General features: G+C 33.3%; 1 protein-coding gene and 1 pseudogene across 2 annotated transcripts; one reads left to right on the top strand and one right to left on the bottom strand.

Annotated features, from left to right (window-relative positions):
* Positions 1 to 21039: 21039 nt before the first annotated feature.
* LOC148938471 (small subunit ribosomal RNA) lies at positions 21040 to 22616 on the bottom strand (annotated as a pseudogene).
* A 35414-nt stretch (positions 22617 to 58030) lies between these two features.
* On the top strand, positions 58031 to 137950 carry LOC148938470 (uncharacterized). 2 transcript variants are annotated; one of them, XM_089107770.1, is made up of 3 exons: positions 58035 to 58126; positions 67757 to 67925; positions 136834 to 137950. In XM_089107770.1, exons 2-3 carry the CDS (start codon positions 67794 to 67796, stop codon positions 137116 to 137118), a joined length of 417 nt encoding a protein of 138 aa, XP_088963896.1. In that variant the 5' UTR covers positions 58035 to 58126; positions 67757 to 67793; the 3' UTR covers positions 137119 to 137950. The 2 variants fall into 2 exon arrangements, 1 of the variants encoding a protein (XP_088963896.1); XR_016143684.1 differs by lacking the exons at positions 67757 to 67925; positions 136834 to 137950 and adding an exon at positions 60722 to 60890 and having other exon boundaries at positions 58031 to 58126.
* Positions 137951 to 144179: the final 6229 nt, after the last annotated feature.

Here is a 144179-nt window from a genome sequence, read left to right as displayed (position 1 = left end):
TTCTGAAAACTGAAATAAGCTTCTTAAAACATTCTAATGAAATTGATAAAGTCTAAAAATTTTTAAGCAATGTTACGGTGACATTATGAGAGAAATGATACAAGTTCCAATTATTTTTAGTCGTTCAGAAGTGTATAACTGATTCAAAAGTGCTTAACTGGTTTATTTTGAACTATGAGAAGTTACTGTAAATATAGATTTTAACTCTAGGATTCTGTTTGAAACATGGAGATACAGTTTTCTGAAAACTGAAATAAGACTCTTAAAACATTCAAATGGACTTAATAAAGTCGAATAAATTTTAAGCAATGTTATGGGGGTACTATGAAGGAAATGATACAAGTCCCAAACGTTTTTAACTGGTTCAGAAGTGTATAACTGATTCAAAAATGCTTAACTGGATTATTGTTGAACTCTAAGAAGTTAAAGGAGATATTTAGCTCTAGAACATCGTTTAAAAATGAAGGCACAATTTCAGAAAACTGATTCTATCTTCTATGGAAAATTTCAGAACAGAACCTGAAATTTGCTTTCTCTTCTTTGAGAAAATTCAGAAAAATGGAACTTTTTCCTCTTCTTTGGAAGAATTTAGAATTGACCTTTAACTTTGTTCTCTTCATTCAGAAAATTTAGAATAGAACAATTTTTTCTTCACTTCTTTGAGAAAACTTAGAATTAAAGTGGAACTGTTTCACATCCTTGGGAAAATTTGGAAGAGAACTAGAACTTTTCTACACTTCTTTGAGAAAACTCAGAATTGAAGTGGAACTTTTTTCTCTTGTTGGGGGAAAACTCAGAACTGAAGTATAGCTTTTTTCTATCTTCTGCGGAGAAACTCAGAACAGGACTTCCGTACTGAAGTGGAAGGTTTTTTCTTGAGACAACACAAGAACTGAAGTGGAACTTTTTCTCTTCTTGAGGAAAAATTCAGAATCGAATTATAGCTTTTTCTATCTTCTACGGACAAAATTCAGAACAGAACGTGAAATTTTGCTTTCTCTTCTTTGAGAAAATTCAGAACTAAAGTGGAACTTTTTTCTGTTCATTGGAAAAATTTAGAATCGAACTGTAACTTTTTTCTCTCCTCTGAGAAAATTCAGAAGAGAGCTTGAACTTTTCTTCACTTCTTTGAAAAAACTCAAAATTAAAGTGGAAATTTTTCTCTTCTGTGGGTAAAATTCAAAACGGAACTTGAACTTTTCTCCAGTTCTTTGAGAAAAATCAAAATTAAAGTTGAACTTTTCTCTTGTTAGGAGGAAAAATTCCGAATCGAAGTATAACTTTTTCTATCGTCTATGGAGAAATTTAAAATTTTAAACATTTGTTCTCTTCTTTAAGAAAATTCAGAATTAAAGTGGAACTTTTTTCTTTTTGGAAAAATTCAGAATTGAACTTTAACTTTTTTCTCTTCATTGAGAAACTTACGAAGAGAAGGTAAACTTTACTTCACTTCTTTGGGAAAATTCAGAATTAAAGTGGAAAGTTTTCTCTTCTTTGGGAAAAATTCAGAAGAGAACTAGAATTTTGTTCACTTCGTTGAGAAAACTCAGAATTAAAGTGAAACTGTTTCTCTTCTTGGGGAAAGTTCAGAATAGAATTATAACCTTTTCTATCTTCTACGGAAAAATTCAAAACAGAACTAGAAATTTCTATCTCTTTAATGAGAAAATTCAGAATTAAAGTGGAACTTTTTCTCTTCTTAGAGAAAAATTCAGAATCGAAGTATAACTTTTTCGATCTTCTACAAAAAAATTCAAAACACAACTAGAAATTTTGTTCTCTTCTTGTAGAAAATTCAGAACTGAAGCGGAACTTTTTTCTATTTCTTGGAAGAATTTAGAATTGAACTGTAGCTTTTTTTCTCTTCAATGAGAAAATTCAGAAGAGAACTGGAACTTTCTTCACTTCTTTCAGAAAATTCAAAATTAAAGTGGAACTATTTCTTTTCTTGGGGAAAAATTCAGAATTGAATTATAACTTTTCTATATTGTACAAAAAATTTTGAACAGAACTTAAAATTTTTTCTTTTTTTTTGAGAAAATTCAGAACTGAAGTGGAACTTTTTTCTCTTCTTCGAGAAAAATTTAAAAGAGAACTTGAACTTGTCCAGTGTGAGAGTCATTTTAAAATGAATAGTGGGGAAAAAATCCCCCCGTTATCTAGGTTACATTATGTTAACTGTTGTTTTTTCACCTTCTAGTTATAGATGGCAGCACATCCATTCAGACACACAGTCATAGTGGGAGACACATCAAAAAATCTAGGTTCATTCAGGTTCACTTAGACTGGCGCACCACTCTAACTAAACCTAAATGAACCTAAATTTTTTCATGTCTCTCTCACTGTGACTGTGTGTATGAGTGGGTATGCTGCCATCTATAACAAGATGTGACAAAAAGACAACAGTTAACATAATGTAACCTAGATAATGGGGTGATTTTTTCCACACTCTTCATTTTACAATGAGTCCCAAACTGGTGATTACAAGTTCAAGTTCTCTTCAAAATTTTCTTGAAGAAGAGAAAAAAGTTCCACTTCAGTTCTGCATTTTGTCAAAGAAGGGAAACAAATTTCGTATTCTGTTCTGAATTTTTCCGTAGAATACAGAAAAAAAGTTATATTTCAATTCTGAATTTTTCCCAAACAAGAGAAAAAAGTTCTACTTTAATCTCAGTTTTCTCAAAGAAGTCAAGAAAAGTTCTAGTTCTCTTCTGAATTTTCCCAAAGAAGTGATGGAGTTCCACTTTAATTATGAGTTTTCTCAGAGAAGTGAAGAAAAAATCGTTCTGTTCTAGATTTCCTCAAAGAAGAGAAAAAAAAATTTCAAGTTCTGTTCTGAATTTTTCCGTAGGAGATAGAATCATTTTTCTGAAAAATGTGCCTTCATGTTTAAACGGTGTCCTAGAGCTAAATATCTCCTTTAACTTCTCAGGGTTCAAATTAAACCAGTTAAGCACTTTGGAATCAGTTATACACTTCTGAACCAGTTAAAAACGTTTGGGACTTGTATCATTTCCCTCATAGTAGCACCATAACATTGCTTAAAATCTATTCGACTTCATTAATTTTATTAGAATGTTTTAAGAAGCTTATTTCAGTTTTCAGAAAATGTTTCTTCTTGTTTCAAACGGTATCCTAGATTTAAAACCTATATTTACAGTAACTACAGTAACTAAAGAGTTCAGAATAAACCAGTTAAGCACTTTTGAACTTTGAACTTTTGAATTTGAACTTTGACATTATTCAATATAAACACACAAATAAAACACAACTCCAGGGACTGATTAATGATCCCTAGGGCCTAAATGTAGTCCCTGGAGAACTCTAATATTCATACAAATACTATCACAATAAGCCAAGAGTTCAGAATTAACCAGTTATGCACTTTTGAATCAGTTATACACTTATGAACCAGTAAAAATGTTTGGGACTTGATTCATTTCTATCATAGTATCACCGTAAAATTGCTTAAAATTTTTTCGACTTTATTAATTTTATTAGAATGTTTTAAGAAGCTTGTTTCAGTTTTCAGAATAATGTATCTTCATGTTTCAAACGGTAAGTTTGAGCTAAATATCTCCTGTAACTTCTCAGAGTTCAAAATACACCAGTTAAGCACTTTCGAATCAGTTATATACTTCTGAACCAGTAAAAATATTAGAGAATTTTATCATTTCTCTCATAGTTCCCCCATAACACTGCTTAAAATTTATTCGACCTTATTAATTTCATTAGAATGTTTTAAGAAGCTTATTTCAGTTTTCAGAAAAATTTATCTTCATGTTTCAAAAGGTATCCTTGAGCTAAATATCTCCTGTGACTTCTCAGAGTTCAAGTTAAACCAGTTAAGCACTTTTGAATCAGTTATACATTTCTGAACCAGTTTAAAATGTTTGGGACTTGTGTCATTTCCCTTATAGTACCACTGTAACATTGCTTAAAATTTATTTGGCTTTATTAATTTCATTAGAATGTTTTAAGAAGCTTATTCAAGTTATCAGAAAAATGTTCCCTCATGTTTCAAACGTTATCTTTGAGCAAAATATTCCCTGTAACTTCTCAGAGTTCAAAATTAACCAGTTAAGCACTTTTGAATCAGTTGAACACTTCTGAACCAATTAAAAAATTTTGGCCTTGTATCATTTCTTTCTTAGTACCCCCATAACATTGCTTAAAATTTATTCGACTTTATTAAGTTCATTAGAATGTTTTAAGAAGCTTATTTCAGTTTTCAGAAAAATGTATCTTCATGTTTCAAACGGTAACTTTGAGCTCAATATCTCCTGTAAATTCTCAGAGTTCAAAATAAACCAGTTAAGCAATTTTGAATCAGTTATACACTTCTGAACCAGTTAAAAAGGTTTGGGACTTGTATGATTTCCCTTATAGTACCACCGTAACATTGCTAAATAATTATTCGGCTTTATTAATTTCATTAGAATTTTTTAAGAGGCTTATTCCAGTTTTCAGAAAAATGTGCCTTCATGTTTCAAATGGTATCCTTGAGCTAAATATCTCCTGTAATTTTTCAGAGGTCAAAATAAACCAAGTTAAGCACTTTTGATTCAGTTATACACTTCTGAAATAGTTAAAAACGTTTGGGACTTGTATCATTTCCCTCATAGTACCCCCATAATATTGCTTAAAATTTATTCGACTTTATTAAGTTCATTAGAATGTTTTAAGAAGCTTATTTCAGTTATTCGAAAAATGTGTCTTCATGTTTCAAACGGTATCCCTGAGCTAAATATCTCCAGTAACTTCTCAGAGTTCAATATAAGCCAGTTAAGCTCTTTTGAATTAGTTATATATTTTTTGAACCAATTAAAAAATGTTTGGGACTTGTAACACTTCCCTCATAGTACCTCCATAACATTGCTTAAAATTTATTCGACTTTATTAATTTCACAGGGTTCAACATAAACCAGTTAAGCAGTTTTGAATGACTTATACACTTCTGAACCAGGTAAAAAATTTTGGGACTTGCATCATTTCCCTCATAGTAACCCTGTAACATTGCTTAAAATTTATTCGGCTTTATTAATTTCATTAGAGTGTTTTAAGAAGCTTATTCCAGTTTTCAGAAAAATGTGCCTTCATGTTTCAAACGGTATCCTTGAGGTAAATATCTCTTGTAACTTCTCAGAGTTCAAAATAAACCAGTTAAGCAGTTTTGAATCAGTTATACACTTGTGAACCAGTTAGAAACGTTTGGGATTTATATCATTTCCTTCATAGTACCCCCATAATATTGCTTAAAATTTATTCGACTTTATTAAGTTCATTAGAATGTTTTAAGAAGCTTATTTCAGTTATTCGAAAAATGTGTCTTCATGTTTCAAACGGTATCCCTGAGCTAAATATCTCCAGTAACTTCTCAGAGTTCAATATAAGCCAGTTAAGCTCTTTTGAATTAGTTATATATTTTCTGAACCAATTAAAAAATGTTTGGGACTTGTAACACTTCCCTCATCGTACCTCCATAACATTGCTTAAAATTTATTCGACTTTATTAATTTCACAGGGTTCAACATAAACCAGTTAAGCAGTTTTGAATGACTTATAAACTTCTGAACCAGTTAAAAATGTTTGGGACTTGTATCATTTCCCTTATAGTACCACCGTAACATTGCTTAAAATTTATTCGGCTTTATTAATTTCATTAGAGTGTTTTAAGAAGCTTATTCCAGTTTTCAGAAAAATGTGCCTTCATGTTTCAAACGGTATCCTTGAGGTAAATATCTCCTGTAACTTCTCAGAGTTCAAAATAAACCAGTTAAGCACTTTTGAATCAGTTATACATTTGTGAACCAGTTAGAAACGTTTGGGATTTGTATCGTTTCCTTTATGGTACCCCCATAACATTGCTTAAAATTTATTCTACTTTATTAAGAATGTTTAAGAATGTTTTAAGAAGCTTATTTCAGTTTTCAGAAAAAAGTGCCTTCATGTTTCAAATGGTATCCTCGAGCTATATATCTCAAGTAACTTCTCAGAGTTCAAAACAAGCCAGTTAAGGACTTTTGAATCAGTTATACATTTCTGAACCAGTTAAAAATCCTTGGGACTTGTGTCATTTCCCTCATAGTACCCTCATAACATTGCTTAAAACTTATTCGGCTTTATTAATTTAATTAGAATGTTTTAAGAAGCTTATTCCAGTTATAAGAAAAATGTATCTTCATGTTTCAAACGGTATCCTTGAGCTAAATATCTCCAGTAACTTCTCAGAGTTCAATATAAGCCAGTTAAGCACTTTTGAATTAGTTATTCACTTCTGAACCAGTTAAAAAATGTTTGGGACTTTTATCATTTCCCTCATAGTACCCTCATAACATTGATAAAAATTTATACGACTTTCTTAATTTCATTAGAATGTTTTAAGAAGCTTATTTCAGTTTTCAGAAAAATGGACCTTCATGTTTCAAATGGTATCCTCTAGGTAAATATCTCCAGTAACTTCGCAGAGTTCAAAATAAGCCAGTTAAGGACTTTTGAATCATTTATACACTTCTGAACCAGTTAAAAATCTTCGGGACTTGTATCATTTCCCTCATAGTACCCTCATAACATTACTTAAAATTTATTTGACTTTATTAATTACATAAGAAGGTTTTAAGAAGCTTATTTCAGTTTTCAGAAAATGTATCTTCTTGTTTCAAACGGTATCCTAGATTTGAAACCTATATTTGCAGTAACTTCTTAAAGTTCAGAATAGACCAGTTAAGCACTTTTGAACTTTGAACTTTTGACTTTGAACTTTGACATTATTCAATATAAACACACAAATAAAACACAACTCCAGGGACTGATCAATGATCCCTAGGGCCTTGATGTAGTCTCTGGAGAACTCTAATATTCATACAAATACTATCACTAATTATTGACAAACAACAAATTGACAAACAATCAAACTTTGAAAAAAAAGAAGAAAAAATAAAGTAAAAAATATAAATAAAATAAAATAAAATACTGAAAAAAGGCACTGTGCATACATAAAAAAAAAGAGAATCATCATAAAAAATATTCAATTGTACTAGTAGAAAGAAGATATTTATTATAATTATATCGAAATGACGGAACTGAAACAGTCTTTTATTTCCAGCGGAATACTGTTCCATAATTTCACTCCAACGTATCTGATAGAAAAAGCTGCTCTTTGCGTGTGACAAATATCAGAGATAAGAGAAAAATGTTTAGATGATGACGTTGGATAGGCATGATAATATGACGATAAATTAAAAAAGACAAGTTGCGTTAGTCCTGGTGGTGCTAGACTATTCAAGTATTTATACATGAAAACAGCAGTTTGGAGCTGGCAAATTTGTCTTACTGTTAGCAACTGAGATTTGAGAAAAACTTATTTAGTATTAAGTTTATTAAAATAAATAGACTTTACAGCTCTATTTTGTAAAGTTTGAATTAACATTAAATTATAACAAAAAGAATTAGCCCAAACGTAACAACTATAATGCATATAAGGATAAACAAGGGTAAAATAAAGGGTTCGTAAAACTTTTTGCGGAAGGAAATTTTTAAGTCTATACAAAATCCCAGCTTCCATTGCAATTTTTATAGATATTGAATTTACATGTTCTTTCCATGACAATACTTCATCAATGATTACACCTAAATTTTTAAATTTTGAAACCCTATATATTAAACATCCGTCAACTGTTAAAGATAGTTCAGTGTTTACCTTATTAATAGTAGAAAAAATCATGTAATTTGTTTTTTTAATATTCTTCAATAAACGGTTACTTCTCGTATATTTTATTAGATCATTCAACGCGTTCTCCATGGTCTTAAAAAGGGTTTCAGCTCTTAAACCTAGGAATAATAAAACTGTATCATCTGCAAATGATGTTGTCAAACAATCTTTTATCAAATTTCCTATATCCGTGGTATAAATGAGGTAAAAGAGTGGCCCTAAAATCAACCCCTGTGGAATTCCGCAAGTTCTTAGGCGCTCTTGTGATCTTTTTGGTCCAACTATAACGACCTGTGACCTCTCTGATAGATATGACTCAATCCAACTAACAATCCACGGTGGAAATTTATAATTGTTTAACTTTCTAACTAAAAGATTATAATTTACTGTATCAAATGCTTTCGACAGGTCAATAAGTAAAGCTGAGGTATAAAAACCCGTATCTAGAAAATCTTTCACTTTACAAATAAAATGGGTAATTGCATGATCCGTCGAATGCCCTTTCCGAAATCCATATTTGCTAGGTGGTATTTTTTCATTTTCTTCACCAAATTTACTCATTTTATCATGCATTATTTTTTCAAAAATCTTCGAAATAGCTGGTAAAATTGAAAAAAGGGCGGTAATTATTTATCTCTTCCTCATTTCCATAGTTAAATAAAGGTATAACGCGGCTTTTCTTTAGACCTTTTGGAACAATTCCCTTTTGAAAAGACAAATTGATTTAAAAAAAAAAAATCAAAATATGAGATATCGTTTTATCAAGAAAATATCTGAAAATTTTTAAGGTATAGTACAAATGACTCCCAAAAAACATGAAAATTGAACTAACACTAAAAACTAATTGTAACATAATGACACCTAAGGTCAATACAGATACATTTTGTGATGAAAACATCTAAAAATATTTAAGATATATTACAAATGGATTGAAAAAAAACATGAAAATAGAATTACTACTAATATCGAAAACGTTTTATCAGGAAAATATCTGAAAATGTTTAATGTATAGTACAAATGGCTTGCAAAAAAACTTGAAAATAGAACTCCTACTAACAACTCACTGTACATAAAGCCACCTGAAGTCAATACAGATACATTTTATCAGGAAAATATCTGAAAATGTTTAAGGAATAATATGAATGGCTTGCGAAAAACATGAAAATAGAACTACTACTAAAAACTCACAATGACGTAAAGCCACCTGAGGTAAATACAGATTATTTCTATCAAGAAAATATCTTAAAATGTTTAAGGTATAGTATGAATAGCTTGCAAAAAACAGGAAAATAGAACGACTTCTAACAATTCACTGTAACATATATCCACCTGAGGTCAATACAGATATGTTTTATCAATAAAATATCTGAAAATGTTTAGGGTTTAGTATGAAAGGCTTACAAAAACACGATAATACTACTAGTACTAAAACACGATAATACTACTAGTACTAACAACTTACTGCACTACTAAGCCACTTGAGCTCAACAAAAGTACGATTTGTCTAGAAAATATTTGAAAATTTATAGATTATACTATAAAGAACATATAAAAACAGGAAAATTCTACTATTACTACTAACAGATCGCTGCATTATATGGGCACCTGAGGCAAATACAGCTACGTTTTATCAACAAAATATCTGAAAATGTTTAAGGTATAGCACAAATGGCATGCAAAAAACATGAAAATAGGACCACTACTAACAACTCACTGTAACATAAGGCCACCTGAGGTCAAAACAGATACGTTTAATCAAGAAAATATCTGAAAATTTTTAAGGTATAGTACAAATGGATTGCAAAAAGTATGAAAATAGAACTGCTACTAACAACTCACTCGTTTTATCAAGAAAATATCTGAAAATGTCTAAGGTATAGTACAAATGGTTTGCAAAAAACATGAAAATAGGACTATTACTAACAACTCACTGTAATATAAAGCCACCTGAGGTCAATACGGATACGTTTTATCAAGAAAATATCTGAAAATGTGTAAGGTATAGTACAAATGGATTGCATAAAAACATGAAAATAGGACTACTACTAACAACTCACTCGTTTTATCAAGAAAATATCTGAAAATGTTTAAGGTTTAGAATGAATGAATCCCAAAAAACATGAAAATAGAACTACTATTAACAAATCACTATAACGTAAAGCCACCTGAGGTCAATACAGATACATTTTATCAAGAAAATATCTGAAAATGTTTAAGGTATAGTATGAAAAAAATGCAAAAAACAGGAAAATAGAACTACTACTAACAATTCACTGTAACATATAGCCACCTGAGGTCAATACAGATACGTTTTATCAAGAAAATATCTGAAAATGTTTAGGGTTTAGTATGAAAGGATTGCAAAAACACGATTATACTACTAGTACTAACAACTTACTGCACTACTAAGCCACCTGAGGTCAACAAATGTACGTTCAATCAAGAGAATATTAGAAAATTTATAGATTATAGTATGAATGGCATGCATAAACATGAAAATAATACTACTACTAACAACTCGCTGAAATATAAGGACACCTGTCAGGACGGATCCAGGATTTTTTTAGGGGTGGGGCAAAATTGGTTGATTGGAAAAAAATAGGGGGGGGGGCGCAAAATAGGTTGATCAAATAAACTCGCGTTATGAGCAGGTTTAATTACCGCAAACTTGGGTTAATTAAGTAAATTACACTACTTTACTACGCTAGGGGGGGGCGTGCTCCCTCTCCCCCTGGATCCACCACTGGACACCTGAGGCAAATACAGCTACGTTTTATCAAGAAAATGTCTGAAAATGTTTAAGGTATAGTACAAATGGCATGCAAAAAACATGAAAATAGGACTACTACTAACAACTCACTGTAACATAAATCCGCCTGAAGTCAATACAGATACGTTTTATCAAGAAAATATGTAGATATGTTTAAATAATACTATGAAAGACTTGCAAAAAAATGATAATACTACTAGTATTAGTAACGTACTGCACTACTAAGCCACCTGAGGTCAATAAAAGTATGTTTTTATCAAGATAATATTGGAAAATTTATAGATTATAGTATGAATGTCATGCAAAAACATGAAAATACTACTACTGCTACTACTAGCAACTCACTGCAATATAAGGACACCTGAGGCCAATACAGCTACGTTTTATTAGGAAAATATCTGAAAATGTTTAAGGTATACTATGAATGGCTTGCAAAAAACATTAAAATAGAACTACTACTAACAACTTACTGTAACATAAAGCCAAGTTGTGACTTTAACTATTAGAAACACAATGTTTGTAGTAGCACCCTTTTATTGGACTGAATTTTTATGGACTTGGAAAATTATTCAGCTTTTTTTTACGTATCTTAAAATTAAATGAAATATGCTTGCGGCTATACCAACGGTACTCTATGACTGCTCATCGACCCTATGTGACCGTACCAGTGGCACTCTATGGTTACTTATCGAGACTATATAGTTTATTATGTGTATAAAATCAGTAATTTTCTTACATTGGAAGGATAACCACCGGTATCATATTTAAACAAAGTAAAGATGAATTATGTGACGAAAGTGTGTGCACACGATAAAATCATCGTCTCGTTGAATGCTGACAAGGAAAAATACCTGAACTATAAAACAAGCATTAATGGGGATCTTATAAGAAATGTATGTGTACGTTGCCATGACAGCGAGGAGTTAAATTCCTTTGGAGTACCCAAGAATTTCAATCCTGTAAATGGTGGATATGCGAGAGTAAAATTACAAGAGAAGTTAGTGCTCAAAGAGAATGAAAGAAAAAAAAATCGTCAATGATCGGGGACAACTCCTTGCTACTGTTGCTGGTAACACATTACTTGTTGATACATCCTATTGTCATCTTTCTGGTATTAGCATTTTAAAGAAGACAAGAAGAAGACAGGCATACTCCTGCACTAATGTCATTAATCTTATCTTGTCTATGTGCCCAAACTGTTATCTGTGTAAAAATAATGTGACAATAGACAGTGAAATCGCAGGCAAAATAAAAAGTACATTGGCAGACAATATCATCAATGATTATAAGGATGAATTGATGGCAAGTGAAGCGCAAGTGAACGTTATTACTACTATTCGCCATATAGTCAATGAAGCCATGAATACCAAAGACGAAGTGCATATTGAACCAGTAGGTGACACCTCAGTAAAAATTTTGTATGACTGAAAATGGATTAATGATTATTCTACTGGTTATGAGAGAACATGATAAATTATGTTATGGAACAGGTTCAAAATGTCAAAAGCTGTTCAATGATACTAATAATTTATAATATTGTATTTAAAATATTTTTCGTATTAATATTCTACATGTCGCTATTTCATTAAAAATATCTTTCATTAAATAAATTACTTTGATAATCATGATAGCACATCAAACGCTTAGAATATTCACTTAGCGCACTCAGTGAGCTTAAATAAAGCTAACTTTATGCATGTCTCTCTCACTATACCCGTATGTCTGAGCGAGTGTGCTACCATCTATAACTATACGTGTAAAGTGCCATCTATAACTATAGGTGTAAAGATGGCAGCAGTTGAGGTAGTGAAAAGGTGTCACCACTCACTATGCCCCTTGTGTGTTTGAGAAGTTTTCAAGGCCAGACCCCTTCATGGGTACGCGACAGACTTGTCTATAAGGATTTTCATTTTCACTTATGTTGTAAGCGCAGACAATATAAGCCTATTTTTGATGTTATGGCGTCATCATATGTTCGATACAACCACCACTGAAAAAAACACAAATTTTTCCTTAAAGTTGTGTCCTTTTTACATTGCTTTAGTGGCCAGAAACTTCAATATGCCAGTTAAGAAAAAAACTATATAGCCGATTTCGAAGCCGGACCCCGGCACTCGACATGTGGTAGCCTTGTATTTTATTGTTCTTGTTTTAAGTAGCAACCTCCAAATGAGTTAGTTTTGTTTACTACTCTTTCCTAGGGAAAATGGAGGGCTCCATATATATATATATATATATATATATATATATATATATATATATATATATATATATATATATATATATATATATATATATATATATATATATATATATATATATATATATATATATATATATATATATATAGATTACGCTAGGAGGGGGGCGCACCTTCCTCATCCCCGCCCCTGGATCCGCCACTGAGTCAGGGAAAATTCGTTAAAAACCTTAATTTTGACAAACAAACTGTAATAATCAAATAGTTTTGAATAGACAGCAGTATGAAAAGACATTAAGTTGCCTAAAGAACAAAAAACTGGCAATTGCAAAAATATTTGTATATATTTTAATAAGGGACATATCTAAAAGCCTCAATACGTGTCAAAATGGAAAATGAAGAGCAAAGACAAGTCTGATTAGGATAAATGTAGAAGCGAGAATTAGAGAGTATGAAAATGAAAAAGAGAGACATAATACGTCAGAAGAGCAACTCCATCACAATCTTCGACGCCAACTAAATGTGGCGCCATAAATTAAGCCATAATTACGCCTACTAAAAGATACCATAAATTACGCAGCTGTTTATTACAAGTAATTGGCCTTCAACATTCAATGAGTTCCCTGGGGAGCCCTCCATTTTCCCTAGGAAAGAGTAGTAAACAAAACTAACTCATTTGGAGGTTGCTACTTAAAACAAGAACAATAAAATACAAGCCTACCACATGTCGAGTGCCGGGGTCCGGCTTCGAAATCGGCTATATAGTTTTTTTCTTAACTGGCATATTGAAGTTTCTGGCCACTAAAGCAATGTAAAAAGGACACAACTTTAAGGAAAAATTTGTGTTTTTTTCAGTGGTGGTTGTATCGAACCTATGATGACGCCATAACATCAAAAATAGGCTTATATTGTCTGCGCTTACAACATAAGTGAAAATGAAAATCCTTATAGACAAGTCTGTCGCGTACCTTTGAAGGGGTCTGGCCTCGAAATCAGCTACATAATTCTCTTTTCTTCTTAGAACCTGCAAATTAACTTTTATTGTCATAAAAACAATCTTAATAGGTTCTACTGTAGAAGTTTAAAGTTCCAAACGGCAAGTTTTGTTTTTTTTGCCAGAGGAAAGATTATGGAAGCAGGTTTTTTTTTCGTGGTTGGCTACTAACCCCTTACCGCGCCCTTTTCCCCAAAAATCGTCCGATCAAAATTTTGAGAAATATATTTTGTTCACCATAATTAAAATATCAAATAACTATGCCTAAAGAGAAAACCTGACCCCTCCCCCCACCGCTCTTCGTGAGAGGTATTTAAATTACAGAATTTGCCAATTGTTTTCGTATAGTATTTATTGTTTGGAACTATGCATACATTTTTAGGGCAGAGAGGGGGGTGAAGTATTTTCTTGGGACATTTTTAATAGGGAGGGAAGTTTTCGGGGGCTAAATATTTCTGGGGGAATTGGCCAAAATTCATGTAAAGTTTTTTTTGTGTCTTATTTTCTCTTTTCCCACTTAATTTTACTTGTGAAGATCTTAAGGGTAATTGCCTGGAGTAAATTTTTATCAAAATAAAATTAAAAAGAGGATTTTTCCAAAGGGCGATTGTTTTGTGGAGGTGGATCCGGGCATTATATAAAAAACGACCAGATATTAGGAAAAAAACAACAAGTTTTTCAAACAAGGTTAGCTTCAACCTTAAGAAAAATATAGATTAATTCTAATAAAAATAATTTCCGAGCAAACCCTGAAAGATCACATCAAGAATAAATAGCCTACTGTTTTTTTTTTTTTTCTGTCTCTTAGTTTAGTTTCTTCGTTTTTTAGCTTTTATTTAAAGATCTGTTATCTTGTTTAAGAATAAAGGTTTGCTATTTGGCTAAAAAACAAAACAAAAATGATGCTTGGTTTAAACTTTAGTTTTAAAAAAAATATGAAAAAATCGAATATTTGTGTTAAAAATTACATTTTCGTTGTGATAATTCTGTGGCTAAAGAAGGACATTAATGAAAATCATGTCTAGTTTGCATAATTAACGAAATAATGGTCGTACTTTGTTTTTAAATAGCAAAATACAAGTAGATCAAAGTACAATTCTTAAATACTTGACATTTTTGTATGCTTTTCTCAGTATGTGGTGTTGACAACATTTGTAATTTCTTCAAAAAAATTATTTCTTCCATGCTTAAGATATTGTAACCAATAAAGCATTTTGGGGTATCTTTGATTCATTGTACTATTGTTATCATTGTTTTAAAATTACATTAAATTTTGATGAGTATCTATGGACTTAAGGAGGTAATTATAATGGTTTAATATTGATTAATTCAACCAGTTATTTTGTTTACTTTCCATTAAACGTCTGGTCTCTTAACGTGTTTTTTTTAGGTATTCACGGGGCAATTTGTCCCTGAAATTGGAAGGCACATCGGTATTGATATGTGAAGAAACTTATGATATTTTTGGTCTGGAAATGCTATGGCTGAAGGAGCGTCAATAGAAGAAAATTCGAGTTTAAATAATTAGCGAAATAATATTGCAATTGATTTATTAATAACAAAAATTTAAGTACATCGAAATGCAATTATTAAATACTTCACACAAATTTTTGTGTTTTTTTCTCAAAATTTGTTGAATCTGTAATATTTATCATTTCTTTCAATGAATTGTCTGTTCCAGTTTTAAGATATTGTAACTGTTAAACCATTTAGGGTATCTTTTATTCAAATATCTGGAACTATTGATTTTTTATAAACTATATTTTGTAGTGATCAGTATTTGATGGCTTTCGGAAGGTGATTAAAATAGTCTAAATATTTTGTTAGCTGAGCAGTTTTTTCTTATATTAAACGTCTGACTTATTAAGATGTCTTTATTTAGGGTATTAATTAAAGAAAAAGCGTTCCGAAAAAGAAGTTTTCAAAGAAAAGTAATAATGTACTTCTCCATACCTAAAAATCTTCAATTTTTCCTCATAAGTGTGACGACGTCATTGCAAAACTGATGTACGATTATATAAAAGTGATTTGTCTCACATAAATAGTTTTTTTTCCGAAATTAAGGATCTTAACGATTTTTCTCAAACTTCATTCCAAATGAGCCAATAAACAGCTCTCTACGATGTTCCAGTGCCAAGCTATCTGAGGAGAAATAGAGAGAAACAAAATGTTGTTTACGCAGAATATCGTGGTTTCAGCCACTTTTTTTTATTTTGAAGCCAGTATATTTTTCTCTTTGTTCAAGCCGAGAAACGCTAAGTTTCCTATATAGGGGTGAGTTTCCTATGTTGCTAGCTACCACTGCAACCCAGATATGAATGACATCATATGATATGAAGTATGTTTTATTACATGCCGTCATTTGCAGTTCATGGCGTCATAATATTGTGTCATAAAGTGTATTAGGTGCATAACGTCATTGTAATTTTTATTACATGATTTCACTTTCAAAAATCAAAATTAAGGCTCTTAACGAATTTTTTCGAGAAATCTGACCTATCTAGATCGTTTTTTATGCGAGAATATCCCAAGATACCAATTTTGCGGAAGAAATATGGAGCCATTTCCCAGAACTGAGACACACAGTTATTACTCACAGTGCCAAGCTATCTGAGGAGAAAGAGAGAGAGAAAAAGATGTCTTATACGGAGAATAGCGTGATTGCAACCACAGGTTTTTTATTTTCAAGCCAATACATTTTTCTCTTTGTTCAAGCCAAGGGACGGTAAGTTTCCCATATAGGGGTAAGTTTTCTAGGTTGCTAGCTACCGCTGCAACCCAGATCTGAATGGCATCATATGGTGTCACGAAGTATTTTTAATTACATGACGTCATTTGCGATTCATGGCGTCATAATATGATGCTATGAAGTACATAACGTCATTGTAATTTTCACTGCTTGATGTCATTTTCAAAAACCAAAATTAACGCTCTCAGCGAATTTTCCCAGACTTCTGACCTATCTAGATCGTTTTTTTTATGCGAAAATATCCGAAGAAACCAATATTCTCGAAAAAATATGGAGCCGTTTAGTATATATATATATATATATATATCACTATCGATATATCACTCCATCACAATCTTCGACGCCAACTAAATGTGGCGTGAAACCCAGTACAAACCTGCAAAGATGTCATAAATTACGCGACTGTTTTTTGCAGGTCATTGGCTTTCAACATTCCATTGGTTCCCTGGGGAGCCTTCCATTTTCCCAAGGAAAGAGTAGCAAAAAAAATAACTAACTCATTTGGAGGTTGCCACTTAGAACAACAAAATACAAGCCAACCACATGTTGAGTGCCAGGGCCCGGCTTCGAAATTGGCTATATAGTTTTTTTTCTTAACTGGCATATTGACGGTTCTGGCTACTAACACAATGTCAAAAGGTCACAGCCCTAACGAAGGATTTGTGTTTCTCTAATGGTGGTTGTATCGAACCTATGATGACGCCATGACATCAAAAAGAGGCTCACATTGTCTGCGGTTACAACATAAGTGAAAATAAAAATATTTATAGACAAGCCTGTCACGTAGCCGTGACGGGGCCTGACAGTGATTCGGCTACATAGTTCTTTTTTCTTCTTAAAACTAGCAATTTGATATTTCTTGCCATAGAAAACGGTCTTGATAGGTCTTACTTCAGAGGTTACAAGCTCCAAAATGCAAAGCTGTTGAATTTTGTATTTTCTTTGCCAGAGTAAAGATTATGGAGCCATGTTTTTTTTGTCATGGTTGATCATATCTAACCGGTTTAAGAAACAAAAACATTGAAGAGGAACTAGACCCCTTACCACGCTTTTTTCCTCAAAAATCGTCCGATCAAAATTTTGAGATGGATATTTTGTTCAGCATACTTAAAAGATCAAATAACTATGCCTAGGGAGACCCCCCACAGGTCTTCGGGAGAGGTATTTAAATTACAAAATTTGCCCATTGTGTTCGTATAGTATTTGTTATTTGGGAGTGTGCATACATTTTTAGGGTGGAGAGGGGAAGGTGAATTATTTTTTGATGACATGTTCCATAGGGAGAAAGTGTTTGAGGGTTAAATATTTGTGAGGAAATTTTATAACAGGGAAATTTGCCCAAAATCTTGCAAAAGATTTTTTCTGTGTTATTTCTCTTTTCTGACTCAATTTTACGTGTTGAGATGTTAAGGGTAATTGTCAGGGGTAAATTCTATCAGAATTGAATTGCCTAAGGATATTTGCACAGGGCGATTGTTTCGTGGAGGTAGATCCGGTTATCCCAGCATTATATAAAAAAGGACCAGAAATTAGGCAAAAAAAAAAAAAAAATACAACAAAACAAACAAATTTTTCAAACAAGGTTAGCTTCAACATTAAGAAAAAAGAAAACAAAATGTTGAATTCTGATAAAAGTAATTTCTGAGCAAACCCCGAAAGATTAAATACAGAATAAGCAACCTGCTGTTATTTTTTTCTTAAGTGGTTTAGTTTAGTTTTTTTCCTTTTTAGCTTTTCTTTTAAAATCCTCTATCTTGTTTAAGCATATAAAAATGCAATTTGGTTAAAAAACGAAACAAAAATGATCCTTGGTTTGAAATTAAGCTTTAAACAAAAAATATGAAAACATCGAATTTTGTATTAAAAATGATATTTTTGCTCTGATAGTTTTGTGGCTAAAGAAGGACATTAATGGATAATGGTCTTACTTTATTTTGTACATGAAAATTTAAGTACATCAAAGTGCAATTCTTAAAATACTTCAAATTTTCGTATGGAGGTTGGAAGGCATATCGGTTTTGATATGTGAAAAAACTTATGATATTTTTGCTCTGGAAATGCTTTGAATAAAGGAGGGCGGTAACGGAAGAGAATTCCAGTTTAAATAATTAGCGAAATCATATTGTAATTTATTTATTATTAACAAAAATTTATGTACATCGGAGTGCGATTTTTAAGTACTTCACAATAATTTTTGTTTGACTCTTTCAAAATTGGTTGACTCTGTAATGATTGTCATTTCTTTCAATGAATTGCCTGTTCCAGTTTCAAAATATTGTAACTATTAAACTATTTTAGCTTATCTTTTATTCAAGTATCTTGAACTAATAATTTTTAAAAAACTATATTTTGTAGTGATCAGAGTCTATTGGCTTTCAGAAGGTGATTAAAATAGTTTAAATGATTTGTTATTTAATCAGTTTTTTTTTACATTAAACATCCGACTCATTAAGACGCCTTTATTTAGGGTATTAATTAAAAAGAAACTTCCCGAAAAAGAAATTTTCAAAAAAGTAAAGGCCATATTAAACTAAAGATCAGAAAAAAGAGAAGTAGTGACGGCCCTATACCTTTCACGAGACATAGGAGGTGTACTATTGGAGCTACTACCCCCCATAAGACATGATTATAAAACCTGGGTCTCTCGCAATACTAGTTCAGGGGCCCCTGGGGAACCCCTGGTCATAACTAAGGACGGGGTACACGTGGATGTTGCGTAATGACAGCGCACACGTAAGTATTATATAATACTTTGAGACATAATTTCATGTTCCTCTTAGAATATTTGTCTTCTTAGATTGTTCTTAGAATATTGTTTCTTTTTAGTAATTGAGCCTTTACTCTATTGGAACTTGGATGCACTATCAAAGCTGAAATAAAAGCAAGATATCCTTGTGGCTAGAATATGGTATACCTTCATATACGGTCAAAAGTGTATCTTTTCGTCTTCGGCATATAGAATTTTACACTTATATTAGAGGCGATGTTGCACGAGCATACCTATGTACATAGGCTACAAGATGCATAAATTACATTAGTGAAATTTACTGAAGATTCATCTGGGAACAAGAAATGAAAGTTATCTTGTACAAACAAGTTTTATAAATAAGGAAATTTATAAACATTTTAAAGCATTATCACACTTGAAGCATTTTCAGACATTTTCATAAAGAATAACCATATACACTAGAATCGATCGTTTAGACTGAAAAGAAAATTTCCAATAGTGTTTCTTCTGACGAATCGAGGCAATTGACACAAGCATAGCACAATGTGCCTGCCTAGTGTCACCCTCTGGTACCCTTCATCACTTGGGATTTTTTCTGACGTTTAAATATCTCGATGAAGATTATTATTTGAACTGCAGGAATATACAATTTCACTGTTAAGACGTGATAGTCCACGGCAATTCACGCAACCCTGGCATTAAATGGCTGGCCTGTAGCACCTTTTTGTGCACATTATCACACCTAAAGTATTTTCAGAAATTTTCCTACAAAAATTAGAGTATATGTTAGAATTTATCGTAAAACTTAAAGGAAAACTCCCATTTTTCCACAGACCCCAGTCCCAGTTCCCATTCTGGTGGCTTCCACCTCGGTTCAACCAGTTTTAGTTCCCACTATGCCCACTGTGATTCCAAATAAGGCTCAGGATCCGTCAGTTCTGGATCCCCTACTTCTGCCCCCTAATTCCACAGTTCTGATTCCGTTATTTCCGATCCAAATTCTGCCAATTCCAGGATTTTATATGTGGCTGCCTCCGTGGTAATCTATTGCTGGCCATTGACAAGGATAGAGGAATTTGGCTTATTGCTCGCGAAATCGATGCCACATTAGTGCAATCGCAGTGCCAGACATTGGCTCACCTGAGGATTCACGCGCCTCTTGGGCCCTTAGGAAGGGTAAAGAGTGCTTCCCGGGCCTCACCAAAAAGTTACTTGAGCAGCAACTATCACAGTGTTAGTAATCTGATGTTTACTATTTCAGATGACATGAATTTGGTCCTTAAACCACTCACGGTTCATCAAAAGCTTTGCTTACTCATTTACTCAGAGAGCCCCCACTACAGAGTAGGATCCAATCTCTTGTTGCTGCAAAAAAACCACTCCATCCTTTAATAGATACAAACACCCAGACCTCGAGACAATACCAAATCATCATTTCGTGGCCCCCCGCAAAACTGTGCTGCTACTGCAGCAACAATCACCTCAGTGTTGGTTTGAATCAACATGGACGTCATAGTGATGCAATTGGCTTACTACCTTAACAAGCTCTGCATGATTTACTCCTCTGAGAACCCACCACTAAAGAGCCAGTTTAAGTCCTATGAGTCAATGGTCTCACCGTCTCACCAATAATAACGAGCCAAACTTTGCGGCATTCAACCACAATAACTGCATCAAAGCCCCTATTCCTCAAGACTTTCTTAAGCACTCCTTTGTTCAACGAATATCCTACAAGAATGATGCAGCAAAAGGGTAATCCTTACTCGCGGCAACCTACTTGTGCACCTCAAACACAAATCGAGGGCACGTGTATCAATAACAACGATCGGAAAAACTACTAACAACAGGGGGCAAGAGTCTTCTTCTTGCTTATCAAATGCTAATGATCCTTCCGCAGCTTCACCTACGGAAACCTTGTTACGACTTTTACTTGCTCTAAAGGATCAAGTTCGAACAATTTTCAACCAAACCACGACCGGCCCAGAGGCTGCCCTGGTGTGCCGTCCAAAATTCTCATTAAATCGCTCAATTGGTAGTAGCGACGGGTGGTGCAAAGGTTAGGGACGTAGTCAACGCAAGCTAGTGACTTGCGCCTACTAGGGATTCCTTGTTCATAGGGATCCTTGCAGTCCCTAATATGAACCATAGAAGAGGTTTAGCGGTTACTTTGTACTCTCAGACAGAGAGGACGTGCTGATTCTTCAGTGTAGCGCACCTGCGGCCCATGGCATCTAAGGGTATCACAGACTTGTTATTGCTGACTGCCATATGGCTAGAAGCCATTTGTCCTCCCAATAAAAACGATCCACCACTAGGATCCATCGTCTATCTAGCAGATTAGAGTGTCGTTCGTTATCAGAATTAACCAGAAAAATCCCTTCTCCAACTAAGAGCGGCATGCACCACCACCCACTGAATCAAGAAAGAGCTCTCAATCTTTCAGTCCTTCCAGTGTCCAGGCCTGGCGAGGTTTCTGGTTTTGAGTCAAATTCAGTCACAGGCTCCACTCAAGGTGGTACCCTTCTGTCAGTTTGTTTATGTTTCAGCTTAGCAGCCGTACTTCTCCTGGAACCCAAATACATTGGTTTCCCGGAAGCTGCCCGCGTAGTCATTCAAGTAACGTTCGTCGGATCGCTGGTTGGCATCGCTTATGGTTAGAACTAGGGCGGTAACTGAACTTTCTGAACTAAAACTGAAAAGAACAGGCGTTAACTGAAATAACTTTCGTTCCTGATTAATGAAAATATTTTTGCCAAATGCTTTCACAGTTGTTTGTCTTGTGACGGTCCAAGAATCTCGCCTCTAGCGTCGCAATCCGAGTGCTCCCGTCTGTCTCTGTTAACCATTACCCCAAGTTCAGAAAACCAACATAATAATACCGAGGTCCTATTCCGTAGTTCTATGCTGTGATATTCGGGCGTGGCTGACCTATTTTAAGCACTCTAACCTGCTCAAAGTAAACGTATCGGCCACCCATAACAATCGGTTAAGAGCACCCCGAACTATCCAATGAATTTTCCGATCGAGACAGTGACCCCCGTGAGGCGGCACCACCCAAACGAGATCTATATCCAACCACGAGCTTTTTAACCGCAGCAACTATTGGAGCTGGAGTTACCGCGGCTGCTGGCACCAGACTTGCCTTCCAATCGATCCTCGTTAAAGGATTTGAAGTGTACGCATTCCCTTCACAGGGCTTTGGATGAGTCCTGCATCGTTATTTTTCGTCACTACCTTCCCTTGCTGGGACTGGGTAATTTGCAAACCTGCTGCCTTCCTTGGATGTGGTAGTAGTTTCTCAGGCTAACTCTACGGGATCAAACCCTGATCTAACTCACAAATCTACAAATCTACAACTGACTCAGATCGCTGTCTGAATCTCCCCTCTAAAACATCAGTCTTATCACATATCTCAAAAACATCGTAACGCTAACAGATATAACTGTTACGAGATCAAACAGGAACACGAAGAAAATATTTACAAAATTTGAAAAAGACAGACCGAATCTGTTGACGTTCAGACGTGGTGAAAAATTTCCATAATGGCACCAGCAAAAATACATAGGGAGCAAAAAACGAGTTATAAAGCTGACCAAGCGTTTTTTTTGTCAAATTGACCTTTAACTCTGGAAAAAAATCTATAGGACTTTCTCAACTTCTTTCTCCACATATTTATTGTTAATGACCTTGTTGTTCGAATTGAGGTCCCGAATTCAAGTCCATGGTACTTGAGTGAAGCAGTGGCAGAAATTGAATCAGGGCCAACCTGAATTTTTGAAATGGGAGGGTGATGACAAATAAAAACAAGAAATCAAGTTTTAGCAGAAGCGACTGACAGCCGAATGTCAGACAATCCGGCACAAAGGCTGTTCACAGCAGCCTGCAGTGATTGCAAATTATCAGACAGCAGAAGGATGTCCTCTGCGTATGAAAGGTGACTTGCCTAAATGGATGGCTTGATAAGAAAATGCGGTATTCTTCAGGTTGCGTATTGGATGGCATTGTTAAATATTGCAAGACTTAACACTGAGCCCTGTTTTGCTCCACGACGCACAGAAATTTGGTTGCTATAAAGATTTTGCACGTGGACACGTATGGAAGAGTTTTGAATGAATGTGTTTACCCCTCTACTCAAAAGTGCGAAAACAGCTTGGGAGTGTAGGATCAAATCAAATGCTTTAGAAATATATGTTGCAAAAACAAATAAAGGTTTCTTCATTCTCTCATACCTCTCCAAAATAGACACAAAAACTGCTTGTGCATTCCCAACACCAAGACCCGCACGAAAACCAAACGTGAACGAAAACAAAGCTTGGAAAAGTAGCGCCATATGTTCAACTAGTTTCGCAGTACCACAAATCAAATGTTCTGATTGGTGTCCGTCAGAACCAGGAGCTTTACCTTTTTTAAGGAGACGAATTAGCGTAAGAACTGCCGATGGCGCGAGTAGGGAGGTCATAACGATTACAGGGGGGACACCACATATGGGCATAGAATACTAACGAGGCACCTCTGCTGCCATCTATAATTGAGTCTAACGCTGACAGGATATAATTTATTCATGGATTATTGATCCACTAACGGGTCAATGACACCTAGGGGAACTAGGTTTCTGAGAACATGATTTGCATAATAGAGGGGAATTATTGATCTACGAAAGGGGAATTAAGAAACAATATGACTTTTTGATCTTTAGGTCTGAAAGATAAATGGTCTTTAGTGACAGAGATAAATTAATATTCTATTTTTAAATATAGCTTCTCAAGTCTTTAGGCCTAGTGATAAATTCGGGAAAAAAAATTCCAAAATGAATTTTAAAAAATCAACAGAATGTAACTGTGACATGGTAAAACATGACTCAGCACTCCAAAATATTCCAAGTCCAACATTTCAATGAATAAATTCCAAATTAACTTTGAAGCATTAACAGGATGTAACAGTGACAAGTTAAACCAAGACAAAACACTAGAAAAATTTCAAGTCTTACATTTCAACGAAGAAATTTCAAAATGAACTTTGAAACATCAACAGAATGTAAAAGGGATAGCGTAAACCATGATACGAGACAAGAGAAATGTTTCAAGTCTTAAATTTCAACGACAAAATTCTAAAATGAACATCGAAACATCAACAGAATTTAACGATGACGTGGTAAATCACAACACAACACTACAAAAATATTTTAAGTCTTGGATTTCAACGAACAATTCCAAAACGAACTTTGAAACATCAACATAATTTAATACTGACAAAGTAAACCACGACACAACACTTAACAAATATTCCAAGTCTTACATTTCAACGACAAAAATACAAAATGGACGTTGAAACATCAAATAAATGTAATTGTGACTAGGTAAACCCTGACACAACACCATAAAAATATTCCAAGTCTTACATTTCAAAAAAATTCTAAAATGAACTTTGAAACATCAAGAGAATATAACCGTGATAAGGTAAACCACATCACAACACTACAAAAATATAAGTCTTAAATTTCAACGAAAAAAAAAAAATCCAAAATGATTTTTGAAACATCAACGGAATGTAACACTGACAAGGTAAAATATGACACAACACTACAAAAAATATTCCAAGTCTTCATTTTGGAATTTTTCCATTGAAATGTAACAGTTGGAATATTTTTGTTGCGTTGTGTCAAGGTTTACCTTATCACTGTTATATTCTGTTGATTTTTCAAAGTTCATTTTGAATTTTTTTCGTTGAAATATAAGACTTTGGAATATTTTGTAGCGTTGTGTCGTGGTTTACCTTGTAACTGTTACATTATGTAAATGTTTCAAACCTTATGTTGGAATTCATTCGTTGAAATGTAAGACTTGGAATATTTTGAAGTGATGAGTCGTGGTTTACCAGGCTACATTTATTTTCTGTTGATGTTTTAAAGCTCATTTTTTAATTTGAATTTACCAAGTAGTTGAACTAATCCCTTCAAAAAATATATAATGGACATTTGGGGCAATCAATATTTATTGCAAATATAATAGCAATACACTCTTATAAGTATCATCAGTAATGAGATTAGATATAAATTAATCAATGGGAGTTTTCCAGAATGTCAAATTTCTATTATAAGAATTTTCTCTGCTATTTCTTAAGAAATATGAGGATTTCTTGTATTGGGACCATGAAGTTCTTCACTTTATATTTTTTTCGTCGTGATCTCTTTCTTGTTTGCCTTACCTCCTTTTCCATGTTCGTCGTTGTGATTTTGAGCTTTCATAGGGTGGTAACGCTACCTTTACTTCCAATAATTTCTTACTGGATCAATCTATAAACGAGTTTCTCTCCATTCTATTTGTGTTGAGCTGTTACAGATTCATCAGATTTATTCAAACATGTTTATTGCTTAAAAATATATTCAACAAAGAAAATATTTGGAAAAATAAGCATAATTACATATTAAAAAAATGCCTAATCTTTTGATAGACGAAGCTGAAGTTTAGGTCTTTTGATACCTGATTCATTTTACCGTGTCAGGTTTCTTTTCAGGTACCCATTGAGTAAAATATCTAACTTCATCTTCTTGGGATTTGGTTTTCAGAAACCAGAACATGCATGTTTAAAATGCATCTGATTTTATTATTAATATTTCTAATAAAGTTGCGTTTTAGTTTTCGGAAGTAGACACTTTCACGTTTAAAATACATATGATTTCATTAATAACATTCGATTTTTCAAAAAATCAAATGTTATTTGCAGATATTCCCCATGAGTGTTTTATGGGGAAGAAACTAAGGTTATTTCTTTTATTTCCCAAGGGGTTCCCCATAGATTTAAGTCCAAAATGCAAGGAAATAACTAAATTTCACACACACACGTTCGCAATATTAGTGATTGCAGATTTTCCCCGTGTATGTTTTAGGGGCAAAAAATTATGGTTATATTTATTGTTTCCCAAGGGGTTGCCCTAGCTTTAGTCCAAATAGAAGGAAATAACTGAATCGCACACACACATTCGCAATGTTAGTGATTGCAGTTATTCCTCATGTATGTTTTATGGGCAACAAATTACGGTTATTTCTATTGTTTCCCAGGATGCTGCCCTTTCTTTAGTCAATCGGCAAGGAAATAACTGAATTGCAGACACACATTCGCAATATTAGGGATACAGATATTCTCCATGTGTGCTTTGTTGGCAATAAATTAAGATTATTTCTGTTGTTTCCCAAGGGTTTGCCCTAGCTATAGTCCAAAATTCAAGGAAATAACTAAATTACAGCCACACATTCACAATATTTGTGATTGCAGATATTCCCCATGAATGTCTTCTGGACAAGAAATTAAGACCATTTCTAATGTTGCCACAGGGGTTACCCTAGATTTAGTCCAAAACGCAGATTTCATTGATAATATTTGATTTTTTTTAATGTTGGGATTTAATTTTCAATAAAATCAGATGTATTTTAAATGTGAATGTTCCTATTTCTGAAAACTAAAACCCAAGTTTATTAAAAAAAATTATATATTATTAATAAAATTAGATGTATCTTAAACGTGTATGTTCTTGTTTCTAAAAACTAGAACCCTACTTCATTAAAAAAATCCAATATTATTAATAAAATCAGATATATTTTAAACATGTTGTTATATCGGAAACTAAAACGAAACTAAAAACCAAACCAAACCAAACCAAAACTAAAACCCTATTTTATTAAAAAATCATACATTATTAATAAATGCAGATGTATTTTAAACGTGGATTTTGTAATTTCTGAAAACTAAGACCCAAATTTAGTAAAAAATTAAATTTTATTAATAAAATCCGATCAATTTTAAACGTGGATGTTCTTGTTTCTGAAAATAAAAACCCAAGAATATGAAGTTAGATATTTCGCTCAATGGGTACCTTAAAAGATATCTGGAACGGAAAAATGCATGAGATATCCAAAGATCTAAACTTTTGTTTCTTCTATTAAAAGGAGTAAGCTTTTGTTTAAATATGTAAATATGTATATTTTTACAAATAAATTTTGTTTGTTTAATACATTTTTAAGCAATAAACATGCTTTAGCTTACTTTCCTTTTTCATTTACGACTTATACGTCATGTTTAGCTCTAGGATACAGTTTGAAACATGAAGAAACATTTATTTTTCTGAAACATGAAATAAGCTTTTTTAAAACTTTCTAATGAAATTAATAGTCGAATAAATCTACCCAAGGATATTGGACAAAAACAATCCAAGAGAGAATGTTTATGGATATCCTAAGTCATGTGTAATAGTGAGCCTTAAGCAATAAACAACTTTAAGCTTAACAATTCATCTATTTATAGTCGTGTTACCAGAAGCATCACACAGCTAGTTTCAAATTAAGCTTTGATGGATAACAATATTGAAACAGAAGTATTTTTTTACTGTGATTATATCACCTGTAAAGGCCACTATCATTATTTTACCAAGTCGTACGAGTTTAATGCAATCAATTTAGAGCATGGGGCTTTAGAATAAATGAAATGATTCTGGACGAGATGAATTCAAATAGAATGGAGAGAAACTCAGTTATAGATTGGTCAAGTAAGAAACTATCAGAAGAAAAAGTAGCATTACCACCCTATGAAAGCTCAAAATCACAACGATGGTAATGGAAAAGGACGTTTGGCAAACAAAAAAGAAATCACAAAGAAAACAAAAAATAAGATAAAGAAAATCATTTCCCTACCACAGGAAATCTTCACATTTCTTAAGAAATAACAGAGATTTTCATAAAAGAAATTTGTCATTCTGGAAGAACTCTTATTGATCCATTTTTGTCTATTCTCATTACTGATGATACTTATAAGAGTGTATTCCTACTATATTTGCAATAAATATTGATTGCCCCAATTGTCCACTATATATTTCTTGAAGGGATCAACTCAACTACTTGGTAAATTCTAATTCCAAAATGAGCTTTGAAACATCAACAGAATCTAACTCTGACATGGTAAACCACAACTCATCACTACAAAAATATTCCAAGTCTTACATTTCAACGAATAAATTCCAAAATGAATTTTGAACATTAACAGAATGAAACAGTCACAACGTAAACCACAATACAACGCTACAAAAATATTCCAAGTCTAATATTTCAACGATGAAATTCAAAAACATCACGAGAATGTAACCGTGATAAGATACCGTGACATTACGACCCTACAAAAAAATTCCAAGTCTTAAATTTCAACGATAAATAAAGATCCAAATTGTACATGGAAACATCAACAGAATGTAACACTGATAAGGTAAAACATGAAACAACACTACCAAAAATATACCAAGTCTTGTTTCTAGGTATGATTGAACATAAAATACATGGATCCTAGAGATGAAAACACTTTTTTTTATAGATGGCGACACCTTTTCACTACCTCAACTGCTGCCAACTTTACCCTTATAACTATAGATAGCAGCACACTTGCTCACAACCACGAGTATAGTGAGAAAGACATACAAAAAAAGTTAGGATTATTTAAGCTCACTTAGCACGGTGTGACCTTATATAAACCTAACTTCTTTTGTATGTCTCAATCACTATACTCGTGGCTGTGAGTGAGTGTGCTGCCATCTATAACTAGAGCTGTAAATATGGCAGCAATTGAGGTAGTGTAAAGATGATGCCATCGATAATTTTTTTTCATCTCTTGGATGTATGTGTCATATGTTCAGTCATACCTAGAAACAAGACTTGGAATATTTTTTGTACTGTTGTGTCATGTTTTGCCTTGTCAGTGTTATATTCCGATGATTTTTCAAAAATCATTTAGGATTTTTTTTTCGTTGAAATTTAAGATTGGAATACTTTTATAGTGTTATGATGTGGTTTACCGAGTCACTTTTACATTTTGTCGACGGTTCAAAGTTCATTTTGGAATTTTTCCATTGAAATGTAAAAGTTAGAATATTTTTGTAGTGCTGAGTCGGGGTTTACAATTTCACAGTTACATTCTGTTGATGTTTCAATGTTCATTTTGGAATTTTTTCGTTGAAATGACTTGGAATATTTTTTTAGCGTTGTGTCACGGTTTAAGTTGGCACTGTTACATTCTATTAATGTTTCAAAGTTCTTTTCGGAATTTATTCTTCGGAATTAATTTCGGAATTTATTTTTGTACTGTATTTTTGTAGTCATGGTTTACCTTGTCACTTTTAAATTTTGTTGATGTTTCATAAATCATTTAGGATTTTTTTTCGTTGAAAATTGAGACTTGGAATATTTTTGTAGTGTTGTGATGTGGTTTACCTTATCATGACTACATTCTTGTGATGTCTCAAAGTTCGTTTTGGAATTTTTTCGTTGAAATGTAAGACTTTGAATATTTTTCTAGTGTTGTGTCATGGTTTAACCTGGCACTCTTACATTCTATTAATGTTTAGAAATTCATTTTGGTTTTTATTCATTGAAATGTCAGACTTGGAATATTTTTGAAGTACTGAGATGTGGTTTACAATGTCAGAGTTAAATTCTTTTTTAACAGTGATAAGGTAAACCATATCACAACACTACAAAAATATAAGTCTTAAATATCAACGAAAAAAAAATCCAAAATGATTTTTGAAACATCAACGGAATGTAACACTGACAAGCTAAAATATGACACAACACTACGAAATTAGAAATTACGGCAATTTCTAATGTTGCCCAAGGGGTTGCCCTAGACCTACTCCAAAATGCAGATTGTATTGATAATAGTTGATATTTTTAATAAAGTCAGGATTTAGTTTTCAATTAAATCAGATGTATTTAAACGTGGATATTCCTATTTCTGAAAACTAAAACCCAAATTTATTAAAAAATATTAAATATTATTAATGAAATCAGATGTCTCTTAAACGTGGATGTTCTTATTTCTGAAAACTAGAACCCTATTTTATTAAAAAAATCCAATATTATTAATAAAATCAGATGTATTTTAAACGTGTTCCTATTTCGGAAAACTAAAACCCAACTTTATTAAAAAATTAGATATTATTAATAAAATCAGATATATTTTAAACGTGCATGTTCCTATTTCTGAAAACTAAAACCCAACTTTATTAAAAAACTTTAAATATTATTAACAAAATCAGATGTATTTTCAACGTGAATGTTCTTGTTTCTATCCTACTTTATTACAAAAATCCAATATTATTAATAAAATCAAATGTATTTTAAACGTGTTCCTATTTCCGAAAACTAAATCTCAACTTTTTAAAAAAATCAAACATTATTAATAAAATAAGATGTTTTTGAAACGTGGATGTTCTTGTTTCTGAAAACTAAGCCCCAACTTTATTAAAAACTCAAATACTATTAATAAAGTCAGATGTATGTTCTTGTCAGATGTATGATGTATGTGTCACGTCGATGTTCTTGTCTCTGGAAACAAAAATCCTACTTTATTAAAAAATCCAATATTATTAATAAAACCAGATGTATTTTAAACGTGGATGATCTTGATTCTGAAAACTAGAACCCAACTTTATTAAAAAATCAAATATTATTAATAAAATCAGACATATTTTAAACATTGAAGATATTGTTTCCGAAAATTAAATCCCAACTTTATTAAGAAACAAAATACAATTAATAAAATATGATGTATTTTAAACGTAGATGTTCCCATTTCCTAAAACTAAAACCTAACTTTATGAAAAAATCAAATATTATTAATAGAGTTAGATGTATGTTAAACGTTGATATTCTTGTTTCTGAAAACTAAAAACCTATTTTAATAGAAAATCAAACATTATTAATAAAATGAGATGTATTTAAACGTGGATGTCCTTATTTCTGAAAACTAATCCCCAACTTTACTAAAAAATCGAATGTTATTAATAAAATCAGATGTATTTTAAACTTGGATGTTCCTGTTTTCGGAAAAAAGCCCATTTTTATTAGAAAATCAAAAATTATTAATAAATGCAGATGTATTTTAAACGTTGATGTTCTTATCTGTGAAAACTAAACCCAACTTTTTCAAAAAACAAATATTATTAGTAAAATCAGATGTATTTTAAACGTAGATGCTTATATTCCCGAAAACTAAAACCAAACTTAATTAAGAAAAATTAAATATTATTGATAAAATCAGATGTGTTTTAAACGTGGATGTTCTTATTTCTGAAAACTAAAACCCAAGAAGATGAAGTTAGATATTTTACTCAATGGGTACCTGAAAAGACACCTGACACGGAAAAATGCACCAAATATCGTAAGACCTAAACTTCTGCTCCTTCTATCAAAAGGATTAAGCATTTTTTTAAATATGGAAATATGTGTATTTTTTCAAATATTTTTTGTTTGTTGAATATATTTTGAAGCAATAAACGTGTTTTTGTTTACTTTCCATTTTCATCTACGACTTATGCGTCATGTTTTGCTCTAGGATATCGTTTGAAACATGAAAAATTTTTTTTTTTTGGAAAACTGAAATAAACGTTTTTAAAATATTCTAATGAGATTAATAAAGTCGAATAAATCTATCCAAGGATATTGGACAAAAACGATCCAAGAGAGCCTTTTTAAAAATATCGTTAGTCTTGTTTAATATTGAACTTTAAGCAATAAACATCTTTATGATTAACAGTTCATCTATTTATAGACCTGTTACCTTAAGCAATCACACATGTAGTTTCAAATTAAGCTATGATGGATGACAATATTGAAATAGAAGTATCTTTTTACTGTGATTAGTTTCATCTGTAAAGGCCACTATCATGAGTTTACCAACTCGTATGAGTCTAATGCAATCGGTTTAGAGCATTTAGAATTTAGAATAAACGGGATGAATCTGGAGGAGATGAATTCAAATAGAATGGAGAGAAACACAGTTATATATTGGTCAAGTAAGAAATTATTGGACGAAAAGGTAGTATTACCACCCTATGAAAGCTCAAAATCACAACGAAGGTCATGGAAAAGAAGGTATGACAAACAAGAAAGAGATCAGAACGAAAAAATATAAGATCAAGAAAATCATGGTCCCACTACAGGAAACTTTCACATTTCTTAAGAAATAACAGAGAAGATTTTTATAATAGAAATTTGAAATACTGGAAGAACTCCCATTGATAAATTTTTGTCTAATCTCATTAATGATGATACTTATAAGAGTATATTGCTAATATATTTGCAATAAATATTGATTGCCCCAATTGTCCATTATATATTTTTAAGGGATCAACTCAACTACTTGGTAATTTCCAATAACAAAATGAGCTTTGAAACATCAACAGAATGTAACTGTGACATGGTAAACCACAACTCATTGTTACAAAAATATTCCTAGTCTTAAATTTTAACGAATAAATACCAAAATGAATTTTGAAAAATCAACAGAATGTAACAGTGATAAAGTAAACCATGAAACGACGCTACAAAAATATTCCAAATTTTATATTTCAACGAAAAAATACCAAAGTGAACTTTGAAAAATCAACAGACTGTATTAGTGACAAAGTCAAAGACAACATAACACAACACAAATATTTCAGGTTTTTCATTTCAAAAAAAAATCCAAAATAAACTTTGAAACATCAACAAAATTTAACAGTGACGAGGTAGGCCATGACACAACACTACAAATATATTCCAACTCTTACATTTCAATGGAAAAATTCCAAAATGAGCTATGAAACATCAACAAAATATAACAGTGACTAGGTAAACTACTTTACATCACTACAAAAATATTCCAAGTCTTGCATTTTAACACAATAATTCTAAAATGAGCTTTGAAGCATCAAGATAATTTAATAATGACAAGGTAAACCACGACACAACATTGCAAAAATATTCCAAGTCTTACAATCCAACGAAAAATTCTAAAATGAACTTCGAAACATCAACAAAATGTACCAGTGTGCAGGTCAACCATATCACGACCCTATAACAATGCTCCAAGTCTCACATTTCAATGAAAAAAAAGATCAAAAATGAACTTTGAAACATCAAGAAGATGTAACAATAACAGGGTAAACCACAACACAATATTAAGAAAATATTCCAAATCTTACATTTCAAGAATAAAAATTATAAAATGAAATTTCAACCATAAACATAATATAACAGTGACAAGATAAACGACGCTAAAACACTATAAAAATATTCCAAATCTTACATTTCAACCAAAAAAATTCCAAAATGAACTTTGAAACATCAACAGAATGTAACTGTGACATGGTAAACCACGATTCAGCACTACAAAAATATTCCAAGTCTTACACTTCAGTGAATTTATTCTGAAACGAACTTTGAAACATTAACCGACTGTAGCAGTGCCAAGTTAAACCATGGCACAATGCTAGATAAATATTCCAAGTCTTAACTTTCAACGAAAAAATTCCAAAATGAATTTTGAAACATCAAAAGAATTTAACTCTGACATTGTAAACCACATCTCAGTACTTCAAAAATATTCCAAGTCTGACATTTCAATGAATAAATACCAAAATGAATTTCTAAACATTAATAGAATGTAAGAGTGCCAGGTTAAACCATGACACAACACTAGAAAAATATTCAAAGTCTTACATTTCAACGAAAAAATTCCAAAACGAACTTTGAGACATCACAAGAATGTAGTCATGATAAGGTAAACCACATCACAACACTACAAAAATATTCCAAGTCTCAATTTTCAACGAAAAAAAATCCTAAATGATTTATGAAACATCAACAAAATTTAAAAGTGACAAGGTAAACCATGACTACAAAAATACAGTACAAAAATAAATTCCGAAATTAATTCCGAAGAATAAATTCCGAAAAGAACTTTGAAACATTAATAGAATGTAACAGTGCCAACTTAAACCGTGACACAACGCTAAAAAAATATTCCAAGTCATTTCAACGAAAAAATTCCAAAATGAACATTGAAACATCAACAGAATGTAACTGTGAAATTATCTTTAGAGGACAAATTATATTATGGGAAGATGTTTTTGAAATCCCCTTCCCCCAAAACTCAAAATTTTACTTTATAAGCTTTTTTAAATATTTCTAAAGCTTTAAGACATAGAGCGCTACAAACATCAGAATTAACTTTAGAGGACAAATTATGTTATGGGAAGATGTTTTGAAATCCCCCTTCCCCCCAAACTCAAAATTTTTAAAATTCTACTTTAGAAGCTTTTAAAATATTTCTAAAGCACTAATAGATGGAGAGCTAAAAACATCAGAATCGACTTCAGAGGACACGTTATATCACGGGAAGAGGTTTTTAAAATCCCCCTTCCCCCGAAACTCAAAATTTTACTTTAGAAGCTTTTTTAAATATTTCTAAATCTCTAAGACATAGAGCGCTACAAACATCAGAATCATCTTTAGAGGACAAATTATATCATGGGAAGATGTTTTTGAAATCCCCCTTCCCCCCAAACTCAAAGTTTTCCAAAATTTTACTTTAGAAGCTTTTTTAAATATTTCTAAAGCGCTAAGACATAGAGTGCTACAAACATCGGAATCAATTTTAGAGGACAAATTATATTATGGGAAGATATTTTTGAAATCCCCCTTCCTCCCAAACTGAAAATTTTCTAAAATTCTACTTTAGAAGCTTTTAAAATATTTCTAAAGCACTAATATTGGATGTGTTTGGGGAAATGGTGGGTATGGAAGAGGTGTTAGTTGCCTTCTAATCAGTTTCGGCTATTAAAAAGGAAAGAAGCCCTTCCAATTTTTAATCGAACGAGCCGTTTTCGAAGTTTCTACGACAACTCCTTCGATACGAAGGGCCCTGGTCTAAAAGAAACAAGCAAAAAAAATTATAATAATAATATATTGTGCCAACATCGTTTTTTACTTAGGCAGCGCTATTGCGCTGCCTATGAAACAATGATAATTAATATTGTAATAATTAATAGACAATGATACAATGATAATTAATAGTATTCAAATACAGACAACATAATAAAATTTACTATTTTCTTTTTACTTTTTCCACTCGGTATTGGGAGTTTGTAAATAAGATAAGCGAACACTGATTGATTTCTTGTACTTTGAGTAGACATGAAAAAAACAAAGTTAGACGGAATCCTTTTGTTGACTGGCAAACTAAATTTTTTTTTTACATCAATTCACAGAAAAATTAATTATTTAATGAACCATTATAATGCTGTTTTTAGAAAAAAACTGCTAATTTGTCGTTGGAGCTCAGCCATAATACAAATTTCAATAGTTAAATCTAGTCTTCACATTTTGTGGACTTTCGGGAACATGATAGAAACTTAACTGCATGAAGTCAACCGGAACCAGCAAAATTTTGGGAGTGGTTTACGATAAAAACAAGTTCGGGAACCTTTGATGTAGGGGGGGGGGGGTATTTTTTTCACGAATGTACAAAAAATCCACTTTTAAAATAAAATAAAAATAAGTTTTCTTTTCAAAGCCGAGTGAGGAAAAAATGTTGGGGGGCAACACCTCCTTCCAATTAATACCACTTTCCAGTGGCGTCATTTGGGGGTGGCAGTCTCCCTCCAAAAAAAATTGGAAAAAAGCTTTTATATAGCCCATGCCCCTTGACTCTCTGGATGTGGAACTTTTTTGCCCCCTCAATAAAAATGCTGGAGCTACGCCTCTGCCACTTTCCTTAATTTCGTGCAAAATTCTTAGTAGGCTACCATGGGGACTGAAATCAATCGGTATTGGGGTAGTTGAAAACATGAAAAGCAAAATAAAATTCTAGAAAATTTGGTTTCCTAGACATCTATTTATTAGTAATATAGATGTCTTTTCTTCAATAACCGGAAAACTGACCTTTCGAAAAAGAACATTCCAGAATGTTCTAGAAAGAATTGCCGATTTCTGTTATATTTGGCAGCAGTTTACAGCAGCAATTTCAAAAGACTTAAGCATTGAATTAAAAGCGTGGTGATATTTGGAAACTTTTTCTCTTTTGAGGATTTTTAGAGGAAAGACTTGATGATAAAGGTTCTCCCCTTGGATAACATAAGAACTAGGATCATACATATTTTAAAGTAAGAATTGTTTTCTTAACATGTCTCCTTATGAGGTGGGCCAAGGCTAAATAAATACCCTCTACTGTTGGGAGAATCCTAAAAGAGATTGTAAATGATGCTGTTCTCAAACATTTGGCCACAAATAACCTTCTATCAAAACACCAACACAGATTCAAACCTGGCAAATCAGTTGAAAAAATCTGATTGCTTCATATAATTATATAACTGATTTCTTTGACCAAAGTCTCCCAGTTGATAAAGTTCTGCTAGAGTTTGCTAAAGCTTTAGATAGTCTGTCATCGAAGCCCCCAGTTGAAACTGAAGGCAATAGGTACAGAAGAGGGTGTGTTGGACTGGATTATGTCTTTCTTGAAGGGAAGAAAGCAGCAGGTCAGAGGCTTTGGTGATGGTGGTGCTACTTTCTATTCTGAAATAGCAGAGGTCTTAAGTGTGGTGCCTCAAGGTACTGTTTTGGGACCTATACTTTTCAATATCTGCTTTAATGATGCTCCAGAAACATGACTAATAAATGAAGCCTGTATGCTGATGACTTGAAACTTATTGGTCCCATTGACACCCAACAGGATGGAGCCTCAGTAATTTCTGACCTAGACTGCTTTTGTAAATGGGCCAATATATAGAGACTCAAGTTTAATGTTGAAAAGTGCAAGGTTCTCCATTTTGGAAGAAATAGTCCTAATTTCCAGATCATTCAACTACAATAAACAAAATGGCTATCTTAAAATTTGATTGGATGTGTTTGGGGAAATGGTGGGCATGAAAGGGGGGTTAGTTGCCCTCCAATCACGTTTGACTAATAATGATAATAAGTTTATTAACCATAGGCCATACACAGATCAACAAGGAAAGAGACACAATAAATACACATACAACATGAACACTATTTACATTCTTTCTGTAGCTGGAGAGCTTTTCCAAGAAAACGTGTTGTATCCAAAATACTTTCTTTCCGTTTGTTCTGCAATATATCTGGGAAACATGCCTCAGGCAGAAACTGTGGTCCTAAATTGTCAGTTATTGGACACCTGTTGGAGAAAATGGACCAAATCTTCATTAACATTTTTACGTAAGGGACAACTGTACCTGCAATCCAGGCCAGGACCACGCCATTACAATTTCTTCAAATTAACCCAAAGGTAAATTGCTTGTTTGTAGTTGGATCCAGTGTTTTAGTTCTCTCTTACCCATACCTAACTTTAGATGAAATTCCTCCCCTAGGCTTTCCTTTACTTGACTATAACCTCTTAGGATATCTGCCTGCTCTACTTTAGCCTGCTCTACTAAAGTAGAGCAGGCAGATATCCTAAGAGGTTATAGTCAAGTAAAGGAAAGCCTAGGGGAGGAATTTCATCTAAAGTTAGGTATGGGTAAGAGAGAACTAAAACACTGGATCCAACTACAAACAAGCAATTTACCTTTGGGTTAATTTGAAGAAATTGTAATGGTGTGGTCCTGGCCCGGATTGCAGGTACAGTTGTCCCTTACGTAAAAATGAAAATGAAGATTTGGTCCATTTTCTCCAACAGGTGTCCAATAACTGACAATTTAGGACCACAGTTTCTGCCTGAGGCATGTTTCCCAGATATATTGCAGAACAAATGGAAAGAAAGTATTTTGGATACAACACGTTTTCTTGGAAAAGCTCTCCAGCTACGGAAAGAATGTAAATAGTGTTCATCTTGTATGTGTATTTATTGTGTCTCTTTCCTTGTTGATCTGTGTATGGCCTATGGTTAATAAACTTATTATCATTATTAGTCAAACGTGATTGGAGGGCAACTAACCCCCCTTTCATGCCCACCATTTCCCCAAACACATCCAATCAAATTTTAAGATAGCCATTTTGTTTATTGTAGTTGAATGATCTGGAAATTAGGACTATTTCTTCCAAAATGGAGAACCTTTCAAAAAAAATTTTACACAGGGGGAAGTTTGCCTGAATTCATAAGCAAAATTTACTCATTTACCTCATGAGAAATAATCCATGAATAACTATCATCAGTAATTATTCTCTGCTGTAAAATTTTCTGCTAATTTTGAAGTTTGCCTAATTTTGCTGTAAAATTAGTAGAGCAGGCTAAAGTAGAGCAGGCAGATATCCTAAGAGGTTATAGTCAAGTAAAGGAAAGCCTAGGGGAGGAATTTCATCTAAAGTTAGGTATGGGTAAGAGAGAACTAAAACACTGGATCCAACTACAAACAAGCAATTTACCTTTGGGTTAATTTGAAGAAATTGTAATGGCGTGGTCCTGGCCCGGATTGCAGGTACAGTTGTCCCTTACGTAAAAATGAAAATGAAGATTTGGTCCATTTTCTCCAACAGGTGTCCAATAACTGACAATTTAGGACCATAGTTTCTGCCTGAGGCATGTTTCCCAGATATATAGCAGAACAAACGGAAAGAAAGTATTTTGGATACAACACATTTTCTTGGAAAAGCTCTCCAGCTACGGAAAGAATGTAAATAGTGTTCATGTTGTATGTGTATTTATTGTGTCTCTTTCCTTGTTGATCTGTGTATGGCCTATGGTTAATAAACTTATCATCATTATTAGTCAAACGTGATTGGAGGGCAACTAACCCCCCTTTCATGCCCACCATTTCCCCAAACACATCCAATCAAATTTTAAGATAGCCATTTTGTTTATTGTAGTTGAATGATCTGGAAATTAGGACTATTTCTTCCAAAATGGAGAACCTTGCACTTTTCAACATTAAACTTGAGTCTCTATATATTGGCCCATTTACAAAAGCAGTCTAGGTCAGAAATTACTGAGGCTCCATCCTGTTGGGTGTCAATGGGACCAATAAGTTTCAAGTCATCAGTATACAGGCTTCATTTATTAGTCATGTTTCTGGAGCATCATTAAAGCAGATATTGAAAAGTATAGGTCCCAAAATAGTTCCTTGAGGCACCCCACTTAAGACCTCTGCTATTTCAGAATGGAAAGTAGCACCACCTTCACCAAAGCCTCTGACCTGCTGCTTTCTTCCCTTCAAGAAAGACATTATCCAGTCCACCACACCCTCTTCTGTACCTATTGCCTTCAGTTTCAACTGGGGGCTTCGATGACAGACTATCTAAAGCTTTAGCAAACTCTAGCAGAACTTTATCAACTGGGAGACTTTGGTCAAAGAAATCAGTTATATAATTATATGAAGCAATCAGATTTTTTCAACTGATTTGCCAGGTTTGAATCTGTGTTGGTGTTTTGATAGAAGGTTATTTGTGGCCAAATGTTTGAGAACAGCATCATTTACAATCTCTTTTAGGATTCTCCCAACAGTAGAGGGTATTTATTTAGCCTTGGCCCACCTCATAAGGAGACATGTTAAGAAAACAATTCTTACTTTAAAATATGTATGATCCTAGTTCTTATGTTATCCAAGGGGAGAACCTTTATCATCAAGTCTTTCCTCTAAAAATCCTCAAAAGAGAAAAAGTTTCCAAATATCACCACGCTTTTAATTCAATGCTTAAGTCTTTTGAAATTGCTGCTGTAAACTGCTGCCAAATATAAAAGAAATCGGCAATTCTTTCTAGAACATTCTGGAACGTTCTTTTTCGAAATGGCAGTTTTCCGGTTATTGAACAAAAGACATCTATAGTACTAATAAATAGATGTCTAGCACACCGAATTTTCCAGAATTCTATTTTGCTTTTCAGGTTTTCAACTACCCCAATACCGATTGATTTCAGTCCCCATGGTAGCCTACTAAGAATTTTCCACGTAATTAAGGACAGTGGCAGAGGCGTAGCTCCAGCATTTTTATTGAGGGGGCAAAAAAGTTCCACATCCATAGAGTCAAGGGGCATGGGCTATATAAAAGCTTTTTTCCAATTTTTTTTGGAGGGAGACTGCCACCCCCAAATGACGTCACTGGAAAGTGGTATTAATTGAAAGGAGGGGTTGCCCCCTAACATTTTTTCCTCACTAGGCTTTTAAAATAAAAATTTTTTGTTTTTTCATTGAAAAATGGATTTTTTTTAATTTAATGAAAAAAATACCCCCCCCCCCCCAACATCTAATTGTCCCAAACTTGTTTTTATCTTAAACCACTCCCAAAATTATGCTGGTTCCGGTTGACTTCATGCAGTTAAGTTTCTATCATGTTCCAGAAACTCCACAAAATGTGAAGACTAGATCTAACTATGGAAATTTTTATTGTGGCTGAGCTCCAACGACAAATTAGCAGTTTTTTTCTAAAAACAGCATTATAATGGTTCATTAAATAATTAATTTTTCTGTGAATTGATGTAAAAAAAAAATTTAGTTTGCCAGTCAACAAAAGGATTCCGTCTAACTTTGTTTTTTTCATGTCTACTCAAAGTACAAGAAATCAATCAGTGTTCGCTTATCTTATTTACAAACTCCCAATACCGAGTGGAAAAAGTAAAAAGAAAATAGTAAATTTTATTATGTTGTCTGTATTTGAATACTATTAATTATCATTGTATCATTGTCTATTAATTATTACAATATTAATTATCATTGTTTCATAGGCAGCGCCATAGCGCTGCCTAAGCAAGAAACGATGTTGGCACAATATATTATTATTATTTTATTTTTTTTTAGACCAGGGCCCTTCGTATCAAAGGAGTTGTCGTAGAAACTTCGAAAACGGCTCGTTCGATTAAAAATTGGAAGGGCTTCTTTCCTTTTTAATAGCCGAAAGTGATTAGAAGGCAACTAACACCTCTTCCATACCCACCATTTCCCCAAACACATCCAATATTAGTGCTTTAGAAATATTTTAAAAGCTTCTAAAGTAGAATTTTAGAAAATTTTCAGTTTGGGAGGAAGGGGGATTTCAAAAACATCTTCCCATAATATAATTTGTCCTCTAAAATTGATTCTGATGTTTGTAGCACTCTATGTCTTAGCGCTTTAGAAATATTTAAAAAAGCTTCTAAAGTAAAATTTTGAAAAACTTTGAGTTTGGGGGGAAGGGGGATTTCAAAAACACCTTCCCATAATATAATTTGTCCTCTAAAGATGATTCTGATGTTTGTAGCACTCTATGTCTTAACGCTTTAGAAATATTTAAAAAAGCTTCTAAAGTAAAATTTTGAGTTTCGGGGGAAGGGGGATTTTAAAAACCTCTTCCCGTGATATAACGTGTCCTCTGAAGTCGATTCTGATGTTTTTAGCTCTCCATCTATTAGTGCTTTAGAAATATTTTAAAAGCTTCTAAAGTAGAATTTTAAAAATTTTGAGTTTGGGGGGAAGGGGGATTTCAAAACATCTTCCCATAACATAATTTGTCCTCTAAAGTTAATTCTGATGTTTGTAGCGCTCTATGTCTTAAAGCTTTAGAAATATTTAAAAAAGCTTATAAAGTAAAATTTTGAGTTTTGGGGGAAGGGGATTTCAAAAACATCTTCCCATAACATAATTTGTCCTCTAAAGTTGATTCTGATGTTTGTAGCGCTCTATGTCTTAGCGCTTTAGAAATATTTAAAAAAAAGCTTCTAAAGTAAAATTTTGGAAATTTTTGAGTTTGGGGGGAAGGGGGATCTTCAAATCATCTTCCCGTGATATAACGTGTCCTCTGAAATTGATTCTGATGTTTTTAGCACTCTATCTATTAGTGATTTAGAAATATTTAAAAATCTTATAAAGTAGAATTTTAGAAAATTTTGAGTTTGGGGGGAAGGGGGATTTCAAAAGCATCTTCCCATAATATAATTTGTCCTCTAAAGATGATTCTGATCTTTGTAGCGCTCTATGTCTTAGCACTTTAGAAACATTTAAAAAAACTTCTAAAGTAAAATTTTGGAAATTTTTGAGTTTGGGGAAGAGGGATTTCAAAAACATCTTCCCATAACATAATTTGTCCTCTGAAGTCGATTCTGATATTTGTAGCGCTCTATGTCTTAGCGCTTTAGAAATATTTAAAAAAGCTTATAAAGTAAAATTTTGGAAAATTTTGAGTTTGGGGGAAGGGGATTTCAAAAAAATCTTCCCATAATATAATTTGTCCTCTAAAGATGATTCTGATCTTTGTAGCGCTCTATGTCTTAGCGCTTTAGAAATATTTAGAAAAACCTTCTAAAGTAAAATTTTGGAAAATTTTGAGTTTGGGGGGAAGGGGGATTTTAAAAACCTCTTCCCGTGATATAACGTGTCCTCTGATGTTTTTAGCACTCTCTATTAGTGCTTTAGAAATATTTTAAAAGCTTCTAAAGTAGAATTTTAGAAAATTTTGAGTTTGGGGGGAAGGGGGATTTCAAAAGCATCTTCCCATAATATAATTTGCCCTCTAAAGATGATTCTGATCTTTGTAGCGCTCTATGTCTTAGCACTTTAGAAATATTTAAAAAAACTTCTAAAGTAAAATTTTGGAAATTTTTGAGTTTGGGGAAGAGGGATTTTAAAAACATCTTCCCATAACATAATTTGTCCTCTGAAGTCGATTCTGATATTTGTAGCGCTCTATCTATTAGTGCTTTAGAAATATTTAAAAAGCTCCTAAAGTAGAATTTTAGAACATTTTGAGTTTGGGGGGAAGGGGGATTTTAAAAACCTCTTCCCATGTTATAACGTGTCCTCTGAAGTCGATTCTGATGTTTTTAGCTCTCTATCTATTAGTGCTTTAGAAATACTTAAAAAGCTTCTAAAGTAGAATTTTGGAAAGTTTTGAGTTTGGGGGGAAGGGGGATTTCAAAAACATCTTCCCATAACATAATTTGTCCTCTGAAGTCGGTTCTGATATTTGTAGCGCTCTATCTATTAGTACTTTAGAAATATTTAAAAAGCTTCTAAAGTAAAATTTTGGAAAATCTTGAGTTTGGAGTGAAGGGGGATTTTAAAAACCTCTTCCCGCGATATAACATGTCCTCTGAAATCGATTCTGATGTTTTTCGCACTCTATCTATTAGTGCTTTAGAAATATTTAAAAAGCTTCTAAAGTAGAATTTTGGAAAGTTTTGAGTTTGGGGGAAGGGGGATTTCAAAATCATCTTCCCATAACAAAATTTGTCCTCTAAAGTTGATTCTGATGTTTGTAGCGCTCTATGTCTTAAAGCTTTAGAAATATTTAAAAAAGCTTATAAAGTAAAATTTTGGAAAATTTTGAGTTTTGGGGGAAGGGGATTTCAAAAACATCTTCCCATACTATAATTTGTCCTCTAAAGATGATTCTGATGTTTGTAGCGCTCTATGTCTTAGCGCTTTAGAAATATTTAAAAAAAGCTTCTAAAGTAGAATTTTGGAAAATTTTGAGTTTGGGGGGAAGGGGGATTTAAAAAACCTCTTCCCGTGATATAACGTGTCCTCTTAAGTCGATTCTGATGTTTTTAGCACTCTATCTATTAATGCTTTAGAAATATTTTAAAAGCTTATAAATTAGAATTTTAGAAAATTTTGAGTTTGGGGGGAAGGGGGATTTCAAAAGCATCTTCCCATAATATAATTTGTCCTCTAAAGATGATTCTGATCTTTGTAGCGCTCTATGTCTTAGCACTTTAGAAACATTTAAAAAAACTTCTAAAGTAAAATTTTGGAAATTTTTGAGTTTGGGGAAGGGGGATTACAAAAACATCTTTCCATAATATAATTTGTCCTCCGAAGTCGATTCTGATATTTGTAGCGCTCTATGTCTTAGCGCTTTACAAATATTTAAAAAGCTTCTAAAGTAGAATTTTGGAAAATTTTGAGGTTGGGGGGAAGGGGGATTTCAAAAACATCTTCCCATAATATAATTTGTCCTCTAAAGATGATTCTGATGTTTGTAGCGCTATATGTCTTAGCTATTTAGAAATAGTTAAAAACGATTCTAAAGTAGAATTTTGGAAAATTTTGAGTTTGGGGGGAAGGGGGATTTTAAAAACCTCTTCCCGTGATATAAGGTGTCCTCTAATGATTTTAGCACTCTATCTATTAGTGCTTTAGAAATATTTTAAAAGCTACTAAAGTAGAATTTTAGAAAATTTTGAGTTTGGGGGGACGGAGGATTTCAAAAACCTCTTCCCATAATATAATTTGCCCTCTAAAGATGATTCTGATCTTTGTAGCGCTCTATGTCTTAGCACTTTAGAAATATTTAAAAAAACTTCTAAAGTAAAATTTTGGAAATTTTTGAGTTTGGGGAAGAGGGATTTTAAAAACATCTTCCCATAACATAATTTGTCCTCTGAAGTCGATTCTGATATTTGTAGTGCTCGATCTATTAGTGCTTTAGAAATATTTAAAAAGCTTCTAAAGTAGAATTTTAGAACATTTTGAGTTTGGGGGTAAGGGGGATTTTAAAAGCCTCTTCCCGTGATATAACGTGTCCTCTGAAGTCAATTCTGATGTTTTTAGCGCTCTATCTATTAGTGCTTTCGAAATATTTAAAAAGCTTCTAAAGTAGAATTTTGGAAAATTTTGAGTTTGGGGGGAAGGGGGATTTCAAAAACATCTTCCCATAACATAATTTGTCCTCTGAAGTAGATTATGATATTTTTAGTGCTCTATGTATTAGTGCTTTAGAAATATTTAAAAAGCTTCTAAAGTAAAATTTTGGAAAATTTTGAGTTTGGGGTGAAGGGGGATTTTAAAAACATCTTCCCGTGATATAACATGTCCTCTGAAATCGATTCTGATGTTTTTCGCACTCTATCTATTAGTGCTTTAGAAATATTTAAAAAGCTTCTAAAGTAGAATTTTGGAAAGTTTCGAGTTTGGGGGAAGGGGGATTTCAAAATCATCTTCCCATAACAAAATTTGTCCTCTAAAGTTGATTCTGATGTTTGTAGCGCTCTATGTCTTAGCGCTAAGGAAATACTTAAAAAGCTCCTAAAGTAGAATTTTTGAAAATTTTGGGTTTGGGGGGAAGGGGGATTTTAAAAACCTCTTCCCGTGATATAACATGTCCTCTGAAGTCGATTCTGATGTTTTTAGCACTCTATCTATTAGGGCTTTAGAAATATTTTAAAAGCTACTAAAGTAGAATTTTAGAAAATTTTGAGTTTGGGGGGAAGGGGGATTTAAAAAACATCTTTCCATAATATAAATTGTCCTTTGAATTCTATTCTGATTTTTTTAGTGCTCAATCTATTAGTGCTTTTGAAATATTTTAAAATCTTATAAACTAGAATTTTGGAAAATTTTGAGTTTGGGGGGAAGGGGGATTTCAAGAACATCTTCCCATAACATAATTTGTCCTCTAAAGTTGATTGTGATGTTTGTAGCGCCCTATGTCTTAGCGCTTTAGAAATATTTAAAAAAGCTTTTAAAGTAAATTTTGGAAAATTTTGAGTTTTGGGTAAGGGGCATTTCAAAAATATCTTCCCATAACATAATATGTCCTCTAAAGTTGATTCTGATGTTTGTAACGCTCTATGTCTTAGCGCTTTATAAATATTTAAAAAAGCTTCTAAAGTAAAATTTTGGAAAATTTTGAGTTTGGGGCAAAGGGGGATTTCAAAAACATCTTCCCATGACATAACTTGGCCTCTTAAGTCGATTCTGATGTTTGTAGCACTCTGTGTCTTACCTAAGCCCCAGTACCATGCTGGCGCATCAACCAAACGCCGCCAACGAGAGGCTCGGTTGACCGCCACTGAAGTGTCACAACGTCGCTGGCACGCCAACGGAAGAGGCGGCGGTGTTTGGTTGACTTTGAATTAATTTTGCGGCAATTCTTTATTGCGTCAAAAGCAAAGTCGAAGCTTTTCTTTTCTCGTGTGGTTTAATCATTTCGATTTTCCTGATTAGAAATCAAGCAGGGCTTGCACTATTCCCAAATTCTTGGGGATTTCCCCAAAAATCTATGCGCCACCTCAAAACAAATTTGGTTACCCAAATCCCCAGAAATCATCCAATCATGTTGCCACCCCTAGTGATTTATCACTAGTGACTATCCCTGCCAAATATTACTTTGTATACCATAATTCTTCGCTACTCTCTTGTACGTTAATTTTCGTCTCTTGTGTTACTTTGCATATAAACCAGACAGATATATGTATATATATATATATATATATATATATATATATATATATATATATATATATATATATATATATATATATATATATATATATATATATATATATATATATATTTGTTCTATTTAATACATTTATAAGATTTAATGGGAATTTATATAAACAAACTGTAGGTATTCCAATGGGTGGGAATGCGAGTCCATTCATAGCAGACCTGTTTTTAAGTCAATTAGAATACGAATATATGATAAATAAAAATAGCCCAAGCAATGTAAAATATAACCTTTCAAATAATAAAAGATATCTGGACGATCTCTTAGTAATAAATTGTGCAGAGTTTATTGAGATTTCAAAAAATATTTATCCACAAGAGCTAATTCTTGAGCCTAACTATGGGATGGGACACTCCGACCATTTCTTAGATTGAAATATTAATATTTCAAATAATAATAAATTAGTTTTTAAATTATATAATAAAACGGATGATTTTAATTTTGAAGTAATTTATTTTCCATTCCTTGAAAGTAATATACATTCAAATATTACTTATTCGGCTTATTATTCCCAATTATTTAGGCAAGCAAAAATATGCAGTAATTACACAGATTTTAAAAATAGATATAAAAAGCTGAGCGAAAAACTGATCTTAAGAAGTTTTTCTGCCAGAAAAATTAGTTGGCAATTCAAAAAATTTAGTTTTATGTATCATAAACTTTTAAGTAAATATACAAAAAATTATAAAGAAATACTGAATGATATTTTAATATAATTTCTCTTGCGCTTTTCTTTTTTGGAAGTTTGAGTTTGTAGTGGTTTTCAAACAAGCTTGAGGATCTTTAAATTGGTAATTGGTTCCAGATACCAATAAAAGATACATCTGGATGTCTTCATTTGTTCCCAACTGAAAATGCCCAAGAAAATCCCCCCGCCCCTGCAGAAAACTTTCTTCGAAAAATATCCGTGTGTTTTCCAATAAAAAATCCTATCTGTAGGCAGTGGACAAATTACAAACTTAAAAAGGCCCTTAAACTTCTACAATAGAATCCTGTGAGTATTCTTAAGTTAGGGATGGAGGGGGATATCTCAAATGGTGTATTTTAATGCCAAAACATCATAGTTCTCATTGAACCATCAGATAAATACAGAATTAGTTCTAAGTGAGAGACAATGGGATTGCCGAAGTAAAAAACGATGTATAATCACCAGGGCCATAACCAGAATTTTTATTTTTTTGGGGGGGGAGGAGGATATTTTTTGTTTGAGGAGGGGACAAAAGAAACTTTAAAAAACGTATCTGGATTGATTTTGGTCTGCTTTCTGGGAATATTTCTGGTCTAAGCTGTTATCATGAAATTAGAGTATCATTAAATCCCAAAATGAGCAGGATATATTACATATGGAAGGGGGACTGCCCTTCGTCATCTGCAAATCCATCTTGTGGTCACTGATACTCTGGAGGATGCTGATTAGATCAGAAATTGAGAGCTCTAGTCCAGGGGCGGATCTAGAGCGAAATCTTGGTGGGAGGAGTGGGGCAATGTGACAAAAGCGCCAATGAGCAAAATCTTTGGGGAGAGGGGCAATGTGACAAAGGGGCCAGTAATTGACCAAATATACAAGTTTATTCTAAAGGAAGAGTGAAAAAAAACAGGGAAAGAGGACGCCAGAAAATCGTGGTGGGGGGGTGGTTGAATTTTTGAACAAAAATTTTACACAGGGGGAAGTTTGCCTGAATTCATAAGCAAAATTTACTCATTTACCTCATGAGAAATAATCCATGAAGAACTATCATCAGTAATTATTCTCTGCTGTAAAATTTTCCATACAAGAAACTTCCTGTTGGAGGGGAAGGACCTTTGAAAAATTTTCAACATAGAGGTGATTTTTGGTATGAATTAAAAAACGATCATAAATAAAGTTAATAACAAGTATTTTTTCGAGTTTATTATGTTCAGAAGAATTTTTCGTCCAATATAGTGAACAAGATTTTTTTTTTGGTGGGGGGGGGGGCAGTTGCAGTGAGCATGAATATTTCCGAGTGAAAATTCATGGGGGTACGATCGTGCGCGTGAGAACTTTCCGTGGGGGAGTTTTCCTTGGGGAAATTGCCATAAATGTGGAGGTATGTGTCCCGTTATTATTCGAAAAACGATCAGAAATTAAATTTTAAGAAAAACTATTTTTTAACTGAAAGCAAGGAGCAGCACTAAAACTTAAAAAAAAACAGAAATTAATATATTTGTGCGGTGCCTCCTCCTCAATACCCTGCTCTTTACGCTAAAGTTAAACCTTTTTTCAAAAGTCTTAAAAAGGGCCTCCTGAACCACAACGACCGTTTAATTAGAATAATTAACTTTTTTTTTAAAGTGGTTAAAACTTGAGCGTAAAGAGAGGTGTATTGAGGAGGAGGCAGCCTAAATACGGAATAATATCTGTTCGTTTAAAGTTTTGATCTTGCTCATATTTTCAGTTAAAGAAAATTACAACTTTTTAAATTTAATTATCATAAAGATTGATAACTTACAACTTCTTGAAAATACATTTTTAAACTCCTTCTGAAATACCAAGGGTATAATCAAATTTCCCAGTTAATAGTGTAAGACATATGAAAGTTTGCTAAACATTCCTAATTTTCAGGGCAATTTTATTCAAATTTTTAATTAAGAACTACTTTTTAACCTACCCTCTAGATTAATAAAAATACCATTTGCAAGAATTCTTATTGAAACAACCTGTTTTGGTATTTTATTGGAACAACACAAACAGTGGAAAATATCCCCCACCCAAATTTTCATAAATTAGTGCTACCGGTCACTGATTTTCACTGCGAAGGACACATTAAAACCTGTATATGGAACAATCTGCAGTACCTGCAAATATTTATCTAGACCTGTGAAGGTTCTACACATCCAAAATTAGACTTCAAAATACCACTTCAAAATTAGAGATTTGTGTCTCATATGCCATCATCTATTCAAAGTACAAACTCCATAACTCGTAATTAGCAGTCCCATATATACGATGGATATTTCTTTGTATCCTTGCCAAAAGCCAAAACAAGAGACATTCAGGTTTCGTGACAGAAACCAGTTTTTGACGTAGTGCCAAAACGTGCTGCATTTCCATAGAGTCGTTTTTGGTTTAGAATTGGCATGTCATTACCTTCGTATTAGTTTAAGAAACAAAACAAGTCTTGTGACGTCAGCTCTTAAACATGCCCCTTTTCGACAAGAATTCATTTTTGTTTCGAAGCGGCCAGGTTGCAGGAAACCTGTTTCAAACACGCCACAAAGCGCCCAGAACGCCCTAGATTTTGAAAAATAACTTTTTGGTATTTTCATTGAAAGAAAATAAAAAAAAAAGAAAACAGCAAAATGTAGCGATAAAAAGTTTTTTGTTTTGTAGGGATGAGATATTTGGGACTAGAAATTCTGACGTCTCGGAGCTTTGTTTCCACGACGCAATTAGATCTGACTTCAGAGACACGAATACTTATAGGCTAACAGGGGTTAGAAACTTTTTCTAAGTTGTGGCGATGACAACTTTTGGTGTTTGTAGGGATGAAAAAATGTGGCCTCTTTTTCTCGGGCTATCTGGAGATCTGATTCCCTTGGGAGCGATTACCTTGGAGACATACGAACTAATTACCTATTATCGGACTAAATAGAGACATATAAAATGAAATAAAAACACAGATAAAAAGACAATAGATTTATTGACTTACATATTTAGGTGCACAGCAGTGAGTCACTTCAAACGACAACAATGGTGACTGAGATACAACATGAAAGAATTGCCAAGCTTGAATGGCCAAACAAATTCTATCTGAATTCTCCTGATACTCATTTACGAATCCCCTCAAAAAGCACATCTACCTCACTATCAAACATAGCTTTTCAGTCCTGCGCCATGAGGACTGGCCCACCATTGGCCGAAGAGGACCAAGGATGTAAATCTTTCGTCCAATAATTTCTTTTAAATATTTTTGATGATTCAAGCGTTCACACGGTTTTTGCCCTTTAAACTTCCTTAGAAATATTGTACGTAGCATATTTTTTCTTAGCGAAAACTTAAGCCTGGATAGCGCCATTTTTTGTCTGGGTGATTGCACTTTTTCTCTTTGCTGATTACGGACTTTTGAAACTAGGTGTAACTTAATTATAGGAAATCGGAATTATCTTTAGAAAGAAGGAACTTTATTTTGGTATTTTGAATACATCGCTTCTTACTCATGGTACACATCACCATTCCCATCAATTAATGACGCCCCGTCATTAGTAACTGCTCGCCTTTGGGCTTTTAAAATGTTCGCCATTTATTAACTAGTTCTTCTACATAATTATTTTATATTCATGTTATGGCTTAATCAGGAGTGCTAAAAATTTTCTCTATTATTTTTCTTGTTTTATTCTACATCCCTATCTAAAATTCATCTACCGGACTAAGATTATTCATGGTTCTAGGTTAGCTACTATACTAAGGATTTTTTTTTCTACGTCTAAGACTGATTACTTTTACATTTCCAACAAGGTTGGGGCTATTCTACCTTTACATTAGTTTTTTTTTAATTCACTTTTTTTGCTCTCTATATGGCACACTAGTTTATATCTACGCTACATTAAATGAATTGATTCACAACGCTACACACAACTATCTGGACATCTAACACTACATACAAAAACGATTTAAAACACACACTATTGTGTTTACCATGTTCACTGGTAACATTAAAATACTTTCACTATTGGGATTTGTGAATTGTAAAAGTTATTAGGAAGTAACACATGTAGATTCAAATCTATTCATCACCTTCGAGTCCTTAGTGTACCAAACCCTTCTTTTGTAAATTATTGTTCTTCACTATTTTTGTCTTGGCAAAAATTTTGAAGCATTTACGTTATGGTTTCTTCACGGAACAGTTCGAGCCTGATTGTCTTCACACGACATGTTTTCTCTAATAGTCAACTGGGAAATGATGCTTCCCGCTACAGGTGTGGGTATTTTTCTTCTCAGCATATCATTTTTAGGATTTTTTGAGGCACATAGAGGATGTATTCTCGCGTAAAATTGTTCATTTGTGCCCTTTATAAAATTGTTAGCTCATGGCTTCCGTCGATTAGCCTTTGCGGTGATTGCTAGGTTAATCACGGGGTAATTGAAGTTTGGATTTAGGATGGGTTGTCATCAAACTATAGTGATTATTTTAACGTATTGTCTTTAACTTGAACTTCAAACATCTTCAAATATCGTTTAACTTCCAATATCGTTAAATATCGTTTATCTTGTATTGATCAATGGGGTTCTCAGAATTATACTTCAAATTGTCTTTAACTTCAGCTTCAAATATCTTCAAATGTCTTTAAATATCATTGAACTTCAAATATCGTTAAATATCGTTTATCTTGTATTGATCGATGGGGTTCTCAGAATTAAACTTCAAATTGTCTCTAACTTCAGCTTCAAATATCTTCAAATGTCTTTAAATGTCATTTAACTTCCAATATCGTTAAATATTGTTTATCTTGTATTGATCGATGGGGTTCTCAGAATTAAACTTCAAATTGTCTCTAACTTCAGCTTCAAATATCGTTTAGCTTCAAATATCATCACTATACTGTCAAATTATTTTGGGGTCCATAGTGAGTATCAAAGGCGATATCTACGTATTTATATCTTGTACTGACCGATGGGTTTCTCAGCATTTATGTGATTATATAGTTCGTTAAAGCACTTGATACTGAGGTTCAAATATAGTGTTACCTGATACGTAATATGGCTCATGGTCGAAGAAATGACGATTGAGGGCAACCGCTGTTTTCGCTCACGCAGTTGGGATGAAAATTCCCTGGGGTCTAAGATGAGTATTCTTCGTTGGTGGGGATATGGTGAAAGTAGATGATACTGGGTTAGAGTTGTGTTTGACAGCTCCTTGTAATGCTTGATAACCAATTTGTTCGTTTACTTCCTGTAATAAAAATAACGTGGCAGAATCACACGTTCTTTGAAGTATACACTCATAGTACAAATGAGTCACGTATTGATTGGGTACATTAATTTCTACGTTATGAGACAGAATTAAAACATCTAAAAAAGAATCTAAAACAGAGATGTCTTCAAATTTGTTTTGAGAACGGAAAAATCGATAAAGGGCTTATATAATTTTTCAGTACTTATTAAATAAACATAAAGGGCTTATATAATTCTTCAATTCTTATTAAATAAACATAAAGGGCTTATATAATTCTTCAATACTTATTAAATAAACATAATTTGCCCTACATTATTAAGTTTGAGGTCTGATTTTACAACATATTTCATGCCTGCATTGTTCACGCACGTCCGTGCTGTATAAGAAACGCATGTGCAGCGTCATAACCTTACGGTTTTACGTAAACGATACTACAATGAGGGAAAAAGACATAGCGAGGACGAGTGGAGACCTCTCTAACCTCTCTAACCTCAGCTGAAATGCAGAAGTGTTCTTCTTTGTTTCCCCGTGTTCTTCTCTTGGATTTTCCGTAATTACAAGTCAACATTGGTGCCTCATATTCGCCTTTCGAATAAGGTCATTAGATGCAGGATTCCAATCTTTCCCGCATAGATTCCAGTTGATGCTTTGCAAAGGATATAAGCGTAATGAACAACTGACATCAATATCTTTTTAGAAGGCTATTGTTTGAGCAAACCCTTCAGCACTAAATAAATAAATATGATATTAAAGTTTTGTTAAAATCTGTTAAGCGAAAAACGCCTTCTCATTAATGGAGATTTCCTTGTGTGTTTTACTTAGTCGCCATTGGAAATAAACAGGGTTTCAATCCATGTATCTTAACTATTAACACGGTTTTAAAATTTTCTATATTATTATTGCGATATAATTCCACATCCGCCGTGAAATTCTACATATAAACGTACCAATAGCCAACTGTTGATACATATATTTCTCGAGTACGAGACACTATATTTTTCGAGTAAGAAACACGAATAAGTAAGCGTGCAGCACATAATTACACTGGTATCCTATTTTATGTGTAGGCCTAGAACAATTATAATCCGCACTAAGATAAAATTTAATATAATTAGACGCTTCTGTACTGATAATTTCTTGTTTTGGATAATATCCATCTTAGTTAGGACATGGGTCGATTTTTCATAGAAAATTCGAGGGAACCTGAGTCAGTATAGGTAAGATAACGTGACTGACTTGCGAAAATATGTCACAAAAATTAGAGTACAATATATGTCATAGATAAACCAATGAAATCAAAGGACATTTTTGTCACAGAACTATAGAACAGTGATCTCTCTGTTATTGTATACGTCATAGATATAAACTAATGAAATTAAATTTTTCGCCAAGGAGCTAAAGACGTTAATGCCTCTGTTTCTCTTTGGAAGTAATGTTTAACACAGAGCTGTAGGACAGCATACGTCATAGATATAATATAATGAAATTTAAAAGCTTTTCTTTTTTTTGCCTCGGAGCTATAAGAAAGTAAACTCTCTGTTTCTCTTTCAAAGCATTCTGATCCAAAAAACGAAAACTTAACTAGCTCACAAAAGTTTCTATTCAACCTTTAAGTATTGTATTGATTGGCCCAGATTGGCAGAAAAATACTTATTTTTTACATTTGAAGGATTGAGAAATATCCCTTCCAACGGTCGTTGTAAAAAAAAAATAAAGAAAAAAATCAATGGCCTTTAGTTCCTACCCCCGGTTACCCCAAGAACTGGTCCAACCCCACGTGTCGGTATCAGTCGACCCCGAGCTTCCTACCTTTGGTTATTTTCTGTTTCAACCTTTCTATTATCCTTTGGAAGGGCATAGAAATAACACTAACAAAAATAAGACATCTAAAACTTAATCAAATCCTTAGTAACATAGACTAATTTAGTCTAAGGTGCGCAAGTCTAAGGTTTCTGTGATGAGGTTTCTGTTCTAGCGTGATAAGCTTTCTAGGCACAATCTATTTGTCGACTAATTGGATATAAAGGACTATTGGCTTCACTCTATTTAATTTCTACTATCAGATCATATTCATCTGATATAAAATCTATCTGATATTCGACTAAACTATTCTGATTTATAATCAGACTAAACTTGAGGATGATTCGTCATTGAGTAACCATAAGAGCGGACCAGAATTATCAATATCTCTCTGTTTGTCTTAATGTGGGCTTATATTCTTTGTAAACAAGCATGAACACTGGCTTGTTTTACATCTACATGGCTGTAAAGCAGCCATGGTTTAAAATTCAAATTTTCTTGTTCACTCATTTTGCAGAACTACTTCAGAATTTTAATTTTTTTATCACCATTATTCACTTGAAGGTCATCTGTGAAGGTCATCTGTGGGCTTACATTCTTTGTAAACAAGCATGAACAGTGGCTTGTTTTACATCTACATGGCTCTAAAGCAGCCATGATTTAAAATTCAAATTTTCTTGTTCACTCATTTTGCGGAGCTAATTCAGAATTTGAATTTTTCCTATCACCATTATTCAGATGAAGGTCATCTGTGTAGGTAAAGGAGACCCTTTTAAGACCTATCCCCTTGCCTCCATTTTTTGTGATCAACGGTCTCCTTCGCCGAATTTCTCACCTTATGCAGAGTTCCAGTCACAGCTGGGTAACAACCCCTTTTTTTTTGCTTCCTTCGGCGACTTTTGCTAAGCTTCCTAGGAAAGGCAAAAAATGACGCAAAAAGATTGCTATGCCACTTACTCGAATGACGCAACAAGATTGCTAAGCCACTTACTCGAATGACGCAAAAAGATTGCTATGCCACTAACTCGAATGACGCAAAAAGATTGCTATGCCACTTACTCGAATGACGCAAAAAGATTACTATGCCACTTACTCGAAGGACGCAAAAAGATTGCTATGCCAATTAATCGAATGACGCAAAAACATTGCTATGCCACTTACTCGAATGACGCAAAAAGATTGCTATGCCACTTACTCGAATGACGCAAAAAGATTGCTATGCCACTTACTCGAATGACGCAAAAAGATTGCTATGCCACTTACTCGAATGACGCAAAAAGATTGCTATGCCACTTACTCGAATGACGCAAAAAGATTGCTATGCCACTTACTCGAATGGGAGAACCCCTTGTCAGCCCAAATGTTAGTGAGATTCCCGCTCTTATCCCAACGGTTCTGAAAATATCGGGTTTGGTGCTACCCTATTTACAGTATACCCTGTCCCAGGGTATGGTAACGCGATCGAGCGGTCAAATGGCCACTTTCTAAAGCCAAATGTACCCGCCTTGGGTTACGGCTAGAAAATCTCTACTCTCTCCTTGGAGGTAACAATCCTCCCTGTCAATATAATAATGACGGTGCCTTGTAGCTCTATTCCTACCCTGCCTGGATTGCAGAAAATACTACACAGTTTGTAGAAAATACCTTACTTGTATTCTTCCAAAAGGGTCACAAATGTAATTAAAGAAACGAAAATAGGTCATTTATCTGAAAGGAAAAGAAACAGGGGTGGAACCCCAACACTTCCTTTGCTAAATTGTAGCAGTGTTATCCTTGAACAATTAGTTTACAGCCTGTACCTGTAGTAAGGCTGAGTTAGGATCCCATTTGCTACTATTGTGCCTAAAATTCTTCTGTTTCTACCAACGTTTCATCGGTCCAGCTAGATTTTGTTTTTCTTTACGTATTATCTTTTATTTTATTCTTTCAATTCACGGTACAAATACTTTATTATTCACCAATGTACGGCACTACTACATTGCATTTATTACTAACACTAAAAAAAATTACTAATTATACACTTGCTTCTACTTGTTAAAAACTGAATACTATTTTTTTTTTCATTTTACAATTCTTCATTGAGCCTTTTCTCCATTTTTTCTATTGTACCCAACTCTTTGAGGGGATACAAATTTATTTCTAATAGCCAAAGTTCAAGCAAAGCTGCTCGAAGTTTTGCTAACTCGAGCGCCGCTAAAAGTGAAGTCCATTTACCTTCCTCCTTTGACAAAGCCATTTCTGTTTCAATATACAATTTTTATTTAGTCAACTCGATTCAGGTTTCCCAACTTCCACCAGTTAAAACTTAAAGAAAATAAAAATATAGTATATTTGTATTGGGGGAGGCTATTATGTCCTATGAGATATAGGGGTATTCCTGTCGTAGCTTAGCGGCAATAGGCCTAATCACTTTTCTTATATGTCTGTATCTCTCCAACAATTAAATTTAAATTACAAAGTTTTAACAGCCTAATTAGTTCGCAGTTTTCCTCCAATTTCCGACTCGCGCCATTTGTAGCAATAAAGAAGTTATTGTTTTGTAGCAATAGAAAATATATAGGACTAGAAATTCTGACGTCTCAGAGCTTTGTCTCCACGGCACGATCAGATCTGACTTAAGAGATACGAATTCTTATAGGCTAACAGGGGTTAGAAACATTTTTCTAAGCTGTGGCGATAACAACTTTTGGTGTTTGTAGGGATGAAAAAACGTGGCTTCTTCTTCTCGGGCTATCTGGAGATCTGATTCCCTTGGGAGCGCTACCTTGGAGACATGTGAACTAATTAGCTATCATTAGGCTAGATACGGACATATAAAATGAAATAAACACAGATAAAACAGACAATAGATTTATTGAACTTACATACTTAGTTGCACAGCAATGGGTCGCTTCAATGACAATAACGGTGACAAGAATAGGAGAATTTCGTCTGAGTCCTCCCCAATCTGATATACGAATAATATCAAGTCTAACTTACGAATAATCTCAAAAAGCACATCTACCCCACTATCAAACATAGCTTTTTAGTCCTGCGCCATGAGGACTGGCCCACCATTGCTACAGGCCGCGCCATTTGTAGCGATAAAAGTTTTTTGTTTTGTAGGGATGAGATATTTGGGACTAGAAATTCTGACGTCTCGGAGCTTTGTTTCCACGGCGCAATTAGATCTGACTTCAGAGACACGAATACTTATAGGCTAACAGGGGTTAGAAACTTTTTCTAAGTTGTGGCGATGACAACTTTTGGTGTTTGTAGGGATGAAAAAATGTGGCCTTTTTTTCTCGGGCTATCTGGAGATCTGATTCCCTTGGGAGCGATTACCTTGGAGACATACGAACTAATTACCTATTATCGGACTAAATGCAGACATATAAAATGAAATAAACACAGATAAAAAGACAATAGATTTATTGACTTACATATTTAGGTGCACAGCAGTGAGTCACTTCAAACGACAACAATGGTGACTGAGATACAACATGAAAGAATTGCCAAGCTTGAATTGCCAAACAAATTCTATCTGAATTCTCCTGATACTCATTTACGAATCCCCTCAAAAAGCACATCTACCTCACTATCAAACATAGCTTTTCAGTCCTGCACCATGAGGACTGGCTCACCATTGGCCCAAGAGGACCAAGGATGTGAACCTTTCGTCCAATAAATCCTTTTAAATATTTTTGATGATTCAAGCGTTCACACGGTTTTTTGCCCTTTAAACTTCCTTAGAAATATTGTACGCAGCATATTTTTTCTTAGCGAAATCTTAAGTCTGGATAGCGCCATTTTTTGTCTGGGGTGATTGCACTTTTTCTCTTTGCTGATTACGGACTTTTGAAACTAGGTGTAACTTAATTATAGGAAATCGGAATTATCTTTAGAAAGAAGGAACTTTATTTTGGTATTTTGAATACATTGCTTCTTACTCATGGTACAAAAATTGCATTCACCCCTGTATTTTGAAAAGTACATTTTTTGTGTTTATTTTACTCCCCCCTAAATTTTCGTGAATTTGCTCCCCTGGTGTTGTGATTACTTTGTACCTCAGTTGAATAGTCGTATTCAATTTTATCAGTTAGAGTACACTATTTCAGTTTTTGGAAATAAACCTTACCTTGAATATGATGTTGGTCGTCAGGGCTGTCGGTTTGCAATTAGTTGTTTTAGTATATCCTAATACTGATATGTTGTTTTGAAAATATTTTTTTCTAGTGTATGTGGAACGCTCCACTCTGAAGACCAATATCTAAATCTGAAGCTAACTGATATTACAGTTACTGATCCAGATAAACATCCACATATGGTAAGTTAACATATCATTTTATTAATATTGCTCTTAATCTCATTTTGGATAATTAATTTCTTTGAAAATACAACTTTTCTCTGTCTCTTAAAGATAAAAATTTTTATTGGAAGCCTGTTGTTATTTTTACTTTGTAATAGATGTATGCCCAATTTGTGTCATTCTGAACTAAGAGGAGAAGGGGCTATGCAGCCTTTGTGGCCCTCTAAGGGGACCAAAAAAGTTGATTGAGAGCAACATCTAATTATGAACACGCCTGTTCTACAAACAACTTTTAAAAGTAAGAGATACAAATGCCATTAGAGCAACCTATGATTTAATGTAATACTGGGAATCGACTAGATTTCATTTTCCCTAAAGTGTCAACATAGAAGTTTCAACAATTTTTCAGAAATACTTTCAGTAAACATCAACATTACATAGCTAAATATTTCATCGTCCATTGTTAAACTGATCTAGGTTCTAACTAGGCTCAGTGTGGAAAAGAACATCCCATTCCTAGCAAGAACTGATAGAGCTATGCAGATTTACAGATATTTTTAGAACTTCTGGATACAGTATTGGCATTCCTCTCAGAAAATCAGGAAGTTTGAAAAGATCTTAAGGCTTTTTGACAGAATAATTCATTAATCTTTTCACTAGGGCCGTTTCTAAGTTCGATAAGTCTATGCCAATGCCAGTTTCCTTTTAATGCTCTGCTTCATTGGCTAATATGCTGGTTCATTGGCTAATATCACAGGAATCAACTCCGAGAGCTGAAGAACATCTGTAGAGTGGCTTTTGAATTCAAAGCAAAGTCTGTCTGTAAAAAAAACTCCCTTTACATAGCGTCCTTAGGTAATTCTATTATTTCAGCAATGTCACTTTTGCCTATAGCCTGCATGATCGAAAAATTGCTTAATTGGAAATTAGCTTACCGTTCATGTTTACTCTTGCAGACAATTCAGAATCTTAGGAATTTTGCGAAAGGTTTTCAGTAAGGCCGCATTCCCAAAAAAATTCTTTTGTTTTCTGGAAAATTTTCTCAAGACATTTGTTATTTTCAATACCTATAATGTCGTCTTGCATAGCTGCGATAAGACTGGTAATTTTTGGGAAAACCCGTTCTACCGCTCGTCATAAGTTAGTGGCTTTCTATAAGTTAATACTATTTAATGCGCATCCTTTTATCCACGATAAAATCCTTCGTTTTTTGAAGAAAAAAGATATAACTTGTTTCAAACTCATAATTCAGTAGTCCAACACAAGGTAGACATAGCAATGAATGTAACCTGAGGTTCACGAGGCTCAATTGTCTTAATTTAGGCTAAAAAAGTGACCACTCCTGACAGTTTTAACACAGCATTGTGTAACAGTCTGACCATTTTCACTGCGTTTTACATATATCATGTTCAATGAAAAAGGTTAGACTTTCTATATTAGGCGAAGAAATAAAAGTCTGCATTAGTCTGAACAAAGATATTTAACTATCTACTCACAGTTTTAACATTTGTTGAGTAGAAAGTAGGAGTGGTTGCAAACTCAGTAGCAGTTGTCTCTTATAGAAATGCTGAAAAGGCTGGCATAAACTGCTTAATTGCTCAAGAAATGATTTCTCTTGTTGTGACTAATCAAAAGCAACCCGACGGATTAACAGTTTCCTCTGACACGGAAACATAAGGCATATAGAGAAGCCGACCTGACAAGTTTTACGCGTTTCGCCGTGTCATATTTTATAAAGGTAAATAAAATTCTGTCTATACACTCAAGGCTACTTCTGAAACCTGAGGGGGGGGGGGTGCTAGCTGAAATCAAGGTGCAGCGATATCTGGATATTATAGCTGTTGGTTTTAGGTATGGAATGAAACTTTGGTTTTGGTAAGACGACTTGCTCTGTTACTCACTTACTCTGTACAAGTCTTTCTTGATTTGCCTAGTAACTATAGAGCTTGTGTCTGAGTGGACATCCCAGAATAAATGGAGAAACATATTAGCTTTCATTCACTATATCAATGCTTCTGCTTTATGCAACTCACCTAACAAAAGTTTAAGAACAATCTAGTAGAGCTTGGCTATGTCTTGATGTAGAGAGAAATATCAAAATTTTGTTATCCATGTATTAATGCATGGACAGTCAACAAAAAGTCTAAAGTTTCTGGAAAAATCAAGAAAGACTCGTAAAAGCCAGCATTGAGTCACAAAATGATATAAAAATTTCATCTAAGATAAAATTAACAAGTTAACTTCTTTTTTAGGTATAAAATAAATATTTCTGCTTTTTAGTCTTCCACCCAGTGCTTCCACGATGTATGTATTATGCATGAACAGTCAACAACAAGTCTGTATTTACTTGAAAAATCAAGAAAAAAACTCGTAAAGACAATTATAAGTCACAAAACTATACCAAATTTTCATCTAAGATGAAATTAAAAAGTTAACTTCTTTTTTTACGCATAAAATTAACTTTTCTTCTTTTTTGTCTTTCACCCAGTGCTTTCACAATAAATTAGTTAGAGTTATTTGGACGAAGGGCTACTGAAGTCACAATTCTTCCAAAGAACGCCCCTATACACCTATCAATACCAGACCTCTATTAATACCGTTTTATACTTTTAGCTTTACGTTAAGAACTGCTTCATTCGAGGTTCAGTAGTAAGGTATGTCCAATTACCAGCTGATGAAGTAGATACACAATTACTACAAGATGCAGCAAGAAAAGAATCATCAAAAAAATGATAGAATTTATACAATTTTTATTTTATTATAAATCAGTTTACACACGGTGTCTTTCTTGTTACTAATGATGTGACATTTACTCTTTGGATCCCAGAGAATTCAAACGTGCAAGATCACAGAATTTGTTGACCAAAAAACATCTAATAATTCCGCTCAAAATTCGATGGCTGTATAACCACGATTACTTTAATCTGAATTTCATTTTAGCCGTAAGACGAAAAAACCAGGAATTAGCCAGGACTAGCTTCTATGGTAGGCAGAATATTGATTCCGGTGATTCGAAATCGTTTGTCTGACGCTGAATCGTAGCCAACATTCTTAAGCTAAGCACACTTATATATATGCAATCTATATACTGCCTATCAAAGCGTACTCCATGGTACGTCTACAGATCCAAGCGGTAATAGTCGAGATGATTAATCTACTTATATCTTCAATAACATAACATTGTTAAATTAAAAATTTTCCGGGGAAAAATTCGATGATAGAACTGTGTATCTTGCCATAAAGCTGCTGGAATCGGCTTTTCCTTTGTGTTAGAATAATTTAGTTCGGCAATCAAGAATAAAATGTGTGCACTGGACTTCCTAAGTAAATAAAGAAATTCGCAGGAATAGACAGAAATCTTCAGTAGTGTGGACGCCGGGGATTATTCTGAAACAGAAAATAAAACACATAAAAAAAAGACTTTGAAAAGGAATTTACATACAGAATATAAAAAAGATGTATAAGGAAAGAAATGGAAGAAGAATGCAATACGAATTTTCACCAAATTCGGATGAGAAGTCTAGACCCTCACCTATCTTCAATAGTTTGAAGATCATTGAAGAAAAACGAAGTTTGAGTACTGCAGGTTTGGTAGACAAATTGTCTTGCAATAATTAAGATGATTATTTTTCATAAAGGAAAACGGTTTTCATTTTTTTAAAAGTTTAATTTGTTTGAAAAGATCTAATTTTTCTGCTGATTCTGGATATACAATTAATTTTGGTTTCTGGTTATGTTTTTTTTTCTGCTTCACTACACATTTTTGACGCGCGCAATAAATAAATTATTATTGCTAGAAGCCCCACAAGCCACAAGGAGCAAAGGAAAATTGTACTCTGTTCTACTTGTCTACGAAAGGCGATCTTTTCAAATTTTGACTTTTTCAATCCTCTGATCACCATTTTTTCACAATTTTGAGAGAGTAATCATTTTTATCGTCTATAATAGGATCTCATGTCTAATAAGTTATTAGTTTGAACTATCGTAAAGACTTGGGAATAGAAAAAAAAAGCTCTACAACACAATAAATAGGAAGCTGATTGAACCACATCTTTTAGGCTTTATTTTGGATATCTTAGCAATTAAACATTAATATAACTAAAGATCGCACAAAATTAAACGGATAAACATACCAATTTGGTAAGTTCAAAGCTAAAGTCAATTAATGTTGCTTAAAGCAACCAACTAATCACGGTGTATTCATTCAATTATAGTTACTACAGATGTTTTTTTTTCTGCTTCACTACACATTTTTGACGCGCGCAATAAATAAATTATTACTGCTAGAAGCCCCACAAGGAGCAATTTTTCTACCGGTACAGAATATTAAAAAGTACGAGTACCTGTATGAAAAGCCTCACAAGCTTTCAATTTGAAAATTCACTCGATAGAATCGGATGGTGTAGATTTTTTTTTTTTAAGAGGCCGACTCAAATAATTCCTCTAGTCAGTTTTCCGTACTTGGCCCTTAGTCATTTTTATTTAATTTTTTTAACCATCATTAGCGAATTTTCCAAGCAATGAAGTTTAGTATAATGTTGAGAAGAGAGTAAAAAAAAAAATCATTCTGTCAAACTTACATTTTCAGGATGTCTATTTTTTTCATACAATTTTAAATTCTTGAAATATTTATTTGTGTCTGGTTTAAAGAGAGTTAAAGATTTTTGAATGATATAGACAAATTTATAAACCTCATCTAAACTCTGACAGAAGCTAAGTTTCGTCTTTAAAGGAAACTAAACTATATAAACAGGATTTAAGCCGCGTTCCAGAAGTTGTTAAGAAGAATTTGCAGCCAACGCGATCAGTGGTTAACAGCTAGAGCATCTATATGCATTTTTCATTACGGCACAGTCTGATACTATCTAATTTTGAACTTTCATATAATCAAATTACAAAGTTAGAATGATATGCTCAAGCTCTTGTTTCCAATATTGATATACAGGGTTTGTCCGAAAAGTAATAGGACTGAGTCGATTTAAAAACAATTATTGAGCCAGTCGTTACAATTCATTAAAAACTTTCAAAATAGGCTCCTTCTGTGTCAATGCAGCGCTGCCAGCACGATTTCCAAGCATTGAAGGCGTCACGGTATGCACTCTCCGGAATAGCCTTGAGGAACCGCGGTGTATGCTGCTTGGATCCCCTCTGTCACCTCAAAATACTTGCTTTTTATCGGCCTTTTCAGGCGAGGAAACGAAAAAAAGTCTGGGGGCCACATCTGGGCTGTAGGGCGGCTGCGGAAGCGTTGGGGCGCCAGCCTTGGTCTGATAGCGGGTCATGAGAAAGGCGGTGTGAGCCGGGGCGTTGTCGTGGTGTAACTTCCAGTCTGCTGTGATGTCTTGTCGGACCCGATTGACCCTTTGTCTGAGTCTCTTGAGCCCTTCCACACAAAACTTGGCGTTGACGGTTTGTCAAGGAGGAAAAAATTCATGGTGGACGATGCCTTTGAAGTAAAAAAAGACAATGAGCATCGTTTTCACTTTGGATTTGCTGATTCTTGCCTTTTTTGGGCGAGGAGACACCGACATGAGCCACTCGCCTCCTTATCTTAGGATCATACTCAAATATCCAGCACTCGTTACCTGGGATTACGTTATGGAAAAATTGGGGGGTCACTTTCACACATGTTAAAATTTTCTTGTCACACTTCCACTCGCCGCTATTTCTGGTCGTCAGTGAGCACTTTTGGGATTATCTTCGCGCACACCTTGCACATGTTCAAATGTACCGTATACTATAAATGGGTTTAGGGCAAGATGCTTCTAATAGTGTACCTTGTGTTTTGATCTGACCCTTTTTTTAGGAGTTCAGGCTATTTTATTTATTACTATGAGATGTGATAGTCATTTACTAGGTTGCTAGCTATCGCTGCTACTCTAATATTTTAATATCTCAGTTGCGCTACATTTCGTTCTTTACAGCTGCAACCATGATTACTATAATTGCATCATCGTGCCCATGGTGATTCATTTTGTGTCCAAAATCACATTTTATCTGAATATTTTCGTTGCTATGGGATAGAGTTCGTTCTTTACTTTAAAAAAATCATGAAAATGATGATTCATTTCAATATAGCAGTTACTATAGGCTAGAGTTTGTTCTTCACTACAAACTGCGAAAATAATGAGTTTTGTTGAGTTTCCATATACGAGTTAAGACGGGTACATGAACATATAGTGATAACATAGTCTTATGTGCACCCTAGTAAAAAAAAAATTCACTTGAAAGTTGTCAAAGATGGTCATTACAATCCCTTTATCCAAAGTATATAAAGTTTTGTGGAAAAGTCAAATTGTTAAATACCTTGTCACAGTACGGTGGAAGAATAAGTGCCTCTATCAGAGGTTTGCGGGTTCATTCCCGCCTATGGCAAAGAATGAATGTCAAGTCAAGGAATTATTCCTTAACAAAGAATATGTTGCTGCTGTATCAGCTATTTCGTTGTCTTTAATCACAATGTGTGATGGGGACCATAAAAACTATAGGTCTTTCATTTCTTTTTTCACCTGCAAATTTTTTTTGCGAGTGATTTACGGAATGGACACTCATACCTTGGTAGATTGCTGAAATAGAGTCACAGCAAATTATGGCTTTAGTTTCAGCCCAATGTTTGACTTCTACCAATTTATACTCCAAGTTTGTGTTATATTATCTTGTCAAAAGATAAGTGTGTTGCATCATCCTGCACATGGTCGTTATTTACTGTGAAAGATATGACTAACTTCTTAAAAGATGCTTGTACTATATTATTATATCTCTTACTTGATTGTAACAGATTGACTTGAACTTCTATCTATCTTCTCCAAAGGAGAGACCTACAGTAATATATAATTTTATGCATAGTAATGCTTTACGAAATATGTTTTTCAAAGATAATTACAAACAGGAAACCTTTGGCTTTTTCTTATTTGGAATAGTAGGAGACGAATCTAAGAGATTAGACAGCTAACTAAATAAAATATGACACAATAACCCAGAAAAGCAACTCTTCAAAAGACGCTTGTATTATCTGAACTCTTAGCCGTGGTTTCTTCTTTACTTAGTTCCAGCTATCCATATATAATGAGCAATATCGATCCCTTATATAACACTTTTTACGTCATATATGGTTATAATCTACGATTGGGACGACATTCATCATCTAGTGTATGGAAATGTAGTTTTTTTTTAAAGTTGATTCTATTAAAGAGAATTTTTTAAATTACGAAAGGCACTAGATGTAGCAATTTCATTTAAAATGAAGCATTAAATAGCTCTCTACTAGGGGTCGGCACCGTTTCCGTTTCTGTTTTTCTTCCACCGTTTTCTCCGTTTTCTGTTCTATTTTTTTAGAAAACGGAAAAAACAGACAACAAGTAGCCGTTTTCGTTTCTGTTCTGTTTTTTCATTACCGGTTTTGCTGTTTCTGATTTTTTATACCCGTTTTTCTTCATTTTCCGTGATTTGGTTGCGAACAGAATCATATTATATTCTTTTGACTTTTATTGAATTTATACACTTGCCATGTATAGAAACACATAATCTTAGTCCATTCATCACAAAGGACATGAATGTTCGATGGAACAGCACCCTTACTATGATAGAAATGTATTGTATCCGTAAAGAACCACTGCGCAATTTCTTCAACCGTAGCCTTCATGACACTAAAATCAGAGAGCTCGAACTTAACAACAATGAGTGGTCCGTTGTGGAAGCTGATTGAGGTTCTTTGCCCGTTCAAACAGGCAACGCAGATAACTAGTGCGTATAATTATATTTCGGCAAGCAAAGTTGTGCTTTGAGAAGGACAAATTAAAGTTAATAATCAAAGTTAATAATTGAGAAATGCCAGAGTTGTCAAACACCTTTGGTCCTCAGTGTTATAGATTATGAGCAAGAGTTCGATTCTGTTGATTGAAGAGATTTAGTGAAGGTTTTATCCTTGTATGGTATACCAGACGAATAAATTAAAGTGATTAGTGCTATGTACGAGAATAACACTGTTGCGGTTAAGGTATGAATTGAGGTTAGCAGCTGGTTTTGTATTCAATCAGGAGTTAAGCAAGGTTGCGTTCTATCCCCCTTTATATGGATTATTTTGATGGACTTTGTCATAAGGAGCCCAGGAAAGGCAATGGGAGACCACGGAATCAAATGGGGAGGAAAAAGTCTCCTGGACTTAGATTATGCTGATGATTCAAGCATCCTAGAGGAAAGTGTGAACAAAATGAATGAACTTCTAGAGGTTTTGCGAGTTCAGGGTGCTAGAATAGGTTTAAAAATTAATGTTAAGAAGTCTAAGTCACTAATGCTTGGAATAAGCGAAGATGAAAAGGTGACGTTGAGTAATGAAAAGATTGATCAGGTGGGCAGCTTCACTTACCTTGGTAAGTATTATTAGTAAAGATGGTGGGAGCAGTGAAGATGTTAAAAGTAGAATAGTCAAAGCTCAGGTTTTTGTTTCACAGTTAAAAAGAGTTTGGAAGAATAGGAAGATAAGTATGCAGACCAAGATTAGAATATTAGAAGCTACAGTGATGACAGTTGTCAAATATCGATCTGAAGCATGGGGGCTTCGAAAAGCGTATGAAGATTTGCTAGATATTTTCCAGAGAAATTGCCTAAGGATTGTTCTAGGTACCGGGCTGACCGACCCTATTTCAAACAATAGGCTGTGCGAAAAATGTGGTTCGATAAAGCTCTCTAGGGCTATAATAAAAAAAGGTTGAGGTGGCTAGGCACGTTGTGCGGATGAAGGATGACATATTGCCGAGGATTGTTCTTTTCGGCCAACCGTCTTGGGCTGAACGGAAAGCAGGCCGTCGTTCAAAAATGAACGATATAGACAGAGATTCAGCTCGTCAGTCCGTCTCTTCATTTCTCCAGCAGTTCATTTCCAAGAATAGAAATACAGTAGAACCCCTTCAAATTCAATTGAACTCTGCATCTTTCCCAATTGACGTCACTCCTATCAAGACAAAGATTAACGGAAATGGATCATCGACTCCACATCAAGAAGACAGCTTGTTTGCTAAGTTTGTCGGTGCGACTGGGTTTCGGATAAACTCTTCAAATCAAAATTTAACAATGTAAGCACTGCCCAAACAGCGGCAAATATTATTAGGGCATATGAAGAGAGAGTTCCAGAGTTCTTGACTGAATGACGTAGATCAGGAAAAAATAAAGTTGATCCGCTAGAATTTTGGACTGACTTTGTTTAGACTTACTCAGAGTTAAGTAAAATTACTTGTATGAATCTTGCAGTGCCTGCAACTTCAGTACCACGTGAGAATGCATTTAATATTGCTGGGTACTTTAATCGAAAGCAGTGCTCATGAATGACTGCCAAGTCACTTGAACTTCGATCGTTTCTAAGTGATAAGTTTTGATTTATGTGGCTATTTTGAATGTTTGGTCTTTTTTTATATTTGATTTTTTTATTAATCAATGTTTGTCAACATTCCTTTTATTCTCACAAGCCTAAAAAACTAAAAAAAAAACATAAATATCTGTTAAAAAGACCGTTAAAAAGAAAAAATTGGGCCGTTCTTGTTTTTCTGTAAGAAAATGGAAAAAGAAACGGAATTCCGTTTTTTTCCTCGTTTCTTTTAGAATCTCTTTCTGTTCTGTTTTTTTAATTGCCATTTTTTACTGTTTCTATTTTAGCCGAAAACAGAAACGGTGCCGACCCCTACTCTCTACGATGTTCCAGCGCCAAGCTAGCTTGGGGAAAAAAAACAACGGAAAAAACCTGTCGTTGATGTCAAATACCATGATAATGAGCAATTTCTTTGTTTTTCAAGTCAATGGATTTTCTTTGTTGTTCAAGCCAAGGGTATGTAAGTTTCCTTTATAGGGGTATCAGACAAGGCGGTTCTAATGGCATACTTTGTAGTTCAATATGACACTGTTTTTAGAATTTATTGGCTGCTTTATTTCTTAGTATGGGGCGTGACTGTCTCTTACTAAGTTGCCGCTACCACAGTAACCCTGATGACGCATATGAAAATACACAAGAAACATAGCAGAGTATAAAATACCGAATGTAAAATGCAAAGGCGTTTTCAACAGTTTCAATACCTAGAGGACAGAAACGTGAATTAACAATTGCTCAAAATGAACAAACTGGACCTTCAAATGAGACAAGATCAAGAGGACGACCTTAAAATGTAAATTCACAATGGGTTAGAACGAACAACCTAGACTATCAAATGTGACAAAAACAATCCAAGCTGGTAGGGCAAAGGGCATTGAAAAATATCTTAAGTGAAAATAAACTAAAGTGAAGAACAAAAAATATGCGTTTAGAATACTTGAGAAAATTTCAAATACAATAAGTTAAAAATAAAAGTGAAGAACAAAGAAATATAAAATTAAATGATAAGCGGCAGAAATAACTACAATAGGTCAAAAAAAAAAAAGAAAAAAAAAAAAAAAAATGTGGTTACTGAAAAATGTCTGAAATAATGATACGCTAAATTGAGGAACAAAGAAATATACGGTCAAAAAATAAGCAGAAGCGGGAATTACGAGGCAAAACGCGAAAGTGAAGAACAAAAAAAAAGAGGTTGCAAGACATACAACAACGAGGATCAGAACGAATAGAAAATAAAAGTAAAGAACAAAGAAATATGTTGTTAGAAAATATGTGACAGCAAGAACGAAGAAAAATGCAGATAGAAGACAAGCAGCAGCGAGAATTACAAAATCATCTTCAGGGGTAATGTGATGGATGCAGCAATAGACTGATTTTTATGATAAGCTTCGACGAAGCCGAAAACATTAGGACTTTTGGTGATTCGATCATCGCTTACGTTGAATGAAGCTAAATCAACACATGAAGCTCTGCTTTTGTTTGTGGAGATTTTTAGAGAGCAAGTGACGTCCTGTAACAGGCCTAACCAATCCATTTGGAACTTGTAGAGGTGGCAATGCAATTGCGTCGTTTGCGGCTTCGTAGGTTTGTGCTGGGTTTTGCACCACAGTTTGTTGTCGTCAAAGATTGCGATGACGTTGTTCTTCTAAAATAATATTTCTTTCTTCTTCATTTTCATTTTGGATTCGTTCTGATCCTCGCTTTCAATTTTCTTCTAACAGCACAATTCTTTGTTTTTCACTTTCATTTCTGACACGTTCTGATACCCGCTTTCGTGTTTCTGCCAACCACACAATTCTTTGCCCTTCACTTTTATTTTTAACACGTTCAGATTCTCTCTGTCGCTTGTAATTCTCGCTGCCGCTTGTCTTCTATTTGATTTTTTTTCGTTCTTGCTGTCACATATCTTCTAACATATCTTTTAATATGTGAGTTTTGTTTCTTATTTATTTATATTTTTCTTTTGTTTTTTTCTTTCTCTTTATGTGTTTAGTATGTTTTATTTTGATGTAAGTTAAGTTTTTTTAAAAAGAAAATTTTTTTTTGTTTCATTTTATATTTTTTTTTTTAAGTTGAGAAAGGCTCACAGACGTGGGGCCGAAACATTAGGAGTATTTGTGTATAATTAATTGTTTTATATTTCACTGCTTTATAGAAAATTAAAACCCGTTTTTCTTGTTTAATTTTTTTTTTTTTAATGGAAAAGCAGTGTGGTCTAAGAAATTATTTGATTGGATGTGTTTGGGGGAATGATGGGCATGGGGGGGGGCTAGTTGCCCTCCAATAATTTTCGACTAGTAAAAAGGGCACTAGAACTCTCGCTTTCCAATCCAATGAGCCTCCTTTGAAATTTCTACGACAACCCCCTCCATATGAAGTGCCTCTGGGAAAAAATAAATAAATAATAAAACATTGGAGCCGTAGAGCATTTACTATAGGCAACGCTAGAGCGCTGTTTCTGATTGATACAATTGATGTTAGTCCAAATTCATATTAAGCTGCGTAAGAGTTACCACACCCCCCGGACTCACCTTAACTTGTAAGCAGTTTAACCCTTTTAGCACTTTCATAACATGCGATTAAAAATGTTATAGAGCTCTGTAATTACCCACGACGTATTCCTAAGCAAACCTGAAAATATACAAGATATATTTAAGCTAGAGGTTATTAATCTGTTTGACAAGTTTTTAGTCAAAAACATGTCCAACTTGGCTCTATCATTAGTAGAAACATTATTTGTTGCTATGACCTTATAGCTATGATAATCGAGTTACCCTATATGGGGTACCCTCTGTACTCGTTCTCTCTGATTGGTCCAGAAAATGGCTGTTGACTTAGAAACCTGTCTGGCTACTTGGTCACATTATAGGTCCATAATATAACGTGTTTTCTCGCTTTATAGGTCAATAATATAGAGTGTATGGTCGTATTATGCAATATCCTCTAGGATCAGCCCCTAGGTTACTACTGACAGGAACCTCGGTAGGCAAAATAATCACGTAAGTTGGCAAAATAAAATGATCAGATTCGCATTTCTGAATGGTCTCAATTATATCCTTTATGTGACGGTACTTAGCTAGATCACTTTGCCGGCGAGCCACAAGTTCGCCAAAGAACGCTCGAGACCATAGGTCAGTTTTAGCTATTATTATTATTAATATAAAATATTATTATTCGTTTTAAGCTTGATTTTCATATTGAATTCAAGCATTACTCGCTTTAAGATCTATTCATTCATTTATATTATTACTTGTTGTATGTCTTTTGTAACGATTGTTCATTTAATTTCTGTTCGTTTTGGGTTTCATTTATTCTTTAATAGTAATTGCTGGTCGTTTTGAGTTTGAATTTTAACAGTTATTTGTATCTACGGAGCTTAAATTTAAAACGACCTTTACTTATCTTTGAAAAACTTATTTTTCGGAAAGTTTTTTTTTTAATTAATTTTCGTTCGTTTTTGATGGCAAAAAGTTTCAGGTTTTTATGGCATGGGGGGTTGCTTACTGTCCAATTATTCTTGACTTTAAAAATTGGATCTAGAACTTTCAATTTAAATCGAATGAGGCTTTTTTCAACGTCTATACGATTACCTCTTTGACAAAAACCTTATATATGGACAATATACAGCTTGCATAACTTGTTGACAGCGATTGACAATAATGAATTGATTGAAAAAATAGCTTCTATAAGGAGCTTTAGACCATTTCACTTGCTTACAAAAAGGGATCATGACTGTTTGGAATTGACCTTAATAGGATTTTGTGTGCCAAAGCAATTTCGCATATATCACAGAGTATGTATTTTAACCTTATAATTGATTAATTATAATAGATTTACTATGTGTTCTTCCCATAAAAAACTTTACCTTATCATAGTCTTTGGGGTGTAAATCGCTTAAGTCCCCGATTTAGGAGATTAGACAGACTGATTGGGCTGTAGAATACTGGACCGTTTGAGTTGTGGAAGACGTTAAAATACCCAAAAATACTTTTTATTTTCAGTTATTGCAGGATTTATTTCATAGATTGTGGAATGGTGAGCCCTCTTGGCCATCATTTGGGTGAGCCTCAACTCATAATATACAATTTTGATTAATTTTTCCGTGTTATGTGCACATATTTTTCTATATATGTTATTTTGAGTTATACTTTTATCGCATTGCGTTCATTTTTAAGCCTTGAGAAAAAAACTGAAACCTTACCGTAGACAGTGGTGGGGGGAAGTCCCCCCATCAAATGTATAATTGAGCAGCCACAGAGAAAGTAATACAAATGAAAATAATCCGTCTTTTGAAAATGTCTTGTTTCAATAGACACGAACAAAATCGTCTAAAGGAACCTGAAGCGCTATCTCTGTTATTTCCGTTGATTATTTATTCCCGTAACTTTCAGATGTAAAACTTAGAATATTATCGAATGGGTTTAATCGTCCCATCCCTGAATAATTAACATTTTGAAAACCCACCCCTGAGAAATTCCTCCCCCCTCAAAGAAAATTTTCTTTTCCTGCTGATAATTCTCCCGCGTTAAATATCACCCAGCAGAAATTTACTGATTAATTTACATTAATATCAGCACTAAATTTATTTATTAATTTATATTAATATCTATTGTATGTTTGTTTGCATTGATTGTTTATTTAATGATTGTCTGATTGTTTATATGCCCCCAGGGCATAACTTACAACGCCTACCCCCAGGCCTTGGTGGGCTGTGTCGACACCTGAGTTTTTTGTTATCAGAACTGTGAATCATTTTAACAAAATATCTATCTCAAAATTGTATCTGATGCATATAGGGCGTAAAAGAAAGGGGGGGGGGGCTATTTGCCCTCCAATCTCTTTTGACTTTTAAAAAGTAAACAAGAACTTTCAATTTCCAATCAAATGACCCCTCTCTAAAGTTTATACGAGCATCCCTTCCATAAGAAATAATGGGAAGGATTCGGAGAATCCTTAACTTAAAACTCTTGCCCTGAGGGTTGTGGGGGAGTGTCCTCCTCAAAATCATATTTTCTATTTGGAAATCAACTACGCTGAACAAAATGGACATCTCAAAATTTTGATTGGATGTGTTTGGAGGAATGATTGGCGTTGGGGGGGGGGGGGCTAGTTGCCCTCCAATAACTTTCGACTATTAAAAGGGGCACTAGCCCTTTTAATTTCGAATCGATTGTGCCTTTTTGAAGTTTCTACGACATCGCCTTCTATAAAAACCTTAGGATTCGGAGAATCCTTAACTTAAAACCCTTGCCCTGAGGGTTGTGGGGGATTGTCCTCCTCAAAAATATATTTTCTATGGAGAAATAAACTACGCTGATCAAAATTGTTATCTAAAACTTTTGATTGGATGTTTTTGGGGGAATGATGGGCGTGGGGGGGCAGTTGCCCTACAATTACTTTCGACTATTATAAAGGGCACTAGCCCTTTGAATTTTCAATCGAATAAGCCTTTTTTGAAGTTTCTACGACAACGCATTCTATAAAAACCTTATATGACCCCAGGGTATAACTTAAAACCCTGGCCCTGAGGGTTGTGGGTGAGTTTCCTCCTCAAAAACATATTTTCTATGTGGAAATCAACTACGCTGAACAAAATGAATATCTCAAAATATTGACTGGATGTGTTTGGGGAAATGATGGGCGTGGGAGGGGGGGGGGGCAGTTGCCCTCCAATTACTTTCGACTATTAAAAAGAGCACTAGCCCTTTGAATTTCCAATAGAATGAACCACTTTTGAAGTTTCTCCGACAACGCCTTCTATAGAAACCTTTAGCCCCCAGGGCATAACTTAAAACCTTGCCCTGAGGGTTGTGGGGGAGTGTCCTCCTCAAAAAAATTTCCTATCAAAAATAATTTCTATCAACTACGCTGAACAAAATGGCTATCTCAAAATTTTGATTGGATGTGTTTGGGGGAATGAGGGGCATGGGGGGGGGGCGAGTTGCCCTCCAATAATTTTCGACTATTAAAAAGGGCACTAGAACTCTCGCTTTCCAATCCAATGAGCCTCCTTTGAAATTTCTACGACAGCCCCCTCCATATGAAGTGCCTCTGGGAAAAAATAAATAAATAATAAAACATTGGAGCCGTAGAGCATTTACTATAGGCAACGCTACAGCGCTGCCTCTGATTGATACAATTGATTTTAGTCCAAATTCATATTAAGCTGCGTAAGAGTTACCACACCCCTTGGACTCACCTGAACTTGTAAGCAGTTTAACCCTTTTAGCACTTTCATAACATGCGATTAAAAATGTTATAGAGCTCTGTAATTACCCGCGACGTATTCCTAAGCAAACCTGAAAATATACAAGATATATTTAAGCTAGAGGTTATTAATCTGTTTGACAAGTTTTTAGTCAAAAACATGTCCGGCTTGGCTCTATCATTATTAGAAACATTATTTGTTGCTATGACCTTATAGCTATGATAATCGAGTTACCGTATATGGGGTACCCTCTGTACTCGTTCTCTCTGATTGGTCCAGAAAATGGTTGTTGACCTAGAAACCAGTCTGGCTACTTGGTCACATTATAGGTCCATAATATAACGTGTTTTCTCGCTTTATAGGTCAATAATATAGAGTGTATGGTCGTATTATGCAATATCCTCTAGGATCAGCCCCTAGGTTACTACTGACAGGAACCTCGGTAGGCAAAATAATCACGTAAGTTGGCAAAATAAAATGATCAGATTCGCATTTCTGAATGGTCTCAATTATATCCTTTATGTGACGGTACTTAGCTAGATCACTTTGCCGTCGAGCCACACGTTCGCCCAAGAACGCTCGAGACCATAGGTCAGTTTTAGCTATCATAATATACTTTTCATCAAAAAAGTCAACCATGTGTTTGACAATAATTTAATTATCCACTCCTTCATGAAAATTTGACTGCACAAAGCTTAGCAGCGCAGAATGCACAAGCTCCATCATAATCATGAATATATTCAATGTAGCCTATACCACATTCAACCATTTAAGTAATAAATAAGTTCAAGTCTAAACTAGTTAGATTTGATTAGTCCCCATCTCTATTCAATTATTGCATAAATATTCTCCTAAATAATTTTCTAATGTATCCTCTATGAACATGTTAGTAGTATCTATATTTCTGTAAATTCTATTTCTTACATCTTCAACTTTTTAATAGATATTATAAACGTTTGATGTTCTGGCATACTCTAAAAATAATAATTACGTAACAAAGTAATATACTATATATATATATATATATATATATATATATATATATATATATATATATATATATATATATATATATATATATAGTCAAATAATGACATGTAGAATATTAATATAAAAATATGTTTCATACATTATTATAGATTATTAACATTCTTGGACATCTTTGGACATTTTGAATCTGTTACAAAAAAATAATTCATCATGTTCTCTCTTGATACTATAGTTACTCTCTCCTCCTCGTTCGTAACCAGTAGAATAATCATTATCCCATTTTGAGTCATGTACTATTTTTACTGGGGTGTCATCTACAAGTTTAATATGCGTTTTATCTTTGGTATTATTAGGTTGATTGACTACATTATCAATAGCAGAAATAACGTTCACTTAAGCTTTATTTTCCATCAATTCATCTTTATATTCATTACTGATAATATCTACCAATGACATTTTTATTTTGGTTTCGATTTCATCGTCTATTACCACATTATTTTTACATAGCTGACAGTTTTGGCATACATATAAGATATGATTTATGATATTGGTGGAGCAGTATGCCTTTCTTTTCTTCTTTGATTTCATTTGAATGCTGATACCAGAACAGTGGTGATATAGTCTATCAACAGGTAACACGTTACCCGCAGTATGGGCAAGAAGTTGCCCCTCTTCATCAACTATCAGTTTCAGGCTCGCATTCTTTTTGAACACTATCATCTCTGGGAATAATACTCTCGCATATCCACCATGAGTGATATTGAATGGTTTCGGTACTCCAAAGAAATCTAATGTCTCACTGTCATTACAATACCCACATAAATTCCAATAGTGTTACCACGAGAGCTTGTCTCGTAGTTCAAGTATCGATCTTTGTCAGAGTTCATTGCTAGGACAACTCTATTATGTGTTGCACATTATGTGTCCGCAAGCATATTTCATGTAATATTAAGATTAAAAAAAGTTGAATAATTTTCTAATTCCCAAAAAATTCAGTCGAAAAAAAGTGCTACTACAAACATTATTTTTCTAATAGTAAAAGTCACGACTAAAATATTTATATCATTCTCATTTTGATTTCGGAAAATATCAAATGTAAATTTTTTATGTCTTAAGTATGTCTCATGTCATTCTAAAACATATAAAAAAAAGTCGAAAAAAATCATCATGTTAAAAGAATTTAAAAAAAAAGTTAAAAAAAAACCTTCAAAAAAATATAAGAAAATAGGGGAATGGGCTCGAAAAGTTGAATGGAGGAGGCCTTGGAGGTTAATGATAGGGGAACCTTGGATGTTGAGGTCCTTGCTGGTTAGTGTCATTAGTGGTTGCGATCCTTGATGGTTCAAACCAATAATCATCTAACTACTTGATTTCTAAGGATTTCTAAGGATTGTTCCGGATTTCTTTATTAAAATTCTTTTCTTGGCATCAACATCTTTATTAGTATCAACTTTTTGGTATACTACAATGTTAAAGCATATTTTGTTTTGACAACACTGCTCAAATGGTACTTGTGTAATATACAGAACACTCCAGATGTAAAGCTAGGTCAAGTCACAAGGTCATTTTGACACCGATGACTCTATTACTTTCAACTTTTTAGCATACTCCATTGTTAAAGAATATTGTACATTGCCCCCATCCGTCATTATGTACTTGTGTATTCTACAGAACACAGGCAATTAGTATGGCCAGGTTAGGTCGCAAGAACTTCTTTTCATTGCTAACCGTTTCCATAGATTGATACCAATGATGTTATTCCAAATTTATATTAAATTGCGTGAGAGTTACCATCCCCTCAGATTTGTCTTAACTAGTAAAGCTAAGTCAAGTCCCGTGATCACCTTGTCAACAGTAATCGTTTCCGTAGATTGATACTAATGATCTTATTCTAAATTTATATTAAACGGCTTAAGTGTTAGCACCCCCTCAGACTTACCTTAACCGATAAGTAAAGCTAAGTCAAGTCCCATCATCACCTTTTCAGCAGTAATTGTTTCCATAGATTAATTAAAAAACTTTCCGAAAAATAAGTTTTTCAAAGAAAGGTAAAGGCCATTTTAAATTTAAGCTCAGGAGATACAAATACCTGTTAAAACTCAAACTCAAAACGACCAGAAATTACTATTAAAGAATAAATGAAACCCAAAACTAGAAATTAAATAAACAATCATAGCAAAAAACATACAACAAGTAAGAATATAAAAGAATAAATAGATCTTAAAGCGAGTAAATATATATTTATTAATGTAAATGATATATATTATATATATATATTAATGAAATATATATATATATAGTAATGTAAATGAAAAAATAAATCTTAAAACGAGTGAAACTTAAATTGAAGATGCAAATCAAGTTTGAATCGAATAAAAATAACTACAAACAAGAGGTTGGGTATCACCTCACTGCAGAAGCTTAAAACCTGCTGCGTCATTGGTGCCTTACTGAAAACTATATTAGTCTCTAACAGTCTTGGAAAGTATAAAAAAATAACACTGAATATTCCATATATAATGATATTTATTGTTGAAAGATCCAGCAGTTCAAGATTTTTTTCACTGTAATTTTTATTTTCATTTTCAATGCTGTAAAAACTGGAAAAGAATAAATTTGTAATAAACAAGTAATTCATTTTCAGTGAAGTGCCAATGACGCAAAAGGCTTTAGGTTTCTACAGTTAAAGAAGGGGGTAGTATTCAAATTTGGTTTTTAGTGAAACTATATTTGTCTTGACCGATCATGGAAAGAACTAAAATTAAACTGAATATTTGATGCATAATGATATTAATTGCTGAAAGCTCCTCAGTTCAAAATTTTACTGTAATTTTAATATTTATTTTCAATATTAAGTACAAAAGAAAACATTTGTAAACTAATTTGTTTTCAGTAAAGTGCCAATGACGCAGTAGGTTTTAAGCTTCTGCAGTGAGGCGATACCCAAACTCTTGTTTGTAGTTATTTTTATTCGATTCAAACTTCATTTGCATATTCAATCTTAGTTTCACTCGTTTTAAGATTTATTTAGTTTCAGTTACATTAATATATATTGTTTGTTTGTTCGCATTGACTGTTGATTTATGTTCTGCTCGTTTTAAGTTTCATTTTTACTTTATTACCGTAATATTTTTATTCGTTTTAAGCTTGACTTTCATGTTGAATCTAAGCATTACTCGCTTTAAGATTTATTTTTTAATTTATATTATTACTTGTTGTATGTTTTTTGCTGCGGTTGTTTATTTAATTTCTGTTTTTTTTGGGTTTCATTTATTCTTTAATAGTAATTTCTGGTCGTTTTAAGTTTGAATTTTAGCAGGTATTTGTATCTGCTGAGCCTAAGCTTAAAATGGCCTTTACTTTTCTTTGAAAAATTTATTTTTCGGAAAGTTTTTTTTTATATTAATTTTTGTTCGTTTTTGATGGCAAAAAGTTTCAAGTTTTTATGGCATGAGGGGGGAGGGTGCTTACTTTCCGACTATTCTTGACTTTAAAAAACGGATCTAGAACTTTCAATTTAAATCGAATGAGGCTTTTTCAAAGTCTATACGATTACCTCTTTGATAAAAACCTTATATATGGACAATATACAGCTTGCATTACTTGTGAACAGCGGTTGACAACAATGAATGGATTGAAAAAATAGCTTCAATAAGGGGGTTTAGACAATTTCACTTGCTGACAAAAAGGGATCATGACTGTTTGGAATTGACCTTAATAGGATTTTGTGTGCAAAAGCAATTTCGCATATATTACAGAGTATGTATTTTAACCTTATAATTGGATAATTATAATTGATTTACTATGTGTTCTCCCCATAAAAAACTTTACCTTATTAAAGTCTTTGGGGTGGGGGTAGCGTACATGGCATAAAGAAGAAAACTTTAGTGTAGACAGTAGGAGAGGGGGAGGGTGAGGTTGGAGACTCATCCAATACGGGGCGGAATCCAATACGGTTCTTATATTTGTCGTATTGGTTCATGTTCTCATATAATGTCGTATTTTAGCAGGTATTTGTATCTCCTGAGCTTAAATTTTAAATGGCCTTTACCTTTCTTTGAAAAACTATTTTTCGGAAAGCTTTTTTAATTAATCTATGGAAACAATTACTGCTGAAAAGGTGATGATGGGACTTGACTTAGCTTTACTTATCGGTTAAGGAAAGTCTGAGGGGGTGCTAACACTTAAGCAGTTTAATATAAATTTAGAATAAGATCATTAGTATCAATCTACGGAAACGATTACTGTTGAGAAGGTGATCACGGGACTTGACTTAGCTTTACTAGTTAAGGCAAATCTGAGGGGATGGTAACTCTCACGCAATTTAATATAAATTTGGAATAACATCATTGGTATCAATCTATGGAAACGGTTAGCAATGAAAAGAAGTTCTTGCGACCTGACCTGGCCATACTAATTGCCTGTGTTCTGTAGAATACACAAGTACATAATGACGGATGGGGGCAATGTACAATATTCTTTAACAATGGAGTATGCTAAAAAGTTGAAAGTAATAGAGTCATCGGTGTCAAAATGACCTTGTGACTTGACCTAGCTTTACATCTGGACTGTGTTCTGTATATTACACAAGTACCATTTGAGCAGTGTTGTCAAAACAAAATATGCTTTAACATTGTAGTATACCAAAAAGTTGATACTAATAAAGATTTTGATGCCAAGAAAAGAATTTTAATAAAGAAATCCGGAACAATCCTTAGAAATCCTTAGAAATCAACTAGTTAGATGATTATTGGTTTGAACCATCAAGGATCACAACCACCAATGACACTAACCAGCAAGGACCTCAACCTCCAAGGTTCCCCTATCCTTAACCTCCAAGGCCTCCTCCATTCAACTTTTCGAGCCCATTCCCCTATTTTCTTATATTTTTTTGAAGATTTTTTTTTTAACTTTTTTTTTTAAATTCTTTTAACATGATAATTTTTTTCGACTTTTTTTTATATGTTTTAGAATGACATGAGACATACTTAAGACATAAAAAATTTACATTTGATATTTTCCGAAATCAAAATGAGAATGATATAAATATTTTAGTCGTGACTTTTACTATTAGAAAAATAATGTTTGTAGTAGCACTTTTTTTTCGACTGAATTTTTTGGGAATTAGAAAATTATTCAACTTTTTTTAATCTTAATATTACATGAAATATGCTTGCGGACACATAATGTGCAACACATAATAGAGTTGTCGTAGCAATGAACTCTGACAAAGACCGATACTTGAACTACGAAACAAGTTCTCGTGGTAACACTATTGGAATTTATGTGGGTATTGTAATGACAGTGATACATTAGATTTCTTTGGAGTACCGAAACCATTCAATATCACTCATGGTGGATATGCGAGAGTATTATTCCCAGAGATGATAGTGTTCAAATAGAATGCGAGCCTGAAACTGATAGTTGATGAAGAGGGGCAACTTCTTGCCCATACTGCGGGTAACGTGTTACCTGTTGATAGACTCTATCACCACTGTTCTGGTATCAGCATTCAAATGAAATCAAAGAAGAAAAGAAAGGCATACTGCTCCACCAATATCATAAATCATATCTTATATGTATGCCAAAACTGTCAGCTATGTAAAAATAATGTGGTAATAGACGATGAAATCGAAACCAAAATAAAAATGTCATTGGTAGATATTATCAGTAATGAATATAAAGATGAATTGATGGAAAATGAAGCTTAAGTGAACGTTATTTCTACTATTGATAATGTAGTCAATCAACCTAATAATACCAAAGATGAAACGCATATTAAACTTGTAGATGACACCCCAGTAAAACTAGTACATGACTCAAAATGGGATAATGATTATTCTACTGGTTACGAACGAGGAGGAGAGAGCAACTATAGTATCAAGAGAGAACATGATGAATTATTTTTTTGTAACAGATTCAAAATGTCCAAAGATGTCCAAGAATGTTATTAATCTATAATAATGTATGAAGCATATTTTTATATTAATATTCTACATGTCATTATTTGACTATATATATATATATATATATATATATAGTATATTACTTTGTTACGTAATTATTATTTTTAGAGTATGCCAGAACATCAAACATTTATAATATCTATTAAAAAGTTGAAGATGTAAGAAATAGAATTTACAGAAATATAGATACTACTAACAGGTTCATAGAGGATACATTAGAAAATTATATAGGAGAATATTTATGCACTAATTGAATAGAGATGGGGACTAATCAAATCTAACTAGTTTAGACTTGAACTTATTTATTACTTAAATGGTTGAATGTGGTATAGGCTATATTGAATATATTCATGATTATGATGGAGCTTGTGCATTCTGCGCTGCTAAGCTTTGTGCAGTCAAATTTTCATGAAGGAGTGGATAATTAAATTATTGTCAAACTCATGGTTGACTTTTTTGATGAAAAGTATATTATGATAGCTAAAACTGACCTATGGTCTCGAGCGTTCTTGGGCGAACGTGTGGCTCGACGGCAAAGTGATCTAGCTAAGTACCGTCACATAAAGGATATAATTGAGACCATTCAGAAATGCGAATCTGATCATTTTATTTTGCCAACTTACGTGATTATTTGGCCTACCGAGGTTCCTGTCAGTAGTAACCTAGGGGCTGATCCTAGAGGATATTGCATAATACGACCATACACTCTATATTATTGACCTATAAAGCGAGAAAACACGTTATATTATGGACCTATAATGTGACCAAGTAGCCAGACAGGTTTCTAGGTCAACAACCATTTTCTGGACCAATCAGAGAGAACGAGTACAGAGGGTACCCCATATACGGTAACTCGATTATCATAGCTATAAGGTCATAGCAACAAATAATATTTCTAATAATGATAGAGCCAAGCCGGACATGTTTTTGACTAAAAACTTGTCAAACAGATTAATAACCTCTAGCTTAAATATATCTTGTATATTTTCAGGTTTGCTTAGGAATACGTCGCGGGTAATTACAGAGCTCTATAACATTTTTAATCGCATGTTATGAAAGTGCTAAAAGGGTTAAACTGCTTACAAGTTCAGGTGAGTCCGAGGGGTGTGGTAACTCTTACGCAGCTTAATATGAATTTGGACTAACATCAATTGTATCAATCAGAGGCAGCGCTGTAGCGTTGCCTATAGTAAATGCTCGACGGCTCCAATGTTTTATTATTTATTTATTTTTTCCCAGAGGCACTTCATATGGAGGGGGCTGTCGTAGAAATTTCAAAGGAGGCTCATTCGATTGGAAATCGAGAGTTCTAGTGTCCTTTTTAATAGTCGAAAGTGATTGGAGGGCAAATAGCCCCCCCCCCCCGCCCCTCATTCCCCCAAACACCACCAATCAAAATTTTTAGATAGCCCTTTTGTTCAGAATAGTTGATAGAAATTATTTTTGATAGGAAATTTTTTTGAGGAGGACACTCCCCCACAACCCTCAGGGCAAGGTTTTAAGTTATGCCCTGGGGGCTAAAGGTTTCTATAGAAGGCGTTGTCGGAGAAACTTTAAAAGCGGTTCATTCTATTGGAAATTCAAAGGGCTAGTGCTCTTTTTAATAGTCGAAAGTAATTGGAGTGCAACTGCCCCCCCGCCCACGCCCATCATTCCCCCCAACACATCCAGTCAGAATTTTGAGATATTTATTTTGTTCAGCGTAGTTGATTTCCACATAGAAAATATGTTTTTGAGGAGGAAACTCACCCACAACCCTCAGGGCCAGGGTTTTAAGTTATACCCTGGGGTCATATAAGGTTTTTATAGAATGCGTTGTCGTAGAAACTTCAAAAAAGGCTTATTCGATTGAAAATTCAAAGGGCTAGTGCCCTTTATAATAGTCGAAAGTAATTGTAGGGCAACTGCCCCCCCACGCCCATCAGTCCCCCAAAAACATCCAATCAAAATTTTTAGATAACAATTTTGATCAGCGTAGTTTATTTCTCCATAGAAAATATATTTTTGAGGAGGACAATCCCCCACAACCCTCAGGGCAAGGGTTTTAAGTTATGCCCTGCGGGCATATAAGGTTTTTATAGAAGGCGATGTCGTAGAAACTTCAAAAAGGCACAATCGATTCGAAATTAAAAGGGCTAGTGCCCCTTTTAATAGTCGAAAGTTATTGGAGGGTAACTAGCCCCCCCCCCAACGCCAATCATTCCGCCAAACACATCCAATCAAAATTTTGAGATATCCATTTTGTTCAGCGTAGTTGATTTTCAAATAGAAAATATGATTTTGAGGAGGACACTCCCCCACAACCCTCAGGGCAAGAGTTTTAAGTTAAGGATTCTACGAATCCTTCCCATTATTTCTTATGGAAGGGATGCTCGTATAAACTTTAGAGAGGGGTCATTTGATTGGAAATTGAAAGTTCTTGTTTACTTTTTAAAAGTCAAAAGAGATTGGAGGGCAAATAGCCCCCCCCCTTTCTTCTACGCCCTATATGCATCAGATACAATTTTGAGATAGATATTTTGTTAAAATGATTCACAGTTCTGATAACAAAAAACTCAGGTGTCGACACAGCCCACCAAGGCCTGGGGGTAGGCGTTGTAAGTTATGCCCTGGGGGCATATAAACAATCAGACAATCATTAAGTAAACAATCAATGCAAACAAACATACAATAGATATTAATTTAAATTAATAAATTAATTTAGTGCTGATATTAATGTAAATTAATCAGTAAATTTCTGCTGGGTGGAATTTAACGCGGGAGAATTATCAGCAGGAAAAGAAAATTTTCTTTGAGGGGGGAGGAATTTCTCAGGGGTGGGTTTTCAAAATGTTAATTATTCAGGGATGGGACGATTAAACCCATTCGATAATATTCTAAGTTTTACATCTGAAAGTTACGGGAATAAATAATCAACGGAAATAACAGAGATAGCGCTTCAGGTTCCTTTAGACGATTTTGTTCGTGTCTATTGAAACAAGACATTTTCAAAAGACGGATTATTTTCATTTGTATTACTTTCTCTGTGGCTGCTCAATTATACATTTGATGGGGGGGACTTCCCCCCACCACTGTCTACGGTAAGGTTTCAGTTTTTTCTCAAGGATTAAAAATGAACGCAATGCGATAAAAGTATAACTCAAAATAACATATATAGAAAAATATGTGCACATAACACGGAAAAATTAATCAAAATTGTATATTATGAGTTGAGGCTCACCCAAATGATGGCCAAGAGGGCTCACCATTCCACAATCTATGAAATAAATCCTGCAATAACTGAAAATAAAAAGTATTTTTGGGTATTTTAACGTCTTCCACAACTCAAACGGTCCAGTATTCTACAGCCCAATCAGTCTGTCTAATCTCCTAAATCGGGGACTTAAGCGATTTACACCCCAAAGACTATAATAAGGTAAAGTTTTTTATGGGAAGAACACATAGTAAATCTATTATAATTAATCAATTATAAGGTTAAAATACATACTCTGTGATATATGCGAAATTGCTTTGGCAAACAAAATCCTATTAAGGTCAATTCCAAACAGTCATGATCCCTTTTTGTAAGCAAGTGAAATGGTCTAAACCTCCTTATAGAAGCTATTTTTTCAATCAATTCATTATTGTCAATCGCTGTCAACAAGTTATGCAAGCTGTATATTGTCCATATATAAGGTTTTTATCAAAGAGGTAATCGTATAGACGTTGAAAAAAGCCTCATTCGATTTAAATTGAAAGTTCTAGATCCAATTTTTAAAGTCAAGAATAATTGGACAGTAAGCAACCCCCCATGCCATAAAAACCTGAAACTTTTTGCCATCAAAAACTAACTAAAATTAATTAAAAAAAAAACTTTCCGAAAAATAAGTTTTTAAAAGAAAAGTAATGGCAATTTTAAATTTAAGATCAGTAGATACAAATACCTGTTAAAATTAAAACTCAAAACGACCAGAAATTACTATTAAAGAATAAATGAAACCCAAAACGAACAGAAATTAAATAAACAATCGTTATAAAAGACATACAACAAGTAATAATATAAATGAATGAATAGATCTTAAAGCGAGTAATGATTGAATTCAATATGAAAATCAAGCTTAAAACGAATAATAATATTTTATATTAATAATAATAATAGCTAAAACTGACCTATGGTCTCGAGCGTTCTTGGGCGAACGTGTGGCTCGCCGGCAAAGTGATCTAGCTAAGTACCGTCACATAAAGGATATAATTGAGACCATTCAGAAATGCGAATCTGATCATTTTATTTTGCCAACTTACGTGATTATTTTGCCTACCGCGGTTCCTGTCAGTAGTAACCTAGGGGCTGATCCTAGAGGATATTGCATAATACGACCATACACTCTATATTATTGACCTATAAAGCGAGAAAACACGTTATATTATGGACCTATAATGTGACCAAGTAGCCAGACAGGTTTCTAAGTCAACACCCATTTTCTGGACCAATCAGAGAGAACGAGTACAGAGGGTACCCCATATACGGTAACTCGATTATCATAGCTATAAGGTCATAGCAACAAATAATGTTTCTACTAATGATAGAGCCAAGTTGGACATGTTTTTGACTAAAAACTTGTCAAACAGATTAATAACCTCTAGCTTAAATATATCTTGTATATTTTCAGGTTTGCTTAGGAATACGTCGCGGGTAATTACAGAGCTCTATAACATTTTTAATCGCATGTTATGAAAGTGCTAAAAGGGTTAAACTGCTTACAAGTTAAGGTGAGTCCGAGGGGTGTGGTAACTCTTACGCAGCTTAATATGAATTTGGACTAACATCAATTGTATCAATCAGAGGCAGCGCTCTAGCGTTGCCTATAGTAAATGCTCTACGGCTCCAATGTTTTATTATTTATTTATTTTTTCCCAGAGGCACTTCATATGGAGGGGGTTGTCGTAGAAATTTCAAAGGAGGCTCATTGGATTGGAAAGCGAGAGTTCTAGTGCCCTTTTTACTAGTCGAAAATTATTGGAGGGCAACTGGCCCCCCCCCCATGCCCATCATTCCCCCAAACACATACAATCAAATAATTTCTTAGACCACACTGCTTTTCCATTAAAAAAAAAAATTTTAAACAAGAAAAACGGGTTTAAATTTTCTATAAAGCAGTGAAATATAAAACAATTAATTATACACAAATACTCCGAATATTTCGGCCCCACGTCCAGGAGCCTTTCTCAACGGAAAAAAAATATAAAATGAAACAAAAAAAAAATTTCTTTTTAAAAAAACTTAACTTACATCAAAATAAAACATACTAAACAAATAAAGAGAAAGAAAAAAACAAAAGTAAAATATAAATAAATAAGAAACAAAACACATATTAAATAAACACTTCCATGCACTGAATGTCAATAATGATTCAACTCGCCTCCTCACAGTATATAAATTGAAATCTATCAAAAATGAAGAATATATTTATACTTAGACCAAAACAATAAAAGGTCAACTAACCCCCCGTATTATTTATTGTGTTTATTTAATATGTGAGTTTTGTTTCTTATTTATTTATATTTTTCTTTTGTTTTTTTCTTGAAAAAAACGAAACAAGAATTCTTGTTTAAAATTTTATTTTTTTTTTTTAATGGAAAAGCAGTGTGGTGTAAGAAATTATTTACGTCTAGCCTACGGGTGGCAAAAGACCAATTCAATTTTATTATTTTTGAATTTAGCAAAAAAACATGCCAATATAATTACATAACAAAAGTTTTTAGAAAAGTGCAAAGTAAATAAACTAATTCCAAAATTGTTTTGTTTTAATTATAATTTAAATACATATAATGAAGAAAAGCACACGAGAAGAGTAAATTTACTAAACTTAAGCCATGTGCTGAAATATAAACGTTTCCAGAGATCACAAGTTTTAAAAGAAACAGATTTTTTAAAACATAGCCTTGGTAATATTCTTAATGTAAATAATTTCCAACAAATTATATCAATCTTTAAAAATTCTTTTGAACATTTGCTAAAATAATCTAGGGAAAGACTAAACTAAAAATGGTTTCAGTTAAAAAGGGAAAAAGAAAAACAAAACTATTAATGTATAAGCCTAACAATTTTCCAGTCCCTGGGGTGATTAATTTAAGCAAAAAGGAGTTAACCAAAGAACGAAAGGAAATCCTTGAAAGAGGTATAAAATTTGGACTAAATCCTAAAAATGTACCGATAGAGGAAATTATTTCAAAGATTGAAACAGGTATTCATAAGTTTCCAAAAGGTATAAATTATGTAGATTAATTAAGATTAGTTTTATTTAGTATTTTAAAATATTTTTGTATTTATAGAGAAATAGATAATAAAAAGATCTTAAAATTTTATAAGAATTAAAAAAAGACTATTATCTAATAATGAAGAAAGAGGACAAGAGCAATACAGTAGTAATCGTAGAAAAAGATGATTATGATAGTAAAATAGAAACAATTCTAAGTGATACTTCAACATATAAAAAACTTAACTCGGACCCAACTGAATTGTATGCTAAAAGATTAAGAAAAGATTTAGAAGACCTTAAAACAAATGGAAGTATCACACCCCAGATGTATCACAAGTTCTTTCCAAGGGGATCAGTTAGCCCTAGAATATATGGTTTGCCAAAAATACATAAAACTGGCATCCCCTTAAGACCTATTGTTTCAACAACCAATTCACAAACGGTAAAAATCGAGAAATGGGCAGCAATGACACTTAAACCATTATTATATCTCCAAAATTAGTATATAAAAAACTCGGAATTTTTAAAAGATAAACTTATAAGTGTAGAAATATCAGAAGAATCTAAATTGTTCAGTTTTGATATAAAATCCATGTATATGTATATTCCTTTTGATAAATCGTTTAGTATTTTATCCAAAAAACTTGAGGAACGAAAAAATGAGATAGAAGAAGTATCTTCGGGAATTGAACTGGAAACTATATTAAATTTAGTCAGAATAACTAGCAGATATACTAACTATTTCACGTTTAGAGATAATTTTTACCATCAAATTAGGGGTTTAGCAATGGGAGGACATTTAAGTCCGTTGTTAGCAAATATTTATGTAGAGTATGTTGAAAATTTAGCTATAGAAACATATTTATTAAAACCCAAATTTTGGGGCAGATATATGGATGATATTTTAGTTATTTGGAATTACGGGTAATCAGAAATTGAAGGTTTCTTGAAACATTTAAACAATCTTGGATGAGAATTAATTTTTAAAATTGAAAAGTAAACAAAGAATAAGTTACCGTTTCTAGATATTTTGATCAATAGAAATAATAATGAACTATCATTTTCAATTTACCGTAAACAGACTAGTAACAACCGTTACTTGTCTCTCACATCAAATCATCAGATCCAGGTCAAAAGTGTTGTGGTTATTTCTTTAGTTGACAGGGTATTAAAATTATCGTCACCAGGATAAGTAAGAAATGAAATTATTTTTATTAAGTATATTCTAATAGGTAATGGCTATCCGGAAAATATGATTTCTCAAATAATTGAAAAAAGGAAAAAAAAGTTGACGGAACCAAAAATATTAGAAGAAGATAGGCCAAATCAAGAAACAAATTACATAATTTTGCCTATCATCCTAATTTTATCACAAAAATTAAGAATAGAATTTAAAAAACATAATATAAATACAGCATTTAAATCAGGACACAATATAAGCTCGTTGTTAAATAAAGGGAAAGACAAGGTACCGAGAAATTTGCAAAAGGGAGTTTACAAAATTCCATGTTCTTGTGGTAAATTTTATGTGGGAAGAACGCAACAAACTTTAGAAAATAGGCTACAGAAACACGAGAATGCAATAGATTGCACTCTAAAACAAAACAAAACACCAGAAACGTTTGAGTCAGCTGTTGCAGAACATCTTTATAATTTTCCTCATCACAGAATTTTATTTGATCAAACAAAAATAGTAGATACGTCTGTAGGACTTTTACAAAGCTTCAGGGAAATCATAGAAATAAAAAAGATAATATATGGGGGTACTAGCATCAATAAAGATGAAGGGGAATTTAGGATCAATTCAATTTATAATAGTTTAATTAAAATGCAGGCATGATATTCAACCAGTACTGATTTTGATAATAGTTCTGAAACGAAAGATGACCTTGCAAACAAAGGTCAGAATGGGTTAAATGATGGGAAAAGTAAACGAACTGCAGCTAAGCTTGCAACCAAACGAATCCGTTCAATTTATAATTCATAAATTGGTTGATGAACTTGTGAAATTTAGTTAGGGGTTATGGGCCGGGGGTTAGTTGACCTTTTATTGTTTTGGTCTTAGTATAAATATATTCTTCATTTTTGATAGATTTCAATTTATATACTGTGAGGAGGCGAGTTGAATCATTATTGACATTCAGTGCATGGAAGTGTTTATTTAATATGTGAGTTTTGTTTCTTATTTATTTATATTTTTCTTTTGTTTTTTTCTTTCTCTTTATGTGTTTAGTATGTTTTATTTTGATGTTTGTTAAGTTTTTTTAAAAAGAAATTTTTTTTCTTCTGTTTCATTTTATATTTTATTTTTTTTCCATTGATAAAGGCTCCCGGACGTGGGGCCGAAATATTAGGTTTATTTATGTATAATTAATTGTTTTGTATTTCCATGATTTATATAAAATTAAAAAACGTTTTTCTTGTTTAAATTTTTTTTTTTTTTTTTAAATCCAATCAAAATTTTGAGATAGCCATTTTGTTCAGCGTAGTTGATAGAAATTATTTTTGATAGGAAATTTTTTTGAGGAGGACACTCCCCCACAACCCTCAGGGCAAGGTTTTAAGTTATGCCCTGGGGGCTAAAGGTTTCTATAGAAGGCGTTGTCGGAGAAACTTCAAAAGTGGTTCATTCTATTGGAAATTCAAAGGGCTAGTGCTCTTTTTAATAGTCGAAAGTAATTGGAGGGCAACTGCCCCCCCCCACCCACGCCCATCATTTCCCCAAACACATCCAGTCAAAATGTTGAGATATTCATTTTGTTCAGCGTAGTTGATTTCCACATAGAAAATATGTTTTTGAGGAGGAAACTCCCCCACAACCCTCAGGGCCAGGGTTTTAAGTTATACCCTGGGGTCATATAAGGTTTTTATAGAAGGCGTTGTCGTAGAAACTTCAAAAAAGGCTTATTCGATTGGAAATTCAAAGGGCTAGTGCCCTTTATAATAGTCGAAAGTAATTGGAGGGCAACTGCCCCCCCCCACGCCCATCATTCCCCCAAAAACATCCAATCAAAATTTTGAGATAACCATTTTGATCAGCGTAGTTGATTTCTCCATAGAAAATATGTTTTTGAGGAGGACACTCCCCCACAACCCTCAGGGCAAGGGTTTTAAGTTATGCCCTGCGGGCATATAAGGTTTTTATAGAAGGCGATGTCGTAGAAACTTCAAAAAGGCACAATTGATTCGAAATTAAAAGGGCTAGTGCCCCTTTTAATAGTCGAAAGTTATTGGTGGGCAACTAGCCCCCCCCCCCCCAACGCAAATCATTCCTCCAAACACATCCAATCAAAATTTTGAGATGTCCATTTTGTTCAGCGTAGTTGATTTCCAAATAGAAAATACGATTTTGAGGAGGACACTCCCCCACAACCCTCAGGGCAAGAGTTTTAAGTTAAGGATTTTCCGAATCCTTCCCATTATTTCTTATGGAAGGGATGCTCGTATAAACTTTAGAGAGGGGTCATTTGATTGGAAATTGAAAGTTCTTGTTTACTTTTTAAAAGTCAAAAGAGATTGGAGGGCAAATAGCCCCCCCCCCCTTTCTTTTACGCCCTATATGCATCAGATACAATTTTGAGATAGATATTTTGTTAAAATGATTCACAGTTCTGATAACAAAAAACTCAGGTGTCGACACAGCCCACCAAGGCCTGGGGGTAGGCGTTGTAAGTTATGCCCTGGGGGCATATAAACAATCAGACAATCATTAAATAAACAATCAATGCAAACAAACATACAATAGATATTAATATAAATTAATAAATAAATTTAGTGCTGATATTAATGTAAATTAATCAGTAAATTTCTGCTGGGTGGAATTTAACGCGGGAGAATTATCAGCAGGAAAAGAAAATTTTCTTTGAGGGGGGAGGAATTTCTCAGGGGTGGGTTTTCAAAATGTTAATTATTCAGGGATGGGACGATTAAACCCATTCGATAATATTCTTACATCTGAGTTACGGGAATAAATAATCAACGGAAATAACAGAGATAGCACTTCAGGTTCCTTTAGACGATTTTGTTCGTGTCTATTGAAACAAGACATTTTCAAAAGACGGATTATTTTCATTTGTATTACTTTCTCTGTGGCTGCTCAATTATACATTTGATTGGGGGACTTCCCCCACCACTGTCTACGGTAAGGTTTCAGTTTTTTTCTCAAGGCTTAAAAATGAACGCAATGCGATAAAAGTATAACTCAAAATAACATATATAGAAAAATATGTGCACATAACACGGAAAAATTAATCAAAATTGTATATTATGAGTTGAGGCTCACCCAAATGATGGCCAAGAGGGCTCACCATTCCACAATCTATGAAATAAATCCTGCAATAACTGAAAATAAAAAGTATTTTTGGGTATTTTAACGTCTTCCACAACTCAAACGGTCCAGTATTCTACAGCCCAATCAGTCTCTCTAATCTCCTAAATCGGGGACTTAAGCGATTTACACCCCAAAGACTATAATAAGGTAAAGTTTCTTATGGGAAGAACACATAGTAAATCTATTATAATTAATCAATTATAAGGTTAAAATACATACTCTGTGATATATGCGAAATTGCTTTGGCACACAAAATCCTATTAAGGTCAATTCCAAACAGTCATGATCCCTTTTTGAAAGCAAGTGAAATGGTCTAAACCTCCTTATAGAAGCTATTTTTTCAATCCATTCATTTTTGTCAATCGCTGTCAACAAGTTATGCAAGCTGTATATTGTCCATATATAAGGTTTTTATCAAAGAGGTAATCGTATAGACTTTGAAAAAAGCCTCATTCGATTTAAATTGAAAGTTCTAGATCCAATTATTAAAGTCAAGAATAATCGGACAGTAAGCACCCCCCCATGCCATAAAAACTTGAAACTTTTTGCCATCAAAAACGAACGAAATTTAATTAAAAAAAAAACTTTCCGATAAATAAGTTTCTCAAAGAAAAGTAAAGGCCATTTTAAATTTAAGCTCAGTAGATACAAATACCTTTTAAAATTCAAACTCAAAACGACCAGAAATTACTATTAAAGAATAAATGAAACCCAAAACGAACAGAAATTAAATAAACAATCGTTACAAAAGACATACAACAAGTAATAATATAAATGAATAAATAGATCTTAAAGCGAGTAATGCTTGGATTCAATATGAAAATCAAGCTTAAAACGAATAATAATATTTTGGTAATAAAGTAAAAATGAAACTTAAAACGAACAGAAAATAAATAAACAGTCAATGGGAAAACACAAACAATCTATATTAATGTAAATGAATAAATAAATCTTAAAACGAGTGAAACTTAAATTGAATATGCAAATCAAGTTCGAATCGAATAAAAATAACTACAAACAAAATTTTGGGTATCGCCTCACTGCAGAAGCCTAAAACCTACTGCGTCATTGGCGCTTTACTGAAAACAAATTATTTTACAAATGTTTTCTTTTGTACCTAATATTGAAAATAAATATTAAAATTGCAGTAAAATTTTGAACTGATGAGCCTTCAGCAATTAATATCACTATGCATCAAATACTCAGTTTAATTTATTAGTTCTTTCCATGATCGGTCAAGACAAATATGGTTTCACTACAAACAAAATGTGAATACTGCCCCCTTCTTTAACTGTAAAAACCTAAAGCCTTTTGCGTCATTGGCGCTTCACTGAAAACGAATTACGTATATTACAAATTTATTCTTTTCCAGTTCTTACAGCATTGAAAATGAAAATAAAAATTACAGTGAAAAAAATCTTGAACCGATGGATCTTTCAACAATTAATATCATAATATATGGAATATTCAATTTATTTTTTTATACTTTCCAAGACTTTTCAAGACTCATATAGTTTTCAGTAAGGCACCAATTACGCAGCCGGTCTTAGGCTTCTGCAGTGAAGTGATACCCAAACTCTTGTTTGTAGTTATTTCTATTCAATTCAAACCTGATTTGCATATTCAATTTAAGTTTCACTCGTTTTAAGATTTATTTATTCATTTACATTACTATATATATATTACATTATTATATATATATATATATATATATATATATATAATATATATCATTAATATATCATAATATATAATATATATCATATATAATATATATCATAATATATTTACATTATTATATATATATATATATATATATATATATATATATATATATATATATATATATATATATATATATATATATATATATATATATATATATATATATATATATATATATATATATATTTACTCGCTTTAAGATCTATTTATTCATTTATATTATTACTTGTTGTATGTTTTTTGCTATGATTGTTTATATAATTTCTGGTTTTGGGTTTCATTTATTCTTAAATAGTAATTTCTGGACGTTTTGAGTTTGAATTTTAACAGTATCTCCTGAGCTTAAATTTAAAATGACCTTTACTTTTCTTTGAAAAACTTTTTTTTCGGAAAGTTTATTTTTAATTAATCTATGAAAACAATTACTGCTGACAAGGTGATCATGGGACTTGACTTAGCTTTGCTTACCAGTTAAGGTAAGTCTGAGGGGGTGCTAACTCTTATGCAATTTAAGTTTAAATTTAGAATAACATCATTAGTATCAATCTACGGAAACGATTACTGTTGACAAGGTGATCACGGGACTTGACGTAGCCTTACTAATTAAGGCAAGTCTGAGGGGATGGTAACTCTGACGCAATTCAATATAAATTTGGAATAACATCATTGGTATCAATCTATGGAAACGGTAAGCAATGAAAAGAAGTTCTTGTGACCTAACCTGGCCATACTAATTGCCTGTGTTCTGTATAATACATAAGTACATAATGATGGATGGGGACAATTTACAATATTCTTTAACAATGGAGTATGCTAAAAAGTTGAAAGTAATAGAGTCATCGGTGTCAAGATGGCCTTGTGACTTGACCTAGCTTTACATCTGGACTGTGTTCTGTATATTACACAAGTACCATTTGAGCCGTGTTGTCAATACCAAATATGCTTTAACACTGTAGTGTACTAAAAAGTTGATACTACTAAAGATCTTGATGCCATGAAAAGAATTTTAATAAAGAAATCCAGAACAATCCTTAGAAATCCTTAGAAATCAAGTAGTGAGATGATTATTGGTTTGAACCATCAAGGATCGCAACCACTAATGACACTAACCAGCAAAGACCTCAACCTCCAAGGTTCCTCTATCCTTAACCTCAAAGGCCCCCCTCCATTTAACTTTTCGAGCCCATCCCCCCATTTTGTTATATTTTTTTGAAGTTTTTTTTAACTTTTTTTTTATTTTTTTTAACCTGATAATTTTTTTAAATTTTTTTATATGTCTTAGAATGACATGAGACATACTTAAGACATAAAAATTTACATTTGATGTTTTCCAAAATCAAAATGAGAATGATATAAATATTTTAGTCGTGACTTTTACTATTAGAAAAATAATGTTTGTAGTAGCACTTTTTTTTCGACTGAATTTTTTGGGAATTAGAAAATTATTCAACTTTTTTTTAATCTTACAATGACATCAAATATGCTTGTGGTTGTACCAATCGTAGTCTATGCTTGTTTCTAGACATGACGCGGCTTTCCCAGTGGTATTCTATGGGTACTTATCGAGACTACTTAGTTTGTTATGCATATTAAACCAGTAATTTTCTTACATTGAAAGGATAAACACTTGCATCATATGTTAAAACAGTGAAAATGAATTATTCCAAGAAAGTGTATACACATAATAGAGTAGTCGTAGCAATGAATTCTGACAAAGATCTATATTTGAACTACGATACAAGCTCTCATGGTAACTTTATTGGAATTTATGTGTGTATTGTAATGACAGTGAGAGATTATATTTCTTTGGAGTACCGAAACCATTCAATATCACTCATGGTGGATATGCGAGAGTATTATTCCCAAAGATGATAGTGCTCAAAAAGAATGCGAGCCTGAAACTGATAGTTGATGAAGAGGGGCAACTTCTTGCTCATACTGCGGGTAACGTGTTATCTGTTGGTACTGTTGGTCACCACCGTTCTGGCATCAGCATTCAAATGAAATTAAAGAGAAAAAGAAAGGCATACTGCTCCACCAATATCAAAAATCATATCTTATATGTATGCCAAAACTGTCAGTATCAAGAGAGAGCATGTTCTCTTGATACTATAGTATCAAGAGAGAACATGATGAATTATGTTTTGGAACAGATTAAAAATGTCCAAAGATGTACAATGATGTTAGTAATCTATAATAAAGTATGAAACATATTTTTATATTAATATTGTACATGTCATTATTTCACTATATATATATAGTATATTACTTTGTTACGCAATTATTATTTTTAGGGTATGCCAGACGTTTAGAATATTTATTAAAAATTGAAGATGTAAGAAATAGAATTTACAGAAATATAGATACTACTACTAGCAGGTTTATAGAGGATATATTAGAAAATTAGATAGGGGAATATTTATGCAATAATTGAATAGAGATGGCGACTAATCAAATCTAACTAGTTTAGACTTCAACTTATTTATTATTTAAATGGATGAATGTGGTATAGGCTATAGTGAATAAATTCATGATTATGATGGAGCTTGTGCATTCTGCGCTGCTAAGCTTTGTGCAGTCAAATTTTCATGAAGGAGTGGATAATTAAATTATTGTCCCACAAACTGCTGACTTTTTTTGATGAAAAGTCTATTATGATAGCTAAAACTGACCTATAGTCTCGAGTGCTCGTGGGCGAACGCGTGGCTCGACGGTAAGGTGATCTAGCTAATTACCGTCACATAAAGGATATAACTGAGACCATTCAGAAATGCGAGTCCGATTATTTTATTTTGCCTACTTATGTGATTATTTTGCCTACCGAGGTTCCTGCCAATAGTAACCTAGGTGCTGAGCCTAGGGGATATTGCATAATACGACCATACATTCTATATTATTGACCTATAAAGCGAGCAAACACGTTATATTATGGACCTATAATGTGAACAAGCAGCCAGACAGGTTTCTAAGTCAACACCCATTTACTGGACCAATCAGAGAGAACGTGTACAGAGGGTACTCCATATACGGTAACTCGATTATCATACCTATGAGGTCATGGCAACCAATAATGTTTCTACTAATGATAGAGCCAAGCCGGACATGTTTTTCACTCGAAACTTGTCAAATAGATTAATAACCTCTAGCTTAAAGATATCTTGTATATTTTCAGGTTTGCTTAGGAGTACGTCGCGGGTAATTGCAGAACGAGGAAAGGAATACTGTCAGAGAATTTTTTTAACTTGTAACACTACGAGAATTATAGGATTTAATTCAGGATTTGAATAATGCGAATATTATGCAAGTGATAAAAAGGGTTTAATTTGCGATAAAGTATTCCATTTGCGTAAGTCTGCTCTGAATGATTTTAATTGATGATGTAATAATAGGGGTAAAACAGACCTGGATAACAGTTTTAATTAGATTTTATAAAGGTGGTAAAAATTTTTCAATTTGCAAAAATGCATTCCATTTGCGTAAGTCTGCTCTGAATTATCTTAATTGGTGATTGAATAATAGGGGTGAAACAGAGCTCGATAACATTTTTAATCGCATGTTATGAAAGTGCTAAAAGGATTAAACTACTTACCAGTTAAGGTGAGTCCGAGGGGTTTGGTAACTCTTACGCATCTTAATATAAATTTGGACTAACATCAATGGTATCAATCAGAGGCAACGCTGTAGCGTTGCCTATAGTAAAGGCTATACGGCTCCAATGTTTTATTATTTATTGATTAAAAAAAAAAAAATTCCAGAGGCACTTCATATGGAAAGGTTTGTCGTAGAAGCTTCAAAGGAGGCTCATTCGATTGGAAATCGAGAGTTCTAGTGCCCTATTTAATAGACGAAAATGATTGGAGGGCAACTAGCCCCCCCCCCCCAAAGCCAATCATTCCTCCAAACACATCCAATCAAAATTTTGAGATGTCCATTATGTTCAGCGTAGTTGATTTCCAAATAGAAAATATAATTTTGAGGAGGACACTCCCCCACAACCCTCAGGGCAAGGTTTTAAGTTATACCCTGGGGGCTAAAGGTTTCCAAAGAAGGTGCTGTCGGAGAAACTTCAAAACCGGCTCATTCGATTGGAAATTCAAAGGGCTAGTGCCCTTTTTAATAGTCAAAAGTAATTGGAGGGCAACTGCCCCCCACGCCCATCATTCCCCCAAAAACATCCAATCAAAATTTGGAGATAACTATTTTGTTCAGCGTAGTTGATTTCTCAATAGAAAATATGTTTTTCAGGAGGACAATCCCCCACAACCCTCAGGGCAAGGGTTTTAAGTTATGCCCTGGGGGCATATAAGGTTTTTATAGAATGTGTTGTCGTAGAAAATTCAAAAAAGGCTCAATCGATTAGAAATTAAAAGGGCTAGTGCCCTTTTTAATAGTCAAAAGTGATTGGAGGGTCACTAGCCCCCCCCCCCCCCCCGAACGCCCATCATTCCCCCAAACACATACAATCAAAATTTTGAGATGTCCATTTTGTTCAGCGTAGTTGATTTCCAAATAGAAATATGATTCTGAGGAGGACACTCCCCCACAACCCTCAGGGCAAGGGTTTTAAGCTATGCCGTGGGTTAACTGTAGGACAGAGAAAAGTCAAGACAGATAGTCCAAGTATGTTTTTGAGGAGTGTCCTCCTCAAAAACATATTTTCTATGTGGAAATCAACTACGCTGAACAAAATGGCTATTTCAAAATTTGGATTGGATGTGTTGGGGGGACTGATGGGCGTGGGGGGGGGCTAGTTGCCCTCCAATCACTTTCGACTATTAAAAAGGGCACTAGTCCTTTGAATTTCCAATCGAATGAGCCTTTTTTGAAGTTTCTACACAACGCCTTCTATAAAAACTTTATATGCCTCCAGGGCATAACTTAAAACCCTTTCCCCGAGGGTTTTGGGGGGGTGTCCTCCTCAGAAACATATTTTCTATCTGGAAATCAACTACGCTGAACAAAATGGCTATCTTAAAATTTTGATTGGATGTGTTTGGGGGAATGATGGGCGTGGGGGACCTAGTTGCCCTCCAATCACTTTTGACCCACAACCCTAAGGGCAAGGGTTTTAAGTTATTCCCTGCGGGCATATAAGGTTTTTATAGAATGTGTTGTCGTAGAAAATTCAAAAAAGGCTCAATCGATTAGAAATTAAAAGGGCTAGTGCCCTTTTTAATAGTCAAAAGTGATTGGAGTGCAACTAACCCCCCCCCCCCCCAAAGCTCCTCATTCCCCCAAACACATTCAATCAAAATTTTTTAGATGTCCATTTTGTTCAGCGTAGTTGATTTCCAAATAGAAATATGATTTTGAGGAGGACACTCCCCCACAACCCTCAGGGCAAGGGTTTTAAGCTATGCCGTGGGGGCATATAAAGTTTTTATAGAAGGCATTGTCGTAGAAAGTTCAAAAAAGGCTCATTCGATTGAAAATTCAAAGGGCTAGTGCCCTTTTCAATAGTCAAAAGTGATTGGAGGGCAACTCCCCCCCCCCCCGCCCATCATTCCCCCAAACACATCCAATCAAAATTTTGAGATAGCCATTTTGTTCAGCTTAATTGATTTTCAGATTAAACATATGTTTTTGAGGAGGACACTCCCCCAAAACCCTCAGGGCAAGGGTTTTAAGTTATACCCTGGGGGCATATAAGGTTTTTATAGAAGGCGGTGTCGTAGAAACTTCAAAAAAGCCTCATTCGATTGGAAATTCAAAGGGTTAGTGTGTTTTTTAATAGTCGAAAGTGATTTGAGGGCAACTAACCCCCCTCTCACGCCACCTTTTCCCCAAACACATCCAATCTAAATTTTGAGACAGCCGTTTTATTACAGGTAGTTTTAAGTTCAGAAAATTAGGTCTTTAAGGACGACAACTCCCCCACAACCCTCAGGGCAAGGGTTGTATGTTAAGGATTCTCCGAATCCTTCCCTTTATTTCTTATGGAATGGATGCTCGTATAAACTGTAGAGAGGGGTCATTTGATTGGAAATTGAAAGTTCTTGTTTACTTTTTAAAAGTCAAAAGAGATTAGAGGGCAACTAGCCGTCCCCCCTCTCCTTCACGCCCTATATGCATCAGATAAAATTTTTAGATATATATTTTGTTAAAATGGTTCAAAGTTCTGATAACAAGAAACTCCGGTATCCAAACAGCCCACCAAGGTCCGGGGATAGGTGTTGTAAGTTATGCCCTGGGGGCATATAAACAATCAGACAATCATTAAGTAATCAATTAATGCAAACAAACATACAATAGATATTAAAATAAATTAATAAATAAATTTAGTAATGATATTAATGTAAATTAATAAGTAAATTTTTTGTGGGTGGAATTTAACACAGGAGAATTATCACCAGGAAAAGAAAATTTTCTTTGAGGGGGGAGGAATTACCCAGGGGTGGGTTTTCCAAATGTTAATTATTCAGGGAGGGGACGACTAAACCCATTCGATAATATTCTAAATTTTACATCTGAAAGTAAAGGGAATAAAGAATCAACGGAAATGTCAGAGATAGGACTTCAGGTTCCTTTAGACGATTTTCATCGTGTCTTTTGAAAAAAGACATTTTCAAAAGACGGATTATTTTCATTTGTATTACTTTCTCTCTGGATGCTCAATTATGCATTTGAGGGGGGACTTCCCCCCCTTCCCACTGTCTACGGTAAGGTTTCAGTTTTTTTCTAAAGGCTTAAAAATGAACGCAATGCGATAAAAGTATAACTCAAAATAACATATATAGAAAAATTGTATATTATGAGTTGAGGCTCACCCAAATGATGGCCCAGGGGGCTCACCATTCCACAATCTATAAAATCAATCCTGCAATAACTGAAAATATAATGTATTTTTGAGTATTTTAACGTCTTCCACAACTCAAACGGTTCAACATTCTACAGCCCAATGAGTCTGTCTAATCTCCTAAATCGGGATCCGAGGAGATAAGTGAAGTTCCGCCCCGTATTGGATGAGTCTCCAACCTCACCCTCCCCCGCTCCTACTGTCTACACTAAAGTTTTCTTCTTTATGCCAAGTACGCCACCCCCACCCCAAAGACTTTAATAAGGTAAAGTTTTTTTTTTATGGGAAGAACACATAGTAAATTTATTATAATTATCCAATTATAAGGTTAAAATACATACTCTGTTATATATGCGAAATTGCTTTGGCACACAAAATCCTATTAAGGTCAATTCCAAACAGTCATGATCCCTTTTTGTCAGCAAGAGAAATGGTCTAAACCCCCTTATTGCAGCTATTTTTTCGATCAATTCATTATTGTCAATCGCTGTCAACAAGTTATGCAAGCTGTATATTGTCCATATATAAGGTTTTTATCAAAGAGTTAATCGTATAGACTTTTGAAAAGAGCCTCATTCGATTTAAATTGAAAGTTCTAGATCCGTTTCTTAAAGTCAAGAATAATCGGACAGTAAGCACCCCCCCCCCCCCCCATGTCATAAAAACTTGAAACTTTTTGCAATCAAAAACGAACAAAAATTAATTAAAAAAACACTTTCCGAAAAATAAGTTTTTCAAAGAAAAGTAAAGGCCATTTTAAACTTAAGCTCACTAGATACAAATACCTGTTAAAATTCCAACTCAAAACGACCAGAACTTACTATTAAATAATAAATGAAGCCCAAAACGAACTGAAATTAAATAAACAATCCTAGCAAAAACATACAACAAGTAATAATATAAATGAATAAATAGATCTTAAAGCGAGTAATGCTTAGATTCAATATGAAAATCAAGCTTAAAACGAATAAAAATATTTTGGTAATAAAGTAAAAATGAAACTTAAAACAAACAGAAAATAAATAAACTTTCAATGCGAACAAACAAACAATATATATTAATGTAAATGAATAAATAAATCTTAAAACGAGGGAAACTTAAATTGAATTTGCAAATGAAGTTTGAATCGAATAAAAATAACTACAAAAAAGAGTTTGGGTATCGCCTTACTGAAGAAGCCTAAAACCTACTGCGTCATTGGCACTTTACTGAAAACGAATTATTTTACAAATGTTTTCTTTTGTACTTAATATTGAAAATAAATTTTACAATTACAGTAAAATTTTCAACTAATGAGCTTTCAGCAACTAATATCATTATGCATCAAATATTCAGCTTAATTTATTAGTTCTTTCCATGGTCAGTCAAGACAAATATAGTTTCACTACAAACAAAATTTGAATGCTGCCCCCTTCTTTAACTGTAACAACCTATGGCCATTTGCGTCATTGGTGCTTCACTGAAAACGAATTACTCGTATATTACAAATTTATTCTTTTCCAGTTCTTACAGCATTGAAAATGAAAATAAAAATTACAGTGAAAAAAATCTTGAACTGATGGATCTTTCAACAATATATATCATTATATATGGAATATTCAATTTTATTTTTGTATACTTTCCAAGACTGTTCAAGGCTCATATAGTTTTCAGTAAGAAGCCAATTACGCAGCAGGTTTTAAGCTTCTGCAGTGAGGTGATACCTTGATTTGCATGAAACTTGGTGAAACTTGATTTGCATATTCAATTTAAGTTTCACTCGTTTTAAGATTTATTTATTCATTTACATTACTATATATATATATATATATATTAAATTAATATATATATATATATATATATATATATATATATATATATATATATATATATATATATATATATATATATATATATATATATATATATATATATATATATATATATATATATATATACTATATATATATATATATATATATATATATATATATATATATATATATATATATATATATAAATATATATATATATATATATATATATATATATATATATATATATATATATATATATATATATATATATATATATATATATATATATATATATATATATATATATATATATATATATATATATATATATATATATATATATATATATATATATATATTTACTCGCTTTAAGATCTATTTATTCATTTATATTATTACTTGTTGTATGTTTTTTGCTATGATTGTTTATTTAATTTCTGGTTTTGGTTTCATTTATTCTTTAATATTAATTTCTGGTCGTTTTGAGTTCGAATTTTAACAGGTATTTGTATCTCCTGAGCTTAAATTTGAAATGGCCTTTACTTTTCTTTGTAAAACTTATTTTTCAGAAAGTTTTTTTAATTAGCCTATGGAAACAATTACTGCTGACAAGGTGATTATGGGACTTGACTTAGCTTTACTTACCAGTTAAGGTAAGTCTGAGAGGGTTCTAACTCTTACGCGATTTAATATAAATTTCTAATAACATCATTGGTATCAATATACGGAAACGATTACTGTTGATAAGGTGATCACCCGACTTGACTTAGCTTTACTAGTTAAGGCAAGTCTGAGGGGATGGTAACTCTCACGCAATTTAATATAAATTTGGAATAACATCATTGGTATCAATCTATGGAAACGGTTAGCAATGTGAAGAAGTTCTTGCGACCTAGCCTGACCATACTAATTGCCTGTGTTCTTTATAATACGCAAGTACATAATGATGGATGGGGGCAATGTACAATATTCTTTAACAATGGAGTATGCTAAAAAGTTGAAAGTAATAGAGTCATCGGTGTCAAGATGATCTTGTGAATTGACCTAGCTTTACATCTCGACTGTGTTCTGTATATTACACAAGTACCATTTGAGCAGTGTTGTCAATATAAAATATGCGATACTAATAAAGATTCTGATGCCAAGAAAAGAATTTTAACAAAGAAATCCAGAACAATCCTTAGAAATCCTTAGAAATCAAGTAGTGAGATGATTATTGGTTTGAACCATCAAGGATCGCAACCACCAATGACACTAACCAGCAAAAACCTCAACCTCCATGGTTCCCCTATCCTTAACATCCAAGGCTCCCCCCTTAATTCAACTTTTCGAGCCCATACCCCATTTTCTTATATTTTTTTGAAGTTTTTTTTGAAGTTTTTTTTAATTTTTTTAACATAATAATTTTTTCAACTTTTTTTTATGTGTCATAAAATCACATGAGACATACTTAAGACATACAAAATTTACATTTGATATTTTTCGAAATCAAAATGAGAATTATATAAATATTTTAGTCGTGACTTTTACTATTAGAAAAATAATGTTTGTAGTAGCACTTTTTTTTCGACTGAATTTTTTGGGAATTAGAAAATTATTCAACTTTTTTTTAATCTTAAGATGACATGAAATATGCTTGCGGTTGTACCAATCGTAGTCTTTGCTTGTTCTTAGACAAGACGCGGCTTTCCCAGTGGTATTCTAGGGGTACTTATCGAGACTACTTAGTTTATTATGCATATCAAACCAGTAATTTTCTTACATTGGCAGGATAAACACTTGCATCATATTTTAAAACAGTGAAAAGGATTTATTCCAACAAAGTGTGTACACATAATAGAATTGTCGTAGCAATGAAATCTGACAAAGATCGATATTTGAACTACGAAACAAGCTCTCGTGGTAACACTATTGGAATTTATGTGTGTATTGTTATGACAGTGAGAGATTAGATTTCTTTGGAGTACCGAAACCATTCAATATCACTCATGGTGGATATGCGAGAGTATTATTCCCAGATGTGATAGTGTTAAAAAAAAATGCGATCCTGAAACTGATAGTTGATGAAGAGGGGCAACTTCTTGCTCACACTGCGGGTAACGTATTACCTGTTGGTAGACTCTATTACCGCCTTTCTGGTATCAGAATTAAAATGAAATCAAAAAGAAAAAGAAAGGCATACTGCTCCACCAATATCATAAATCATATCTTATATTTATGCCAAAACTGTCAGCTATGTAAAAATAATGTGGTAATAGACAATGAAATCGAAAGCAAAATAAAAATGTCATTGGTAGATATTATCACTAATGAATATAAAGATGAATTGATGGAAAATAAAGCGCAAGAGAACATTATTACTGCTATTGATCATATAGTCAATGAACCTAATAATACCAAAGATGAAACGCATATTGAACCTGTAGATGACACCCCAGTAAAAATAGTGCATGACTCGAAATGGAATAATGATTATTCTACTGGTTACGAGCTAGGAGGAGAGAGTAACTATAGTATCAACAGAGAACATGATGAATTATTTTTTGGAACAGATTCAAAATGTTAAAAGATGTTCAATGATGTTAGTAATCTATAATAATGTATGAAACATATTTTTATATTAATATTCTACATGTCATTATTTCACTATATATATATATATATATATATATATATATATATATATATATATATATATATATATATATATATATATATATATATATATATATATATATATATATATATATATATATATATATATATATATATATATATATATATATATATATATATATATATATATATTATTAAATCAATAATTTTCTTACATTGGAAGGATAAACACTTGCATCATATCTAAAAAAAAGGGAAAATAAATTATTCCAACAAAGTGTTTATATATATATATATATATATATATATATATAGTATTAAATCAATAATTTTCTTACATTGGAAGGATAAACACTTGCATCACATCTAAAAAAAAGTGAAAATAAATTATTCCAACAAAGTGTGTACACATTATAGAGTTGTCGTAGCAATGAATGCTGACAAGGAAATATATCTTAACTACGAAACAAGCTCTAGTGGTAACACTATTGGGAATGTATGTGTGTATTGTAATGACAATGACAGATTAGATTTCTTTGGAATACCTAAGGTATTCAACTATGCTGGTGGTGGATAAGCGAGAGTATCATTCCTAGAGATGATAGTGCTCAAAGAGAATGCGAGCCTGAGACAGATAGTTGATGAAGAGGGAAAACTTCTCGCCCATAGTGCGGGTAACACGTTACCTGTTGATAGACCCTATCACCACCGTTCTGGTATCAGCATTCAAATGAAAGCAACGAGAAAAAAAAGGCATACTGCTGCACCAATATCATAAACCATATTTTATCTATATGCCAAAATTATCAGCTATGTAAAAAATAATGTTGTAATAGACTATAAAATTGAAATCAAAATAAAAATGTCATTGTTAGATATTATTACTAATGAATATAAAAATGAATTGATGGAGAATAAAGCGCCAGTGAACGTTATTAGTACTATGGATCATGTAGTCAATGAACCTAATAATACCAAAAATGAAACAAATATTGAACCTGTAGATGACACCCCAGTAAAAATAGTATATGACTCAAAATTGAACAATATTTATTCAACTGATTACGATTTAAGAGAAGAGAGTAAATATAGTATTAAAAGAGAAAATGATAAAATATTATATAGAACAGATTCAAAGTGTCCACAGTTGTTCAACGATGTTAATAATGTACAATAATGTATGAAATGTATTTTTATATTACTATTCTACATGTCATTACTTCATTAAAAATATATTATACATTACGTTGTTATATTTCCATTACTTTTATGGTACCCAACCTTCTAAAACGCTTAGAATATCTATTCAAAAGTTGGAGATGTAAGATAAGATAAGATAAGGGTTTATTCCAAAAAAACAACACAACACAAAAAAAAACAAATGACCTTCAATAAGCTAACGCTTGTTCGGAAGTATTTACACTCTTAAAATTAACACTTATAATAACATACTAAAGATAAAGAAGAGAAAAAAAAATAAAAAATAAAAAGAAGAAAGAAAGAAAAAGAAAAAAACGAAGAAAAAGTGAAAATATTACACTCACTCGGCTCCTGGTTGTAATAACCAAAAATCAATACTTCACATACTCCAAAACTTCCAGCCGCTATCCCATAAATAATAAATAAGCAAAACAAAAATAAAAAAAAAATATATAGGAAAAACGGGAAAAACGGGTTCCGATTCAAGAAATTATAAAAAAAAACCATATTTATATATAAGAAAATACATATGATATATATAAGAAAATATCATAAACCATATTTTATCTATATGCCAAAACTATCAGCTATGTGAAAAATAATGTTGTAATAGACGATAAAATTGAAAGCAAAATAAAAATGTCATTGTTAGATATTATTACTAATGAATATAAAAATGAATTGATGGAAAATAAAGTGCCAGTGAACGTTATTAGTACTATGTATCATGTAGTCAATGAACCTAATAATACCAAAAATGAAACAAATATTGAACCTGTAGATGACACCCCAGTAAAAATAGTATATGACTCAAAATTGAATAATGTTTATTCAACTGATTACGATTTAAGAGAAGAGAGTAACTATAGTATCAAGAGAGAAAATGATGAAATATTATATAGAACAGATTCAAAGTGTCCACAGCTGTTCAACGATGTTAATAATGTACAATAATGTATGAAATGTATTTTTATATTACTATTCTACATGTCATTACTTCATTAAAAATATATTATACATTACGTTGTTATATTTCCATTACTTTTATGGTGCCCAACCTTCTAAAACGCTTAGAATATCTATTCAAAAGTTGGAGATGTAAGTTAAGATAAGATAAGAGTTTATTCCAAAAACACCACAACACAAAAAAAACAAATGACCTTCCATAAGCTAACGCTTGTTTGGAAGTATTTACCCTCTTAAAATTAACACTTATAATAACATACTAAAGAGAAAGAAGAGAAAAAAAAAGAAAAAAAGAGAGAAAAAGAAGAAAGAAAGAAAAAGAAAAAAAAGAAGAAAACATGTAAATCTTACACTCACTCGGCTCCTGGTCGCAATAATCAAAAATCAATACTTCACATACTCCAAAACTTCCCGCCGCCATCTCGTAAATAATAAATAAACAGAACAAAAAAAAATAAAAATATATAGGAAAAACGGGAAAAACGGGTTCCAGGCAAACCTGAGAGTGACTCAACTATACCACCCTTTAAACAAATTCATACAAATTCATACCTATGGAGACGAAGGGTTTTAAGGTCCCAACGGAATTCACATAGATTCGCTGACCTTTTTAAAGAAACAGGCAAATTATTCCAGACAACTGACCCCACATGACGCATTGAAAATAGCGATCTAGTACTAGTAACTTGAGGTGTCCGTATATCTCTAGCATGACGAGTAGGATAATTATGTACATCATCACCAGAAATAAATAAATTTAAAAAAATTAAAAAACACTTGGGAACCAAATTAGAAAAATATTGAAACATAAATAACCCATGGTAAAATTTTCCAAGACCTGACACAGGGATAATATTTAACAGTACATATTGGGATCTCACCGAGGTTCTCCGATTATCTCCGGACAACACTCGCGGTGCCATATTTTGTATCACACGTAACTGCTGCAAATGCACAGAAAATGTGCTAGACCATATACTCACGCAATATACTAACTACGGGCGAACTAACGAAAAATAAATGAATCTCAAAACAGAATCCTGGAAAATATTTTTTAACTTTCTCATCATTCCAATATTTCTTGCAATCTTACTACTAATAAAAGAAACATGATTTTTAAAACTAAGGCATTCATCCACAATAACACCAAGGTATCGTATAGTATTTGTACGCTTAATTACATAATTCTCCATTTGCAAATCAACAACCCAAGGGTAAAAATTTGATGATCTACCATACATAATAAAACCTGATTTACTATGGTTTAAAAAAAGCTTATTCACTCTCATCCACTTATCTATACTTAACACACCTCTTCTCATTATCTCTATTAAAGCAGATTCAGTCTTTGCTGCGGCAGTAAAATGGGTATCATCTGCAAAACTAGGAATAATCACCCTACAATTGGAATGTGCACTATCTAAAAAATCCAAAACAGAAAATCTTAAGTCGTTAATATACACCAAGAATAAAAGCGGACCAAAAACAGAACCCTGTGGAACACCATAATCAACCATTCTTTCACCAGACCTCACATTAGAAATTTCAACGCACTGGGTCCTACCTCTCAAAAAAGTTTCAAATAACTTCAACGCATTTCCTCTAATTCCACAATTTTCAAGCTTCATAATTAAAATTTCATGGTCAACTGAATCGAACGCTTTAACAATATCTAAAAAAATAGACGCCACCTTAAAACCTTGGTCCAAAGCATCATGCACAAACGTTGTCAAAAATAAAACTGCCTGTTCAGTAGACATCCCCTTACGAAAACCGAACTGATTAGAATGGAAAAAGGAAATATTCTCCAAAAACTCAGATACTCTAGAATTAATAAGTTTTTCTACAAGCCTTGATATAACAGAAAGGAGGGATATTGGTCGATAATGATTCACATTTTTCCTATCACCCCCTTTAAATAAAGATATTAGTATCGCACTTTTAAGACACTCCGGATATATACCACATTTAAAACTAGCATTTATCAGGTACAAAATTTGTTGCGATATCACAGGAAAAATTGACTTGAAAACCTTTGTTGAAATAAAGTCTGACCCGGATGCACTGTTTCGCACACCTTTTACCACATCAAACAATTCTTTTTCAGTAACCGGTTGCAAGTACATAGAAACGTCAGTACTTTCAGGCAAAAACTGAGTAAAATCGCCATCACTTGCATGCTGCTCAACAGACGACGCTAACCGGCCCCCTACAATAGAAAAGTGCTCACACATACGTTCAGTAGTTTGGCGAATATTTTCACCATCAACAAGACTACAAACAATTTCAGGCTTATTCGGTTTAATTACAGAATTTATAACATTCCAAGTCTTTCTCGGGTTACCCTTTAAGAAAAGGAATTTTCAGATATATATATATACTACTACTAGCAGGCTCATAGAGGATATATTAGAAAATAAGACAGGTTAAAAGAACTTCTACCAAATTCTGAGAGAGAGATGACCTGAACTTTTTTCCCTCGAAAATCTCCATAGGCAAGCAAACACCCGTCCAGACACACACAGCCAAAGGGAGTTTTCAGTTTTTAGAAATAGTGACATCCACTTTTCAAACACATCTGATTATATTAATAATATTTGATTTTTAGTAGAGTCGTAACAAACTCTTTCTTGAATTCACCTCTTGGATACTCAATACAGACATTTCATTCAAGAAATTATGAAAAAAAATGACATGTAAAATGCTTGCAAATGTACCAATCGTACTCTACGCTTGCTCATTGACACGACGTGACTAGAACCATGCCAGAAGTTGTGTATGGCCCGGAAACGCAATAAGTGTCATGTCAAGAGAGAAGATGTTGAATCATTTCAAGGAACGAATTCAAAACATTCAATTTTTTATGATGATATTAACAAACATGTAATATTTTACGAGCTAAGTTACGCAACAATTTTGACTCTCCATTTGCATGCAATAGATACAGAGAGTCTTATGACTCCTCCCCACATTGGATTCTACGGGTTTTAGAACTCCTCCCCTTTGCCATAAGTGTTTCTAACCTTGAGTAAAGGTATAACAGTTTGATGAAGTACTTCTCTGCTTAAATATTACATTAATAGCTTCCATGATGATAGGACTACATGACACAAAATTTATTGGTTTGAAAAAATCATCTTGTGGTGTCATTTTTGAAAGCGCATTTTTATTATTCTCCATGGAACTTGAAGAAACTGACTGTTATCATTGGATTGTAAAATAAAATATGTTTGAGTATGATAAAACCTTGTGGAGTAGTAAATTACGCCGTATAAACAGACTGGAATTCTACGATAGAGTGATAACACCATATAATAAAAGTGGTCAAGAACTGAGAAATGTTCAGGAAGAAGTCAGTGAAATTTGCAGCTTTTAGAGGTTGAAGCACTATATGTAAAGGGTAACGTACTTAAAGATAAAGTTTTAATTCCAAACTGTGACCCTAGGATTCCACTTTTCAATTTAGAAGAATTGAAATGTTTTAAATTCGAAGGGACTTATCGCCGTCCTGAAGAGAGGTTAGGTTCTTCGCGCAGTGGTTACCTAGGGACATACCTGATCGCAATAAGTGCAAATGAAACAGTAAAAACTATCCTACATCATGGGATCCTCGTTTGTGGATGTTTAACATTGAACTTTAAGTTTATTTTTATGTAAATATGTGTTTTTCAAAAAAAAATCTATTTTAATAAGTTTAAGCAATAAATATATTTAAGCTTAACCCGTCTTTATTCTTTAGAATATTTCTATTCATTCAAAAAATTATGAGGAAATTGAAAGTAAGAAACAAACTTATTCTTGAATTTACCTCTTGGATACACAATACGGATATTTCGTTCAAGAAATTATGAAAAAATTGTAAGTAAGCAACAAACTCTTTCTTGAATTCACCTCTTGGATACACAATACAAAAATTTCATTCAAGAAATTATGAAAAAATTGTAAGTATGTCCAAAAATGCCCTCTCTCGACTTTCTAGAATTATACCAAATTCCACATTTTTGCAGAGGGGAGCTTGAAACCTATACAGTTAGGTTCTTTGATATACTGAAACTGATATTGTGATTTTAATTAAGATTCCATGACTTTCGATGCACCCAAAAATGCCCCCTCTCTCGACTTTCTAGAATTATAGCAAATTCAACATTTTTGCAATTAGGAGCTTGAAATCTCTACAGTAAGGTTCTCTGATAAATTGAAACTGATGATGAGATTTTCATTAAGATATTATGGCATTTGATTCCCCGAAATGCCCCCTCTCTCAACTTTCTAGAATTATACCAAATTCCACATTTTTGTAGATAGGAGCTTGAAATCTCTACAGTTCGGTTCTCTGATACATTGAAACTGATGCTTTGATTTTCATTAAGATTCTATTACTTTTGATGCCCAAAAATATCCCCTCTCTTGACTTTCTAGAATTATACCAAATTCAACATTTTTGCAGATAGGAGCTTGAAATCTCTACAGTAAGGTTCTCTGATACATTGAAACTGATAGTGTGATTTTCATTAGGATTCTATGACTTTTGATGCCAAAAATGCCCACTCTCTCGACTTTCTATAATTATATTAAATTCCACATTTTTGCAGATAGGAGCTTGAAATCTCTACAGTAAGGTTCGCTGATACATTGAAACTAATGATGTGATTTTCATTAAGATTCTATGACTTTTGATGCCCAAAAAAATGCCCCCTCTCTCGACTTTCTAGAATTATACTAAATTCCACATTTTTGCAGATAGGATCTTGAAATCTCTACAGTATAGTTCTCTGATACATTGAAACTGATAGTGTGATTTTCATTAGAATTCTTTGACTTTTGATGCCCAAAAATGCCCTCCCTCGACTTTCTAGAATTATTGGTTCAATATAATCACCCCTGGAGGAAAAAACAGTGATGAACCCCTTCCTAACAATCTCCATGCAACATAAGGAAAAAATCCCAAGATTCTTAGACTTTTTTTTAGGTTAAGTTATGCTAAGTCAGGTTAGAGATGTTATAGTTGGCAGCACACCCGCTCAGGCAGAGAGTATTAGTGAGAGATATGCAAAAAGTTAGGTCAATTTAGGTTCACTTAGAGTGGTGGGTCACTGAGGTTGATCGACTACAAGATCAATAGTAGAAATAACGTTCACTTGCGCTTTACTTACCATCAATTCATCTTTATATTTATTACTAATAATATCTACCAATGACATTTTATTTTGCTTTCGATTTCATTGCCTATTACCACATTATTTTTACATAGCTGACAGTTTTGGCATATAGATAAAATATGATTTATGATATTGGTGGAACAGTCCGCCTTTCTTTTTCTCCTTACTTTCATTTGAATGCTGATACCAGAACGCGGGTGATAGGGTCTATCAACAAGTAACATGTTACTCGAAGTTTGAGCAAAAAGTTGTCCCTCTTCATTAACTATCAGTTTCAGGCTAGGATTCTCTTTGAACACTATCATCTCCGGGAATGATACTCTCGCATATCCACCACCAGTGATATTGAATGGTTTCGGTACTCCAAAGAAATCTAATTTCTCACTGTCATCACAATACACACATACATTCCCTATAGTGTTACCACTAGAGCTTCTTTCGTAGTTCAAATATCGATATTTCTCAAAATTCATTGCTACAACAACTCTATTATGTTTACACACTTTCTTCAAATAATTCATTTTCACTTTTTTTTAAATGTGATGCAAGTGTTTATCCTTCCAATGTAAGAAAATATCTGATTTAAATTTCTAAGGATTTCTAAGGATTGTCCCGAATTAATTTATTAAAATTCTTTTCTTGGCGTCTACATCTTTATTAGTATCAACTTTTTAGTTTCTACAATGTTAAAGCATATTTTATATTAACAACAGTGCTCAAATGGTACTTTTGTATTATACAGAACAGAGTCGAGAAGTAAAGCTATGTCAAGTCACAAGGTCATCTTAACACCGATGACTCTATTACTTTCTACTTTTTAGCATACTCAATTGCTGAAGAATATTATACATTGCCCTCATCCATCATTATGTACTTGTGTATTATACAGAACACAGGCAATTAGTATGGCCAAGTTAAGTCGCAAGATCTTTTTCTCATTGCTAACCATTTCCATTGATTAATACCAATGATGATATTCCAAAATATATATTAAATTGTGTAAGAGATACTACCCCTTCAGACTTAACTTAACTGTCACGTAAAGCTAAGTCAAGTCCCATGATCACCTTGTCAACAGTAATCGGTATTGTAGATTGATAGCAATGATGTTATTCCAACTTTAAATTAAATTGCGTAAGATTTAGCACCCCTCAGACTTAAATTAACTGGTAATAAGAACTAAGTCAAGTCCCATGATCACCTGTCAGCAGTAAATATTTCCATAGATTGATGCCATTGATGTTATTCCAAATTTATGTTAAATTGTGTAAGAGTTACCATCCCCCTCGGACTTAGCTTAACTGGTAAGCAGTTTAGCCCTTTTAGCACTTTCATACAATACAATTAAAAATGTTATCAAGCTCTGTTTCACCCCTTTTATTCAATCACCAATTAAGATCATTCAGAACAGACTTACGCAAATGGAATACCTTTTCGCAAATCGAACCTTTTTTACCACTTTCATAATATTCAAATTATTCCCATCTCAACTTCAAACCTATATTCGTCGTAATGTTCCAAGTTAACACATTTCTGACTGCATTCCTTTCCTCGTTCTGTAATTAGCCGCGAAGCATTCCTAAGCAAACCTGAAAAGATGCAAGATACCTTTAAGCTAGAGTTTATTAATCTGTTTGACATATTTTGGGTCAGAAACATGTCTGGCTTGGCTGTATCACTAGTAGAAACAGTATTAGTTGCTATGACCTCATAGCTATGATCATCGAGTTACCGTATATGGAGTACCCTCTGTATTCGCTCTCTCTGATTGGTCCAGCAAATGGGTGTTGACTTGGAAACCTGTCTGGCTGCTTTGCTGCATTATAGGTCTATAATATAACGTGTTTGCTCGCTTTATAGGTCAATAATGTAGAGTGTATGGTCGTATTATGCAATTTTCCCTATAATCAGCACCTAGGTTACTACTCCTGTCATTCAAGCCGTCGTATATTCAAGCCTCGGATCAAGGCTTCTAAACATTGACTCCGAAGTCAAGTAAATCGGTGAGAAAATTATGTCTTACGATCTAAATTTCCCTCCTCGTAGTGACGCCAGGCCCCAGCCAATCGCTGATAGGCATGCCATTATTGTCATCTCAAAAGTTTCATCTCACCCTAATAATCCTGTAAAACACCGTGATGTAATTGACCTTATACCTGGTCATGAATGTATTCATAGTATAAAGCCCTCCGGCGATAAATTGGGGGTGGGGATTGATGAGACTGCTGCTAAGGACTTTTGCGATTCTGTTCCCTCTGTAATGAGCAACTGTGACGTCAAATTAAATGAAACAAAATATATCGGTATTGTGAAAGGTTCATCAAACGCCCTTGACGTGGGTATGCTAATTGGCTTTGGCAATATTAAGGATGCAAAACGATTTGGCAATTCCTTTACTGCTAAAGTGGTTTTTGAATATGTAATTGCTCCTGCTAATGCGCTGAAGCTTAGCGTGAAAGCTGGTAATGCGATTTTCCGTTCTCATGAGTTCTAGCGTCCACCGAGGTGCTGTTATAATTGCCAATCGCCTAATTACCTAAAGGCCTCTTGTAATAACCCTTAACGTTGCTCCCGCCGTGCAGAAGAGCATGAATCGTCACGTGATTCCCCGTGCTAGGCTACCCCTAAATTTGCTAATTGCCACGGCAATTATGTTTCATTTTCTCTAAAACGCCGAATCCTTCGTAATGCAGTAGCTAAACGTTCTAGTCAGCTAAGAAAATGACTATTAAAATCGAATTTTCTATATACTCATTCAATATTAACGGAACGAAGGATAAGGATTATTCTTTAAACCGGAAACTTTCTAATTTCAATATTTTGTTTCTACAAGAACATCTCTTGCCCTTGGTGACTTTGAACTCCCTTCGAAGGAGTAAAGAACACTTGGTTTTCGCTAGAAATGCCCGAAAATCTCCCGGGAGACCTTCAGGCGGGCTGGCCCGCCCATTAAAATATAAATTAGTCCCGCTATCCCCTGTGTGTTATCGTGAATGTGATTATTTCATTGCAATCCGTTTTGCTAACCTAGTTATTATTAATGTATACCTCCCTTGCGACCAAAGATCCTTTTCATCTCTAGCAAAGTATACTAAGGTATGTGCATCACCAAAGACCCGTCTTCTTAGTGTTGAGAGTAATGGATTAGGTAGGATCCTGTTAGGTGATATGAACTGTGAGATAAACTCTACCTCAACACGGACTGATTTATTTTTGGACTCGCTAACTAATGGCTATCAGGTTTTGGATAAAGATGCATCCCATTCATACAGACATAATAGCGGTTCATTGACTGATATTGATCACTGTGTTGTTTCTTCTGGTGTTCCTATTAGCGATATTCACATTGACTAGGATGAACGTGATTATGACCATCTGCACCTTTCAGCCACTGTCACCATTAATACGACTCGGGCTGGACAGACCTTATGTACTAATTACCAAAAGTGGATACTGGAGACTGGAGTGGAGACTGGAATAAAGCTTACTGGCCTCTATATCTAGCAACCTTTGCTCATCTTTTGTCTGAGATTAAAGTTCAATTTAATTTACTCTGTACCAGTGTTATTTCCCCACAAGCTCGAGTTCAGCTCAATATATATTACAGCCAGATTATTCCTGCCGGAAAAAAGCTGAAGAAGTGGCTGTCCCGCTTTGTCGTTTTAAGCATAAGACTAGAGGTTCAATATTGAAATCTGACCCTGATTTGAAAATTATGAAAAATCGTGCAAAATTGTAGCTTAGAATTTGGGTAGCGTATGGCCGCCGTTTAAGTGGTCACCTTTTCGATATTAAACAGAAAATGAAGTTGGAGTTTAAACTTTATCTTCGTAAAGTAAGGTACAGTGGTGTGAAATTTCCGAAGACCTCTAGTCAGTGGAAACAAGGGATTAATGTTGCGAAATTTGATTCACCTCCTAATGCTGATGGGATCCCTAATGCCTCTTGAAATAATCATTATGTTTTTAATGCTAAAAGCCCAAGTAGTGATTTGAGTTGTAGTTCTTTTTCAGTTAAGCTGGCTCCTGCGTTGCGTTTGCTCGGGATTAGTATCTGCTCTTCTATTTTAGCTATCAGTGCTAGTGCACTTGCAGATATTAAGAATAAGCTTAAAGCAGGTTATGCTAAATCGTGGCTGACTTTCTCGTAGGGCATATGCTAAACTCTATTCAACATATTGCGACCATTCCATTCTTTTTCTATCAGATTTGCGCCCATTTTTTAATACTACTGATATGCAGGATATTTGAGTTTTGTATTTCCGTTATTGTAAATATCTTTTGTATTTGCCTCGTTGGTATAGAAACCTTAAGATTATTCGAATGTTTAATGCAACTGATATATTGACGTCATATAAATAAAGTTGGACTCCAAGTTAAAAGATGAGGCCTGCAAGCGGTTGGGCCTTTTTCATCCTCTTGTGCGATTGTTCTGATTTGCATTTGTAGTTCTTTATATTGATATTGTTTTGCTTGTGTTTTGTTTTGCATGTCTTTTTCTTTTATTTTCTTTTGCTACTCCACTTTCTTATAATGTTAGTGGGTAAAAAATAAATTATTATTATTATTAGTATTAATGCTGAACTGTTGGACGGATATTTTTAAAAATATCGACAGTTTTGAACTTAAAAATACAAATGAATGTGCATTGTCAGTTTATTACACATATACTGATACTTACTAATCAAAATGTTAATATTATTTGATTTATTAAAGTTATAAAAGTAAAAACATGTATATTTTTTCAGTAAAGTGCAAATTTTGTTCTGACTTATGTTAATTTCTGCTCGTTTTAAGTTTGACTCGGTTAATAATTGTAATTTCTGTTCGTTTTGGGTTTCATTTATTTATCAATGCTGATTTGAGTAGAGATGCCTTATTGACTCCGATCCCTCACCCCTGCTGCCACCTACAACTTTTTTATATAATTTATGTCTGTTTGTTGTCAGTGAGAATGAAGAAACAGGAATTTTATCACATTTATGGATGTTTTCTTGGACGGTTATGTGTCTTGGTCAATTTATTTGATGTTTTTCATGGATGTCAACATTAATTTATGTCTGTTTTATGGTTTTTGTCAGTGAGAATGAAAAAACAGGAACTTTCTCAGTTTAATGGATGTCAACATCAATTTATGTCTGTTTTATGTTTTTTTTCAGTGAGAACGAAAAAACGGGAACTTTCTCACTTTCATGGATGTCAACAACAATTTATGAATGTTTTATGGTTTTTGTCAGTGAGAATGGAAAAAAAGCATTTCTCTCACTTTGCTGTCAGTCATTAATCAAATTGTTTCCGGGCAAAGTTTAATAATGTCTGACAGGTACTGCTCCAGGAATAGATCCAAGTCATTAATGTCTTTGCCTTGGAAACAATTCTACTGGTCAAACTCCAAAAGATATTAATAACCAAACGCCATGGAAACAATTCTCCAAGAAACATCTTAGCGATGAATAGATTTAGCGCGGGAATCAGGTTTTTTAGTAATTTAAAATGTGACAGCGCAGAGATGCCAAAAAAACAAAAGGAACATGCTTAAATTACGTTTAGGGGTTATTTGGGCGAAACCGTTTTTAGACATTTTATGGAATTATTTCGGCGAAACAGTTAGAGACATTTTAAAAGATGATTTTAAAAGATGATTTTAGAAGAGGATTTGAGGGTGAAACTCTGTGGTCGTTATAATACACGAGTTGTATTTGAACAGTGTCGTGAGGTCCCCTACCCCAACCCCAAAGGGCTTAGATCCCCCCACCCCAACCCCGAAGGAAGCCCCCGGTCCTCAAAGGTCCCTCAAGCTCCCAAAGGACCACCCGGCCCTCAAGGACCCCCCCCCCCAGACCCTCAAAGGCCCTCCCAAGGCCCCGTCTTTCGTTGATGTGCGTTGTCCGAAACCTATGATTTGGGGTGTATGGGTTGCTATTTTTGACTTTTCTGAGTTGGATTTCTTAGTCTTTCATAGGTATATGTTGTCTGAAACCTATGATTTGGGATGGATGGTTTGCTATTTTTTACTTTTCTGAGCTGGATTTCTTACCCTTTCATAGGTGTGTGTTGTCAGAAAATTATGATTTGGGATGTTTAGTTTGCTAGTTGGACTTTTCAGAGCTAGGATTCTTAGTATCTCATAGGCGTTTGCTGTCTGAAACCTATAGTTTGGGATGAATAGTTTGCTATTTCAGGCTTTTATGAGCTAGGTTTCCTAGTATTTCGTAGGCGAATGTTGTCTGAAACTTATGATTTGGGATATGTAAATTACTATTTCGGGCTTTTCTGAGCTCGATTTCTTAGTCTTTCGTTGGTTTGTGTTGTCTGAAACCTACGAGTTGGGATGGGTGGATTGCTATTTATGACTTTTTTGAGTTGGATTTCGGAGTTATCTATAGGTGGGTGTTGTCTAAAACCTACGATTTGGGACGGTTAATTTAATAGATCCGGCTTCTATTAGTTATGTTCCTTAGCCTTTAAGATGTGATTCCTTTCTTACTAGTTGAAGTTGGGAGTTAGTGTATAATTGTGTATCTTTCATTAGCTGTTAGTCGGAGCCCCCCCTGGTTTGTTGTAACTGACATCAAGAGTTGGGATTACCATTAATCTATTTTGTCTTGCCCGAGCTATGCTGCATACCCGTTTACAGGTAAGGCCTTTGGGATACATGTCATTTTTGAGTGGCAGTTTTATCTTTGAACTTTTAATAGATAGGCTTCATATTCTCTCATATGCGTTTTTTGCCTGAAACCCGCAGTTTTGGATGAATAGTTTGCTATTTCAGGCTTTTATGAGCTAGGTTTTCTAGTATTTCGTAGGTGTGTGTTGTCTGAAACTTATGATTTGGGATATGTAAATTACTATTTCGGGCTTTTCTGAGCTAGATTTCTTAGTCTTTCGTTGGTATGTGTTTTCTGAAACCTCTGATTTGGGATGGGCGGAGTGCTATTTATGACTTTTCTGAGCTGGATTTCATAGCCGTTCATAGGTGTGTGTTGTCTGAAACTAATGATTTGGAATGGTTAATTTGCTATTTCCAGCTTTTATTAGCTAGAATTCTTAGCCTTTCATAGGTGTGTGTTGTCAGAATATTTTGATTTGAGATGTGTAGTTTGCTTGTTGGACTTTTAAGAGCTATAATTCTTACTCACTCATAGGTGCTTGTTGTCTGAGACCTATAGTTTGGGATGAGTAGTTTGCTATTTCGAGTTTTTATGAGCTAGGTTTCATAGCCTTTCGTAGGTGTGTGTTGACTGAAACTTATGATTTGGGATATGTAAATTACTATTTCGGGCTTTTCTAAGCTAGATTTTTTAGTCTTTCGTTGGTGCGTGTTGTCTGAAACCTATGATTTGGGGTTTATGGATTGCTATTTTTTTACTTTTCTGGGTTGGATTTATTAGTTCCTCATACGTATGTATTGTCTGAAACCTATGATATCGAATTAGGGGATCGCTATTTTTAACTGTTCTGAGCTGACTTTATTAACCTTTTAAAGGTGTGTGGCGTCAGAAAATTGTGATTTGGGATGTGTATTTTGCAAGTTAGACTTTTCAGAGATATGATTCTTAGTCTCTCATAGGCGTTTGCTGTCTGAAACCTATAGTTTGGGATGAATAGTTTTCTATTTCAGGCTTTTATGAGCTAGGTTTCCTAGTATTTCGTAGGCGAATGGTGTCTGAAACTTATGATTTGAGATATTTAAATTACTCTTTTGGGCTTTTCTGAGCTAGATATCTTAGTCTTTCGTTGGTGTTTGTTGTCTGAAACCTTTGGTTTGGGATGGATCGATTGCTATTTTTGACTTTTCTGATTTGGATTTCTTAGCCGTTCATAGGTGTGTGTTGTCTGAAACTCATGATTTGGGATGGTTAATTTGCTATTTCCAGCTTTTATTAGCTAGGTTTCTTAGCGTTTCATAGATGTGTCTTGTCACAAAATTATGATTTGTGATGTGTAGTTCGGTTTTCGGACTTTTCAGAGCTAAGATTCTTAGTCGCTCATAGGCGTGTGTTTTCTGAAACCTATGGTTTGGGATGAGTAGTTTGCTATTTCAGGCGTTTCTGAACTAAGGTTTCTTAGTATTTCGTAGGTTTGTGTGAACTGAAACTTATGATTTGAGGTGTGTAATTTGCTATTTCAGACTTTTCATAACCAGATTTCTTAGTCATCCGTAGGTGTGTGATGACTGAAACCTATGATTTGGGATGTGTGGGTTGCTATTTTTTGACTTTTCTGAGTTCTAGTTTAGTTTAGTTTTAGTTAAGAGTTTAGAGTTTTTAGCTTAGAGTCTTAGCTTAGAGTTTTTGTTAGAGTTCTAGTTTAGTTTAGTTTTAATTAAGAGTTTAGAGTTTTAGCTTAGAGTCATAGTTTAGAGTTTTTGTTAAAGTTGAAGTTTAGTTTAGTAATAGTTAAGAGTTTGGAGTTTTACCTTAGAGACTTAACTTAGAGTTTTAGTTTAGTTTAGCTTTAGTTAAGAGTTTAGAGTTTTTTAGCTTAGAGTCGTATATTAGAGTTTTGTTAGAGTTCTAGTTTAGTTTAGTTTTAATTAAGAGTTTAGAGTTTTTAGCTTAGAGTCTTAGCTTAGAGTTTTAGTTAGAGTTCTAGTTTAGTTTTAGTTAAGAGTTTAGAGTTTATAGCTTAGAGTATTAGCTTAGAGTTTTTGTTGAAGCTCTAGTTTAATTTAGTTTTAGTTAAGAGTTTATATTTTTAGCTAAGAGTCTTAGCTTAGAGTTTTTGTTAGAGTTTTAGTTTAGTTTAGTTTGAGTTAAGAGTCTCGAGTTTTTAGCTTAGAGTCTTAGATTAGATTTTATGTTACAGTTCAAGTTTAGTTTACTTCTAGTTAATAGTTTATAGTTTTAGCATACAGTCTTAGCTTATAGTTTTTGTTATAGTTCTAGTTTAGTTTAGTTATAGTTAAGAGTTTGGTGTTTTACCTTAGAGACTTAGCTAAGAGTTTTAGTTTAGTTATAGTTATAGTTAAGAGTTTGGTGTTTTACCTTAGAGACTTAGCTTAGAGTTTTAGTTTAGTTCAATTTTATTTAAGAGTTTAGAGTTTTAGCTTAGAGTCTTATCTTATAGCTTTTGTTAGAGTCTTAGTTTAGTTCATTTTTAGTTAATAGTTTAAATTTTTTAGATTAGAGTGTTAGTTTAAAGTTTTTGTTGAAGTTCTAGTTTAGTTTAGAGATCTAGCTTAGAATGAGAATTTTAATTAGAGTTCTAGTTTACTTTAGTTTTACTTAAAAGTTTAGTGTTCCAGCTTAGAGTCTTAGCTTAGAGTTTTTGTTAGAGTTCTAGTTTATTTTGTTTTAGTTAAGAGTTTAGTGTTTAACTTAGAGTTTCAGCTTAGAGTTTTTGTTAGAGTTCTAGTTTAGTTATAGTTAAGAGTTTGGAGTTTTACCTTAGAGACTTAGCTTAGAGTTTTAGTTTAGTTTAGTTTTACTTAAAAGTTTAGAGTTTTAGCTTAGAGTCTCAGCTTAAAGTTTATGTTAGAGTTTTAGTTTTAGTTTTAGTTAAGAGTTTAGTGTTTTTAGCTTAGAGTCTTAGTTTAGAGTTTTTGTTGAAGTTCTAGTTTAGTTTAGTTTTAGTTTAGAGTTTTAGCTTAGACTTAGAGTTTTAATTAGAGTTCTAGTTTAGTTTAGTTTTAGTTAAGAGTTTAGTGTTTAACTTAGAGTCTCAGCTTAGAGTTTTTGTTAGAGTTCTAGTTTAGTTATAGTTAAGAGTTTGGAGTTTTACCTTAGAGACTCAGCTTAGAGTTTTAGTTTAGTTTAGTTTTACTTAAGAGTTTAGAGTTTTAGCTTAGAGTCTCAGCTTAGAGTTTATGTTAGAGTTTTAGTTTTAGTTTTAGTTAAGAGATTAGTATTTTTAGCTTAGAGTCTTAGTTTAGAGTTTTTGTTGAATTTCTAGTTTAGTTTAGTTTTAGTTTAGAGTTTTAGCTTAGACTTAGAGTTTTAATTAGAGTTCTAGTTTAGTTTAGTTTTAGTTAAGAGTTTAGAGTTTTTAGCTTAGAGTCATAGTTTAGTTTTATTTAGAGTTATAGTTTAGTTTAGTTTTATTTAATATTTTATAGTTTTACTATATAGTCTTAGCTTAGAGTTTTAGTTAGAGTTGAATTATAGTTTAGTTGCAGTTCAGATTTTCTAGTGTTAGATTATAGTCATAGCTTAGAGTTTTAATTAAAGTTATAGTTTGGTTAAGTTTTAGTTAAGAGTTTCGAATTTTAGCTGAGACTTAGCTTAGAGTTTTTGTTAGAGTTCTAGTTTAGTTTAGTTTTAGTTAAGAATTTAGAGTTTTACCTTAGAGTCTTAGCTTAGAGTTTTTGTTAGAGTTTTAGTTTAGTTTAATTTTAGTTAAGAGTTTGATGTTTTACCTTTGAGTTTAAGTTAGAGTTCTAGTTTAGTTTACTTTTAGTTAAGAGTTAGTTGTTTTACCATGGAATCTTAGCTTAGAGATTTAGTTAGATTTCAAGTTTAGTTTAGTTTTAGTTAAGAGTTTAGAAATTTAGCTTAAAGTCTTGGCATAGAGTTTTTGTTTAAATTCTAGTTTATTTTAGTTTAGTTAAGAGTTAAGAGTTTTCAGCTTAGAGCCTTAGCTTAGAGTTTTTGCTAGAGTTGAAGTTTAGTTTAGTAATAGTTAAGAGTTTAGAGTTTTAGATTAGAGTCTCTGCTTAGAGCTTTTCTTAGAGTTGAAGTTTAGTTTAGCAACAGTTAAGAGTGTAGAGTTCTACCTATGAGTCTTAGCTTAAAGTTTTTGTTAGAGTTCTCGCTTAGTTTAGATATAGTTAAAAGTTTGGAGTTTTACCTTCGAGACTTAGCTTAGAGTTTTAGTTTAGTTTAGTTTTAGTTAAGAGTTTAGAGTTTTTTTTAGCTTAGAGTCTTAGCTTAGAGTTTTTGTTAGAGTTCTAGTTTAGTTTAGTTTTAGTTAAGAGTTTAAATTTTTATCTTAGAGTCATAGCAAAGATTTTCTGTTGGAAATCTAGTTTAGTTTAGTTTAATTACTAATTAAGAGCCCGAAATTAGAGTCTTAGCTTATAGTTTTTTGTTATAGTTCTACCTTAGTTCAGTTTTAGTCAAGAGTTTAGAGTTTTTAGCTTAGAGTCTTAGCTTTGAGTTTTACTTAGAGTTCTAGTTTAGTTTAGTTTTAGTTAAGAGTTTAGAGTTTTATCTTAGAGTCTTAGCTTAGAGTTTTTGTTGAAAATCTAGTTTAGTTTAGTTACTAGTTTAGATTTATAACTTAGAGTATTAGCTTAGAGTTTTTTTGTTGGAGTTCTAGTTTAGTTTAGCTTTACTTAAGAGTTTAGAGTTTTAGCTTAGAGTCATAGCTTAGAGTTTTTGTTAGAGTTCTAGTTTAGTTTTAGTTAAGAGTTTAGAATTTAATATTAGATTCTTAGCTTAGAGTTTTTGCTATAGTTCTAGTTTATTTTAGTATTATTGACGAGTTTAGAGTTTTTATCTTAGAGTCCTAGTTTAAAGTTTTTTTATTGAAGTTCTAGTTTAGCTCAGTTAATATTTTACAATTTTATCTTATAATCTCAGCATAGAGTTTTTTGTTAGAGTTGAAGTTTAGTTTAGTAATAGTAGAGAGTTTAGAGTTTTACCTTAGAGTCTTAGCTTAGAGCTTTGTTAGAGTTCTAGTTTAGTTTAGATATAGTTAAGCGTTTGAAGTCTTACTCTAAATTAATATCATTGAGCTTTAGTTTAGTATAGTTTTATTCAATATTATTGAGTTTTTTTTAGCTTATTGTCTTAGATCAGATTCTTTTTGATTGCCCTAGTTTAGTATAGTTTTATAAATTATTGTGGTGTTTTAAACTAGTGCCTATGCGTCGAGGGTTTGTTAGAGTTCTCGGATAGCTTTATTACTTATATTATAATTTTATCTTAGAGTCTTAGCTTAGAGTTTTTTGTTATAGTTCTAGTTTAGTTTAGTTTTAGTTAAGAGTTTAGAGTTTTTAACTTAGAGTCTTAGCTTAGAGTTTTTGTGAAGTTGAAGTTTAGTTTAGTCATAGTTAAGAATTTAGAGTTTTTAGCATAGACTCTTAGCTTAGAGTTTTACTTAGAGTTCCAGTTTAGTTTAGTTTTAGTTAAGAGTTTAGAGTTTTATCTTAGAGTCTTAGCTTAGAGTTTTTGTTGAAAATCTAGTTTAGTTTAGTTAAGATTTTAGAGTTCTACGTTAGAGTCTTAGCTTAGAGTTTTACTTGTATTTGAAGTTTAGTTTAGTTATAGTTAAGAGTTGAGAATTTTAGTTTGTACTCTTAGCTCAGAGGTTTAGTTAGAGTTCTATCATACTTTAGTTTTTGTTAAGAGTTTAGAGTTTTAGATGAAATTATTACCTGATAGTTTTATTTATAGTTCTAATTCTAGTTTAGTTTTAGTTAAGAGTTTTGAGCTTTACATTAAAGTCTTAGATTAGGGTTTTAATTAGAGTTGAAGTTTCGTTTAGTTTAGTTATAGTTAAGAGTTTATAGTTTTAGCTTAGAGTCTTAGCTTAGAGTTTTAGTTAGAGTTATAGTTAGAGTTAGGTTAGGTTAAGTTAGGTTAGGTTAAGTTAGGTTATGTTAGCCTACGTACGCACGCGTACGTAGGCTAACCTAACCTAACTTAACCTAACCTAACATAACTTAATCTAGCCTAACCTAACCTAACTTAAACATGGAAAGATATTTACTAGCTAGCCTAACCTAACATAACTTAGCAAACCTAATATAACTTACCTAATATCACTTAACCTAACCTAGTCTAACCAAAATTTATCTAGTTTACCCTAACACTCTAAATAAATCTCTAAGCCAGGATTATAGGCTAAATCTCTAAGCTATAACTCTTAACTAAAACTAAACTAAACAATAAATCTAACTACAATTCTAACCTAAGACTATAAACTCTTAACTATAACTAAACTAAACGAAACTTCAACTCTAATTAAAACTCTAATCTAAGACTTTAAAGTAAAACTCAAAACTCTTAACTAAAACTAAACTATAATTAGAACTCTAAGTAAAACTCTCAGCTAAGAATGTCAGGTAAAACTCTAAACTCTTAAATAAAACTAAAGTATGCTAGAACTCTAACTAAACCTCTGAGATAGGAGTCCAAGCTAAAATTCTAAACCATTAACTATTACTAAAATAAACTTCAACTCCAAGTAAAACTCTAAGCTAAGACTCCAATGTAGAACTCTAAACTCTTCACTAAAATATAATTGATTTTCAACGAAAACTTTAAGCTAAGACTCTATGCTAAAATTATAAACCTTTAACTAAAACTTAATTAAACTAGAAATCTAAGTAAAACTCTAAGCTAAGAGTATATTATAAAAAATATTACTTTTTAGTTATGACTAAACTCAACTTCAACTTCACAAAAACTCTAAGATAAGACTATAAGCTAAAAACTCTAAACCCTTAACTAAAACTAAACTAGACTAGAACTATAAAACAAAACTCTAACTTATGACTCTAATCTAAAATTATAAACTCTTAACGAAAGCTAAACTAGAATTCCAACTAAAACTTTAAGCTATGATTTTAAGTTAAAGCGCAAAACTCATAACTAAAACTAAACTTAAATAAAACTCTAACAAAAACTCTAAGCTAAGACTCTAAGCTAAAAAAACTCTAAACTCTTAACTAAAACTAAACTAAACTAAAACTCTAAGCTAAGTCTCGAAGGTAAAACTCCAAACGATTAACTATATCTAAAATAAACTAGAACTCTAACAAAGCTCTAAGATAAGACTCTAAGGTAAAACTCTAAACTCTCTACTATTACTAAACTAAACTTCAACTCTAACAAAAAACTCTATTCTGAGACTCTAAGCTAAAACTCTAAACTATTAACTAAACTAAACTAGAACTTCAACAAAAAAACTCTAAACTAAGACTCTAATCTAAAAACTCTAAACTCGAAACTAAAACTAAACTAAACTAGAACTATAGCAAAAACTCTAAGCTAAAACTCTAGGATTAAACACTATACTCTTAACTAAAAATAAACTATAACTCTAACAAAAACTCTAAGCTATGACTCTAATCTAAAACTCTAAACTCTTAAGTAAAGATAAACTAAACTCGAACTCCAACAAAAAAAAAACTCTAAGATAAGACTATAAGATAGAAATATAAACTATTAACTAAAATAAACTAGATTTTCAACAAAAACTCTAAGCTAAGACTCTAAGATAAAACTCTAAACTCTTAACTAAAACTAAAATAAACTAGAACTCTAGGTAAAGCTCAAATCTAAGACTCTAAGCTAAAAACTCTAAACTCTTGACTAAAACTGAAAGAAGGTAGAACTATAAAATAAAACTCTAAGATAAGACTAAGACTCTAATGTCGGGCTATTAACTAGTAACTAAACTACACTAAATTATATTTCCAACAGAAAATATATGATATGACTATAAGATAAAACTCTAAACTCTTAACTAAAACTAAACTAAACTAGAACTCTAACAAAAACTCTAAGCTAAGACTCTAAGCTAAAAAAAAACCTATAAATACTTAACTAAAACTAAACGAAAATATTACTCCCAAAAAATTCTTTAATGTAAAACTAAACCCGCTTAAATATATAAAAAATAAACGAGAAATCTAACAAAACTTTACCATAAGACTCTAAGTTAGAACATTGAACTCTGAACTATTGCTAAACAAAACTTCAAATCTAACAAGATATCTAGGCATAGACTCAAATCTAAAACTCTTAACTCTTAACTATTACTAAACTTAACTTCAACTCTAACAAAAACTCTAAGCTAAGACTCTAAGCTAAAAACTCTAAATTCTTAACTAAAACTAAAATAAACTAGAACTCAAACAAAAACTCTATGCTAATACTTTAAGATAAATTTCTAAACTCTTAACTAAAACTAAACTAAACTTGAAATCTAAGTAAATCTCTAAGCTAAGATTCCATGGTAAAACAACTAACTCTTAACTAATAGTAAAATAAAATGTGACTCTAAATGAAACTCAAATGTAAAACTTCAAACTCTTAACAAAAATTAAACTAAACTATAACTCTAACAAAAACTATAAGCTAAGACTCTAAGCTAAAACTCTAAACTTTTAACTAAAACTAAACTAAACTAGAACTCTAACAAAAACTCTAAGCTAAGACTCAGCTAAAAGTCTAAACTCTTAACTAAAACTTAACCAAACTATAACTTTAAGTAAAAATCTAAGCTATGACTCAAAGGTAAAACTCTAAATTCTTAACTGTAACTAAACTAAACTTTAACTCTAACTAAAAATCTAAGCTAAGACTCTATGTTAAAACTCTAAAATCTTAACTAAAACTAAAATAAAATATAACTATAAATAAAAATAAACTATGAATCTAATCTAAAAACTCTTAACTAAAACTAAACTAAACTATAATTATAATTAAAACTCTAAGTATAAGATAAAACTCTAAACTAAAACTAAACTAAACTAGAACTTCAACAAAAACTATAAACTAAGACTCTAAGCTAAAAACACTAATCTCTTAACTAAAACTAAACTAAAACTAAACTAAAATTCTAACATAAACTTTAAGCTGAAACTCTAAGCTAAAACTCTAAACTCTTAAGTAAAACTAAACTAAACTAAAACTCTAAGGTAAGTCTCTAAGGTAAAACTCCAAACTCTTAACTATAACTAAACTAGAACTCTAACAAAAACTCTAAGCTGAGACTCTAAGTTAAACACTAAACTCTTGACTAAAACTAAACTAAAATAGAACTCTAATTAAAACTCTAAGTCTAAGCTAAAACTCTAAACTAAAACTAAACTAAAATATAAATTCAACAAAACTCTAAACTAAGAATCTAAGAAAAAAATGCTTATCTCTAAACTAAACTAAAACTCTGAAAAACACTCTCAGATGAGACTCTAAGCTAAAAAACTACAATTCAGAGTAAAACTAAACTAAACTAAAAGACTAATCTGATTCACTAGTGTAAAAATCCAATCTCTCACATGGAAATAAAATAGACCTCAAACAAAAACACTTATATAAAAGTCTAAGCTAAACTCTAAACTCTTGACTAAAGCTAAACTAAAATAGAACTCTAACAAAAACTCTAAGCTAAGACTCTAAGCTAAAACTCTAAACTCTTAACTAAAACTAAACTAAACTAGAACTCTAATTAAAAATCTAAGTATAAGCTAGAACTATAAACTAAACTAGAACTTCAACAAAGAATCTATACTAAGACTCTAAGCTAAAAAGTCTAAACTCTTAACTAAAACTAAACTAAACTAGAACTCTAACAAAAACTCTAAGATAAGACTCTAAGCTAAAACTCTAAGCTCTTAACTAAAACTTAATTAAACCAAAACTCTATGATAAGACTCTAAGATAGAACGCAAAACTCTTAACTATAACTATAACTAAAATAAAACTAAAACTTTTAGCTAAGTGTCTAAGGTAAAACATCAAACTCTTAACTATAACCAAACTAAACTAGAACTCTAACAAAAAATCTAAGCTAAGACTCTAAGCTAAAACTCTAAACTCTTAACTAGAAGAAAACTAAACTAGAACTCTATCAGAAACTCTAAGCTAATACTCTAAGCTAAAACCTCGAGACTCTTAGCTCTTAACTAAAACTAAACTAAACTAAAACTCTAAAAAAAACTCTAAGCTAAGACTCTAAGCTAAAACTATAAACTCTTAACTAAAACTAAACTAAAGCTTCAACAAAAACTATAAGCTAAGACTCTAAGCTAAAAACTCTAAACTCTTAACTATAACTAAACTAAACTAGAACTCTAACTAAAACTCTAAGCTAAGACTAAGCTAAAAACTCTAAACTCTTAATTAAAACTAAACTAAACTAGAACTCTAACAAAAACTCTAAGCTAAGACTATAAGCTAAAAAAATCTAAACTCTTAACTAAAGGTAAACTAAGCTAAAACTCTAAGTCTCTAAGCTAAAACTACAAACACTCAACTATTACTAAACTGAACTTCAAATTAAACAAAAACTCTAATCTCTGAATCTAAGCTAAAAATCGAAACTATTAACTAAAAATAAACTAAACTATAACTTCAACAACAACTCTAAGCTAAGACTCTAAGCTAAAAACTCTAAATTCTTAACTAAAATTAAACTAAACTAGAACTCTAACAAAAACTCAAAGCTAAGACTCTAAGCTAAAAACTCTAAACTCTTAACTAAAACTAAACTAAACTACAACTCAGAAAAGTCAAAAAACAGCAACCCACACATCCCAAATCATAGGTTTCAGACATCGCACACCTACGAAAGACAAAGAAATCTGGTTATGAAAAGTCGGAAATAGCAAATTACACACCTTAAATCATAAGTTTCAGAAAACACAAACCTATGAAATACTAAGAAACCTTAGCTCAGAAAAGCCTGAAATAGCAAACTACTCATCCCAAACTATAGGTTTCAGCCAACAAACACCTATGAGGGACTAAGAATCCTAGCTCTGAAAAGTCCAAAAACCAAACTACAAATCCCAAATCATAATTTTCTGACAAGACACACCTATGAAACGCTAAGAAACCTAGCTAATAAAAGCTGGAAATAGCAAATTAACCATCCCAAATCCTAAGTTTTAGACAACACACACCTATGAAAGGCTAAGAAATCCAGCTCAGAAAAGTCAAAAGTAGCAATCCACCCATCCAAAACCAAAAGTTTCAGACAACACACCCCAACAAAAGACAAACATATCTAGCTCAGAAAAGCCCGAAATAGTAATTTAAATATTTCAAATCATACGTTTCAGACACCATTCGCCAACCAAATACTAGAAAATCTAGCTCATAAAAGCCCGAAATAGCAAACTGTTCATCCCAAACTAAAGGTTTCAGACAGCAAACGCCTATGAGAGACTAAGAATCCTATCTCTGAAAAGTCCAACTTGCAAACTACACATCCCAAATCATAATTTTCTGACAACACACACCTATGAAAGGGTAAGAAATCCAGCTCAGAAAAGTCAAAAATAGCAAACCACTCATCCCAAATCATAGGTTTCAGACAACACATACCTATGAAAGACTAAGAAATCCAACTCAGAAAGGTCAAAAAATAGCAACCCATACACCCCAAATCCTAGGTTTCAGACAACACACACCAACGAAAGACTAAGAAATCTAGCTCAGAAAAGCCAGAAATAGTAATTTACATATCCCAAATCATAAGTTTCAGTCACCACACACCTACGAAAGGCTATGAAACCTAGCTCATAAAAGCCTGAAATAGCAAACTACTCATCCCAAACTATAGGTTTCAGACAACAAACACCTATGAGGGACTAAGAATCCTAGCTCTGAAAAGTCCAAATAGCAAACTACACATCCCAAATCATAACTTTCTGACAACACACACCTCTGAAAGGCTAAAAAACCTAACTCATAGAAGCTGTAAAATAGTAAATTAACCATTCCAAATCATCAGTTTCAGACAACACACACCTATGAACGTCTAAGAAATCCAGCTCAGAAAATTCATAAATAGCAATCCACCCATCCCAAATCAGAGGTTTCAGACAACACATACCAACGAAAGACTAAGAAATCTAGCTCAAAAAAGCCCGAAATAGTAGTTTACGTATCCCAAATCATAAGTTTCAGACAACACACACCTACGAAATACTAGGAAACCTAGCTCATAAAAGCCTGAAATAGCAAACTATTCATCCCAAACTATAGGTTTCAGACAACAAACACCTAGGAGACATTAAGGATCCTATCTCTGAAAAGTCCAACTAGCAAACTACACATCCCAAATCATATTTTTCCCAAAGGACATACCCATAAAAGGTTAAGACATCAAACTCAGAAAAGTCATAAATAGAATACATTTCATTCCAAACTCTATCTTTCAGACAACAAGCACCATGGGTGACTACGAATTCTAGCTCTTAAAATTCCCACTAGTAAACAACACATCTCAAATCAAAATTTTCTGACAACACACACCTATGAAAGGCTAAGAAACCTAGCTAATAAAAGCTGGAAATAGTAAATTAACCATTCCAAATCGTAATTTTCAGACAACACCCACCTATGGATATCTAAGAAATTCAGCTAAAAAAAGTACAAAATATCAATCAACCTAACCCAAATCATAAGTTTGAGAAAACACGCACCAACAAAAGACAAGGAAATTTAGCTAAGACAAACCCCAAATAGTAATTTACATATCCCAAATCATAAGTTTCAGACAACATTCGCCAACGAAATACTAGAAAACCTAGCTCATAAAAGCCTGAAATAACAAACTATTCATCCCAAACTATAGTTTTCAGACAGCACACTACTAGGAATCACTAAGAATTCTAGCTCTGAAAAGTCCAACTAGGAAACTACACATCTCAAATCATAATTTTCAGACAACACACACCTATGAAATGGTAAGAAATCCAGCTCAGAAAAGTCAAAAATAGCAAACCATCCATCCCAAATCATAGGTTTCAGACAACATATACCTATGAAAGACTAAGAAATCCAACTCAAAAAAGTCAAAAATAGCAACCCATACCCCGCAAATCATAGGTTTTGGACAACGCACATCAAAGAAAGACGGGGCCTTGGGAGGGTCTTTGCGGGTCTGGGGGGGGTCCTTGAGGGCCGGGTGGTCCTTTGGGAGCTTGAGGGACCTTTGAGGACCGGGGGCTTCCTTCGGGTTGGGGTGGGGGCATCGAAGCCCTTTGGGGTTGGGGTAGGGGACCTCACGACACTGTTCAAATACAACTTGTGTATTATAACGACCACAGAGTTTCACCCTCAAATCCTCTTCTAAAATCATCTTTTAAAATCATCTTTTAAAATGTCTCTAACTGTTTCGCCGAAATAATTCCATAAAATGTCTAAAAATGGTTTCGCCCAAATAACCCCTAAACGTAATTTCAGCATGTTCCTTTTGTTTTTTTGGCATCTCTGCGCTGTCACATTTCAAATTACTAAGAAACCTGATTCCCGCGCTAAATCTAATCATCGCTAAGATGTTTCTTAGAGAATTGTTTCCATGGCGTTTGGTTGTTAATATCTTTTGGAGTTCGACCAGTAGAATTGTTTCCGAGGCAAAGACATTAATGACTTGGATCTATTCCTGGAGCAGTACCTGTCAGACATCATTATTAAACTTTAAGCCCGGAAACAATTTGATTAATGACTGACAGCAAAGTGAGAAAAATGCTGTTTTTCCATTCTCACTGAAAAAAACCATAAAACATACATAAATTGCTGTTGACATCCATGAAAGTGGGAAAGTTCCCGCTTTTTCATTATCAATGAAAAAAAACATAAAAAAGACATAAATTACTGTTGAAATCCATTAAACTGAGAAAGTTCCTGTTTTTCCATTCTCACTGACAAAAACCATAAAACAGACATAAATTACTGTTGACATCCATGAAAAACATCAAATAAATTGACCAACACACATAACCGTCCAAGAAAACATCCATCAATGTGAGAAAATTCCTGTTTCTTCATTCTCACTGACAACAAACAGACATAAATTATGTAAAAAAAGTTATAGGTGGCAGCAGGGGTGAGGGATCGGAGTCAATAAGGCATCTCTACTGATTTGTGGGAGTTTCACGCTTGGTAGATTATTTGATTTTATTTTTGCTCATTTTTTGTTTAGTGGAGTTCTTTACTTTTCTTTGAAAAACTTATTTTGTGGAAAAAGTTTTTTTAATTAATTTCTGTTCGTTTTATATTGACATAGTATTTTCAGGGAAAAAGATAATAATACATTAAATCTTTTCGTTTTTTAAGACTTTATAGTTTGGCCTGCTATTTGTATGGTGGAGAAAAATTTTCAGCTATTTCTAACAACATACCCTCTTTTAAAAATCTGGACACAAATGTTTCCGTTTAATTTAGTTTCATACCTCCTCTAGTTGACCTGAAAGGAAAAACTTCATACCATTCGCAAAAAAATCTGTTTACTTTCTTTGATAGCTTGGATACACTTACGCTATTTTGATTTGATTAAATTTTAAGAGCAGAAATGGGGGGGTTGGCGCGGGTGTGTGGTAGTGGAAGGGGGATTAGTTGCCCTCAAATCACTTTCGACTATCAAGAGGGCATCAGCCCTTTCTATTTTCAATCGAAGGAGCCCTTTTCAAAGTTCCCACGAAAACTCCTTCGATATGAAGTGCCCTGGTCTAAACAACAACAACAAATAATACATTATACCCACTTCGATCTTTACTATAAAAATGTAAAGCCTTGCCATCACTTTCGACTATTAAAAAAGGCACTAGGCCTTTCGATTTCAAATCGAATGAGCCCTTTTGGAAACGACAACGCTTTCTATAAACACCTTATATGCCCCCAGGGCATAAATTACAACATTTACCATAAGGTCTGTTAGGGGGGTTGTCATCCTCTAAAACCGAATTTCCAGAAATTTCAACTACGTTAAACAACATGGCTATCTCAAAATTTTGATTGGATGTGTTTGGGGAAATGGTGGGCGTGAGAGGGGCGGTAGTCGCTCTCCAATCACTTTGAACTATTAAAAATGGCCCCAGCCCTTTCAATTTCCAAACAAATGAGCCCTTTTGAAGTTTATACGCTTTCAATAAAAACCTTATACGCCTCCAGGACATAACTTACTAGCCCTGCCCTGAGGGCTGGGGGGTTGTCAATCTCAAAAACCTAACTTCCAGAACTTTCTACTGCGTTGAACAAAATGGCTATCTGAAAATTTTGATTGGATGTGTTTGGAGGAATGGTGGGTGTGAGAGGGGGGCTAGTTACCCTCCAATCACTGGGGGTTTGTCATCCTTAAATACATAATTTTCAGAACTTTCAACTACGTTTAACAAAATGGCTATCTCTAAACTTTGATTGAATGTTTTTGGGGAAATGGTGGGCGTAAGAGGGGGGTTACTTACTCTCCACTCAGTTTTGACTGTTAAAAAGGGCAATTCCAATTTCCAATCAAATGAGCCCTTTTTGAAATTTCTATAACGACTTTCTATATAGACTTTATATGCCCCAGGGCATAACTTACAACCCTGGCACTGAGGGCTCTGAGGGGGTCATCACCATAAAAGACCTAATTTCCAGAAATTTCAACTACGGTGAGCAAAATGGCCATCTCAAAATTTTGATTCGATGTGTTTGGGAAAATGGTGGGCGTGAAAGGGGCGTTAGTCGCTATCCAATTACTTTCAACTATCAAAAAGGCACTAGCCCATCCAATTTCGAATTGAATGAGCCCTTTGAAGTATCTACGACAATGCTTTCAATAAAAACTTTATATGCCCCAAGGGCATAGCTTACAACCCTTGCCCTGAGGGCTGTGGGGGGAGGGGTTATCATCCTTAAACACCTAATTTCCAAAACTTTCAACTACATTGAATAAAATGGCTATCTAAAAATTTTGATTGGATCTGTTTAGGGATAAGGTAAGCTTGAGAGGGGGGTCGGTCGCCTTCAAGTTCTTTTTAACTATTAAATTAGGCGCTATCACGTTAAGCTTCATATCATATTAGTCGCTTTCTCAGTTCCTATGACAAAGGTTTCAATAAAACCGTATATGTACATAGGGTCTAACTTATAACTCTTGCTACGAGGGTTGTTGGTGAGTTTCCTCCTGAAAAATATGATTTCTATCTGGAAACCAGCTACCCTGAACAAAATGGCTATCTCAAAATTTTTATTGGATGTGTTTGGGGGAATGATGGGTTTGGGGGGGGGGGGTAGTTGCCCTAAAATCACTTTCGACTATTAAAAAGGGCACTAGCCCTTTGAATTTCCAGTCGAATGAGCTTTTATTGAAGTTTCTACGACAACGCCTTCTTTAAAAACCTTATATACCCCCAGGGCATAACTGAAAACCCTTGCCCTGAGGGATGTGGGGGAGTGTCCTCCTCAAAAACATATTTTCTTTTTGGAAATCAACTACGCTGAACAAAATGGTTATCTCAAAATTTTGATCTGATGTGTTTGGGGGAACGGAGGGCGTGGCGGGGGGACTAGTTGCCCTCCAATCACTTTCTACTATTAAAAGGGTACTAGCCCTAGGAATTTCCAATCGAATTAGCCTGTTTTGAAGTTTCTACGGCAACGCCTTCTATAAAAGCCTTATATGACCCAGGGCATAACTTAAAACCCTTTCCCTGAGGGATGTGGGAGAGTGTCCTCCTCAAAAACATAATTTCTTTTTGGAAATCAACTACGCTGAACAAAATGATTATCTCAAAATTTTGATTGGATGTGTGTGAGAGAATGACGGGTGTGGGGGGGACAAGTTGCCCTCCAATCACTTTTGACTATTAAAAATGGTATTAGTACTTTGAATTTCCAATCGAATGAGCTTGTTTTCAACTTTCTATGTCAACACCTTCAATTAAAATCTTATATTCCCCAAGGGTCTGACTTACAACCCTTCTCCGGAGGGTTATGGTGGTGTGTCCTCCTCAAAAATATATTTTCTATCAGGAAATCAACTACGCTTAACAAAATGGCTATCTCAAAATTTTGATTGGATGTGTTTTATGGAATGATGGGCGTGGGGGGGGGCTAGTTGCCCTCCAATCACTTTCGACTATTAAAAAGGGTACTGGGCCTTTGCATTTTCAACCGAATGAGCCTGTTCTAAAGTTTTTACAACAACGCCTTCTATAAGAGCCTTATATGCCCCCAGGGGATGACTAAAAACTTTTTCCCCGTGATCTGTTGGAGAGTATCCTAATCAAAAACATATCTTCCAATAGGAAAGGAACTACACTGAACACAATGGCTATATCAAAATATTGATTAGATAGGTTTAAGGAAATGATGGGCGTGGGGGAGGGGGGGGGGGCTAGTTGCCCTCCAATCACTTTCGACTATTAAAAAGAGTTACAAGCCCTTTAAATTTCCAATCGAATGGGTCGGTTTTGAAGTTTCTACAAAAACTTTTCCTATAAAAACCTTATATGCCCCAGTGCCTAAACCACAACTCATTCCATGAGAGATGTTGGAGAGTGTCCTCCTCAAAAGCACAATTTCTATTTGGAAATCAACTACGCTGAACAAAATGATTATCTCAAAATTTTGATTGGATGTGTTTGGGGGAACGACGGGCGTGGGGGGGACTAGTTGCCCTCCAATCACTTTCGACTATTAAAAAGGGTACTAGCCCTTTGAATTTCCAATCGAATGAGCTTGTTTTGAAGTTTCTACGACAACGTCTTATAGAAAAACATTATTTTCCCCTAGGGCATAACTTAAAACCCTTGCCCTGACGACTCTGGGGGACTGCCTCCTCAAAAAAATATTTTCTATCTGGAAATCAACTACGCTGAACAAAATGGCTATCTCAAAATTTTGAATTGATGTTTTTGGGGGAATGATGGGCGGGGGGGGGGGGGCTAGTTGCCCTCCAATCACTTTCGACTATTAAAAAGGGTACTAGTGTCCCTTTGAGGAGTGTCCTCCTCAAAAATATATTTTCTACCTGGAAAACAGCTACGCTGAACAAAATGGCTATCTCAAAATTTTGATTGGATGTGTTTGGGGGAATGATGGGCGTGGGGGAGGGCTAGTTGCTCTCCAATCACTTTTGACTATTAAAAAGGCCACTGGCCACTCCAATTTCCAATCGAATGAATCCTTTTCGAAGTTTCTACGACGAATCCTTCGATACGAAGTGCCTGGGTATGGAGAAAAAAAAACCAAAAACACATTGTGCCCACATCGTTCTTTACTTAGGCAGCGCTAGCGCGCTGCTTATGATTGTCCCTTACTAAGTTGTTTTCTATAATTAAACGAAATTTGTTGTGTACTAATAGCTGCACTAATTATTAATAAACAAATACATATTTAGCATCACCTTAAAAGCTGATTTTTTGATTAAATGTTATCAATAGTTAGGCTTTTACACTTTCGTTATTGACAAGAATTGTTATATACTTACCATTCATTAGTTTGAAGAATTTGATATATATTTTTTTTTACTCCAACCAAATCATATAGAAAAAATGTTTTCGGAAAACTGGAAACGGGTCACTCAGTCACAAATTAGAGCTTATATTTTCCTTATCAAGAGTCAAAATCTTTTGGCAGGCGGCCAAAAATGGGGCAACACATATTTTTCCCCTATTCTATTCTTTTTCCTTTAGTTTCTTTATAATTACTTTATAGTCCCAAATTTCCAGGGGGCCTTGGCCCCTCTTGCCGCCGCGCTTGCAAATGCTCCATCACTGGGATTGGTAAGAAATATATTTTTTTTCAGTTGTAATAGATTTTATCCACCACTTTTATTTAATAATTCCTGGAGATGCAGTATGTAGTGTTGTCAAAGATGGCGATGGAAATAACTAAGCACATTGTTTTGGAAATAGATGTATATATTATAGATTGAATTTGTCTAAAAATGATATATGCTTTAATTAATTACGGATTTTTAATCTAGGCAGAAATATTGAGTTATGTCAAACATATTGAGATCGTACATTTCTATGAAGCAATATTGCTAAGAAGTCCGAAATTGTTTCACCTATTCAGACAAGTTTTTAAACGTGACGTAGTATTTGTCTTTGATCACTGCCTGGCAAATGGCAAATATCAAGTATGCTTACACAACAGTAAAGTGACAGATAGTAAATGCAATTGCCACAGGAACTATGAAATTGACGAAGAGATCTTGCGTGAAGCAGAGAAAATATTCAAGAAACGTTTTGATCGATTAAAAGATTAGTATTCGATTGGCAAGGCTAAAATGAGGAATAAATAAAAAAAAATTGAAAAACAGTATTTTTTATAGCCAACAGTGTATTTTTAACATCCTTTTTCTTTTCCAGCATTTTTTTCAGTTCCGTTGACCTTCTCAAGAGAAATTAAATAAATAAATAGATACAATCAGAAAAATTAGCATAATCAAAAGTATGTCAAAACTACATAATAATTACTAGAAAATTAACGTCAAAACAATTGCTAATCCCTCCTATACATTTGTATTTATCCACCATCGCGCACATGGAAAGCAAAGGTTTTTAAAGTGAGAAACATAACTTTTAAGCTGTGGAGCATATGTTTGCTTAGGACGAATTACCATATTTCATCCTTATAGGTACATATCTCAACACTCTGATGGTTCGAACCTTTTTAGTTTTTCTTCTTCTTTGTCTGTAGATTAGTATATATTACTAGAGGGTAATTCTGGTAATTTGCCTCTTCTGAGACATAGTATAAAGCAAATAAATTCATACCACATTGGATGGGAATTACCTGAGGAAGTTGGTCAACATAAGGGTAGTACCATCTCAGTCCCAAGACACAGGCACCCTTCAATTCTTTACAATAGAAAAATTGCATATATAAACAGAGCTAAAACATGCTTTGCATAATTAGCAAGTTTTGAGGTTTGATTTTATCTTTTTTCCCACCGAAGGATTTAGGCATTTCAAAACAATTTCTTGTACAAGAGACACGATTTGAGAGCCAGAATTACCTTTAAGTTAGTTATAGCATTATTAATAAATAAGTAGTTCGTAATAATACCTCGTTTCTAAAGCTATTTTCCATTTTCCATGTGATATCGGCCCAAAGGTGGTAAACTTTGAAATTTGCCAGGATTGATTTTTTTTATTATTATTATTTAAAATTTTATATTTTACTCGAGTGCTGGTTCAATAGGATTCCCAGTAGTACAATAAACTAAAACTAGAAACTAAAACATCAAAATTATATTTCAAAACAAAGCTAAATGTTTCAAATTACAGTCAAAAACAACATTATATTTCTCTCATCCTGTCTTTGTCTATCTAAATTACCACATATCGGCTGTAATAATTCAAAACTCATTTTGTGAAATTGGTGTGTAAAAATTGGATATACATCTCATTGCTTCAAACAGTCAATTGGTTTGATTGGTTGTATCAGTTATCTCCTAACCTATTTGGTTCTCTGATACTAAAGTCTATTTTCTGAAAATGTGTGGCGCTTTTTTCCCTACTTGCCACAATAATTAGAAATCAGAGCATTTGATATCAGAATTAATTTTCATCCTATTTTGATTCGCAGCAAGCCATTCTTTTACAAACAACAGTCGTAAAACAAAAACACATCTTTAATTTTTTCGTTTTCATATATAATTGATGTTGTGTAACAATCTGCCAATTGAATTTGAACAGCCGAAACGTGTCTTAAAATCCCACATAAACTTCCAAGAGCCGAGTTATCAATAATATTTTGTTTTAAGCTTTTATTTGCTCATCTACGGATACAGCGTAAATCGAAACTGGGTATCACTCAATCAGCCAAATTACAAATTATAATGATCGTATATGGATTTTTAGAATAAGCATCTATAATTTCTCCCGTTGAATTTTCTCCATCGCGCAACACACAAATTGAGATTTCATCTTCTTCTAAATATTAAATTAATTTTGTCACACGAAAGCAATTTGTAATTTGGCTTATTGTCTATGAACATTACTAAATTTATTCAAATTTGAACCAGCCTTTTTTAATAAATTGTTTTAGTTTATTGTACTTGAGCATTTTAAGCAGAATTGTGGTAATTGTGGAATATTTTGATAATCAGTTTTGTCTACACTGAACGATTCAATTTTCTTACAAATTTATTGATTATCGATGATTTGCTGAAATCAATTCACCGTATTTTCAGTATTGAAGCAGAATTATTTAACTTTAAAAGTATCGATTGTATAAACTGTTAATAAGCATGTTTGGAAAATTGTAAGGTGCTCAGTTTTTAATTGTATTCTGTATTATAATACACAACGCATTTTTACTTGCAATCTCATCCAGATTCACCGCTGATGATTTTTATGTTTATATAATTTTTATATTTGTGTGTTTTTTTTTACTGCTCCAAAAGTGACGTTTCAAGATATTATGTTTAAATTTGTCGAGGGGGATAAGTCGGACAAATATTACTCCTTGGAGACGTCCCCTACAGTATTTGTCTTTGTGAGAATAAGCAAATGAATGTGATCTTTTATGCTAAATTTGTAATTTATGCTGTGCTATGTTTGTGATTGGTTATTTTTGCTATGCTTACAATTTGTGATTTTATTTTCAGATGTTATACTAGGCATATCTATTTAATGGGCGTCCATAAAAATTTTTCACTTAGGGTAAGAGTTAAGAATACTTTGTTTTCATGTTCAGAATAGACGTATTGCAGAATTTCATATTTTGTCAATCATTTTTCTCCCAAAAAGAATGGCAATGGCCTCCAGATACCCCCTCTTCCCTCTTTCCCGTGGACGCCCATAAACTGTGCTTTTAAAAAATAAAAAATATAAGTGTTTTGTTTTATGCGCCTAATTTGATACAAGTTTTATAGCTAGGACATTGAGATTATAGTGGTTGAAGGCTCTTTTTTTATGGCAAATACAGAGTGGTCATTTTAAGAAGTGTAGCAGGCTTTCCAAGTTGGAGGTCTTTCTTAATATTTTAAAAAGAGGATAGGAAGGAAGGTTGGTTGTGGTTATGAAAAGAAGGAAGGTTGTGGTATAGCTAGCAAGATAAAAAAATGAAGTGATAATATCCAGTGGACAGGTTGTCCTAAAATCAAGTAAAGCCGCCATCTGAAAGGAAACCTTTAAAGCCAGGGTCCATGAGACACCACTTGGGCAGGAAAAGGGGCTCATTCTTCTCTAAGATTTTGAAAGTACAGAAAATCTGACAAAAAGTCGACAATTTAGATTTTTTTGTAAACAATAGGGTCTTTCAAGTATTGATCCCGTATTAAATTTTGGATGTCCCGTCATATTTGGAGTAAAACCACAGCCTCTAGCTCCCTTTGGCTATGGCCCTTATTGCGTGGGATGAATATTCTTGTTGATACTGTCGAAATATCCCTTTTACAGATGGCTCTGTTGAGACTATCACAGGTCAAATTATGATCACTTCTATTTTGTTGTGTTTTGATTGGTTGTTTGCTATATTAAGCCAAATATATGGATGATTTTGTATGCATTGTCTTTGTTTAGTACTCTCTTTAGACCTTAAAAGAAAAACAAATAATTTATTTTTACTAAAAGAAATTAGCTTCTTTGACCAAGTGTGGCACCAATTCCAAGATTTTCCTGGGAAAGAGAACGATTTTGTCATTCCTTAACGTAGAAAGATAAGGAGGAAAAGTTGTTTCTTCAGAAAAAAACAGGCCAATCTAAGGTAATGTTGTTACTGGTAAAATTGATCACGGTAAAATTTGGTATTTTACGTATTTTACCGTAGCCTAATTTTACGGACCCTCGTAAAATTGTTATTTTACCTAATTTACGTAATTTTCGTATTTTACGTAATTTATGTATTTTACCTATTTTACCGGTATTTTACGTATTTTACGGACATATTTTACGACGACTTGCAATTTTCACAGCACAAAAACGTGGTGATGGTAGCGGAAAAAGGATTGAATATGATCTTGTTTTGTGTATAATTGTGTTCCCCGTTTTAAAAGGTGGTCTGTCTGACTTAGGTCTCTTTTTATCAGAAGGATAAAGTGTATTATAGCACAGGTAATTATATTTTTAAAATGGAGAAATATTAGCTGAATATCAGCCAGCAGAAAAAAAGACGCGAAAATGATAGAGGTAGATATTTCTTCAGGTACTTCCGCCCGGCCGTCTTCAGTTCTCAAAAAAAGAAGGATGACTAACCTTTTGAATTAACTCTAACTGAGCAGAAGAAAGACCAAATCAAACTAACCAAAAAAAAACAAGCTATAATAAATGAAAGACTATTTACCAATTAGATTGGGCAAGAATTTTCTGCTTAGTGATTGATTGACTTAGGTTGTCTACTGATCTAATTTTCATTAAAAGTGTGGTCAGATGCTCGTAAATTAAAATAAAGAAAAATGTTATTTGAATCCTTTAATTTTAAATTGTTATACATTGGGTTTATAGGAATATCTCCAGTATCTCTATTTAAAGCAAGGTCTCTATTTAGGGATTTTTCTTAATTTCAATTGCCTTCCTAAAAGAATGTGGGAAGCCATTCGCTTTAAATATTAAAGTTCCCTCATCAAAAGGAACTACATGCTCAGGATTTTCAATACTGAGGAGGGCCAAAGCAGAATTAATATCCTCATTTTTATTTTAAATTTCACATCTCAGAAAAATATTTTATTCACGTCGTCTTTTCCCCAGAAGCAGGCGAAGCCCCCCTTCCACGCAGGAAAACAGCCCCACGGATTATCCTCTCTCCCCCGTGGAAAATTGTGCCCTATTTTCTTCTTGGATAATTCCAGATTTTTATTAGAAGGGAAATTGAAATTTCTACTCTCCAGTTTAAATCCGGGTCAATCGTATTGCATTACCTATGGTAAAGACCGATAAGGTTTCAATGTATTAATATTTGTTCATTTACTTTTTTCCTGAGGCACTTCATGTGGAAGGGGTGTCGAATTAGCTTTGGAGGTGGTTTAGTCAATTGGAAATCGAAAGTTCCAGTACCCTTTTCTAAGATTTAGCCTGTTTTTCAACCAATTAATACTGAATGAGTTGTTACTGACAACAGTGCCTAAAAGAAATTCTTATTCTAGTTTAACAGCCCTGGCGTTTCAGCAGTCGTTTTGGAAAAATTCTCAGATAAATACAGAATTAGCTCAAAGGGTGAGACAATAGGAGGTTGGAAGTAGAAATTGATATATAATCCTCAGGGCCGTATACAATACTTTTTTTTTTGGGGGGGGGAGAGGGCTTTGAAACATGCACTGTCACCTGAATCAGAATCTAAATCTGAAAAAGAAGAGCTAGATTTGCAAGCAAATTCTGTTGAAGACAGTCTTAATGATTGAAAGTGATTGAATGTTCTGCTTTTATAATCAAGTGCCTAGTTAATCAAAGTCATCAAAGTGTTACAAACTAAATTCGTAATTGTATTTGGTACTTTTATAAAAAAAAAAAAAAAATAGTATGTATATGGTATGAGGAATGTGGCTGAACACGGCTATTCATCTGCGCAAGGTTGTTAGGGTAACATTTTTCAGGTTTAAATATAGAAACAAAAATGACTAATATGATTTTGCTCCCAAATAATGGTAAATTTAATTTTTTTTTATTAATTTTTTTTACAAAATAGATGTCCAAAATCAGGCACTTGCCAATTGCTGAGGTATTACCCTAGGAACAAGACTACCAGAGGGATAAACTAGACAGCTAATTAAATTGATGAACTCTAGATGAAGGGGCATTACCTTTTTTAAGCCCAGGAAAATTGGAATCATTAAAACAATTCATTAAAAGCTGTAAGTGATGCTTAAAAATAAATGCTCAACTGGTCTTGTAGCTACAGGACAACTCCTAAACACCAATTTTGCCCTTTATTTCCAAGAGAGTATCTATTTTACCTTATTTTACCAATTTTACCTTATTTTACCAATTTTACTTACCGATTTTTTATTTTACGGTAATTTTACAACGCTAATCTAAGGTCACAAATGGGTCAAAACTGGCGAGAAAATTGCACGCAATAATTGAAATCTCGTATTTCATTTTTTATGATAGCTTCAGCAATTATTAACAATTATTTCTTAAAACAGACAGATTTGTCAGATTTGATGCTTTTCTTCAGTAAATTACTGCAAAGCATCCATGTTTAAAACTTCAAATCGTACCAATAAGGAATCTTTAGTGTAAGAGGAGTAGAATGTGACCATGTACTTTGGGTACTTTACGTTCCTTGGCACTTTTCCAAGGTACTTGTCAAGAGTAGTACCTCTACTCCGCTTTCAAAGACGCCCATAGGGAAATTACTACAGGGAAATTAACATAGGTTTGATCGTTATGTTGTTTGATGTTTCTTGGTTATGTTGTTTGAGGGTTATGTTGTTTCTTGGTTATGTTTTTTTATCTTTGTTGGTTATGCTGATGTTGTTTGATAGTTATGCTGTTTCTTGGTTATGTTGATGTTTGTTGGTTATTGGTTATGAGTGTTGGCTGTGTTGTATGATGCTTATGTTGTGTTGATGATGTTTGATGGTTATATTGTTTAATGTTGTTTGATGTTTCTTGGTTGTTGGTTATGAGTGTTGTTTATGTGATTTGTTGGTTATATTAGTTATGTTTGATGTGTGTGTGTGTTTATCTGTATGTGTATGTGTATGTGTCTGTGTATGTGTATGAGTATCTGTATGTGTATGTGTATGTGTGTGTGTGTGTATGTGTATGTGTAGGTGTATATGTGTGTGTGTGTGTGTGTGTATGTGTATGTGTAGTGTGTGTGTAACAGTAACAGTTTTTTCGAATAACACCAGCTTATCCGTCAAAAATAAAAAGAAATTCTTAAAATTAAAAATTTTTCGTCACTGATAAAAAGTTTTCTGTTAGAAGTAGAAGGTTTTCCAGCAAAGAAAACAAATTTTAGTTGGAAGTAACAATTTTTTCTCTTATGAAAGCATGTTTTCTGATAGAAATATCAAGTTATTTTTAACGAATACAAATATTCTCATCAAAGTAATAAATCTTTCCTTAATACTAACAAACTTTTACCTAACACTAAATTTCTCCTAGAAATAACAAGTGTTTTCTTAACAAAAACAAAATTATCTAATAACTTCAACTTATCCGTCGAATATAACAAATTTATCTTAAAAGTAACAATTTTTCGTCACTGAAAACACGATTTCTGCTAGAACTAGCAAGTTGCCCAGCAAAGATAGTAAATTTTTCTCAGAAATAACAATTTTTTTCGTTTGTGATAACGTTTTTTCTGTCAGGTATAGCAAGATTTCCATAACACTAACAAGCTTTCTCATTGAAATAACAACATTTTTCTTAA

The sequence above is a fragment of the Artemia sp. Qi Xiang Cuo genome, unplaced genomic scaffold, assembly GCF_049724085.1.
Source record: "Artemia sp. Qi Xiang Cuo unplaced genomic scaffold, ASM4972408v1 HiC_scaffold_3234, whole genome shotgun sequence".
NCBI lineage: Eukaryota > Metazoa > Arthropoda > Branchiopoda > Anostraca > Artemiidae > Artemia > Artemia sp. Qi Xiang Cuo.
The sequence above is the reverse complement of the archived record's forward strand: the minus strand, read 5'-3'. Positions and strand labels throughout refer to the sequence as shown.

Excerpts from the sequence above, each read along its gene's own strand:
- LOC148938470 (XM_089107770.1), top strand. The coding sequence starts at position 67,794 with ATGTTCCAGCGCCAAGCTAGCTTGGGGAAAAAAAACAACGGAAAAAAC. Across the intron at positions 67,926-136,833 it reads CTTTGTTGTTCAAGCCAAGG|GCAGAAATATTGAGTTATGT; the intron begins GTATGTAAGTTT and ends TTTTTAATCTAG.